At 42.0% G+C, this 113,495-nt stretch overlaps 1 protein-coding gene across 1 annotated transcript; it reads left to right on the forward strand.

The window, feature by feature from the left end:
• The first annotated feature begins 40,592 nt into the window (after positions 1-40,592).
• On the forward strand, positions 40,593-112,027 carry zswim5 (zinc finger, SWIM-type containing 5). Its single transcript, XM_026148527.2, has 16 exons — positions 40,593-42,480; positions 96,502-96,689; positions 97,802-97,970; positions 99,382-99,530; positions 101,402-101,552; positions 102,348-102,524; positions 102,689-102,865; positions 103,462-103,608; positions 103,698-103,835; positions 107,023-107,174; positions 107,929-108,031; positions 108,308-108,443; positions 109,125-109,282; positions 109,394-109,557; positions 110,180-110,261; positions 110,883-112,027. Exons 1-16 carry the CDS (start codon positions 41,952-41,954, stop codon positions 111,743-111,745), a joined length of 3,483 nt encoding a protein of 1,160 aa, XP_026004312.1. The 5' UTR covers positions 40,593-41,951; the 3' UTR covers positions 111,746-112,027.
• The last annotated feature ends 1,468 nt before the right edge of the window (positions 112,028-113,495 follow it).

Consider the following 113,495-nt stretch of genomic DNA (forward strand, 5'->3'; position numbering starts at 1 on the left):
TCCTTGTGCCCGGTGGGTTTTATCTGGTTTTGGAATTCAAAGACACGATGTTACTTTGAGAAGTGAAGTAAATTAATGTGTGCATTTCACCAAGTTCATCAAAAGGTGCATTTTATATTGTTACATTAAGGTGCTGAATTGCCACAAGAAGTTGAAGGTTGGTCTCCATATTGTACAAAAACAAGGCTGCAAGTAAGTACTCCAAGTCAAAGGTATGGCCTTAAAGAGTGCTGTCCCAGGTATAAGCTACTAAATTTATTTTCTGAGTATATTTGAAAGCTTAACTATGGTGTAAACCCCTTACGTGTAGTTGTGGACGCCATGTACATGGTATAATAACTACTACGTGCCAATTGCCGTAGAAGATGTACTAGGTATACAAGAGATAGCTAATAACCTGTTTTTGTCATTTCAGGTGGGAGGGGTAACTAACATCAGTCCAGCTGATATGCACTTAAACACGGGTGTCTAGTGTGATTAAGTGTAGCTAATGTTGTGACAAAAGGGATGTTGTCCAGTAGCATTTTGTGGAAGAAATCCCTCTGACATGGCTTCTTGCATGGATACAAACCTCAGGCACTGTTTGCATGAATTTTAACCATCCAAGAGTCTTGGATGCGTCATCTTTAGATGACAGTTCCTTATGTCATGGCCTGTATTACTACAGTTATGAGAGGGCTAAAGTCCATCACAACTGACATAGTGCTAAGAGTCAGTGTACTCCCTGTCAGTCACAGAACTAAAACAGATAAACAACCACTCCCATCCACACCTCTGATCATTACCAGAGGAAACCCACATGGGCTGGGGATGAACACCCAACTACAAACAAAGAGACCGAGTGGAGAAATGGACTGTTGTCACTGGAATGTCATACTCCTATTGAACCAAACAAAAGATTAACCACAACTTCAAGAAAAATAATTAAAAATACATGTATATACACTCAACAAAAATATAAACGCAACACTTTTGTTTTTGCTCCCATTCCCCATGGGATGGACGTAGAGACCTAAAATTCATTCCAGATACACAATATAACCATCCCTCCCAAACAGTGGTCACAAATCAGTCCAAATGTGTGGTAGTGGGCACATCTGCCATATTGAGATAATCCATCCCACCTCACAGGTGTGCCACATCAGGATGCTGATCTGACATCATGAGTAGTGCACAGGTGTACCTCAGACTGCCCACAACAAAAGGCCACCCTGGAATGTGCAGTTTTGTCTCACAGCAAAATGCCACAGATGCCACAAGCAATGAGGGAGCGTGCAATTGGCATGCTGACAGCAGGAATGTCAACCAGATCTGTCGCCCGTGCATTGAATGTTCATTTCTCAACCATAAGCCGTCTCCACAGGCGTTTCAGAGAATATGGCAGCACATCCAACCGGCCTCACAACCGCAGACCTCGTGTAACCACACCAGCCCAGGACCTCCACATCCAGCAGGTTCACCTCCAAGATCGTCTGAGACCAGCCACCCAGACAGCTGCTGGAACAATTGGTTTGCACAACCAAACAATTTCTGCACAAACTGTCAGAAACCGTCTCAGGGACGCTCAACTGCATGCCCGTCGTCCTCATCGGGGTCTTGACCTGACTCCAGTTCGTCGCCGTAACAGACTTGTGTGGGCAAATGCTCACATCCGATGGCGTCTGGCACGTTGGAGAGGTGTGCGCTTCACGGATGAATCATGGTTCACATTGTTCAGGGCAGATGGCAGCTGAGAATGTCCCAGTTCTTGAATGGCCAGCATACTCACCGGACATGTCACCCATTGAGCATGTTCGGGATGTGCTTGACCGGCGTATACGACAGCGTGTACCAGTTCCCACGAATATCCAACAACCTCGCACAGCCATTGAAGTGGAGTGGACCAACATTCCACAGGCCACAAATGACAATCTGATAGACTCCATGCGACGATGTGTTGCACTGCATGAGGCAAATGGTGGTCACACCAGATACTGACCGGTTCTGGGTCCCCAGACCCCCAATAGCGCAAAAAACTGCACATTCCAGGGTGGCCTTTTGTTGTGGGCAGTCTGAGGTACACCTGTGCACTACTCATGATGTCAGATCAGCATCCTGATGTGGCACACCTGTGAGGTGGGATGGATTATCTCAATATAGCAGATGTGCCCACTACCACACATTTGGACTGATTTGTGACCACTGTTTGGGAGGGATGGTTATATTGTGTATCTGGAATGAATTTTAGGTCTCTACGTCTATCCCATGGGGAATGGGAGCAGTAACAAAGGTGTTGCGTTTATATTTTTGTTGAGTGTAGAAATGCAAAATGTATAACTCGTAATTCAAAATATTATTACATTAAATCTACTCTTTTAAAAAAAGAAGGAGAGAGAAGCAGATAACCATTCAGACACAAGGATTCATCTGTTCTGTACTACCTCCACATTCCCTTAAATGTGAGTAGTGTATACATCATGATATACCCATACTGTCACTATCAAATACTAGCTTAAGTAGAGGTCTAATGGGCAAGGTGGGAGGGTATATAGATGGCGGGATAGATGGTAAACATGTGTTACAAGCTGAAGGAGGGGGGATTTCCCACAGCTCCACTCCAGAGACAGGGAAGCTTATTTCACACTTCATTTCATTCTAATATCTAGAACAACAGCATGGGAAAACACACTTTCACAGACACACTCACATATACAAACAAACAACTCCAATAATGTATGCCAAATCCTGCCAAACCCACACACAAGCGCACGAAGCTGTAAACAGCTGGGGTTTTTACACGTGAACGTGGATAAATGCACATGACGGTCTGTCACCCACGCATTTAAAAGGATTTGGAACAAAGGAACAATCGAAGGATGGAGGAACAAAATATGCCTGAAAACAATAAAACATATGATCAGGTCTTAGTGAGAGTGTGAGTATTTTAAAGACTTACCGATCTGAACATTAAAATATTGTTTCTGCAGGCTGACCAAATATTAGTAATACACAGCTTATGATCTGTAAATGGGTCCATTTTTACTATAGTTAACAAATCTATAGCAACATTATCTTACAGCTACATTTTCATTAATATGTGCCGGTACAGAAAGCACAAGTCTGTCAATGATTTTCTGTATTTATAGAGAGCAACATGCAGGATGATAGGATGACAGAGAGAGGAGGGCTGAAGGTAAAAGATGAAGCAACGATCATCAGTAAAGTGTGAGACTTCAGTATTTTCACTGAACACACTGCAATGACAGTAGGTGATTTCAGGAGGTGCACGAGATAAACAGCAGTGGCAGCACTTCCAAAACAAAAATTTGTATTTATTTGCCAGTTTGAAATCCTTTAAACTGTTCGTCACTACAGTGCGCCCAGAAAGTATTCATAACACTTCACTTGTTCTGCATTTTGTCATGTTACAGCCTTATTTCAAAATGGTTTAAATTCATTTTTTGCCAGAATACTCCTTGATGACAATGTGAAATTTATTTATTTAAAAGAAAGTATATATATAACATGTACATAAGCATTCACAGCCTTTGCCGTGACACTCAAAACTGAGCTCAAGTCTATCCTGCTCCCACTGATCATCTTTCAGATGTTTCGACTAACTCTACTTCATTGAAATCCACGTGTGAGCAGACTTTCACTGGCCAATCTGAACGATCCCGATGGTCATTCTGACAGAGTTCCAGCATTGCTCTGTGAAGAGAGGAGAATCTTCCAGAAGTACGACCATTTCTGCACTGTTCCACTCCAGCAAGCCTATATGGTGCTGTGGCCAGACGGATTTCACTCCTTAGTAAAAGGCACCTGAGTTTGCCAAAAGTCACTTGAAGGACTTTCAAAACATGAGAAACAAAGATCAAACTCACTGGTCTGAACGTCCAGAGGAAACCAAGCCCCACTCATGACTTGGCCAATGCCATCCATACACTCTCAAGTTCAATGTGCTCCAACGGAAAAGTTGGAAAAAGCAGAAAAAAACGGTATTAGTTTTGCTTGTTAGCAAGGTAGAGACATTAATGCATCACAGCAGTGCAGTGCTTGTTTTCTGCATTTAAGAACACTGCTGCAGCACGTTCATGGATTGAGCCTGGTCAGTGCTCTGTGTATCATTTATTTAGCCAGTCACAACAACAACCGTGCAGACTTTCATACTGTTGACATGCACTGCCACCAACTTGGGTTGTTAAGTTGTGGTTGTTTTGACTGCTGTGACTTGAGCAGAAGTGTAACTTGAGGAACCATTCCACATGAACATTCTTACCGGAAGTATGAAATTCCAACGAATAACTTGTACAGTATTTCCCAGAGAGAAAAAGTTATGTAACACTCAGAGATAAAGGAGGATGTAAGAATTAGAGGAATGGAGAGGAAATGAGACATTGTTTTCAAAGATAAGGACTTTTAAAGTTTACATGCATTCTCCTTCTTCATTTCAGATATTGGATTTATTGCTGAATTATTCTTATGCAAGATGAGCAGAACAACAACTAACTATAACCATTTTGTGCTACTCAAAGGTTCCATGAAAATACCATACTAGGCAGTTTGGTGCTGATTATATTCACTCAGTAAATTCTACCTTTCGTATTTTTGCTTTTCAGTGTCCGGGGGTTGGAAATAAGCCATATACAGTGGGGCAAAAAAGTATTTAGTCAGCCACCGATTGTGCAAGTTCCCCCACCTAAAATGATGACAGAGGTCAGTAATTTGCACCAGAGGTACACTTCAACTGTGAGAGACAGAATGTGAAAAAAAATCCATGAATTCACATAGTAGGATTTGTAAAGAATTTATTCGTAAATTAGGGTGGAAAATAAGTATTTGGTCACCTCAAACAAGGAAAATCTCTGGCTCTCACAGACCTGTAACGTCTTCTGTAAGAAGCTTTTCTGTTACCTGTATGAATGGCACCTGTTTGAACTCATCATCTGTATAAAAGACACCTGTCCACAGCCTCAAACAGTCAGACTCCAAACTCCGCCATGGCCAAGACCAAAGAGCTTTCGAAGGACACCAGGAAAAGTCTTGTAGACCTGCACCAGACTGGGAAGAGTGAATCTACAATAGGCAAGCAGCTTGGTGTGAAAAAATCAACTGTGGGAGCAATCATCAGAAAATGGAAGACATACAAGACCACTGATAATCTCCCTCGATCTGGGGCTCCACGCAAGATCTCATCCCGTGGGGTCAAAATGATCATGAGAACGGTGAGCAAAGATCCCAGAACCACACGGGGGGACCTGGTGAATGACCTGCAGAGAGCTGGGACCAAAGTAACAAAGGTCACCATCAGTAACACACTACAACGGCAGGGAATCAAATCCCGCAGTGCCAGACGTGTTCCGCTGCTGAAGCCAGTGCATGTCCAGGCCCGTCTGAAGTTTGCCAGAGAGCACATGGATGATACAGCAGAGGATTGGGAGAATGTCATGTGGTCAGATGAAACCAAAGTAGAACTCTTTGGTATAAACTCAACTCGTCGTGTTTGGAGGAAGAAGAATACTGAGTTGCTTCCCAAGAACACCATACCTACTGTGAAGCATGGGGGTGGAAACATCATGCTATGGGGCTGTTTTTCTGCCAAGGGGACAGGACGACTGATCCGTGTTAAGGACAGAATGAATGGGGCCATGTATCGTGAGATTTTGAGCCAAAACCTCCTTCCATCAGTGAGAACTTTGAAGATGAAACGAGGCTGGGTCTTCCAACATGACAATGATCCAAAACACACCGCCCAGGCAACAAAGGAGCATTTGAAAGTCCTGGAGTGGCCTAGCCAGTCTCCAGACCTCAACCCCATAGAAAATCTGTGGCGGGAGTTGAAAGTCCGTGTTGCTCGGCGACAGCCCCAAAACATCACTGCTCTCGAGAAGATCTGCATGGAGGAATGGGCCAAAATACCAGCTACTGTGTGTGCAAACCTGGTAAAGACCTATAGTAAACGTTTGACCTCTGTTATTGCCAACAAAGGTTATGTTACAAAGTATTGAGTTGTATTTTTGTTATTGACCAAATACTTATTTTCCACCCTGATTTACGAATAAATTCTTTACAAATCCTACCATGTGGATTCATGGATTTATTTTTCACATTCTGTCTCTCACAGTTGAAGTGTACCTCTGGTGCAAATTACTGACCTCTGTCATCATTTTAGGTGGGGGAACTTGCACAATCGGTGGCTGACTAAATACTTTTTTGCCCCACTGTAGCTCATATGTCTTCTTGAATTCATTTGGCTAAATCCACCAGTAGCAGTGAATAGTGGAGTCACAGCACAGGTCATCTGAACACAAATAAAATTTATGTGACATAAATTATGTTTCCTCACATTGTCCTGCTACACACCAATTTTAGGATTCCCCCTCCCACCATATCCCACTTTAACCACTGATGATGGAGCACATTTTTAAGGACTAAGCATATGATTGAGAGCCTTAGATGAAAAATGTGAGCATCAAAAACTTTTAGCATTCATGCTACCTGTTTTACAAGACGGTGCTGTTAATAGATTTTCTTTCATGATAGCAGGGAAAGCACAGGTGGAATTAACAATGGCTCAGTTCCATTAAGCGTCTCAAGAAGCCATGGCAGTGATCCATCATGCACAAAAGCAGCATCTTGTCTATGAATGCAGACATCACTGGCACACCTGTGCGTTCCTTATTGTCACTATTCAAAATGTCTAATTTGTAAAAAAATAAAAAATAAAAAATAGAGACATATGATAAGAACTGTAGCTGGATACTTGTTGCGCAGCATCCCGGTGAAACAGAAGAGCATATTCTGCTATTCAACCTAAAAAACAAAACAAAAGCAGCTAATTTAGACATAAGGGTTTATAAGGGTTGAGTTAAAAGTGGAAACAAAAATGTGAAGATTGAAATAATGTGTGATTTCAATTCAATTTAATTTAATTTAACTAGAGTTTTTCAGAGATTCCTTGCTTCTGTACAGCAAACTTTTTGATCATCAAAGTCTATCACAAAGATCAGCCAAATAATAAGGTGTTAGCACTGAAAAGTAGTAATTTTGTTTGTTGTTGAACAGAATTTGTTAACATAAAATCAGAATCTTAGATATTTCTTTAACAATTTATTATGTTTCAGAAAAACACATTTCATTTTTGCTTAAGTAAGTTCGCTTTTACCAGGTAATATTTATAAGATATAAATTGCTTGGATTACTTAAATGATCTTAAATATCTGTGTGGAAGGGGTGTGGTCTCTGGCCCGCTGCAGTGGTACAGCGAGCTCTCAGGGCAGCGTCGAGGTGGCAGGGGAAACAGGTGTGGGCTGGAATTAATCACTCTCTCTGTTTGACTTATGTGACGGTGATGGTGGAGATGTGAGAGAGGAGTGTGTGAGGGGTGGCGAGAGCAGGAGCCACTCCTGGAGTTAACTGTGCTGTCAGAGCTAAAAGAAAGAGTTGTGAGACAGAAATCCCGTGTGTGTGTCGTGCTCTTGCCCGACGACAAAAACGTAGCCTTGATGTTGTGGATGACAGATTTGTCAGGGTCCAGCTGGAAACTCCACTGCACTATTCCTTATTGACTAGTTTCTTCTGGAACACATGCTTTGTTGTTGTAGCATCACTCAGTTGTTAATATGACGTAACATCGCTCATGTTTATTGTTTTTTAACTTTATTGCTATGTTTGGTTTTATTATTATGTGCATATTAGTATTGTACAGCACTTTGGTCTACCAGGTGTGTTTTTAAAGTGCTATATAAATAAATAAATGATGATGATGATGATGTTTAAGTCCTGTGTGGAGGTACCATAGTCTGTACATCCTCTGCAGTCATGGCCAAAACCTTTTGGCAGTGGCACCACTGACTAAACTGATTTTTTTTCAGTGATTTCCCTACAATTGTTCTTCACTATATCATGTAAACATGTAAAAAAAAAAAAATCTAAATAAAAACTAAAACGGTAGCATGCATGAAAAACAAATATGCCTTGATTCATGCTGAGTGCTCAGCCTTTTCAGCGAAAACGCTACATCTAGATGAACAAACTCATCTTTCTGGCATGAAAAACAAACTTTGTGCCACTGCCAAAGCTTTTGGCCACAGTTGTAGGTAGCACTTGAGGCTGGCTCCAAAAGCAAGTCAATACTCACAGACTTCCATATTAAGATGCCCAAATTTACAGCATTGTAAAAGCATATTTACAGCCGGGTACAAAAAACTGTTTCAGCCTTTATGGATAGTTTCCTTCTGGTAACTCTGAACAAGCAACTGCACAAATGAGCCACTCCACATGTCTTTATATTTTGCCATGAAAAGAGGAAATAGGTAGAGCAATTGTTGAAACACTTGCAAACGTACATGGAAAAGCTCAATATTTTGTGTGTTTATTCTTCAACATAGCCTGAACTCACTTACAGGAAAGAATCCTTGTTTCTTGACGTAGTCTTTGGCAATTGAAGGATATTAAAAGCTTTCTTTGGATGTTGGCTGCCTTTTTTTGTGTTCTCAAGATGATCCCACACTGCTTCAGTAATGTTGAAGACACCATTGTGTGTTTTGCTATCCAGGTATGCTTTTACTGCATTGGCAGTGTGTCTGGGATCTTTGTCATACTGAAAAATTATGTTGTTGCCAATAAGAGGCTTCCCAGATAGTATTGTATGGTTGATCAAAATCTGATGCTGCTTTTCTGCATTAATTTGAACAGTGTTGAAAAGATCCCCAACGCCAATGCCTGAAATGCAACCCAAACCCATGAGAGAGTCTCCACCGTGTTTTACAGATGGCTGTAGACTCTCACTTTTGTGCCTCTTTCTTTGCCTCCTCTGTACCTATTAACAATGGTTTCAACCGTAAGACCTTTTGTTGCTGATTTTCTGTCCATTTCTTCTTTAATTCAGAGGTTCCAAAAACATAGTGTAACTCTATTATATGTATTATTTGCCTGCAATCTATACATATTTCTCTTCCTGAGCACACTCAGCCTGTACCCTGGGTTTCCATCAAGCAATCTAGAAAACAAAAACAAGGAAAGTAGAAAGGACATCTTGCTTCCTACAGATACACTTCAGCACTCATCTGTAAAGAGTGAATTTTTCTTTGAAATGCCTCATATGATAATTGGCCTGGATGTGGGGAGTTTTGCATGGCTTGGGTTGGGTTGGGTTGGGTTGACTGAACAAACTCTTTTTAAAAAGTATATATATAATATACAAATAAACTGGTCTGCATTTCATATAGCTGTTTTTATGTCTTTTAAAAAATTTGTGTGTGTGTTACAGCATGCACTGTATGTGTAGATCATATTTGGACCATTTTACCTTTTTTGCCAATGCAGTTATACTTTGTTTAACATTTTTCACATGGGGAAGGTGCTAATGAGAAGAGCTTATGGTGGTGCATATTTACAAGAAGAAAGCAGTTTTTTATTTCAAATGACAGGGTTTCAACTTCATGTAGAAATTTTAATCTATTTACTCAACCTTAAAAGCTATAACAAAAATGTCTGATTATATCGTTGTCATCCTGGAGCAGATGTTACATTTGTTTAATGCGAGATTCTAAATGAGACTTTAAATGGACTTTGCTCTTCATATGTGCTGAGAGAAAACTGCTGACATCCCTAAAAGGCACTTTTAGTTGACAAAGATTTTAGTAGCAACACCTGTATGGCTAAATGCTCTTTGTTGCGGTTATCAATTATCAGTAGAGTGTATTTGAACACTTACATAAACACATTCTGCTCTGTTCCAGCATCTTAAGGTTCAGTCTCTCATAGCCAAAATAATGTCTTTGAGCACCACCTTGATTAACTGATTGGCACCTTTTGCTGGCTCGTGGGCTCAGTTAATAGGTTGATCCATTAATTAACACTGTGTCTTTCAATCATGCTGCACCAGCACGTGTGGTTTACCCTGAATGTGCTTTCATTTAATTATTTCCATAACTTTGTTCAGCATTTTGTGGTTATGCCTCTGCAGAGATGCTTAAACAGAAAGTTTCTAGTCAAAATCAGTAAAGCTTAAGATCTTTTTAATCGGTCAAGTCGCAGTGCAGGGCTGACCAACGGATCAACTCCTAGAAATAGCATCATCGTTGATTATATCATTACATCATCTTTTCTTTTAAGTCTGTTCATTTAAAAATATAATTAAAGTTTTATATAAAGGCTTTCATATAAATCAGTTTGGCTGTCTGTGAGTGTGGTGACACGGTGACTTTTTTTGACCCAATTATGGTAATATAGGTCCAGGTTCTGGACTCTTTCCCTTCCACCAGTGAAACTTACATTAGATATTAAGTAAGGAAAATAATGTGGCTGGAAATTACTGTACTCTAAACAGTAAGGGTGGCACAGCAAGCGGTCATATTAATTGATATAAGGTCGCCTCTTTTTATGTTTTTCTTGTCTTGTTTTTCTCATGAAGTGATTCCCCTAACTAAAAGCAGTCCCTTTCATTTAAAGTCAAGCTTACATCTCAACAAACCTACAGCAGCTAATGCAATGTCTCTAATGAGCACTGAAGTTATGCTTTGCTGCACAAAATTCATTTGCTGCTTTAACTCCAACACAAAACCTCCCACTTGGGTTTCTTTAGGTTCATGTAGATATCGCTTCATTTGGCACTAAACTTGCCACACCGTGGACTCACACAGAGTGTGCGTAGTCATGCATACAGTATATGTTTGTGTTTTTGGGGAGGGGGCAAGGAACATATGGCGCCATCGTCACTGAGTGTAGCGGTCCAGATCACCACAGCCCCTACCTCCTCCACAGCGGCACACTGTTGTTTATGCTCAATCACACACACAGGGACACACTCTCATGAAATGATAGCTAGAGGCCCCTTTTTGAGTGTGTGACAGTGAGTTGAGTGTGTGACAGTTAGATGAAGAGAGGTATGGGCAGGTAGATGGGATGATGATGATGATTGTTGGAGATGATAAGAATAAAATGGTGAGCTGGATGAGGGAGAAAAGGGTGGCTCGGGGCAACAGCGATCGAAGCTGTAGCTGAGCTGAAGAAAAGACAAGTATAAACTTGGATTTACTCCTGTGAAGACTTATGATATATGTCTGCAACATGAGCTGCTGTGCACTAGCCCAAAAACTTATTAATTAATTAATAATTAAAAAATAAATCATCTTTTTGCATTGCTTGGAATAATGATAAATATCCTAAAAGGTGGTCAGATTAAAACAGATATTTTTTTATGTTTTCAAGCTAATATTGATACATAAACAACCTTACCTACAGACATGTATTCTACAGACTTTCTTTTTTTAACTTACTTTTATTCATCCACATAATACATCACCAAACAAAGAGCAAAATATACAAATAAACATGTAAATCCCAAAATTCCAAATCTCAGTTACAAACATCCATTAAACCTTCTTTTCAAATAAATGTATGTATAAATTAATGATCCTCATTTGTGTTGTTTTTTATGAATACCAGTGTTGGTCAAGTTACTTGAAACTAGCAGACTTGCTGCTATATTCTGCACCAATGGAGACAGACTATGGAAAATGACTCGCAATGATGGAGGCAGGAGAAAATGAAAGTGTGTACTAAAGGTTGCAGATGTCTAAGGAGCTTGGAAAGAAAAGCGTCTGGACTTCTTTAAGTTGCTTGAAGACGTTTCACCTCTCATCTGAGAAGCTTCTTCAGTTCTAGGGTCACAAGGTGGCCCAGATTTAAACCCTGTGGGAGTGTCCCCCCCAAGAGGGACAAAAGGACCCCCTAATGATCCTCTACCTAATCACATGAGCCAAGGTGTGAAAATAGGTGTAGGTCACAATCAGCCAAGGTTTCGGGTGAGCTCATTGTGAAACCTGACCCCACCCTATCATGTGATTTCCTGAGGTCAGATGGCCCAGGATGTGAATGGGCATTAAGGCATCTGGGAAGGGATCTCAAAACTGGATTATAGATGGCAGACAGTTGGTGTCGTAAACCACCGCCTCTGTTCAAAGATTGTCGCTCACAGTGGACATAAATGTTTTTATGTCCACTGTGACTACGATGACCTTGATGACTGAGAACCTTCACAGACATAAAGGTTGCAGATAAAATGTAAAGCCTCAGTCGGAGATAAGGGGTGTCGCAACAGTGGTTATCAACTTTCTCTACTTCTCTGTGTGCTCATGTAAAATAACAGTGCTTCAAATGTCATATGACTCCACACAGCATGATGCCTGTGAGTGCCACCTCATCCAATCAGAGGTGTTTTCAGACAACGACCTGCTCCCAGCCACGTTAGCTGTAGCAGAAGTCACTGTTGGTTTAGCACAGGAAAAAAACAGCTAAAAAATAATGATGAATATATTTTCTTGATTTCAGAATTTTCAACTCAGTTGTATTAGTGTGATGTTTTTGGATTTATATATTGTTACTTCCTGTTTTATTTTATAATCTGCTCTCAGTTTTACTTCCTGTTGTTTTTTGTGTTTTTTCCTGCGTTAAATTTCCCCCTAAATATAAGAGATGGTGATGAGATGAAAAGTATTTGTAATCAGATTCATGAAATTAGTTGAGTTTTTAGTTTTCTTAGTAGATGTTTTGTGTTCCCATATATATGACCTTTATCTTCTGATCTAAGATTTTAAATGGGAGGGACCAGGATGGGCAGGATTAGAAAAAGGTACATCTGAGGGACAGCTCAGATTGAGCAGTATGGAGAAAAAGTAAGAGAAGCAAGGCTGAGATGGTTTGGACCATGTGCAGAGGAGAGAAAGTGTATGTACTGGGAAAAGACTATTAAAAATGGAGCTGCCAGGTGGGAGGAAAAGAGAAAGTCCAGAGAAGGAGGGCTGGTGTGACAGAAGAGGATGCAAGGATTTGGGAGGATGGAGGCACTGTGCCGAACCCTAAAGACGGAGAGGGCCTTAGTATAGACAGCAGAATGTGCATGCAGGGCAGTAAAAACTGTGGCTTCTATTATAATCATTAATTCACAGCAGGGCTCAATGACAATGAGACAATGTCTCATGTGAGCTGAAGATATAAACAATGTAAATGTACACACACAAGTTTGTGTGTCCTCTTACGCAAGACGAAGCAGCTACGCATGTGAAGCATGCACACACACACACACAAATGATTTCACTCCCTGTCAGATGTCATTTGCCAGATGACCAAACAGAGAAAATAAATTTCACACTTCTGATTGGTAAATTAGCCTGTGTTTATATGTGTTCATTTCTCTGTCTTTAGAAACCCATGATGCCTTGTGGCAGACTAGCTTCCTGAGTCCCCAGCTTCATTGTTATGGCTAGATGTAAATTAAAGTGAAATGAGGGCAATCAACTGATTGTACACGCAACGTTGAGTTCATCTGAGTTGATCTGTGAAAACAGCAGGGAGTTTTTCCAATGTTTTGACAGAGTAACCCTGATGATGTCATCAAGGCAAACCTGGAGCCTATGTAGAGCATCGTATATTTCCCTGAGAGCTGCTATGGAAAATTTCCTGTTCAAATTTCACAAGGAATATACAATGGGATGCAAAAGTTTGGGCAACATTGTTAATAGTCATTATTTTCCTGTATAAATCGTTGGTTGTTACAATAAAAAATGTCAGTTAAATATATCATATAGGAGACACACACAGCGATATTTGAGAAGTGAAATGAAGTTTATTGGATTTACAGAAAGTTTGCAATAATTGTTTAAACAAAATCAAGCAGGTGCATAAATTGGGCACTGTTATCATTTTATTGATTCCAAAACATTTAGAACTAATTATTGGAACTCAAATTGGCTTGGTAAGCTCAGTGACCCCTGACCTACATACACAGGTTAATCCAATAATGAGTAAGAGTATTGAAGGGGGTCACTTGTAAGTTTCCCTCCTCTTTTAATTTTCTCTGAAGAGTAGCAACATGGGGGTCTCAAAACAACTCTCAAATGACCCGAAGACAAAGATTGTTCACCATCATGGTTTAGGGGAAGGATACAGAAAGCTGTCTCAGAAATTTAAGCTGTCTGTTTCCACAGTTAGGAACATATTGAGAAAATGATAGACCACAGGCTCAGTTCAAGTTAAGGCTCGAAGTGGCAGACCAAGAAAAATCTCGGATGGACAGAAGCGACGAATGGTGAGAACAGTCAGAGTTAACCCACAGACCAGCACCAAAGACCTACAACATTATCTTGCAGCAGATGGAGTCACTGTGCGTCGTTCTACCATTCGGCGCATTTTACACAAGGAGATGCTGTATGCGAGAGTGATGCATAGGAAGCCTTTTCTCCACCCACAGCACAAACAGAGCCGCTTGAGGTTTGCTAAAGCACATTTGGACAAGCCAACTTCATTCTGGAATAAGGTGCTGTGGACTGATGAAACTAAAGTTGAGTTATTTGGGCATAACAAGGGGTGTTATGCATGGAGGAAGAAGAACACAACACTCCAAGAAAAACACCTGCTACCTACAGTAAAATATGGTGGTGGTTTCATCATGCCGTGGGGCTGTGTGGCCAGTGCAGGGACTGGGAATCTTGTCAAAGTTGAGGGACACATGGATTCCACCCAGTATCAGCAGATTCTGGAGACCAATGTCCAGGAATCAGTGACAAAGCTGAAGCTGTGCCGGATCTTTCAACAAGACAAGGAGCCATCAAACCTGAATGAACTAGAAATGTTTTGTAAAGAGGAAAGGTCCAAAATACCTTCAACCACAATCCAGACTCTCATTGGAACCTACAAGAAGCATTTAGAGGCTGTAATTTCTGCAAAAGGTGGATCTACTAAATATTGATTTCATTTCTTTTTTTGTGGTGCCCAAATTTATGCACCTGCCTGATTTTGTTTAAACAATTATTGCACACTTTCTGTAAATCCAATAAACTTCATTTCACTTCTCAAATATTGCTGTGTGTGTCTCCTATATGATATATTTAACTGACATTTTTTTTATTGTAACAACCAACGATTTGTACAGGAAAATAATGACTATTAACAAGGTTGCCCAAACTTTTGCATCCCACTGTAGTTCCAGCCAGTAAGTGACAAAAATCACACAGTCACAGGTGAGGAAGGTATGCACATCACAATTCAAAGCAGTGCAAATGCTGGTACTAAATCAAAATTATTTTGGAGTCTTGAGTTAGATGCATAAATTGGGTATGTTGTAAAAAGTGCATTAGATAGTGGCTACAAAGCCCAAAAATGCAATTTTCTCAGTCGTTCTTGCTCCATCCTGTTTCTTCTGCTTATCTGATTCAGGATCATGGGAGCCTAGCCCAGCTACCATTGGGCAAAGGGCAGGGTACGCTCTGGAGAGGTCTCCATTCTTTTTACAGGGCTACCACGGAGAGGCAGACAATCATTCACACTTATTTGAATCACCAATTACCCTAACCCCACTAATTGCATGTCTTTGCACTGTGGGAGGAACCCAGAGTACACGAAGAGAACCCGCACACACAGACACAAGGAGAATATGCAAACAGTGGTAACACTGTGCCTGCTGCTTTTGAAGGTTGTGCCTTGTGTTGAAATCAAATATATTGTCTTGTGTAGTCATATCTTAAATAAGAAAAATAATAAGTAATCAAAAATAATTTGTAGTTCTAGTACTGTGACTCTTTATCGATATACAACAAATGTCTTCTAAATATGAAATCTAGTAAAAACGTCCCTGGGAATAATGTTTGGGTGCTGTGGGAAAGCTGCATCTAAGACAAATCCATGTGGACTGGTGCCATCTGTGCCTGGCTGGGTGATTGCTTTGCAGGCACAATGTCTCATTAAGCATCTTAGACCTCAAAGTGCCGTCCTTGATGTTGAAGTTTCAGCTTTCACATCCATAGGCCTTTCCATCCACCAAGCGATAATAGGCATCACATTTAGGTGTCAGAGCAAGTGAGTGACTCTCCTTATACCTAAAAAAGTCACAACTGGCATTTTCCACGGCTCTGCTGGTGACATGCTTCCCATCAGTGTGGCAGCAAGACACTGTGAGAAGTTCCCCTTTCTCTAGAAATACTGTGCAATTTCTCTCCTCTGTTGCTCACAACAGGAGGTAAACTCCATATAAGACAGTGCAACTTGGCAGTCAGAACCTTGCAACTCCACTCACCTGTGAACAACCCGAAACTAAACAGGTAAACAATATTACTGGTAACCTTTCTGGCACCAGCTTGCTATGTTCTCTTGTATTTGACACATTTAAAAACAGTGTGGGTCAGAAGATCAAGTTTGACAGGCAACATCCTAAAATAAATAAGGTGCTTCTAGATCACAGATCTTCAGTTTTGCTTTTTGCTAGTGTGCCTACAACCCATTCAAGTTAAACTGGTAGTCCAGGATGACACATTACGTGTGTAAAGGATTCTGACCCAATACGTGTTTCAGTTTTGTTTTGATTTTATTGCACACAGTTTTATTTTCTCCTGGCTGTGTGTGTGTGTGTGGAAGAGCTACCAGGAGATGGACCATTACAGGAGGAGAGCTATGCAGGCAAATTTAAGGGTGCCAACCCAAATCTGCTCCTTTGTTCAAGATGGAACAGGAAGAGTACTGACAGAGCCCTACAAAATAATCTCCAGTACGTTATTGATGGGCATGTTTCTGATCAGTCTTTCAAAAATACACCATGAAGGGAGCATGAGGGCCACCCTTTGGTTTAGTGGGGCTTGTGCTCATAGCTCAGCACCCTGCAACACAAAAAGTGGCAGGACAGCCACTGGTACCCTGCTCTCTTCACATATAAATGCTTGTTCACACTGAGCACATGTGACGAATGTGAAAGAGAACATCATTCAGCATGAGTTTGGCAGTAGATCATTGATGTGCTGGGGAGGCATATCCTTAGAGGGTCAAACAGACCTCCACATGCTAGCCAACAGCACCATGATTACTCATAAGTTGGTGGAAATCCTCAGACGCCACCATCAGACCCTATGCTGGTGCAGTGGGTCCCGATTTCCTCCTGAAGGACAATGCTCCTAGAGTTTAATCGACATAAGCAATGATGTCATTGAGCGACCCTTGTGTTTCCTAGACCTGAATCCAACAGAGAACTACTGGATTACTCTGTCAGTGAATTAGCTTTTAACTTAGATTTTTGGTGTAATTTTGAATCCAGCCCTCAAAAGCTTGATGGCTTTAGTTTCCACTGGTCGTTGTTATCCTGTTTTGATCTCAGTCAGTTACACACTGTTGACCAGTAACGATTTGCAACATGAATATTTCATTCATCCAGATCTTGTTATGTGAAGGCATACAGCTTTAATGTTGAACTCCAAAAAAAAGTAACAAAACTGAGACTACAAAATAAGCTTATGCTGACAGAACACAGCAAGAAGAGGGTAGATCACAACACGGACACAGAGAAACACAGGGCTTAAATACACAGAGGGAGCAATCAGGGAATGGGAAACAGGAGGGAAACACAGCTGGGGCAACTCAGGCCTAACGAGACAAAGGAAGCAAAACCAGACACATTAACATAAGACATGCACCTCCAAAGTAAAACAGGAAACATAACACAGACTAAACTTAAAGACACAGACTCACAGGCAGGCACTGCAACAGAGGGAACAGAGACGTAAACCATAAGACAGAACTCTAACAAAGAAACCAAAGATTAGAAAGGATAAATAATATAATAAACTCAAAACTCCGGTTCAACGACCCAGGCATCCTAGGTACTCCCCCCTAAAGGGCTGGCTCCCAGACAGCCCAAACCTAAACACCAAAACATCCAACCAGGGCGGGCGGTGGGGGTCCAGGACGGAGGAACCGAAACAAACGAAACACAAGGAGCCCAGAACACAACTCAAAACAACCAAACACACACGAAAAAAAAAAAAAAAAAAAGTTCAGGGAGCTGGCCTGGAGGTTGACAGCACAAAAGTCTAAACCCAGGCAGTTCAGGAGGCTGACCGTGTGAAAAGCAACGGCGGCGAGGCAGGCGAAGGAGGTCCGGAGGCCAGCCACATGGAAGGCAGCGGTGGCGACTGAGCAGGTCTGGAGGCCGGCCGCGCGGAAGGCAGCACAGAACAATGGCGATGACGTCCAGCCGGACAGGACGAGGTGAGGCAGGGCCAGATGGTGCGGAGACCTCCGGTGTAGACAAAGCAGGACCAGATGGCAGCATGGCAACCGCAGGCGACGGAACACGTGGTGACACTGCAGGCGGCAGTGTGGAAACTGCAGGAAGAGGCGCTGCAGGCGACAGCGTGGGAGCCCCTCGGACCCCCAGCGGAGGCAGGTTGCTGGACGGGCCCCCCAGCGGAGGCAGGTTGCTGGACGGGCCCCTCGGACCCCCCAGCGGAGGCAGACGACTGGACAGATGAGCGAACACGTGAAAACATAAATGGCCGAAAAACACTAACCTTTGCTTGATCCATAAGCTCTGCAACGCCAAGTCCCCAGTTCTTTAGCCAACTTAGTTATGGCAGGTGGCACTCTGTTACCAGTTACATTTGCCCGCTGAGGCAGGGAAAAAGTCATAGGCTGAGAATCTGCCAGAGAAACAAAAGGAGTCCTAGTCATAACGGCAGCCACAGGGGCTGGTCGGAACACTAAACAGTCATTTTCTCCCAAAAAAATGGGGTGTGCTCAGTCGTTCTGGAGTGGCAGTGGCGTGAACGCCGTTTACTCCAGGAAGGGGGAGGAAACAAGCCGGGCCACGAACCCTCCAGCTGACCGGGCTGCAAGTCCTCCAGCTCATCACACAGGAGCGGTTCTCCAGAACCTCCAGCAGAAACGGCGTCCTGCTGTGGCGAACGCAGCTGCTTTACAGCGAGCTCCGTCTGCTGCTGCTGCGTTGGTGTGGAGAGAGACTTGCTCCCTCCACGCGGCTATGGTGTGGCCCAGATAAGTGTCCATGGAGAATTGGTGAAGCCGGGGGTTGGTCGTAATTATTGCCTCCACCGCGCTCAGTCCCACAGCCATAGCCTGTAAGTTATCGGCCTGAGTGATGCGGTCCAGCAAATTAACCAACCCCTTCATCTCAGCCTCAAAGTCTGAGGTGGAACAGTCTGCGGGGTCCATGTTCTGTTCGCGATCTTCTGTTATATGACGGCTGTGTGCAGGCAGGAAAAGGACCTAAAGTACAGACAGTCAGAGACAAAAGGTGAACTTAAATACAGCTTTAATGCTGAACTCCAAAATGTAACAAAACTGAGACTACAAAATAAGCTTACACAGCAAGAAGAGGGTAGATTACAACACGGACACAGAGAAACACAGGGCTTAAATACACAGAGGGAGCAATCAGGGAATGGGAAACAGGAGGGAAACACAGCTGGGGCAACTCAGGCCTAACGAGACAAAGGAAGCAAAACCAGACACATTAACATAAGACATGCACCTCCAAAGTAAAACAGGAAACATAACACAGACTAAACTTAAAGACACAGACTCACAGGTAGGCACTGCAACAGAGGGAACAGAGACGTAAACCATAAGACAGAACTCTAACAAAGAAACCAAAGATTAGAAAGGATAAATAATATAATAAACTCAAAACTCCGGGTCAACGACCCAGGCATCCTAACAGATCTGATGTACGATCAACAGGTACATCTGGACCTGTTGTCCCCCAATAATGTGTGCCCATGGTTGTCACCCTGGGCCCCATCTTTAGCCATCCCTCTGCAGGTGTGGCCATAGAAATGTTTTTTAGTTTTCGGTGCAGTCAGGAAGCAGACCTAAAGACCCAGTTTGAGAAGACCGTAACCTGACTTTTCTCAACACAGTTCAAATGGCTTTCACACATCTGCTGCATTTATCTGAACAGCTTAAAGTAACAACACCTTGACATGCGTGTGAGAAGAAAAAAGACTCCCGTCTCAGCAACATCTGATATGCAATGCTATTCTGCCTTATTTGTCTTCTGTCAGTGAATTGTTTATTACTGATTTTCTCAATGCAATTAATCATGTTTGATCATGAAATTAACTGAGCAAGGAACCATACATACATGCGCACAACTAGAGCACAAAAAGGCCACAAACACACCCAACAGAAGGATGCATTTAAGCAAGCACCTCTATCATGAACGTGAGCACCGCACTACACACACACACGTGTGCAAACAACATTTTCAACTCAAGCAAGCCATTCAGCTAATGTGGTGGCTGACGAGACAGTATGGCTGCTGGATGTGAAATCATGCCCTATCACCATTATATGATATCACATCATAGAAATACACACACACACTTCAATCAGGGCCCAATGAGCCCATACAGCGAAAGACATGGGCAGAATAGAGAGTTGGGGGTTGGGGGACAGAAAGATGGGATAGTTGACGGAGTGATTTCAGCAGCTTTGAAGTAATGTCCGTAATTTCAAATATAACTGTCTCATTTGGTGGAAGTCCATTTTGTCAGAGTGCAAAAGATCTGAGTGTGAGGCTAAAATCACACACAAAAACACCATGCTTGGTCTTATATGGCATCGGCTCTAACCCGTGGTTCCATTTTTCCCTTTATCAATCAACTGACTTATCATAATAATGACATTAGTGTTTCCATGACCGGGGTAGTGGCTTTTCCTCTCATCGCAGAGCCTTTCTGTGGAACAGACTGATCTATAATGTTATTCACTAAGGTAAATGATGAGATTGCAGTCACAGAATTGTACCCTAAATGAAAATGAAACTCTGCCCTTTGGCCCTTTGACTGAGTCAGCTAACAGGCATCAACAGCCCAACTGTGACATAAGCAAATGCATAAGTGTTATGCATTTAAAATTCATTTAAAATCAAAGATGTTGACTTTTCTATTTTGGTTTGTATTATTTTATTTTTGGCCATGTTTGCGTACCAGATCTGTCACTGTATAAAAGTGATGTACAAGGTAATGAATGCGATAGGGAGAGTTCTAAGAATTTCAATTAAAGTCTTTGAAGAATCAATTTTTCATTCTGTTTTATGCAGCTAACAGACCCACTTGAACTTACAATGACTACTACTCACCCTGACAATGCTTTTTTCTCTTCCTATAAATCAAATTCAAAATCCCCTTTTAGCATATTGACCCTTTAAGTTTGAGCTTCTATAGAACACTATGAAAATTCCCAGTTTGTCTTAAAGTAACAAATAAAAGATTAAAACATTCTAGCCACAATGTTACAATCTCTGACAGTCTGACCAGTTAGAAATTAAAAGGTGAAAAGGAAAGTCAGAATCCTACTGTGGTTAAAAAAGTGAAACAGCACTCCAGTGCAACACTGTATAATAACAGCAGTCTCTCTTTTAGCAGTATTAATTCATACAGTGTTGGATATGGTGGGCTTTTTTCAAAGACACTAACTACACATTCTGGGGGCAGATTAAAGGAGCATTTCCACAAATTTATTGATTCTTAACCAGCAAAGGATTTTTTTGGCACTCTTTCTCTGCAACCCAAGCCATGGGTTTTATTTTCTGTGTTTTTATCAATGAGTGTCTCGGGAGATGGAGCTGGTTGTCTACTAACTGGAAGGCCGGTGGTTTGACTGTGGGAAAGATGCTGTACCTAAATTGGCCCCTGATGGATTCATTGGTTAGTGGGTGTGTGAGTGGTAAAAAGAATAAATAAAAAATGAATGTGGCTTGTAGTCAGAAATAGTAAAAAAAAAAAAAAAAAAAAAGTGCTATATAAATACTAGGCATGTTCCTGGTGACTCATTCTTTATAAGAAACACTCATATAAGTTAAATATGATGACCACTTAATGGACAATGGTGCAGCACACGGTGTGAACATAGGTGTGAATGTGAGTGTGACTGGTTGTCTGTTAGCCCTGTGATAGACTGGTGACCTGTCCAGGATACACTGTGGCAGCTGGGATAGGCACCAGCCCCCTCGCGACCCTGGTGAAGATAAGTGGAAGAGAATGGATGGATTAATGGACAATGTGAAAAACACTCTAAACAAAGACATTTGAAATTGTTCGTCACATTCTTCAGTAATGAATCATATTTTAAATGCTGCTTCAAATGATAACCCACTATCAGTTATAAACAATGCACATTATACTCCAAACAAACAATGAAGAAGGAAAATAACACTTTAAATAAAGTGATGTTAAATGTGATGTGAAAACACGTCATCTAAAATGATAGCAAATCAATGATTCATCCATTTATTCTGCCAGGTCATGGTGACAGCAGCCTATGCTGGAAATCCCAGACCTCCCTCTTGCCAGCCAGCTCCTATAGCTTATCCAGGGGAAAACCAAGGCGTTCCCAGGCCAGTCGAGAGAGGTAATCTCCTGAGTGTGATGTGGATTTACACCAGAGCCTCCTCCAGGTAGGTCATGCCTGGAAAGCCTCATTCAGGTGGCGAATGCCTCACCTACCTCCTTTTTATGTGGAGGAATAGCCAGGAGGGGCCAGAGTGCCAGATCCTGTCACTGCTGATGGCAACTAACAAACTAGCAGAGGGGCAGTGGCTCACAAAATGGGCTTCCTTGCAAAATACTTGAATTCCTAGATGGCTAGTTTTTTAATTCTTCTTTTAACACTATTGGAGCAAACTAAGCCAATAAACAAGAGGTTACTGGAAACTAAGCAAGCTTATAAAGAAGGCCAATTATGGAGCAGCAAGAGCGAGAAGCTTTTGAAATGTTCAAAATGTTTTTTTAAATTATATTTCAGATTAAATTGAGCCCTGAAGTCATTCAAAATTGTATATATTTTTGAGAAAATCCTCATTGCTTCATTTAATTAGCCAGCAATCTACATGGGCATTTGGTCTCCTTTATAGACACTTTTGCAAGCACCCTTTTTTCTATCCTTTTCTCCTTTTCAGCCCTTTGCTACTTTTCACCTCCCTCCTTTCTCTGCCCCGCAGTTTGTTTTTCAGGGCTTTCTTCCACTGGATGTCCCACTGGGTACTGAGCTTCCACAAAGCGCTGACACCAAGAGTGAAGGAGAAAAGGGCTGCGAAAAGAGAAAAGGGAAAAGTGAACGGCAAAGGGAAAATAGAGGGTGAGAGGTCACAGAGGAGAAAAGAGGAGGAGAGCATGCACAGAGAGAGAGGAGGGCTGTAAAGAGAGCAGAGAATAAGAGACAGAGTGAGGGGAAGACTTAAGAAGACTGAGGATACTGAAAAAAGAAGGCAAATAAAAGGGGGAGCGAAAGAGATGGTCAGGAGTGAAAGAGATAGAACAAGAGGAGGAGGAAGGAGGTGAGGAAGAGAGAGCATAATTGAAAGAGGACAAAGATGTGAAGAAGAGCAGAGAGAGAGAGGCAGAGGCTGGGAGGGAAACAGGGATTAGATTTGGCACAAAAGAGCATCCAGCAGAGAAAGGTGGAGATGAGAAAGAGGGAAGAGACAGACTTGATGAAAAGAAATCAAGCTTTGAATAAAGAGGGAGGCAGAGGGCTGGTTGGTGAGCCTGTGTGTGAGTGTGTATTATAGGGGGTGGAGGGTCATAAGTAGCTGCTAAAAGGCTTGTGCCACCTCTGCTGGAGGAGGAGTCCTTCAGAAAAAACAGCTCATCAGCTGAATGCGAGTGCGTGTCAGCGTGCAATTTGGAGAGGAAGTGTTTTCAGGCACAAACGGTGCGCTCGCGGTTTCACCACAGGATAGGTGATTGCACACTTCCCCATCCCCCGTGACACAGACCCACAAACACACACACACTGTCTGGACAGTCCCCAGCCTGTTAACACCCTGGTCTTAATCATCACCTGAGTGTCACGGCTGGGTAAAAAGAAATGCACCACTGCCTTTCTCAAACTCTGCGTTTTCTTTGCTGGGGTTGTGATGTGTTACCTTTCTCTATAAAAGAATCCCTAAAGTGATCTGTGGGATTCAAGTTGCGCAACAATCTTGTTCAGGCTCGTGTTTTACCCTTTTTCTTCTTTAGAAACTCTCGTGAGGTTTTCGATTTGCATCCGTGTGGAATATTTCCTTCTTCCTGGCTTCTGCTGACTGGGAGTCTACTGTGTTTTGGAATGTCCACAGTACTTAATGATTGCATCCATGAATATGACCTCCCAACACATTTTCCATTCTAGCAGCCCCATATCATTACCTCCGAGATTAAATTTTGCAACACTTAGGTACGCGTAAACATGATGCTGTCTGGTCTCATCTAACCAAAGAGTGCATGCTTAGTAGTCATCTGAATAATGTTTACATTCTTTAGAATTGTCTACTAAAGCTCATGAAAGCTATCTATGCGATGTCCTTCAAATGGTCTGAGCTGTCACAGAAACTCACATTTCCTTTGATAGTCACGTTGCCATGTCTGAGGCGCTGTTTCAGTTGTGCTAGCGGTGTACTGTCCGTGGCAGCATTTTTACGCCATTCTAAATAGCCACACTGGTTCATTCTATACCTCCTGATTACTTGCTTGAAGCAATCTGCTGATTTTTAGTTTGTTCCCACTGTATCCTTTTCCATCATTGTGAAGTCTCACAGTCAGATCTGTCAGTTCCTCTAAGGACTATTTTTTACATATCTGTGGGGTCACCGTTTTCAAGTAGAAACCTGAAAAATTAAGAAATGTTTCTTCAACTTTCACAACCAGGCAATTAGACTGATTAAAAACCACAGGTGTATTTAATTCTCATTTAATGATCACAGTGTTTCTAGTTTTTATGCATATTTCCAATATGAGCTCTCTAAAGTAATGGTTTCTAAGAGGAAATGCCGGATTTGTCGAGTTAAAAGTGTTGCAGTTATTGAGAGGTGATGCATTTTAATCCATTTTACATTTAAGTGATGTTGTGCAGATGTGCACTCCTGTTTTATAGTTCACATGCATATTTCGTATTTGCAAATGTGCAAGGTGAGGTTCAGAGTCTGGCTTTGATTAAATACTAATTAATACATCATTTACTGATTGAAATAAAGCAGACATTAGCACATATTTGAATACCAGCACCAAGATCTAAAGTGATGCACCAATAAAAATGCCTTATTTGTTTTGCTTATGTGGAAATGTGGATTAGAGTAATGCACCATGTGACAGGAGAGCATGAGTGGGCCCTTGTCATCTGCCACCAAGCTCTCCCAACAGAGTGTAGGGACAAGCAGGTGTCCATCAGGCACTATCCCAGATGGTGTCAAAGCCACACATTAAATTAACTGTCTTACAGAACAGAACTATTTCCCCAAACTGAGAATATTTTGCAATTCTACTTATATGTATTTACAGATTTTGGGCATTACTTGGGTCTTTATTAACAAGATGGCATGTGGTGGCAGGAAAAGAGGCCTTCAAGAGAGGGGAGCTGAAAAGAACTGAGCCAAACTGAAACATGGGCAATTATGATTCACTTTTATTTACTTATTCAATAACCTACTGCTCATAAGTAGTGACAGTCCCAATATTTAGGAAGAAGATTAAGACATGGCCTCAATTTGCCATTTTTATTATGCAGTAGCCCAAGGCAATTCAGCGTAATCGTGCCCAGGTGTACTGGGAAGCTGCATCATATCATTATTTTGAAATCACAATGAACAAAATGACAACAATAACAATCCCATTAAAACTCTCTCAATAGACTGCTCTCATGGAGAGATTATTGTTAATGTTGATTTGTTGGGTGGGATTTGACAAACAATGAGACTGAAAAGCGAGAATTTTTATTGTGTCTGGTCTGGTCACATGGGGGGTAATGTACACTGTATGAGGAGGTAAAGATCATTATTGTTTTACTGTTTCTCTCAAGGTTTTGGCTGATTCCAGAGTCCAGAAGCATCCTGGTTTCCATTTGTAGTTCATTTCCTGTGAGAGTTCTACTAGAAGATCAAAAATGAGCAGGCTTTGGTAGCACGGTAGCATCCAAACAAGTGGCTATTGTCTGATACAAATTGAACCTATTAACTAGATGGAACAGGAAGTTCTTACCTCTGTTATATTAAAAAGACAAAAAAAACCATCACTGTAGTTTGCTGGGTCTGAAATCTGAAGACACGACACAGTTCAAAAACACAAGCAAACCATCTTGTTTTAGCCCTATGCCGATTCTACCGCTAAAAATTTGCTCTCTAACTCACTTTGTTGCTGCAAAGAATCTCCATATTCTGCACATTTAGTGCACCCACTAGATCTGGGAAGACTAATCCAAATAGGGATTTCCCAATCTCCTATCAGTACCAGCATAATGGGATTGGTATTCAGTTTTTCTACTCTGTGTTCAGTAGGCTGAACCCAATGTATGAAAAAGAAGATGCTAATTTAAACACTGCTACTCTCAAATCTAGCACAGAGACTTTGCGCCTCCCTTTCCCATGCTCTGCTTTTAGTTGTTGTGCCATCATGTGATTCAGCAACACTGAGCTTGCATGTGAGTCAAAGCGTTACGGCACAAAGAACGAGGAGCATCCTGTGGAGAAATTTACCTCTGCCAAGGAGGTCATGTTTCTGGTAGCATTTGCATGTATGTCATAGATCTTTCTTTAAACACCATGGCTCTGAAAGTTTTTAATGAATTCTGATAAAATGTTGTAGGGGTGTAGAGCAGGGTCATGCTAATAATCCATTCAAATTTGGCTTACATCTACCAAGATCTTCAAGTTCAACTTAACGATTTATTGGTTGAAAACTGACAAAAAGCCTTAAAACTGCGATTCTTACAAGTGTAGTGTGTGTTCTCAGCATATACAATATACCATATAAAGATTTAAAATATCATGTCTTATTTGTCATTGCTGACTGTAACACCTTTCATTGCTGACTGTAACACCTTCATTAGCAGCTAGCATGCCTCATACAGGTGAACCATGTAAGCTGGTTTGAGATCTTGCTGGGAGGGCGTCATAGACACTTGAGAACATGGATATTGTATCAAAGTGAAAACCAGGGTAGTAAATGTGGATCTGGTGGCTACATCAAAGCTGTCACGGTCCTGGGTCAGTGACCAAGTGTTTTGATTCTTGCATTATTATTGAGCTTTGATTTCATCGTGGTTTATCATTATTAGTCTTTTGATTTATGGTTCTGTATTTCTAGCTCTAGTAGTTCTTTGTTCTGTGATTTCTAGTCCTTAGGTTTTGTTTCTGTGTTCCCTTTGTTCAGCCCAAGCCTCTACCTGTGGCATGTTTCCTGTTTTATTTTTGATAGTCCCTGTCTTGTGTGCCGTGTGTATGGTTTTGATTCCCTTGTCTCGTTTGGTCTGATTTGTCCCAGTCGTGTTTCCCACCTGTCTCCCATTCCCTGATTGCTCCAGCATAAGGCCTGTGTTTTCCTTGCACTGTGTTGTGTCGTACCCTCATGCCCGGCTGTGTGTTCTGCCTGCCTGCCCGCCTTTGTGTTCTGACTTTATTTTGCTGTCTTGAATTCTGGCGATCAGAAAGCTAAATATCTGTCTGGGGCTTCTGAATTTGTTATGCTGTCATGTAGTTTGCCAGTACAATGTCAACAGTCATTCTCTTGTCCTATTCAGCTGTGCCACCTTTGTAGACAACACAATAAAGAAATAAAATTAAAAATAAAAATTTACTCTAAAGCCTTAATATGGCCCTGATTCTAAATGTTGGATTCTAAATGCCGTTTTCATTAAACAATACATGTAAAATGATCATTCTGGAAAAAAGATTTAATGCTGCAAACTGAAAAGTAATTACCTACTCAGCAAACGAATATCAGAATGGCAGAATGCTTCATTAGAGACTGAGTGGGTTGTTATGACTGCTTAGACGAATCCATGTGTTTATTACATTGCAAGGACATTAATTGCACCTGCTTCTGTTGTGCAGAAAAGAAAGCAGAAAACTATAAAAACAACTGCTCATCTGTGGTGTAGCAGGATAAATATGTGTCCACATGTGAGTGCAATCAAAGTACAAGTCAGCTAGAGAAGGAAGTTCAGGCCGATCACTGCTTAGTGTGTGTGTGTGTGTGTGTGTGTGTGTGTGTGTGTGTGTGTGTGTGTGTGTGTGTGTGTGTGTGTGTGTGTGTGTGTGTGTGTGTGTGTGTGCCAGTTTCTGTAAAGCTGTAAGACTGCCAGTTTCTGTCAAGCTGAACAAAGCTGAAAGGAATCACCACAGCAAATGAAAATGTGTAGTTCTGTTGGTAGGTTCCGTCATCCAAACAGATCGGTTAGGTTTAGGGAAAGATCAAAGGGGTGCACTATGAGACAGAGATTAAAGGTTTAGTGAGCTGTCGAGTTTAAAGTCAGTTTTCCGTATCACAAAAGTGGTTCTCTTTTTAACTGGCAATATCACCAGGGTAACTTATGCTAAAGTTTTGCTGGTAAAGGGTAGGTAATTTTCCTAATTTTAGTTGGCTGGAATTGCCAATTTTTACTGATTCTTTTATTTGCAGCATGTTTTAAGTGCAGTATAGATTCTCTACTGGGACAAGCCATCTCTTACTGAAACCACTGAATGAACATAATCTGTGCATCCCTTTTCCAGGGCAATGAGCATGTCTTAATTTGGTGATAAAAAAAAATGTACAAATGTTTTATACTTGATACTAATGTGATGCAAAGCTACTAGAACACAGACCAAACACCAAGAATAAATATTCAATCAATAAAATTAATTTCATTTCGTTCTTTCAATAATCTAAAGTGAGTTCCACATCTCTTTTAAAATGAACCTTAGCCTTTATTGTATATATATAAGTATGTTTAAGTGTATTACTTCGTATACGTTTCAGAGCTCTAATGTAAACCATCCACATTAGAATTTACAGCTGCAGCAAGCGTGTACTCAGCCATAAAATAATTATCTTAAATTAAAATTTTCAGTTTACAGCCCCATGCGCTAAATACCAAGTTTGAGGATTTTCTCCAGCATTAATAGATAGATTTGTATCATCATTATATTGTTACATTACATTTGATGAGGTGTCACATCGTTTTGTGCTGAAGCTGAGCCTGAAACAGAAATTCCTGCTCAAGTGGGAAAGCTGATGGCCACCGCCGTATACCATTTATCCCCAGCAGGGTTTTAGGTTTTGTTAAGCCAGCTAACACAAAGACAGCCTGACTGCCTTGAACTTTATTTGTAGTTTATCCTTCAGCATTTGACATAGAGATCATTTGTGATTATCATAGTGTAGTGGTTTATCCATTCCCCTCATAGGCAAACGATCCTTAGATCAGTCCTAGAGCAGGATACAAATATCTGGGGGGGTTCTGCTGTAAATTTTCAGCAAAATCAAATTTGTGGAGTTATCTGTTTGATGACTCTGTGTGAATAAGGGAGCAATCAAAAAAGTTTGGAATAACGATAGTTTGAAAAAAGAATGAAAAATGAGCAGCAGTTTCCATCTTTTCAGGCCATTTGGTGACCCATCCATTCACCCTTACCTGGACTTTGTGGCTTCATAACTCTGTGACTCATTTCTTCTTCTTCTTCCGTCACAACTACCAGCATTGAAGCTGTGGTGGAAATGAAAGGTAACTATGGGTTTTAACAACCTGCTTGTTCGAGCAACGAATGGGGTTGTCTTAAGAGTCTCAAAGTTTCAGAGCCTGTTTCATGATCAAACAGTCCCCTAAACCCTGTTACAGTTTTTCTCAGTCGCTTTGGTGCGTTTCTCAGAACACCATTAACATTTGCACAGCAGTTAGTGCATTTCCCAAAACAATTAGTGCAAACTGCAAAACCTAGTGGATAGCCTGCTAAAGCACGTCACATGCACAGAATTGATTATCCATACCTCAAAAGCAAGTATCCATGTCAATGAAACTGTCAGTGCCATCAAAATGAAAAGTCTTGACACCATCTTTATGAACAAGATAGTCAAATGGCATTGTCATGTTTCCACTATGACAGTTTATAATTTCAGTGTTTCCCATTGCAAAAACAATTGGTGACACCTGAAAATGCTGACGACAGCACTATGGCTTACCTGTACAGCCATCTGAAATGTGCAGTAAAGTCACTGTAGATGTTATGGGAGTCTTGGGAGTAACTGAGACACTGAATACGTACGTTTCACATTTCCATTGTGTAGAAGTGTTTGTAATCCTACAGAATTGTGCAAAAGAAAAATATGCTACAGTCACTTGTTCACTGTAGAATACATGTAAACATAAAATCACCAATTTGGTAGAGCCTCCTCATGAGCGACAGCTGTAATTCACCTGAGATCAATTGTTCAATTTCGGAGACATTTCCAGGAAAAATGATACAGAAAGGTATAGGATTTGCTTGACAGATGGCCAATATTTGGCATGTGATAACTAGTTCAACAATTTTGTGTGTGATGACTTAAGCAATGGATGTATGACTATTAGTTTTATTGGGAATGACTGTTCAGCATCCATAGGTATGATTACTTTTGACTGACATGACATAAGCAAATGGAAATGTCAGAAAGCAGCAGGGAAATGTATGGAAGCAACTGATTCATGTCCAAAATCATTTGCAGTTTGTTCAGAGAGAGGAGAAATTGCTACTATGATGTGCACAAATGACTGAGTGTTGTGGAGGTTGAACTAATAGTTATGAGAATTTCAATTCTGATCTGAGAAACGCACCAAAGCGACTGAGAAAAACTGTAAACACACGGCAGTTTCAAACGGTTCCTGATACTTTAGCAGTTGAATGAATTTTGACTTGCAAATGAGTGTTTGGTATCAAAAACTGACTCATTGTTATTTAAACAATGGCATTAGTGTCTTTATTATTTGGAAAGTAGTTTTGACCACACCACAGCAAAAGCTGGATTTGAAATCAACATTTAACATCTTTGGTTTGACCACACTTTCATTAGTGACATTTCATGGGTGGCGTGGTCATGCAGTAACTAGTACTGTCACCTCACAGCTGCTACTGAAGTTCCTGGGATGGAATTTGCTGGGTTTTCCTGGCTGCCCAGGTCTTCCTCCCAAAGACATTAGGTGAAGTTAATTATGGATTACATTTTTTTGACGCTCTGTGTCCAGCCTGAACCCAGACATTCACCTAATGTCAACTGGGATAGGCTCCAGCATATCCATAACATTGTTTGGATAAGCGGTTAAGAGGGTCGATGGATAGATGTTTCACATTTAACATTGAAATCAGCCTTAGCTAGAGGTCCTTATCTATCAGTGCAGTAATAGAGAGCCCTGTTCTTTCTATACAGACAGACAAAGGACACAGACATGAAGTGAGAGATAGAAAGGTGGATATTTTTTGCTCTATTGTCCCCCACTGATGAACCACTCAAGTGGAGTGTTTATGGCGGGGAAACATTTCCCGACCTGTCAGCCCCTTGGTAAGCCAGATTCTGGGAGACAAAAGGCATGTGTGCCTGTGTCAAAGCCAGCTGCACACACACATATTATCTGCTGAATGTCTTCACACTGGTGAAGCTGTGTTCCCCCCACCTCCTGCTTTCACTGGCTACACTGATCTATTTCTATCTATTTTTCCCTCACTCTTCAGAACATGACTATTCTACCTGAGAGAGTGCATATGTTAGCGTGTAGGCCGATTGTAAGCTACACAGCATTGGTGTCAAAGCAGCGTATGCCTGCTGGGATTGTATATGAAATCAAAGGAATATGTAGATGATATATGAGAAAATGTACACATATGTATGTGTGAGCAGTTTAAATTGGAAACATGTATGTATTTATGTATTGTGTTTGGATGTAGTTGAGATGTTGGGCTTTTTTTGTGTAAAACTCTGTGGCAAAGCTGGCATTACTAAAATTCTGTATTTTAATAGCTAAAGAATGGCTAAATGAGGCTTGCTCTGAAAGTGAGACAACCTGCTTCGATTCTGTAGACAGTATGAAATGTGGACATACAAACTTTATTTGTCACATACACAATCATACAGAGTACAACATGTGATGAAATACTTGTGTCCGAGCTGCAGACGTAGCTAGGGCTTGGTTTCAGCATGGGGGGGGTCTGGTCAGGACCCTTACTGGAGTTGAACTTGCGACTCCTGCTCCAAAAGCCTGCAGTCTTACTACTACACTATGCAGCCGCCTATACTGAAGCTTCCAGGTCATAAAAAATGAAGACAGTGCAGAAGTGTCTTAACCCTGCATTCTCTGGAAGGCCACCAGACAGCAATAGCTGTGGTTGAAAATAGATTTGGACCTCAAAAGTAGAATACCTTTCTGCCCTGACCTCTGTAACGTCATTCATACACACACACACACATACAGATAGATAGATAGATAGATAGATAGATAGATAGATAGATAGATAGATAGATAGATAGATAGATAGATAGATAGATAGATAGATAGATAGATAGATAGATAGATAGATAGATAGATAGATAGATAGATAGATAGATAGATAGATAGATAGTTAGTTAGTTAGTATTTATTTATTGTCATTGTCAAGAACAATGAAATTGCGTTTGGGGCTTCCATACAACCCAAAAAAAAAAGAAGAAAATAATAAATACCCCTTAAAACCCAAGTGTACATATTTAACCCAGTGTGACTCCAATGCAATAAGACAATCCTTAACAATAACATGAGAACATGACAAGTAGTGTTCGTAGAAATTCAGACAAAGACCTGAGAAACATGACAAAGTACAACAATGCAACCCATTCAATATTATTGTACTGTGAGATATGATATCAGATATGATAGTTATCTATTTAAGAAAGGGGGGGCAGGAGGGGGAAGAGAATAAAGATATGATGCACCAATGCAGACCAGTTCATTGCTATTAAGAAGTTGGATATGGTTATTGTCCGTGAGAGGGGGGCAGAGAGTTCAGGAGCCTCACAGCCTGTGGATAGTATTTAGTATTTAGTATTTATTTTTTTTAGTATTTATTTATTTATTGTCATTGTCAAGAACAATGAAATTGCATTTGGGGCTTCCATACAACCCAAAAAAAAAGAAGAAAATAATAAATACCCCTTAAAACCCAAGTGTACATATTTAACCCAGTGTGACTCCAATGCAATAAGACAATCCTTAGCAATAATGTTCGTAGAAATTCAGACAAAGACCTGAGAAACATGACAAAATACAACAATGCAACCCATTCAATATTATTGTACTGTGAGATATGATATCAGATATGATAGTTATCTATTTAAGAAAGAGGGGGGGGGGGCAGGAGGGAGAAGAGAATAAAGATATGATGCACCAACAGGCTGTTGGCCAGTCTGGATGTTCTGGCCTGTATAGACCTGTACCTTCTCCCTGAGGGCAGCAGATGGAAAAGGTGGCGCGCAGGGTGATGTTGGTTCCGCAGGATACTGTGCACCCTCCTCAGACAGCGAGTGGGGAAGATATTGCTGATGTCTGGCAGACTTGTTCCAATAATTCTGCCAGCTTCTTTCACCACCCACTGGAGTGCTTGCTGATCAGCCTTGGTGCAGCTGGGGAACCACACTAGAAATCCATACGTCAGAACGCTGCTGATGGCACAGTTGTAGAAGTTCAACATCAGAGATCTGGGTATGTGTGCGCTCCGCAGTCTCCTCAGGTAGTAGAGGCGCTGTTGGGCCTTCCATGCAACTGAGGTGATATGGTTGCCCCAGGACAGGTCCTCGGTCACAGTTACCCCCAAGAATTTAAAACTGCTCACCCTCTCCACCGCCTCACTGCCAATGAAGAGAGGCAGATGGTTATTATGACCCTTCTTCCGGAAATCTACAATGATCTCCTTGGTCTTTTTGGTGTTTAAGACCAAGTTATTGTCGTGGCACCATGACTCTAGTTGTTGCACCTCTGTCCTATAGTTTGTCTCATCGTTGTTGGATATAAGTCCGAGCACTGTAGTGTCATCGGCAAACTTAACAATGAGATTGGACGCGCAGGAGGAAATACAGTCATGGGTGAAGAGAGTGTATAGCAGAGGGCTCAGAACACACCCCTGAGGGGCACCGGTGTTGACCACAAGGGTGGAAGAGGTGTTCTTACCCACTCTGACACTCTGTCTACGGTTAGTGAGGAAGTCCACAATCCAGTTGCACAGAGAGGAGTTAAGTCCCAGTTGGTGGAGTTTGGGACGGAGTTTGTATGGCCGGATGGTATTAAAAGCCGAGCTGTAGTCTACAAAGAGGAGCCGTGCATAGGTGTTCCTGTGTTCCAAGTGCTTCAGTAATGTGTGCAGCACTGTGGCGATCGCATCCTCGGTTGACCGGTTCTCCCTGTATGCAAACTGGTGCGAGTCCAGGGATGGTGGAAAAGCAGCTCTGATGTGTTTAATGACCAGTCTCTCCAGGCATTTGGCGGGAATGGGAGTGAGTGCCACAGGTCTGAAATCGTTCAGACATGTGACATTTGACTGTTTTGGGATGGGAACGATGGTTGCTGCTTTGAAACAGGATGGTACCAGTGAACAGGACAACGAGGTGTTATATATAGAGGTGAAGACGTCCGCCAGGTCCGCAGCACAGTCTTTTAGCACCCGGCCCAGCACTCCATCTGGCCCGGCCGCCTTCCTGGTGTTAATGCTCCGGAACACACGCCTCAGCTCATGAGTGCTCAGGACTGGAGCAGGATCGGTTGAGGGGACAGGACAGGGTCGGTGTTCTCCCTATCAAAACGGGCATAAAAGAGATTTAGATCCTCAGCCAGAGTAGAACTGTCAGCTGAGGGTGATGGTGTTCTCCTTTTGTAGTCCGTGATAGCCCTGATGCCCTCCCAGACCTGCCTTGGGTTTGTGTTGTTCTCAAACCTGGCCTCGATACGCCTCCTGTGCTGCTGCTTGGCAGTCTTGATGCCTCTTCTCAGGTTGGCCCTGGCAGCACTGTATGCCTCCTGGTCCCCGGATTTGAAAGCGTTGTTCCTCGTTCGAATAAGTTGTTGAACTCCGTGTGTCATCCAGGGTGGATTATTAGGGAACACACGGAATCGTTTCCAAGTTGTTACATTGTCCACACAGAAACAGATGTAGTCCAAGACAGTGGAGGTGTAACTATCCAATGCGACACGATTGTCAGTGTCCTGCACCTTGAATACATCCCAGTCTGTGCAGTGGAAACAGTCCTGAAGCATCGGAATAGCATCCTGCGGCCATGTTCTCACGGTTTTGGTTGTAATCCCAGTGCTCTTGATCTTTTGTGTGTATATTGGGTGTAGCAGAAGGGAGAGATGGTCTGACAGACCCAGGTGGGGATAAGCCTGGGCTCTGTATGCATTCGCCATGTTGGTGTACACCTGGTCCAACGTTCTATCTCCTCTGGTAGCACACTTCACATTACGGTGGAAATTGTGAAGTACAGATTTCAGGTCCGCGTGGTTAAAATCCCCAGCCGCAATAAAGACACTGTCCGGGTGTGCTACCAGGCTGTTATTGATGCTGCTGCTCAATTGTGCTAACGCTAGCTTAGCATTAGCATCTGGTGGAATGTAAACAGCGCTGATGTAAACGGCAGAAAATTCCCGAGGGAGATAGAATGGACGGCACTTTAACACCAACAGTTCTACCTCTGTACTGCACAGTCTTTCCGTTACCGTGACGTTCGTGCACCAAAAGTTGTTAATATAGATGCACAGCCCCCCGCCAGTCTTCTTACCCGAGTCCGCAGACCTGTCGGCTCGATAGGCGGTGCGGCCTGCTAGATCAATAGCCGCATCGGGAATGGTGCTGTCCAGCCAGGTTTCAGTGAAAATCATGCACGAACAGTTATTAAAAGTCCGTCGAGTGGCGATCTGCAGTCGTATTTCATCCAGTTTGTAACGGATTGAACGGGCGTTGGAGAGGAATATGATCGGGAGTGGTGGTTTAAACGGACTAGTCTTTAGCCGTGCCCACAGGCCTCCCCGCCTGCCTCTCTTCTGCCTCCGCTCGCAACGTCTCCTCCTGCGGCTTGCTGTTGCGGGTAGCCCCGGGGGTTGCTTAACGATCTCCGGGGGGATGAGATACTCGGATGTTAGTTGAAGATCTCCACGGCTTAGTTGTAGTAGATCATCTCTGTTGTATTGAAGTAACCCCAGACTGTGTGAAATAATACACAGTACCACCAAAAGTACAAAAGTGTAGGAGCTCCGGGCCGCTGCGTCTGTGCGCGCCGCCATCTTGCTGTAAGGGTAGATAGATAGATAGATAGATAGATAGATAGATAGATAGATAGATAGATAGATAGATAGATAGATAGATAGATAGATAGATAGATAGATAGATAGATAGATAGATAGATAGATAGATAGATAGATAGATAGATAGATAGATAGATAGATAGATAGATCTCATAAATCTTGGCTATACTATGTTTCAAAATGGAGGATTAGCTGTGAAACCACAGACTCACTGGCTAATGAATTTTCAATCACGAGTCATTAGCCAATGAGTGTGTGATTTCACAGTCAGATCCACCCCACCACCCCCACCCTTGATACATAATTTTTTTTGTGGATGGAAACAGCAGAGACACTCGTCTTCAGGCTTCAAACAAATGATAATGCTATGGTGGCTCCTTCTCTCTTTTATGTACAGTCTTAGTGCGCATGGTGAGTCAGAAACACAAAGTTCACTGCCTTGCTCACGGGTAAGTTGAAAGCATGTTTGTTTGTTTGTTTTTTTGTTTTGTTTTTAATCATTTTAAGATGAGAATTGACCTTCCAGTCATAAACCAGCCTCTCAAACCTCAAGCGAGGCTCCTCCACAATAACTGCAAACCTGTCATTACAGACACTCTGCGCCTTTACATTCCCTGGACACTGCCTGCATCTGTACATGTGATGTCTCAAACCCTTTACAGCACTTTCCCGAACCGAGCGATATTGAGAATGATACACAATGGATCCACTTTTCTCTTTGGAGTCAGGAGGGAGAAATAGTGAGAAGAGCAGGCAGACAGAAAACAGAATACTGAGGGGAAAGAAGGGCTAATACAAGGGGAAGAAAGAGAGGAGTGGGAGTGACTGCAAGAGCAAAAAAGAATGATTGCCTATTGACTTGATGAGAGCGGAAGCATCATTATATAATTGTAAATCCCAGAAAGATAGGGTGTAATAGGACTTTCTCTCCTCCCACTGCTGCTTTGGTAATTTATCCCTCTCTCTTTCTCTCTTTCCATCCCTTTCTATCTCTCTGTTTCACCCTGTCACCCATCAATCTTTTTCCAATTACCTGTTCTGTCTATCTACAAATCCATCATCATCATTTCCATGGTAACGGGCCGCATCCTCCATTGGCTTCGGCCTATTGTTCAATATAATTGCACGCCAAAAAGCAGTCTTTAAAAGAGGGAAGGGGATACACAGAGAGGCACAGATCTGGATATTGTCTCCGTGCTCAGTGACTAATGTCTCTCCCACATCTCCAAAGAGTCAACTTCAGAGCAGATCATCTGCTTAATTTTGACCATGGCATCCATTCATCAGGCATTTTAGCAGCCATTATGTGTGGATTGGCTTCATCCCAGGCTGATGAAACATTTTCTCTGCCTGTGCAATTGTCAGTTATTGTGAAAATGAGGAAGTATAACTGCCCGTGCAAGGTCAGTGAGGAACAATAGTTATATGTATTTGGTAGAAATAAATGGGAGACACGGCTATCCAAAAATCTATTAAGGTGGTTTTGTTTCATTTAGCGACTTGTAATTATAAGTTAATGGACACGGTTATTCTGAGTGCCTGAGGCTTGTCTTCTTATTTTTCCACATAATTACAAAAGAACCACTTTTTTCACCCAAAGAGCACTAAATTCCTCCCAGCCTCTGAGGTAATACAATCAGTCTACTGACATCAGCACCAAAACTGTCCATGTGTGCCGAGTTCTCTTTCCTTTCTAATATAAGGTACTTTGTCAAGAGTGAAAATGAATCTAATTAAAATGACACAAGGTGGTTTTTCTTTTTCAATCTTTCATTTATTGGATCCATGCATATTATGATACTTTGAAGAAACAAAATTGATGGCAAGTCTTCATTTGAGGATTGAAATTCTGTTCTTGCTTTAGTTTCTGTGGTATGAGTAAACGGCACTTTTGAACAGCAGATAGTGGTGCGTGTTCAACCGGTTTTCAAGCCATTCATGCCGGACTGCTGGGAACTGGTAGTTTGCATAAGATGTGGATCCAGCCTGAGTACTCTACAGCATTCCTGTATTGTGAAACTAATCCATCTGCCAATCCATTTTCTACAGCTTATCCAGGTTTGGGTTGTGTGTGTGGGGGGGCATTAAAAACAGAGGTGCCCAGACCTCCCTTTCCCTCAGCTCCGGTTGTTCTGAGATGCTTTGTCTCATGCCTGGCATCTCCTCGTGGTTGAATCTGTCGAAAAACACCTCATCTAGGAGTCATCGAGGATACAGATGCCCACACTACATCACCTCAACTCCTCACTCTCACCCTAAAGATGAGCCAAGGTTCAAGGTTCAAGGTTCTTTATTTGTCACATGCATAGTTATACAAGTATAACACACAGTGAAATGTAGCCTGACACGCTCCTCGACGCTCCAAGACGGCCTTCAGGGAAACATTTATGACTGCTTATTCTTTCAGTCACTCCAGCTTATGGCCACAGGTGTTGGTGGTAGCGGGGATCTACCAGTAAACCAACAGCTTTGAATTAACACTCGGCTCTTTACCTCAAAGGGCTCCTTAAGCATCGATTTCACTAGAGATGTTGCACTAAACCATCTGCTAATAAGGAAGAGTTCCACTCTTCTCACCCCTCCACTTGCGGACAAGATCCCAAGTTACCTCCACTTCTCCACCTGGGGAATGAAAAGCTGATGGCATCAATACTTGATGATGCGTCTCCTTTGTAAAGAGCAGCAACACCTGGTAGGTATTTTCTTATACAAGTACATTATGAAATGTTTCAGCAACTCAGGAAGTAAACGTCCGTGTCTGATCTTGAACGTTTAAAAAAAAAGGCAGCCACACCTAACCTGAAAGGGTTTTTCTACACTCCAAGTTCACAGAGCTCGATGAAATTCAGCTTTGTCTGTTTTGTGCAATTATCCAAAACTCAAATCAAAGCATCCCTCAAGCATTGAAACAGAATCGGCTTCAAATCTAAGCATTTATGCACTCATGTACCCCCAATCATGGAAAAAATCAATTTGCATCAGACCCACATTGATCATGAGGACCACTGCAGAATCTGAAAGGGTTATCTAATGTGTCATTTTTTTTGTATTTTCATTGTAATTCTGCAGGGCTTGTTATTCACTGGGGAAGCTGATAGAACTACATCTCTGTGTGCATCTTTGTTGAGTAACTCTGGCACGTTCTCTCTTCCGTAAAGCATTTTGCATTTCGGTCACAATAACTCATGAGAGACATGTATGCATTCAATGAGAAACGTCCCAAATCTCATCCTTCTCAAACTATACATGTTGTATAGCTATTGGCATAAAGAGATCGGTCAGAGGAAGAATGACTAAAGACTCAACAACATGAAAGCAAGCAGCGATGGAAACAATGTGCTTACAGTGATCATTGTAAAAGTGAATAAAAGCATGTGTCTGCCAAAGGTTACAAGAAAATGGCTTCATTTGGCGCTGTTGTGCTGTTGGCTAGACAAGATAAACCAACCTATTGTTGATCTTTGTCACAAGAATATAAATATGTCACATGAAAGGAAAGCTGAAACAAAGAAATAAAAAAATACAAAGAAAAAAGTCTATTTTAGCCTGTATCTTGTGCCCGTCTTTGCTTTTACTCATTAAAAACTCTATAAGAGCAACTTTCAAAAGTGGTTTTATCAATACAGCTGCTTCCCAGGCCAGCCTTCGTCACTTACCAAGCTGATAATCTCGCAGGACATATGCACATACTTTTAGTGTGATTCACAGACGTGCAAAACACTCTTAAACAAACAAGGGAGATGTCAGAGGTCAAAACCTGACTGCATCCAACTGTTACTTTTTCTTGTCTCATATCACACATTCAGAATTCAGAAAAATGTAGCTAATTTTGGCTGATCCTTTATTCACAACAGCAGGTAGCCGAGCATATTTTATTTGGCAGATTTTTTTAAGCAACTCTCAAGGGATTCATGTCTCCCCCACAGGGGAGTGCTTTGCTTGTGGGGGCAAATGTATAGCCCACGAGACTATAAAGCTCAAGTTAAATATAAATAATATTCACAACGGTGTAAGGCAAAGAGTGGTTTTGTCTAACGTCATACTCATATTTAGCATCAGCCATCTGCTACGATCTCACAAGGAACTCCATACACAAAAACAATAACTGCACGAACAGACCCACAACTTCTGCTTAAGGCACAGACAGAAAAATGACAAGAATTCATTCCTGTTATTGTTCTCAAAAATGATGCCGCGATGAAGATATTAGCCCCACTGCGTGCCTTTTAAAGTCCTTAACATCCAGGTATGGCCTCAGGTATATGAGCAGCAGGCTCCATTGTGATGTGAAATGAGCATTAGCCAGAGTATTAGTTTAAACCCTTTGTGTCCTGCTGTGGGAGGCACACTCGCAACTGCATGCTGGACCCATTCAAATGAATGTGTATTTGCTGATCGGCGGTAATTGATATTTATGGGACACATAACACTGTGACTTTAATTAGCAAAATGGCAACTTTGTTATTCATGTGGAGAAGCTGAAATCGCTTTCTCCACTGGTGGAAAATGCTCACATCAAGGAGTGTGCTGTGGTTTGAAAAGAAAGAGTGAAGGAAGAGACTGAACAGTTAATAGTCATGTATTTTCACAGTTATAAGAAACATCAAAGCCAAACTTCAGTGAGTATTACATGTATGTAAGCCATCCATATATATGACTTATTACTGTTGTTTTATTCTCTTCCTCCATGTGTGTATTTGCAGTCATTTGTATAATTACTGTCTGAAAGCAAGACAGCAGGTTTGGGACATGAGTCTAAGCTATTTTCTTGTCATTGTGCTGATTAATGATGCGTAGCATTCTCTACCTGTAATCAATCCTTCTCTCTCTCTCCCAGCTCTGTTGCCCTCTGTGCCAGCTAAGCTGGATCAAGTCACACAAACTTACCAGGAAAACGACAGGAAATCCAGAGTTTTGAGTTTTAAAATAAAAGACCAAAAGACACTGCATTTTCAAATTCAGAGGCAATGTCAGCATCGACTTCTTAACTGAGAATAGGACGAATATTTACCTCTGCAAGCCTTTATACATCCTAGGGGAGCTTTATCTGAGAGGAGAGAAATGAGAGGCAGCTAAGCAAAGTTTCTACAACTCTGGAATACATGCAGAGACAAAAGGGAATGAGGCGCAACTACCAACACATCAGTAGGATGGACTAAAATAACACCAGCAGTGGAGAGTTCAAAGACCTTGAAAGAACTACAGCTTAAAAAGTTTAAAAGAGGCCAGAGAAGCTGAGGAACTAGAAGCACCTAAATCAGGTATCATTACTGACTGTCAGACTGCTACCTCCAAAGCAATCTTCCAATTCTTAAGCATGTGGAAAATGTTTCTATGTTATGAATCAGAAAGAAATAATAAAAGCTTTAGAGGAAAGGCAGCTAGCTAAGTTAAATATTAATGATAAAAGGTATTTGGCTGTCATTGTTTAGTGGTTATATTACATCAGTAAATGTGTTATTTAACTTAGTTTTGATAATATACTATAATAACTGATATTAAGGGTAAGTTTATGACACCAGTCTTTGGAACTGATGTGTCAGAATAAGACCTAGATAATTAATACTTTAGATGAATGAATGGCATGTGTGCAACGAACTTTCAGGTCTTGACCTGATGTCACTTTGGGAAATCAGAATGACAAACATGAGTTAAGCTAAACAAAGCTGAATTTGCCAAAATTGCTTTTACAGCCGCTATCCGATGGATAGACAGATCCAGGCATCCCCTCACCGTTTGTGACGTTTTAATCTAAATATGAGCTCATTGTGGTATTTTTCACCTGGAAAGTAGGCGTAAAAGACCTTGAGAAATGTCTCATTGATATCAGATCACAAGAGCCTAATTTTGATGGAAATTCACAGCATCAGGTCCGTGTTATGACTTAAATGGGCAGATTCTCTCGTTTGCGTACGTGTTTTATTTTGACAGCTGTGACCGGAAGCTCTGCCTGAAATACTTGCTAGTTTGACACGAGCCCCTATTTAGAGTGCTCTGGGAGCACAGAGAGCTTAGTGTGTGTATGTGTGTGTGAGAGTTGTTGGCTTCCTGCTGCTGCTCGGTGTCCGCACACCGTCCGTCTCGTTAGTGTTGATCGGCTCACCATGGCGGAAGGACGCAGAGAACAGTCGCCTCATCCTCTTCTTTCGGTACCACCGGCCAGCAAGCGACCCTGCCTTCGCCCAGCACCCCGAGGTCCCGGGCCGGGGCCCGGCCACGGCAGCGGGTTGCCCAGCTCCCGGTATCGTTCTCCCGAGTCTCTTCTGGACTGCGCTGCTAAAGCAGTAGCGGAAAAGTGGGCCTTCGAGAGAGTAGAGGAGCGCTTCGAAAGGATCCCGGAGCCCGTCCAGCGCCGCATCGTCTACTGGTCTTTCCCCCGCAACGAAAAGGAGATATGCATGTATTCGTCGTTTCAGTGCCGAGTCGCCGGGGAGGAAGGTCCGTCGGCGACTCCCGGTGGGGCTGGGGGTGCTGGTTCCGGAGCTACAACCGCCGGTGGCGGTGGAGGATCTGCCGCCGGTACAACAGCTACCGTTGGGGCAGCCGGGGCAGTGGGGACGGGAGACGGACTGCCTTTCCGTCGGGGTATCAGACTGCTAGAAACCGGTTGTGTGGAAAACGTTTTACAAGTCGGTAAGTGGAATATTTCTGTCTAACCGAAGCAAAAGCTGCCTGGCATAAACACACTGGACTGTTTTTTTTTCGAGTCTCCGCTGCGGCTGCTCTTGGACCTTTTACGGCGGATGATTGATGGAAGTTTTTGCTGCTGTCGCGGAAAGTATGCAAAGCGCCTCTTTTCAGCGCACATAAAACTACACAAACACTTCGTGTTTTTTTTAGTTCGTTTCAATCGTACTGAGGCATTTGTTGTCGAATTTAACGCTTTTTTGGTTCATGGGACCCAAATGAAAAAGGGAAGCGTAGGAAAAGGGGCGCTTGCTAGGTTAGCCGACCAGCTGCTGTTTAAAAATTAAAGGGCTTCCTATTGCGTTACTCTGTAGCTGTACCGCTGGCTACTGCCACTTTACCCAGCGTTGTTTAGCTTAAAGCTTCAACTTGCCTTTTTTCTTTTCAAAAGAAAAAAAAAGCGGAAGCCATGTCTTGGCAACTATGAGCACTTTTCTGCCTCGGCGAGGGTCAGCGTCGACGGCCGGAGGTGGCTGGAGTCGTGAGACAGGCGGAGGAGGAGGGCTTGACAGACGCGGATACAAAAGGACCCAACGTTATAGCGTCTGGGCTTTATCATTTTCCCCCCTCATTCCCTATTGCAGAAGTTTTTTTTCTTTTGTTTTTCCTACTCAACGCAACACTGGTTGAGGGTGGCTTAAATAAGGAACAAAGACGGTTATTGGGTCTCTTACTATGATTAATCCGGTGTTAATCCGGGGAAAAAATCCCCCGACTGCTTTTTGTTTATTTGCGGCTGCTGCTCGGACCGGACAAAGAGCTCCGACGCCACCAGCGTGGAATAATAAAAATCCACGTTGGGAGTATTTTTGTAGTTTCTCTAATTAAAGAGAACCTTAATAGCAGACGCAGTACGGCATTAATTTTCGTTATTACCGATGCCGTTTGCCCGCAGCCTCGCAGTCGCGCGCAACACAAAAGGTTTCCAGTTGAAATGATCGATAAGCGTCTCGCATTGCCAGCGCTGCAGAGAAGGCTGTTTCCAAACAAAGGGCCATTCCGCAAAGCATCCATCTCCACTCAGATTTTTCATAGGTTCTCGTGCACGGCCACGAATTTGAGCTCGAACATTGGCGAAATTGATCCGATGAAGCCGATGGATAATGTTGAAAAAAGTCGTTTATGGTAACTGCAAGGATTTTTCTTAGACCATATGGTGTGAGAGCCACTGAAGCTTGTCTGGGTTTCATGTTGCTCCAAGGTATGGGGGGGCGGTGAAAGCTACAAACTGTTTGGCTGCTTCTTTTCTTGCTGACTGCTGTATCTAATTGCATTTCATAAATGCTCATTGAACTAAATGAAATCTGAAGCTGGATGCAGTCTGCTTTGATAAGTTTCTTATTTTTTCTTCCAAAGAGAGTTGAGGACCCAGAGGCTGGTCTCACCTCAGGGATTCGAAGTGTGTGCTTTTGCAAAGATTGTCAGCAAACCGCAGTCTTGAGTTAAAGGTGTAAGTTCTGAGTGATGACCTATTTTATCACTTCCTGCCATTACAAACACAACCACTGAGGTGAAAGTCTGGGTAGAAGGGGGTGAAGGGGATCCTGTCAGGTCTACCGTCTGCAGCTACGGAGTACAATTACAGTAACTGTGAATTTTGTTGGTATAAACTTGAGTTTTGAAAGTTCAACAGTCAAAACAAAGAGTACATTCCCATAACACAACACCTTACTAAGTCTTACCTGGCTCCATGGCGAATCGTTTCCATCCTCCTCCTCCTCTTACCCAGCCTCCCCCTCCCAAGGTCAGTCAAGGCAGGCAGGCACATGGTTTTGTCTTTCTGTCAACAAAACACAAGACTGGGGCCAAATAGCTGCGTGACATCAAGATAAGACTCGGCTTGCTCGTCACTGTGTGGAGCATGGGAACCGGTAACTGTGGAAGTTTTTTTTTTTTTTTTTTGCTGACTGACTGACTTAACAGGAGTACAATTGTCTTCGGGTTGTTTTTCACAGCTAGGTTTGGATAGGTTGGGCTGGCTCACACAGAATAGTTAAGGATCGCGTTGCACAGCCGCAAAAAATGTGCAAGTTTCAAGAGCTTGCTTTGGCCCGATGCGTGGCGTGTTTCTAAATGCCACTTATAGTGGTCATACTTGTTTTTTTGTTTTATAGGAAAGGGAGATGGACGTGGCTCATGTATTCTTTAATAGCAACTTGCTGGTGAGTGATTAGGAGCTGCGTGCTGACACATGCATGTTGATGTTGCATGGCTTGGAGGGGAAAAGGGGAGGAGGAAAGGTGTATTGGGGAATTGCAGTCTGGAACTGCTATTCAGTTTCTGAACCGCATGGTTTGCATATTAATGGTTTAGAACATACTCTGAGCTACTATTTGTACACCAAAACAAAGTAATTCAGTTGGGTGTTTTTTATGTGAAGGGTGAGACTGTGCTGCAGCCGTGCAGCCTCGTGTCTGCGTTTGACTTTTCTAGAGCTGAGTCAGCTGTTTGCCTGGGTCACCAGATTTGGGCTCTTTTATGGAAATTAAGTGCATTTAAAGTGCAATCGAGTTTTTCTTTTGGTTTGTTTTTGTTTTTTGAAGCACAGATGTGATGAGCCCACAAGCTAAACCATCACGAGATATGCAGTTTTATTTGTATTTATTGTTTTTGTTGTTGTTGTTCCTCACAGCTATTACAAGCACAGCAGGAGCTCCTATTCCTTTAATCTCCTGCTCATCTTTTGACTTTTTTGCCCCATGTTTCTCAGAATTGGTGCGCCTAGAGCAATCTCTCAAGTCGTTCTTGTGTTCTCAGGTAATAATTATTGGGACACAGCGCTGGGCAATATTCAGCGGACATGGTGTTTTGCTGCTCCCTTGCCTCTAGCTGCTGGGCTTTTATTGCTTTATCAGCTTGCGTAATGTAACGGCCCCTCGACTGATGAGCGCAATAATGAAATGAGAAGAGAAGGGGAGAAAAAAAGGATCTCTTCAGTTGAAAGTGATAACCTTTATTGCCAAAGACACCCATTGATTGATGCATTGACCATTTAGAAATGAAATGGCTGGTATTGTTCCTTAGTAGCCCCCCCCCAAAAAAAGTACACTACAAGTGAAGGGCTTTTGTGGAAGAGCCTCTTTTAATAGTAATAGTGATGGATTGAAGGGACGTGAGCTCATCAACATCTCATTGGCACATGTGTTTATAATAATGTATTCCTTGCTCCAAGTCATAATTTCAATAATCAAAGCGAAGCATGCTTGTTTTTGTAACCCCCCCTTTCCTACACTGCAAAGTCGCCCTGAAGCCCCCATGCCACAGCCTTTATAAAGTCCTCAGAGAGCGGGAGGAAGGGATATAAGTGGAGGGAGGGGGAACGCGCGCGTGTGTGTGTGTGTGTGTGTGTGTGTGTGTGTGTGTGTGTGTTTGGGAGGGAGGGGGCTTCTTTAGCTTTGAGTCAAGCTTTGGGATTATTGGGTCATGCTTTGTTACCCAGCTGTAGAAAAACTCCTTGTTCACAGAAAGGGGGTGTTTGTGTGGTGTGTATGTGGAAGGGGGGTGCTTAGTAGTATGTGTGTGCACATCGCTGTCTCCGTGACGTTACATAAAACTGTAATGGGTCTCCGACGCCTTTTCAAGCACCGGTGACTCTGACAAAGCTCGGCAGCAAAGTTGAACAGGATTAAAGTGTAGAGACTGACAGCCAGTGGACTGAAAACCGTTATTGAAGAACCAAAAGTCGATACTTCACGGAAAAGTTGGCTCTGTTTTGTGTTCCTTTACTTGTTCTGTGGTCAGGAAGATGATATTTGTCCGTCACTGTTTAGGCAGTGATGGACACTCTCATTTTGCAGAGTGTGAGTGTCCTGCCAGTATTTCCACAGATGTCATTTCCTGGCAGAATGGCTGTGGGGTTCATTGTTGTAGAAGAGCTTGCGAGCCTCTGGTGTAAACCTGCTCTTGGATTTCTCAAGAACACGTTGCGATAAAAGACGGGGGTTGGTGAGCTCATCCTTCGCTTGCCTCATCTCCCATCTTTCTTCCAGATTCGAGTCTCAGGCCCCGAGTCCGCTGACACCTCTCGCTTTTCATCTCTCCTTCCACATCTCCATGAGCACTCTGTCTTTACTGTTCTTTTGTTTTTCATAAAACTCCGTGTGTTTTCCATTTATCAGGCTCTTTAATCTCTTTTGCAACCCCCCAATACACACACACACTTTTCTGCAAGTTTTGGGACAAGCTGGAAAGAGTCAGGTATGACTGAGTAAGAAAGAGGTCATACATTTGATTATGACGATGGCGATGATCTGGGTTTGTGACTCAGCGGTGTTTTTTTCTGCTGTGTCGGGATGTTGACTCATGTTTTGGCTAATCATGAGTAAACTTTAGACCCCAGTACGTGGAATGGTGTGGGATCTGCTAATAGTCCGTCCCAGTGATGATGACTCTATGTATATTTTCAGTGATTGTGTTCAAATCTAAAACTTCAAATGCTTGCTATAATGTCCTTCACATACTGCTTCCCAGCACTTTTGAGTCTTGTTCTGAGGACATTTCACATTTGTTTTATCCTGTTTTATGCACACTACTGGTTTGACGATTTTAAACTGTTATAAACTTGAAGTTGTTGCTGAAATTCTTTGTCTTATTGTCGCTTGAAAGGATGACTCATTCACCAGCCATATAGGCTTGTGGCATTCTTCCTGCTATGGAAGTTTAAATAAAGTTTTCTCTGCAGACTTTCCCACGGTTGTTTCACTTTTCTTTTCCTTTTCATTCCCACTTTCTGTCCTTTTCTGACCCAGTTTGATGGGATTTATGTCTGGCTATGGTGCTGGTCAGCCAGCATTTAAAGCCTTTAGTTAAACTGTTTTGGGTCATTATCTTGCTGCAACATGAAACCCTGACCAACCAGTCTGTCCTCATTTCTTCTTTTTTGCCCTTTTCTCACCCCTCTCATATCACAGAACATCACCAAAGAAGAAAAAGGGGTAGTACTGGTCAGTTGATTGTGGAAAGAATGAATGCAAAATTCCTACTCTTACTCTCGTTGTCTGCCATTTGGAATGAGAAAGACTTGCGATAAACATTGTCTAGGGCTCTAGTTTAACAAAAAACACAAGCTTTCCCTTAACATTAGTAATGAGGGTTTCAATGGGAAGGGCATTTAAAAAGTGGAAAAAAAGTTGTCTAAATCTGATGTGGGTACTTCCACCATGGTGACCCCATTTAATTAACCAAAGGAAGGTTCAATGAAACTGCTAATGAAAACAAAACTGCATGAAAAAGGGAACTCATCAAATGATTAAAAAATAAATAAATACTGGACCCACAGGGGCTCAAACCCTCATCTCCCAGGCGAAAGTCTTTTTTTGTTTTTTAAATATCCCAAAGCTCTTATTTAAATGCTCATCATCCCTCTCATGTAAAGTGCTTTAGCCTGCACTGCAGTGGTGACTGTAGAAAAAGAAGGATTTTCTTTCGCGTCATATGCGTTTTGTTGTAGATTTATTTGACTGAGCCCAAACTTTAGCCAGTTGGCTATTTGCTACTCAATGCATTGGGGAAGAGCTAAAAATCAGACGGACAATATTTAATCAGTGTAATTAATTCCACGCCTGCCACACTTGAAAAGGGAAAATTGGTAAGACAAATCGTCCCCACACTCTTATTAGCTCTTGGAGAGACTCGTGAAAGATGAGGCCATTAGGACAACTCTGTTGTTGTACTCATCAAAGGGCCAGCCACCTGTACGTGTGTGTGTGTCTGTGTGAGACAGAGAGAGCATGTCCTGATTACATAAAATCATTAATCAAAGCTTGTTGTTCTTTGAGAGCTTCCTCCACTATTTGTACATTACATTTAAGGCACGAAAGGAATGATGGAAGCAGAATAGAGGGAAGTATTAACCCACCCCTTCTTTTGTCTCACTGTTGTTGCCAAGTGCTCTACGCTTTTCACTTAAACAGCTGATCCAGTGCTACTTTTTTTTCTTGATTTAGCACATGGTTTTGAAATGTTAGTGTCAAGCCGTTCATGCTGTTCACATGCAATGTGTTGTCAAGGCACCACATGAAAACCAGCAAGAATGAGGAGAAAATGACTGGAAGTTAGAGCAGTTCTTTACGTGAGGGATTGTCTAACAATCCGGTTGTTCAGTGATGACGCGACGGATCCTACTTCCGGGTCTAAAGTAGTCTGCGTTTAATATGGCTTTTGTGTTGTTAACATGTTTAATGTTATGTATTTTCTTCTATTTAATCTCAAAAAGCTCCTAAAACAGTCGGTGATCCCTGTTGACCTCCCTCGGCTTTTATTACCACTAATCATTTATTTAAGCTCAGTTTTTAAAACCTTAGGATGTAACTACAGCCCAGCCCATGCAGCAGTATATGAATGACTAACCTCGTATTGTGGATGGATTATCTCAGTTGTTCTCCTGGCTGAAGTTTGGTCCTTTTACAGCATCCTGCCATGCGATTACATTTGTTCCTGACCACCGACAACACTCACGGTAACTTTTATCGAGTGGAAAAAAAGTTAGCTTGTTTATATTATGCTAACATAGCTGTGTTGCTAGCGGTCATGTAGCACATCATTATATACCAGCTAGCCAAACTTCAGTAACCCTGCAAACGTCACTGCTGTTTAGTTTTCTGTCTTGGAAGTGATAACAGAGCTGTACGTTTTAATTTGTTTCCAAAACCCCGCAGTCAGGACATGCTATATTGTATTTAGATAGAAGCTAGCGAGCTAACTCCCTGCTAACTTCTAACTCCGTTAAATGTCATAAATTCCGTTTTCATGGATGCCTGGATGTTAAACTCAATTTTTACACCTGGTAGAGCAGAACGCTGATCATTTTATTAAAGATGAAAGACTTTAGACAGTTTTTCAACTCTCAGTAATGCCATAGTGATCGTTTGATATATGGACCTGCAGCGGGGTTTAGACCCAGACACGGCTAGTGACGTCAGACTGAACAACCGGATAGCAATTATAGCACATGCAGCAATTAAAAAGATGTTGCAACTATTATACCTGCGTAAGGGTTCAACATGATCTCCATGGCTTTGTGTTGATTGTCAACAACTGTTAATGTGTACATGCATTCGTGCTCAGCCCTTACTAAAGATGTAGTGGATACCTGATTTACATCTGACACACAGGAAGGGTGCTCTTGCAGTCAGAGAAGACATTGAAAGCTCCTTGACATCTCAGTGTCCTTGCACTTGTGCTTGTTTTTTTGTTTTTGTTTTTTCTTCCTGTGGGGCAGGGCATGTTTCATGCGTTATACACAATTACTTAGTTTATTTTTTTTTTTGTGCAACATCATGAATTCTTTTGAGAAAACAGAGGGGTTGGCTGTGGTCTTGTGGTGGTGCTGGTTCCCAGTTTTGCTTTTATACATAAATTAAAAGCGTATTGCACAAACTAGTGTGTTTCAGACATGTGTGAGTCAAAAGTTTGCCCAGGAGACGTGTTTCTCTGTAAGGATCAGAGCAATGAACAGTTAATGGAAACACTTTAATGAGAGAATGGCTACAACCAGCTTTGTTACACTGTAACCAGAATAAATGGCCCTCACTTTAAACACAAAGAACCACTAAAAATGCCACTTGAACTTTTTTTGTTTTTTTAACTGTGATTTCTTACTTTGCTGTTTCCACTCAGGACATGTTTGCAGTAGGTAGCAAAAAAGGATGGCATTCTTTGCCGTTGGTATTGTTTGCTCTACTCTGTCCCTCAATAACGGCTCCTTTCTTACTTTTTTGTCACAGTACCAACATGTGTGTGTGTGTGTATGTGTGTGTGTGTGTGTGTGTTTGTGTAAAATAAAATGCAGTGCAAACACATTTTTACTGCTTCTGTCCTGTTCTCATGCTTCCCTATCCTGTGTGTTTTCCTCCTACCTAGCTTTTAGTGCTTTTACCTTAGATGGGTGTGCAATTATCAGCAGAGATCAATGGTGGCCTTGTCCTGTTTTTTTTTTTTTTTTTTTAGCTCTTGAAGCTGACGGCTTGCTGTATTCAGTTATTGCGCTGTTCCACACCTGTCCTTTATTGGCTTTTTGTATGTGCACAAGCGTATGTTTACTATGGTTGTTTGTGCACATTTGGCCTCTGTCCCTGTCTCTGAGAGAGGCTGAACTTGAAAAGGAAGATTAATGCTTGCAGGCTGGACTTATGTCTTAGTTTGGTTGTAATTGCCTAACAAATTTTGGGGAGAAAGGAGAAAAATGGGCTGACAGCGAGTAAAGGGTCATTTGAAATGCAAAGGAGACCCGAAATGAATGCAGTCCTACAAACAGGTTGTTACACTCTTGCAACAGAAACCCCCCCCCCCCCCCCCCCCCCAGTATAAGCTCATAACCTTCCCACATAAGATTAAGTTACACATTTCCATTAAAAGTACAAGTAATGCCTGTGGAGTGGAAATCCTGGATGTCTGAAGTGTGGAACAAATGCTTTGACAGGTAGCATTGTTTAAAGGGGGAATGAGATAAATCTCCTGAGTTTAGACCCGTCTGAAGAGGATGGGATTCCTTTTCGAGTTTTCTTTTTGGGATGCACACCAACCCAACAGAGTAATGTTACCCCAGATTAAAAGATGTTCTCATCATATTGACCTCAAACCCATTATCCTTCCTCCTGTCTTTAACTTTGTGGGAAACGGGCAGAATTCCTCTCTTCATCTCTGCCCTCCTATTGATTACTTGATGGTTGGATAGAAGTCAACCAAGCAGAACTCTCATTCAAGGTGCCCCCCCCCCCCCCCTTTTTGTTGCCTTCAAAGCTTAAAGGGATAGTTCAAACTATTTCACGAGTCAAAATGACTTTAGGTTGTGTCAGTGTGAGTTGTAGCGTAACAATATGAGTCATCGTTCTTCCAGTTGGCTTTAAAAACTGTTTTAATTGTCCACTGCAGCCACTTTTTGTTTCTCTTCGATACTGTTTTGGCTTTTTTTTTTGGTCATCTTTCTATACGTAGTGAACCACATGTTCAGCCATTGAGGGTTCGACCTATGCACACAGTTTTCTCCATTGGCTCTTTGGAAGTCTAAAGCAACTGCCTCTCCTTAGCTTCTCCATCAACGGAAGACCTACACTATGTGGAATTATGACTCCCATATTAGTCATGGCTTTGAGAATGCTGTGGTGATGACTAAGGAGGTTTATAATCATAAGAAAACAATGTGTTTGTATTAGCAAATTGGCCATAAATTGGTCTTCCCCCCATACTGTTGGTTTGGTTGTTGATAGAAAGACTGATGTGGTATAGTTTTCTATCATCATACTCCATATCATACATATGTGTAATCTGTTTGTAAGATCTGGGATCCTTTGAGCCAATTAAATTAGGGTTTGTTTGTTATTTTTGTGTGTTTTGTTTTTAACACTGACAGGTTTCTGTAGCTGTGGCCACTTCTGGGTTTGCACAGTCCACAATGCAAACTTGCACTGCACGTATATAAAATGCAACAGCTGGAAAGGAATCCCTTTTAAAGTAATATGATTTATGTTTTTGAGCTCCACATCTGTAGCGATCTGAGCACAGCGCTCTGCTGGCTTTGAGTGTGAAAGAAAATTCCTTCTTTCTGCTCCCATTACGCCTCACTTTGTGTTAGCCAGGACTGACTGTTTCTTGATCTCTATGCTAATGCTCCAATCTTTCTTTTCAACGCAGTGTATTTGGCCCTTTATTGTGCTGCCCGTCTCCACTTGGAATGGCCATTCGTAGATCATAGATTTCAGGCACAGATAATAATCGCCCTCTTTTTCGTTTTTTTCCCCACCCTCCTTTTGAATACACACAGCTGTGTATTGCAGCGAGTGCCTCTATCCTATGTGCATTTCCAGTCTCAGAGGCACTGAAAGCCCTTCACAACAGCGCTATAACTGCCAGCAAGACAGAAAGGGGCCCATAGGAGGCTGTTGTGAGACACAGCCATTAGAGTTGGATTATAAACTATTTCCATACACTTTCAGACTTTGATCTCGGGAAATGGAAGTCAACAAGCATGCCGGATATCTTTCTTCTTGCACCGCTTGGCGTTCTTGTGGCCTGCAGATGTCCTCCTCCTCACCATAGTTCTTTTCTGTTCCCTTCACATGAAAACATTTTCTGGCCTTCTGTTAACCGTTGATATGTAATTCATCAGTGCTGACCTCTTAACATGATTTGAGGCTTTGAAGACTGGTCATGGTTTTTCTTTTTCTTATTTCATCCTGCCATATGTGTCAACAAGGTTTTAAAAGGAAGCACTTAGTTCTAAAACTACAAATAATTGTATCACTCAGGGACCAAGCTGCCTATTATGGTGATTCAGACTGTCAGACTGCATTAGTAAATGGGCCTGGCTGACTCCCCCACCCCCCCACCCCCCACCCCCAGTGTGACCAGAACACCAAACTAGACTTATCCCCCCAAAAAATTGTCTTGCCCAATTGCAAGCTTTCCTTTGTAAAACTTTCTGCGTTGTCAAACGCAGCAAACTGAAACAAACTAACAGCAAACTGAGTACACAAAAGTAACAATGGCCAGTTGTGACACTGTCATAAATTAAAAATAACAAATGAATGTGTTTGTTTTAACGAGAAATCACAGGTAAATCTCAGTTAATAAAGAAATTATTATCTGAAGCAGCACAGTGGTGCTTGGAATAGCACTGCTACATCACAGATGATCATGGGTTTTAATTTTTTTTTTTCATTTATTTATGTAGAGTCTACATGTTCTGGCCCTGTGTGGGTCTACACAGGTGCTCTGGCTTCCTCCTACAGTCCAAAGCCATGCTTGTACTGACTGTAAATTGTCTATCGGTAAAAATGTGTGTTGTTGCTGTTTGTCTCTGTGTAGCCCATAGTTTATCCTCTCAAAATAAAAGGCTTTTATGGAAACGTGCATAGCCCAATGTCGTTAATGCAGATGTTTTTTCAAATTTAATTCTGTGTGTTAACGCTGCACTGAAACCGTTGCTGTGTACCTGCCCCAGGTACACAGCAACATGTGTACCTGGGGCGTTCAAAGCAGAGGCTTTGAACGCTCCCTGCATGTCTGTCAGTGTGCCGTGTAAATGCTGTTGGGTCATATTGCTCCACTATTTGGCCTCTGCTCCTCTAAACAAGCCAGTCAGTTAACTGCCAGAGCGCACAGACACAGTCAAACGAGGCCAGAGAGCAGAAGATGCCTCCTCAGCACTTGTTAATTGAACAGCACATTAAAATGAATCACCCCAGTTACCCCCCCACCCTTTTTTTTCCTTCCTCTCCTGTTCACAGTTCTGCTGTGTTTCTCCCTCCCCTCTTTTCTACGCCTGTCCATTTGCCTCCCTCCTCTTTCTCTCCCTATCTGCTAATAACAGCACTCTGTGTGGGTTTCTTTTGTGGAAGGCCTGCTATGGCCCATTAGGCCGCAGTCTCACCGACAAATGAATGGTAAGACGACTGCAGAGAGTGGAGGAGGAAAAGGGGGAGGAGGACAAGCTGTGTGTGGGTGGGGGGGGGGGGAGTCTGGGCAGAGATGGGATGGATGAGATGAATGTGGAGGGGATGGGGAGGGTAGGAGAGGATGTAATGAAGGGAGAAATGGAAGGAAAGGGGGGTGAGGGGAGGTGTGAAGCAAGGAAGAAGCGACAGGAGGGAGGAAGAGGAGAGCTGAAAGGCAAATGTACAAAGTACATAACCAACCTGTCACCTCTGGCTCCCTGCCCCCCCCCCCCCCCCCCCTTCACACACACTCCTGTCACAAAAAAGCCAAAGGGGAGGGAGGGACCTCATTAGACTCTCAGCAGTCCATCACACACACAGAGAGGGAGACTACAGGCTTCACAGACTGGTGGTGGTGGGGTGGGTGCTGCTTGGAGAGGCAGGGAGGGAGGGGAGAAATGAAATTGAATTGATAGGAGCAGTCAAGTGCAGCAACACACAGGGACAGGAGGGACAATCGCACGCACACATCCTCTATATGCAACATGATTAATGTGGTCAATAGCTGTGAGGATCAGTGTAGCTGAGACCTCTCACCCTCTTTCTCTCTCTCACTCACACACACCTCCTATTCACACACCCTGCTCACCCCAACCAGCCGTCTCAATCCTCTTCTCACCCAAACAAAGATGGAGGAGACGAGCCAGACACAGTGTGTGTTTTTGTTTTGTCCCTCTAACTTAAATGCATTTGATTCATTAGCTTTTGTTCAGTGTAACTGGATGCTATGAAGGCACTGCAGTTGTCTACACTGTAAACCCAAAGAAGTTCTGCTATTGGTTGCCTTAATTTTTTTTTTAAGTTTATGAACTTAAAAGTTGATGCTTATCAGAACTCCAGTATTTTGATTATATTTGACGTGTACCTTTTGACTAAAATAAAAGCAAAATGTTTAATGAATTCAAAAATATTTAGTAACTACAAACTTTTCATTTGTTTCCCATACTCCCGTACATAGACCGATGTCCTGGTTCTGTTATTTTTTTTTTTTCAATACCTGCTTGGTTCACATTCATATTCAAAACAATGACTATCAGAAATCTCTTGTAGTCCAAAAACAACAACAAACAAAACAGGATGCTGTGCTGTGATACAGTGATCCAGACTCGTGAGTCTCTAAGTTGGGACCATTTCAGCAGCTCTGAATGAATACAGTGCTGTTCTGCTCCTTGTAATTATTGTAGTAGTAGATGTAGTGCATAGATCACTCCAAACATACCGAGAAGTTTATCAGCAGTTCTTGGGAGACCTTCACAAAGTCACTTTAAAAGAATTTCACAGACTGGTGATGAACTGGGTCGTTGTCATGGATTATTATAACCAAGGCCACTGCATCATCTCAGATCTGGCTCATCAGACATGAATGAACAAAAGCATAAACACACATTAATCCACTAATTCACAAGATCATTTTATAGCAAATCATCTCTCCAATTCATTATCGTAATCATACAATACAGCCAAACTACTTAGGTAAATTAATTTTAAACTGACTATGATGAAATGGTAGTTATTGGCTCTTCTCCATACAGTGATATTTGTTCTTCCACACAAGTGTAGGAGTTACTCCAAGTTTTGACCTGCTGCTTTTTCATCAGTTCTGAAATCTTCATTAACTTCATCCCCTTAAATTTGAAAGACTTCATCATAATGTCGGTATATTACAGAGAGCATTGCATCAAAAAAGGGGAGAAAACCTCAGAACAACACATTGTCCGTAATTTAAAAACTTAAGCCTGTCTTGGCTACCTCTGCACTGCTGAGCTGTGAACTCGGTCAGCTAATTTAGTAAAGTGGCTGTGTTAGCTTATTAGCTTTTAGCTAACAGTGCCACTGAATGAGCATGCTTTAATGTAACACATTTTCACAGTCAGCAGTGATGAAGACAGCCGCATTAAGACTGATGTCTCTAGCTTTTCAGTGAATCTTCAATCCCGCCTGCTCACATTTCAAAAACGAACACCTGCAACCGAGTGGACGGACCTCCATATTTGACAGGAAATAACCTCACTAGTGAAGTGTTAGAAGAAAATAGATTAAAAAAAAATCAAAATGAAAAGCTCACTTGACCGTTTTTAAAGTTTGCTATTAGTGCTTTTTTTTAATGCCCAATGGATAAATTACAGTAAATTCATAACTTTGAAATCACATTTATAAATGTTTATGTAATGTTTCAGTAAGAAATAAAACAACTAAAAAAAACAAGTTGTTAAACTTTGTGCATAATGTTAAGACAAAGACATTTTACTTTTACTCCATTGTCCTCTTCAGAATTGAAATCAATCCAGTTGTTATATCAGACTGAAGATTCCTGAGGTGAATTTGACACCAAACATAAAAGATATTAATCTTTTATGTTTGGTGTCAAATTCACCTCAGGAATCAAAACATTCCAAACATGTCTGTCATGTAATTTAAATAAATTAGTAAAATGAAATTATGTTTTTATAAGTAGCAGGTACTTGATATCCAAATAGTAGAAGTTGATCAAAAATAATAAGTCAAGCTAACTCAATTGGAAGAGAACCTTTAAAACTTTACGTTACTTAATTTCTTTAGGTACTTTCAGGGTACTTTTACAGTGTATCATTTGTAGATTTGTAAGAAGAAAATCTGAAGGTTTTAGGGTATACTTGATCATTATAAGACTGACTCTGTCAGTGCGCCCCAGGGTGGCTGTGGCTACAATGTAGCTTGCTATCGCCAGTGTGTGAATGTGTGTGTGAATGGGTAAAAAAAAAGGGCAGCACGGTGGCATGGTGGTTAACACTGTTGCCGCACAGCAAGAAGGTCCTGAGTTCAATTCCAACATCAGGCTGGGGTCTTTCTGTGTGGAGTTTGCATGTTCTCCCCGTGTTTGCGTGGGTTCTCTCCGGGTACTCCGGCTTCCTCCCACCGTCCAAAGACATGCAGCTTGTAGGGATAGGTTAATTGGATAACCCAAATTGTCACTAGGTGTGAATGTGCAAATGAATGTGAGTGCGAACGGTTGTTTGTCCCTGTGTGTTAGCCTTGCGACAGACTGGCGACCTGTCCAGGGTGTACCCCGCCCCTCGCCCTATGACAGCTGGGATAGGCTCCAGCGACCCTGAAAAGGATAAGCGGAAGTGAATGGATGGAGCGAATGGATGCATGGTTGAAGAGATTCACTTGTCTGTTTTAACAGATGAGCTTGTGTGTGTGGTTTAATGTAGCTAACGAACCTTACTAATGCTAGTTCATATCTTAACACTACACTCTTCATCTATATAAGGTAACCTGTTCTTCAAAAATCTGCCATGGCCGCAGCAAAATGCTAATATTGTGGTTTTTAGCATGTGAAGTCCAAAAGCTAATGAGTTACTGTGGCAGTTTCCATCTTTTATGTACAGTCTATACACAAAATCTTCATTTTTCTCAGTAAATAAACAGAAATACTGGTGTTTTGCCTGTGGCTGCAATCTTTTTAGAAATCACCACAAAAATCTTCTAAGCAAAAACAAGAAATGCTGAAATTGTAACGGTCAGTCGTTTTACAGAAAAGAACTGGGTGACAACATGAGCAGCACTGTGAGTTACCTCTTGGCCTTACACTTCTACACACAGGCCTGAGTGCTAGTAAATGGGCAGCATTAGAGTCTTTAGCAGCTGTAAACAAATTTCTACAGCTAACGTAATGAGGAAATGGATTCTGGGTTTTTACCCAGAATCCATTTGCTGTTTGAAGCATTACCTTTGTATGATGGCCTCAAGATGTTTGAACCCAGACCACTTAAACTGTCAGCTCACATCAGGCACAGTAAACTGTCCAGCACAGGGGCATACAAAGGATACTAAATGTCCCCTCTGTGTGTGTGTGTGTGTGTGTGTGTGTGTGTGTGTGTGTGTGTGTGTGTGTGTGTGTGGGCATTTGTCAGTAAATGCAGGGTTTCTAGTAGTTGTCATGGTGTAATAGGATTAGGTGCCTTCTCCGCTGCCTTACCCCACAGTGGTGATGTGGTGTAACTGTGTGCACATGGGGTCCACTGGTAGTGTGTTGTCTGTGGGTAGTCTTGGAGTCCTGTAAACTCAGGTCGTGTGTTTGGTTTTGTTTCTTGTTTTTTGTTGTTGTTGTTTTTTTGTTGTTGTTTAGCGTGTGCCTTTTCTAGTTTTTGCTTACTTCCTGTTGTTTATTTGGTTTTACTTTGTCTTGACCTTGATGGGAATAGTGTTGAATTCAAGAAAAGATCCAGCACCGTATCTGAAATCCTCCATTCTTTTTACTCTCTGTTCCTCTCGACACACACAAAGCCTGATCTGTATACTTTTTTTATTACCGTATTATTTTAAAGTCTAATTTTCACCTAGTTAAAGTTTGCCCCCCACAAAAAAGAGAGCGTGTGGCATGCTAAGCACTTTTTCTGCTACAGCAGCAGAAAGGACATCTTTGTGCGTGTATATATGCATATATATATTGTGTGTGTGTGTGTGTGTGTGTGTGTGTGTGTGTGTGTGTGTGTGTGTGTGTGTGTGTGTGTGTAAATGAGTGTTTTAAAGTGTTGTGTGTTATCAGAAGGATGAAACACCAGCACGGTAACAATGGGATTAAAGCTGAGCTTATGAAAGAAGCAATTAAATGGTATCTTATCTCATCTGCTTCTAACACCAAAAAGCTAGTTCATATTTTTCAAGTTTTCTCCTCTTCCTTGTGTCTGTTAGTGTATGGAGCTTCCAGGAAGACACTGCTGCTGATTGGTTGACAACATAACTGCCCTTTGGTCTGATTTTTCCAGCTGCACACACTTTGCAAACATGTAATTTTTATTTATTCTGTTGATCCGTTATTCTACCAAGTTGTGTCCCCAAAAACAGTTTTGTTTAAACTGGAACTTGTCATCATTGAGCGTGCTGATGTAATCCAGAGTCTAGCACCTAGAACTACCATTTCCATTAATTTTGTTTCTAATTATTTTTTCTGACTCTCATGTAGCCGTTTGACTGACACTTGCAGCTCCTGTGTCAGTTATTGCTACTAGAGAGACCTGCTGGCTTCTTTTGTGTGTAAGGATCTGCAAAATTAGAAGACACAGTAATGCAAATATTAAGTGTCTGCATGCGGACTGCTTTAGTTTTTGCTTGTTCCAATCAGCCTAACAAAGGCTGTGATGGTAAAATTCACCAGTGTTAGATTGGAGTATTTATAAAGAGAACTTTTCTACAGCTCCAGCTTTATTGAGCCAGTGGTGACGAACTATCACCCCTTTACCCATAAACATTGGGTTTGGGCTTACAGTAATGTGAGTATCTGTTGTTGCTGACATATCTTTCACTTCACCAGAACAATGGTTGTGTTTTTACTAAAGGAAATCTAAAATGGATGTAGATTTGCCAAAACGGAGGCTGCACTGAAAATGCCGATACAGCAGCTGCTGTGTGAAGTCAAACACACTGCACTGCTGTACATTTTTAAAATGCTATATTTTAAATTTTTTGAAGAAAATGGATTGATTAGATGTTTTCTGATGCTCTCCTTTTTTTCTTTTTCTTTTTTCTTTTTTTTGGTGGTGGTGGAGGGTGGGGAGTCGGGGTGTAACAGGGTGTACTCACAGCTATTACCTTTAATCATCTTTCACCTCTTCATTCTGAGTAGTAGGATGGATGAGAGGAAAGCAAAGAGGGGTAGCGGTGGGGGTAGTTGGATGGCTGATTGAAGAGGGTTTGTCAGGGTAATTCTCTCTGATGGCGGATTGGCCGCAGTGAGCGTCTGAGCTGCTACTTAGATTGAAGTTGGTCTTTTTGTCCTCTGTGTTGGTCTTCATTCTTTCTTTTCTACTCCTCTGTCCTTGAAGCCTGAGTCAAACATAAAAGTGGCTTTCAGGGAAGGTATGTCCTCCATATATTTATGTAATTGATTTATTTTTATTCTTCGTAGTTGGTTTTAAGTTCAATTAGATCAACAGATAAGCTTGCGTAAGACAACAAGTCATTTTTATCTGAATTTTCAGTCAAACTGAAAGTGAGAACTAAGATCACTGGAGGCAGTGTGGTTGCCTGCAAACAGCAGGTCAGTGCAGTGGAACCCAGGAACCCTGGAGATCGAACTGTGGGGACGTCTGCGCTCTAAACCGCTCCCTTTCTGATCTCCAGCCGATGGTGACAGAAGTTATTCAGTCAAGTCTGAGTTCAGCTGTTATGCCTTTTGGATCAGGAGTTGGTTTGTTTGTTTTTGTTTTGTTTTTTTACTCGCAAATTTGGCAGTTATCATGAACAAGTGTAATTCGGGTTACTGACAGTTCTGTTCATTGCGTCCTGTGTACATGTCTGAGCTGGTTAAGGACAGGAACGTTAAGGATTTTCAACACTCTGCTTTCCAACTGTGGCTCACCTCTTTAAATACATTTTTGTTATCTTTGTGGTTCATCTATTTATCTATTTATCCATCTATTGCATATTTTTAGTGAATGACGTTTACAAAAAGGTCAGAAGTTGGAACCCTCTGAACTTTGTTACAAATCTAAAATTCTGGGCAAAACCAGAACGATAAGTAAAGTTCCAGAACTACACAATTGGGTCTGAATTGGTGCACAAAGTCAACAGATGTTAATGTGAGTTTGTAGATTGCTGTTTCTATTGACATACACACATAAAGCCAACACCATTCATGTGTGTCCACAAAAAACAAAAGGCGAAATCATTCAGTGCTGTATGTGAACAGTGACATTGTCAGAATCAGAATAGTTTGTTAATCTTTAAGGGAGTTATGTTGTTACATTTGCACCAATAAGAACAGTAACAGACTGAACTAAATTAAATAATACAAAAAGTTACAAAATATAAGAAATAGCTCTAATATATACAATAGCTCCGATATAAATATCCGGGATATATATGATTGACATTTTACTCTAAACTGTATAACTTTCCTATTTATGTTCACTGTAGAGGATGTGCAAAACGGTGTAACTATTGTGTCCTGTGTAATGGATGTAATAGATCGTTTCTCTGTCATTCGTCTTTCCTCTTCTGTGCAGAGCTGCACGTATGCAGCTCCACCAGTCAGTCTATGACACTGCAAGATTGGCATTTTAGTGGGCTGACAGCTCAACGTTTACTAAATCAATGTGATAATTCTCTGTGGATTTAATATTTTCTGGCCCTTGCACAGTACACTTAGCCAGCTGATCTTTTTGCAAATACATAAAAATAAGTAGTGCAGAAGTACTAGAAAGTGATGGATGCTGAAGGAAAAACTACAAATGTAACCAAACTGTGAAACTGGAGACTTTAAAGCATCTTTCCTAACCATGCCATATGCAGTAGCTGTAGAGGGTGCAGCAGGCAGGCGTTCCCTTGGTTTTCAGGGCCATGAGACAGATAACAGCAAAGGCCCCACAGTAACAGATGCCTGTTCACATTCATGACTATTAGCTGCTTCCCCTGTGGCTGCCACGCAATCCATATATCATACAACACACACACTAACTACATTGGTAGTTTGATACAGACTCTGTTTTGTTCCTATTGCACGCTAAACTGATGGTACTTAAAAACACACACTGTCACACATTGTGCATATACTAAGTGACCCTGGCCTACACCCCTAGGGGGGGGGGGGGGGTTCCCATGCTATTTAACCGCTGCTTTTGTTGGACCGGTCTATAGCCTAGCTTGGCACACCTTTTACTTACAAAGACCATTTCATTGGAAGGCAGTGGTTACTGAGGCCTGGGGGCGCACTGTGTGTGTGTGTGTGTGTGTGTGTGTGTGTGTGTGTGTGTGTGTGTGTGTGTGTGCCATGGTGGGAAAGCCAAGGCACCGTGATCAGAACCTTGTCAATTTTCCAGTTCTTGCTCTTTTTTTTTATTGTTTGTTTTTTTCTCTCCAACCTCCCGACTATATTGTGTTCAAACTAAAGCTGAAGATGTACTGTTCCCTAAAGAACTTTGCATTTTTATTTGTTCACTCACAAACAGCCCACTGTGGCTTTTGTTTTATCGATGGGTTTGCTGTGCATGCTAGTTAGGAGAAGCTTTGGTAGTCTGACTTAAATTGAAGAGCTGAGGGGAGACCGGGCACTAGTTTTTACTGTGTTGCCAGGTGACTGATTCACCAAGCCCAACAGCAGTAGCTGACTGGTGAGCAGAAGACTGAAGAATGCTTTTGATATCAAATACCACAAAGAAGGGGGAAAGTCTTCTTTTTTCCTTCTTCTTCTTCTTTTTTTTCTCCCTTATCATTTTTTCCCCCAAAGGCGGAGAAAAGCCACTCAGGGCTTGCTTGGAACCAGCTCTAAATGCTGCACTCAGTGAGTACCAGTTACTTTGTAGTAGAGAGCTACATTCCCCATGACAACAAGATGCAGAGACGAATCCCAGAAATGATGTGCAACATTATAAACCCCAGAGGTGTGGCCCTGCTGGCCATGTCGGCTAGAGACCAAAGGCTGACAGAGTCTGAGTGCAGAGCAGACAAACTCTGATCTAATTTATTCTGAGACAAACTGCTCATTTTGTTTAAAAAATGAGTACATTTAACAAGGATGTCAGAAATTACACCACAATCAGATTAAGGCAACACTGGCTGTTGTGCAGAGGTGTTTGTTGGATTAGTTTAACTGCATTAAGCTCATGATCTTCTTTAACATAACCCAATTAACACAGCTAGATTCTTTTTTCTCCCTGTTTAGCACTCACATATTCTTCTGATTGATTGTGAATTGAGCTTAAATAATTTGATCGGTCTGTCTTCTGATGTAAAGTGAAATGACAACAAATTTGCTAATAAACATTTTTATCCTTGAGCTTACGAAAATCCAATTTATTGGTTTTTTTTTTTCTTAAACAGCAATATTGAATGAAATAACAAGGCCATGTGATTGTAACAGAGGTTTCTTAAAGTTAAAAACCAGGATCAAACCGTCAGCTCTACATAGCTCTCATTTTTCTGTTAGTCAGTTTGGTTGCAGAATTGCAATGTTCCTGTTTTGGTTTAGCCAAGTGCTCCTGCCAGCCTAGTTTCCTGGTGCAGCAGGAAGCTGTATTCACTGACAAAGCTCTGATAAAGCATTTATAACTACAGACAGACAACTGGCTGAACAGTTTCCAGCTAATGAGTGTGTGGGGGAGGGGATTTGTTTATTTTTTTCTTTCCAGCAGTTGGCGGTGACCAAAATTGAGTTTTTTAAAAAAGGTGGATATCGATATCACAGACTTGGCTCAAGTGGCGTCTCTGGTAGGAATGAAGATTAGTGAGTGAAAAATTTTCTTAGTGTAACCTGTGAAATGCATCTTTCAGATGTGCAAAAAAATGACAACATAGTTACTGTAAAGATGATTAAGGGTGACTATTACCTTGATGTGGTGAGTTAATGTTAACATAATGTTAAAGTGCATACGTGCAAGTTTCCTCCAGTATGATAAATGTGGTGTAATAGATCCATTATGCTCTCTCTGTCTGTCGGCCCCTCTGTGTCATCATAGTTGAATCTCTCTCTGCTCCTTACAGCAGTGTATCATTGGTGTCTGCTAACTTCAGGGGGAGTTTCCCCATTGGTCTGCTTCTTCTCCCTCAGGTCCACTTTGAAAGGATCTCTTCCATTGTCGTGTGTGTGTGTGCGTGTGTGTGTGTGTGTGTGTGTGTGTGTGTGTGTGTGTGTGTGTGTGTGTGTGTGTGTGTGTGTGTGTGTAAGACTGCAGTGACACTTTTCTGCTGGTTCAAAGCAGAGAGAGGGGGTGTTTGACTGAAGGATGCAACTATAAGATCTCAGTGTGTTAATATGTCACTCTATACACAAACACGCACATGCACACACTTTGGAACCTGCCTCTCCCTGAAGCTTGAAATCTTAGAGCTTGTCTTGTGCCACTGCATTGTATGATATTTCATGCCTAGCTAATGATCCTCACATTGACTTTTCATTGTAGAAATGCAGTATGCAATACAATGGAAGATATTCGAGCCGCGAACGGGGCTACATTTACTTACACACAGACACACACAACATATGTATTCACAGCACTGATCGTACGTTTTTTCCCCCTGTGGCTTTAAAGTGAGACCGGGCTGGTTTTGTGTCATAAGAAAGGCATTTTCATTCATACTCTGGCAGGTTTGGAACGTTATGTGCACAGCAGCTGTGCATGAACACACACTGAAGTCTAGTCTGTCACTATGTGTGTTTGCAAGCATGTGTGCGCTTCCCCTTTTGATGATGGCACCAAAAAGAGAAAATCCACACCATTATCAAATCCTTCTTTTAATGTCTGTAGTGCCAGCCAAGGGCTTCCATTCACTACCCTTATCTTTTTGCTTGCTTTGATTCTTCTTAACAATTAATATGCTTAAAAGTCCTGTAGGGCAGTTACTCAGTTCAGTCCATCTGTAGTGTATGTGGCAAACTGACTCTCAGTCTAAATCTCTCTCTCTCTTACTCTGTTAAAACTGTAAATAAGTAAAGGTATACACTTGAAGGGGTTTTTTTTATTTCTCATCTGACTGTTGGATTGTGTTGCGTGCAAAAATCACAAGATCTTGTCTGTCCCTTCTCAGGCACTGATTGAAAACTTAATCTTCCCTTTTATAATAGACACAGCACACATTAGACCTTCATGTGAAAACAAAATAGGCTTTGGATCAAAGCGGTGGTCAAAGGATGGAATATACAGCAGTGAGTCGAGGATTTGCACACTTGATTTTCTTTTTAAGACTGTAGGAGAATCTGTTGTCGTGTCAATGCCATCTGCATTTTAAAGCACAGTACTAAAGTTGGCCAACACACAGCCAGATTGAAGTAAAAGACTGGTTACATAAGTCTTGATCTGACTAAATTCTCGAGAAATGAGCAAAGCTTTCCTAGTGTTCCTAGAACCGGCCTGGAACCACATCTGAACATGAAACTAAACCGGAATCCTGAACTGAATACCCAAATTATACAAAGAACTGTGAGCTTTAAAAGTCTAGTTCTCAGCAAAGTTTGCGTTTGTACAAGCTCCCCATAATCTCCAGTGGGAGTGTGATAAAATGAAACTTTAATAGCCCCTGTGGGGAAAGTGGATATGATCACAAATTTACCCGACGCATCATTCTACATTATATTAAATTTAGCATTTACCAGAGGCTTTCATCCGGGGAGACCTGTACCAGCGTTACTAGGTTTTCATAAGCATATAAAGTACTTTTTTTTCCTTCCCCCCCTCTAAGAAACTACGTTGCCTTCACATCTGTTTGAACTGATCAGGGGAGAAAATGTTTAAGTATGCTTGGAGAATCCTCCCAGTGCTTTTTGCTAATTTAAGCATGCGCATGCAGAGACCTGTGAGCTCACTGGCCTCCATGCAGGGCCATCACCAAGCTCTCTACACTGTCTTTCCAAGCTCTATTCATTAATTCATTTCTTATTGGGACGGAGATAACAGGATTAGTGCTCCAAGCATCCAGGAGTCAGCAGGGAGGGAGGGGGACCCTTTAACCCTCTTCCCTGCTGCAGACAATGGCTGTGTGTGTGTGTGTCCTTGCCAGATGGGACCAGTGCCTCTTTTAACTAAGAAAATCAGAAACACACACACTGTATTCTCTAGCCCTCATCTTTCTCTTGGTTGGTGTCCAATCATCCACTCCTCTCCATTGTCTGCTGGCTTCCAGCTGGGCTCTGTTGACACAACCAAGCATCAGTCATTTTGGCCAAGTATTGCTTTTATACTAGAGATGATTGATTTGGATGCAGAAAATTAGTAACATCTTGATGATATGACATATTTAATAGAATTATGACAGCAGGTTCACTTACAAGAAAACCTGTTATTTAGTTGTTATGTAGTCTTCAGAGGTGGAACTTTTAGCTTTGAGTCATATATCAGTGTTATATGTGTTATTGGGTAGGCCTCCCAGATATATTAATAGTATTTTTTTAAACTTCAGTGTTGCGGCGTTTTGCAGTATCATTCTGCTGGTCTGCTCTCTTCTCCTGCCATACTGCAGACCTCAGTGACGCAGTCATAGGTCACAATTTCCGCCTGTCCACGGTAGTCCTTGTTCTGTTCTCGAGATGTGCTGCAAGCTGGAAGGGTTCTCAAAGCAGGGGCTGAAGCAGGTCCACGACTGCTTCGTGCACCTCTGCACTGAGCTTGCAAGCGCTCCTAGGCCTGTCCACGGGATCTCCTGGATGCTGGGGATTATTGTAATGTGCCATTATTTATTAGTCTGATTGATGTTGGTCATTTAAAAACAAAAAACAAAACAAAAAACAAGTCATAATTGGCATTGTTTAGTGTTTGTGTGGCATCCAAGTGTGTTCGAAACATAGATTGGAATTAGTATTGAAATTATTATTCAATAGTTCCTTAGAGTAATTGCGTTACACCGCCAGTGTGTGAATGTGTGTGTGAAAGGGTGAATGACTGAATGTAGTGTGAAGCGCTTTGGGGTCCTTAGGGACTAGAAAACCGCTATACAAATGCAGGCCATTTACCATTTACTATTTACATAAATTACACAATTTAATGAAGGTCGCGACTCACTGTGCAGACTCTCCATGTAGCATAAACAGACCTCTTTGGACATCAGTGGCTGGTTTGGGGTTTATGTGGCTCTCAACAGTTTTTAATGTATCTTGAAAACAGCTGTTCTCTCTCTACCTGACAAGCTGACATAACAATGGTATGTAATGTGTTTGTAATGGTGTGATACCCAATGTGGTACCTCTTACAATTCTGCAAAAACTATGAGTTAAAGATTGTTTGCTGGTTTGCGCTTTTGTTTTTTCTTTCTTTTCTCTCTCTGCAACAGCGCTTTACCCTTTCTTACACAATCCCAGTCCCTTCCCACCCCTTCTTTCCTGCTGCTGAGACAGACTCCTCTCCCTGTTACTGTGGAGAATCTAGCAGCATGCATCCCAGGAATGCAAGCATACACCACATTCCTACGCACACACACTCACAACCACCCGGTGCCCTGCCAGCTTTGCGGGGTCATTGTATTTGGCACGTGGGCGCGCTCTCACTCGCTCTCTCTCTCTCGCTCTCTGTCTCTCTCATATGTACACAATTACACACACACACACACACACACACACACACACACACACACACACACACACACAGTCGCCCCCTGCCTGACTCCTGCCTTGGCAGACAGCTCCTGCTGAGTAAGGAGGCCCTTGCACTCTCTCTCTCTCTCTCTCTCTCTCTCTCTCTCTCTCTCTCTCTCTCTCTCTCGATGCTTCCCTTTAGGTCCGTGCAGTTCCCTCATCTCTTCCTACAAATTTAACATGTCCTCAACCACACGCAGATTGAATGAATGAGTAAACCCAGGGCACTCCCATCCTCACCCGTTATTTCCTGATGCCGGTTTCTGGCTTATCAAACCCTTGAAAGGGTTTTACCGTCAGCCATTTTCCAGCACCGCTAAGCCCCGCCGCATCCTTTTGAATTTACACATTGTAACTGGATGTGAAGATTAAACTCTGGCCATTAGTCACGTCTTTATTCTCCTGCCGGCAGTAATGTTTCAACAAATAAGAATTAGAGGTGGGGCGTCTGGGATTCAGGCAGCTACATTTAACCTTAAGCTACAGGCAGTGTTTCACAATGGTAGCTAGTGTATAGCCGGGCTTGCCCGGTCCCCTCATTGTGACTCATATGAGTTATCAATGGAAGCTGCTGCTGCAAAAAAGAGAGTTAGCTTAAAATGGACAACGTCTATATGTTGGAACAGTTGTGTTAGCATCGCTAGGGGGAACACACTGAGCATGCACGCTGACTCTTGATTACAGGATTTGTGCTCTGAATGGCATCTGAGTCACTGGAACAACTGTTAAGCTGCTTTCCATACAATCACTACTGTCCTGTAAGCCATATAGATAATAACAGTATTTAGGGCTAGTGAAAAGAGGGCACAGTGTGTTTTCTTTAAACCGTGGCACTGTCTCCTATGCACTAACTACACTAACACTATATGAAAGCATAGCTGTGGTGTGAGAGGAATGGGCAGAACTCCTCTCAGTTCATTCTATGTTAAGTTTTGCAGGGATCGAGGAGAAGGCGCGTGTAAGGCATGAAGTGTTATTCCCCCATATAGCAAACAGGTTGATTTGTCGGTTTCTATCACCACTTTAATGTTTTTGGCTTTTCATTTTGATTTCTACTCCAGCGCTGATTTCGAGGTATTGTCTGAGTGATGACACCTATGATTCAGGAGAGTACTGCAGCAAGTACTTGCACCATTAGCGCTAGTATGAATGGTACAGAGCTTTGACGTCACCCTTTGCACATAACACGACCAATGTGAAGAGTATAATGGGCCCCTAAGAGGTAGCCATTCACTGAGTCATCACCAACTGAGTCATTCTTTCAGATCTAACATGTCTTTTTTTTCTTGTGGTCTATACATTTACGCTCAGTTTCCAGGCAATTGCATTTTCACCTAAAGCACGCCCTTACATGCCTCCCCATTTCTCACAGTGAGAAAAGCACATTTCAAGTTGGAGGAAAAGAACAAAAACAACAAACCTATAAAGAGGGGGGAAGTGGCCAAACTTATCGAGAAAGTCACCCCTCTAATAACCAATAACTGGAACCTGTTTGTTCTCCTCTGTATTGCTGTGATTTGCTTTGATAATCAAGGCTGTTTTCAGTGTTGGCTCCACCAGTTATTCCATTTCTTCTTGGAACAACTGTGCGATTGACCAGCTGTACAGACCTTTACAAACTGGCTACTTTTATATCAGGTATGAATTCAGAGTTGGATCCAAGTCTTACTGAACATGGTGGTCAAACACAGCTGTACAATGTTCTACACTTGATTATAGTTTGGGTCTTGATATTGATTAGTTTGATACTAGCACTGTTTAATGCTGCATAGTTGGAGCTGGTGCCGCTTCAGAGGCATTGTAATCTGCAGTAAAGCTGAGCTTCTAATCTATGACTCAGCTGCTGGTCATGTTCCAAATGTTGCTTTCCTCTTCTCAAAGGTATCAATTTGTTTTTCCTTTATGAACTCATGTTAAAATGTATGCCACTAAAGTTAGTGACTAAAACTGATGCATCAGTAATTGGTTGACTTCTGTTGCTAAGGATGGAAGACAAAGGTTTGTCGGATAATGGAAAGTGTTTTGATTGAGGTGTGTTTGCCCTTCATGAGGTTAGAACTTGCCAGGCCTTGACTCAAAAAACTTGAAACTTGTTTTGAACCCATCCACTTACTTCCCAGCACTGCAAGTGAGGTTTAAAAACAAAACACACAAAAAGAAGCCTATCCCAAATATCAGTCCAGCTCTCTCCACAGCAGCCAGCTGAGTCTTGTTCAAGTTCCTCTGTGTTTCTTATCCCACTCTTATTTCTAAGATGAAAAGCGAATTCTGTTGCTTCTGTTTTGTAGCCCGGCACTGGCTCTCTTCACTGGAATCTGACGATCACAACTCTTTAAGTGTCAGGCGTCTTTGTAGCACCACTTTTCTTTATACCTGAGAAGAGAGGGAGAAATTGTGTGTGTCTTTTTATGTGTGTGTGTGTGTGTGTGTGTTTGTGCATTTCATTGTCATGCCAAGGACAAGCGGGCTTGTCCCGTGCCAAGTGGTGCCAAGCCAGCTGGCTGTCGCTCATGCTTTTGTTTTGTGCTATGCTCAGTATTCAGCCCACAACACGCATTGTTGTGAGGAGTCTTTCACTCACTCTCCCTCCCTCGTCGTCCTCTTTCGCGTGTGCATTTCTGCATGTGTGTCCTTTATGGCCGTGACCTTGATGTGGCGTAAACTAGAAACACGAGTGAGCCCAAAAGAATTAGAAATCAAACACCGCTGCATGTAATTGCCAGCTTAGTTGCCACTGGTGTTTAACTTCGGACATACAGTACCTCTGATTTCTGCTCGTGCTACACCAAAGAGGTGAAAGGTCATGCGTGACTTAAATTGTGTAAAGAGTATTAACACGAGAAGCTCTGAAATGACACATGCTTCTTCAGTGGCAGTGCTGGAGCACTACAGTAAACTTCTCTCAGTTCTTGACTGTAAGCAAAGTAAAAGAGTGAATCCACACTTCATGTCACTGTATTTAAAGTTAATAAAAGAATAGAGATTTGTAACCTGAAATGTATACATGTGTTAGCTCTTCTACAAAGAGTCAAATGTGGTCAAAAACATCCAGTTTAAACACATCAGAGTCTAAACTCCAACCATGCGACACAGTTAGGGTCTCCTAGTCACACTAGGAGAAAACGTTGATTGGAGATTGCAGCACGACCAAAGTTACTGTGACCGTGTGCAAAGTACATACGATCTGGTTGCCTTCGAAGACCAGGACCAGGTCTGGGACCATTCTTATTAACTCATCAGCTTCGAGCTCAAGTTTAGAGTTCTGCGGGAAATCTACGTTCTAACTTGTGGAGCAACCGGGAACTCTTTTTATCCCTACACTGCAGAGATAAAAGGCAGTGTAGTTCCGTAGGTTGTTACAATGTAGGGTTAAAATGAGGTTCCAGTTATTGCGGATGTATCAACTAAGATCTGATGCAGAAGTATAATTCAGGGGTCAGTTGTCAGGGGATTGTTTGATTGCTGGGATTTTCTCTCTATTATAGCCCCTTTCTACTAATACCTACTCTGCTTTTCTCAAAGTTATTTTTTAGTACCTGGCCAGCTTGGGTTCCAAGCGAGCTCGTTCATTCTAAATATGTGATGTATATAGACTGCATGCAAGTCGATGACTCCTTCACAAAAGCCAAACCCGCCATTTTTGAGTAGAGGGAGATGGCTACACAAAAAATGCAGTGGTCCCCGAGTCTGACAAAAAGCCACAGACTGAGCAGCAAGTATACCATCCCATCAACGTCCTCCATTGTTGTGTTGTTTGTGTTGCATACAAATGACGTCACAGGACTTTCAGCCATGTTGCTATAACAACCCCCAGCATGTTTGGTGGTACTCAATTATTATGGGTAAAATGTATGGAGCCGAGCCAAGCAGGTACTAGTAGAAAAGAGACTTTATCTCAGGGTCTTTACCTTACACTAAAGAGCTCCTGCAACTGTTGTGATTTGGTGCTATACAGATAAAACTGAACTGAATTGAACTACTTACATTCATAAGAATCACAACCGGTTTTCCCACTCACGAGAAGGTTCTGTTTTTTCTCTAGTGCCATTACAGAGCATGTGGTTTTAGAATGGGAGCTACATTGGGACTACTGTTAACACTATTTCCTTTCTCATCAGCAGCCTTTGTTTGTACTAGAGTGTTTATTTCCCCGTCATGTTTTGGGTTTTACAAAGCATTATTCATACAAAAAAATTAGGGGAAGAAACACTCTCCAAGCTAGCTAACTGGGAGCCTGATTGTAAACAGGACTGCATGTTATTGAAAAGATGCATTTATATTGTTGACTGAAGCCTTTCAAAATAAGTTGCATATCACGTTCTTTTGTGCATGGCAGTTTTAGTTATGAAAACACATCGGTCTCAGGCTTTTGTTTGATAGACAAGAAGGTTTTTTTCTTTTTAAGTGTTATGCAACAGTCCTATTTTAAGTCCTTTTTATTGAACAGCATTTAAATGCTCTGGCACTGCCGTTTCCACATTGAGGCCAAAAACAACAACAAAAAAAAAATACAGACTGGCTTGACAGATTTAAACTGGGGTGGTAGAAAGAGAATGTCTCAAAAGAAGTTGATTGGCTGGTTCTCCCCATGTGGTGAACCATGAGAGGATATGTTTAAAGTGTCTGTTCATTAATATTCATGAGTGAGAGTGCAATCCTGCAACCCCCTTCGCCCTCCCACCTCCTGCCGCCTCATGTGTCCAAAGCTGTTTTTAAATCTACATAATTTGGGTTGAAGTGCCTTTCAGATGGCCTTCCCTGTTCCAACACTTTGAAAACAAGGGAGAGACACACTTATTAATCAGCCTCTTATTGTATACGCCTGTGTGTGTCTGTGTCAGCGGTGAGCAAGGATAGGTGGCTGCAGAGAAGGAGTTAGTAAGAAAGGAAAAGCAAGTTGCACACAAGTAGAGTGAGACGGAGTTACATGTCAAATGAGATGAGGAAGACTCGTGCTGAAGTTACATTATGGCTTAAAAAGGCAAAACCCGCTGACATGGTGAGATGTTGGTCAACCACAAGAGCAAACTGCCACAGTGGTTTTAGAAAACAAGATGTTGAACCTTTCCATGCACATCCGTGCAATTAGTTATTCTCTGGTGTGTCTGATCGCTTTAAGAGAGAGCACATGGGTAATGTATCTCAACTTTAAGAGTTTTTGATTGGTTGAGCTTTTTATTTGAATGAAAAAAAAAACCTGTTGTACCAGTAGCCCACATGCTCACGCCTACTCTGTCTATGCAGTATCCTGTAGCCCCAAACTCTGAGAGTGGACAGACCTTCTCCATGGTCTTTTTGGCCATGTCAAGTTTCCATCTGTGATTGGTTACCATTAACCACACGAATGCAACTCCAGATATTGATTGGCTAGAATGAAGAACCATGGTCAGTCCCTCTTCTCTCCTCTCCTTCACCATCACCAGTAAGGCTACTTTACAAGTCAGCCTGTAAGCCTTAACTAAACCAAATCTGCATTCACACCTGAATTCTTTGTATTCTCATTTCTATTTATTTATTTATCTTTGGCCTCACAATCAGTTGCAAGACATTGCATGACATCTCCAATCTAATGTCTATTATGCTTTGCCCAAGTGGAAACCCAACATCATTCCGGTTACTGAAGTCCTTTTGAAGTATGCGGCTTGGATCACATGCATAGAGCAGCTTGGTGACATCAAGAAATGCCACAGCAGCAACCTGTGAACAAATGTGATACAGGAATGGCAGTTGCTAGGTGATTAGCAGCTGATGAACTTTGAAAGTGAGGGTAAGGGAGAGATCTAATGGGAGGGGATGTGAAATGTTTGGATGGCTTCACTCAAAAACAGTTTGTTAGAAACACTGAGTTATTCTTTTCTTTTTGAGATTTGCTCACCATGATGCAGTCCATCTACTCTGTGCACTCTATTTAAAAAGATAAACATTTCAATTACACTCAAACAGGCAGCATGTACATTACATTTTAAACAGCACAGGATCCAGAATGGAGCCCTGGGGGATTCCATATTATAAAAATATGTAAAAGTGATTAAAGGTCTATGCCTTCATCAAGTACTAAAGGGAACATACAGCTATTTGTACATTCCCTTTTTTGCAGAGTACAGTCACAGGTTAAATTAAGCTAGGCCTGCAGTTTTTCAACAGTTTTTCTGAAGGCATTTCTTTCAAAGAAATCGCTGAAGCGTAAAAGAATGTAGGTCCAGGTTGGGTTTTTTTAAGACATTTCACAATAGCAGTTTTCATTGCCAGAGGGAAATAGCAGAGGGTAGAGGACGCCTGACAAATACCTGCTCTTGATTTTCTTGACAACTGAACACTCTTAAAAAGCTTGCTGCAGGTCTGGGCCCAGAGAAGAAGGATTTGAGCTGAGATTTATTTTTTAGCCACTGGGAAACGTAGATCTGTCCTTTCACGTTGCAGGGAGGTTTTTTTTTCTCCCAATATTACATTTATAATTATATGTAATTTATATAAGCTTTGTTTGAATGAAAACCTTGTATACTAGCAGCCCACATGCTCACATGCATTCTGTCGATACGTTGTTATTCTCAGCCCTGCGTTGTCTGTACGGAGCCAATTGGAAGGTTTGCATCACTGTTGGTTCAGTCTTAACCCATCCGTGCACTGTGTGAATCCGAGCTATTGTGATGGGTTGGTGTATGTGTGTGTGTGTGGTGCCATACTGAGTGTGGCCAGCAGGCGTGCTCCCGATCTCTCCTATCTGCCCTATATTACCAGCTTGGAGGAAAATGAATGAGACCCTCATAGTGAAGAAAGCAGAGCAAAGTGTAATCTGGGAAACAGTTTATTTCAGAGCACGCTGATGGGGAAAGGGGGGACAAGACGAAAAAGAGCAATTGAATGACTGAATGGAGGAAGTGAGAGAATGGTCTGCTATTGTGTGTCCCTCAGTGTGTATCGTAAAGGTCTGTGTCCCTTTCTCGCACCCCAGTTCTGTGTGTGTGTGTGTGTGTGTGTGTGTGTGTGTGTGTGTGTGTGTGTGTGTGTGTGTGTGTGTGTGTGAATGAATGTCTAGTGATTGGAAACCTTTTTCTTTTGTAAACTCAAGTCCCTGCCAGAGAGCATTGTGGCGCATTGTTTGCCAGCCTCCACTTCTTTGTTCTGCCTCTCTTTCTGCATGTGTGTCTGCGCGCGTGTGCACGCACTTTGTGTATTCTTGTGACAGTTGACATTATCAGATGATTGCTCCCACGGCTCAGCTGTGTGTGTTCACGCACAAGCATGCCTGTGGTTGTGTATATGACGGCAGACATTATTGGATTGGTGTGTGTGTGTGTGTGTGTGTCCATGAACAGCTGCATGCTTTTATGTGTCATGGTCGACATTACTGCACGACTGCCGGTGTAAATGTGTGCTTGTTTTCCATTCAATGGTGGCTTGTGGTTCAACACTGAAATGAAGAGTAAGAGTTACCTTGTGTGTCACACATGGTACTGCTGGAGCTGAAACTCTAGTGCGGTGTCGTGCTGCAGGTCAAATGGTTCTAGTTTGTGTTGCAAACTCGGTGGTGGCTGTTGTCTGGTGCCCACTGGCTTTTTTTGCTCTTTTAATCCATGTAAATCTCTAATGCTTTTTTCATTCAAAGCTTGTGCTCTGCAGCCAAACCTGAGTCAAAGCAATAGACCTGTTTTTAGATTGTAGGGTAGAGCCTAAAAATGTGTCGCAGCTGAAAGGACTTGAACACAAGGATAAGGAAAGAACTGCATTTCAAGACATTTGTAACAATTGTACATTGTGTTTGTAGAGCTGTCTCTCTGACATGAGCATATTCATGGAATCCCCTCTCTGTTACATCATATGCTGATCCTGTCTTCCTCCTCTCACCCCCAGCTGGTTGTGGCAGATGGCTGCCCCTCCCAGAGGCTGGTTCTGCTGGTGGTTTCTTCCTGTTGGGCGTTTTTCCTTCCTACTGTCACCAAAGCACTTGCTCATTGGGGGTTGTCTGTATGTTTGTTGTGTCTTTAATACAAAGCACCTTCAGGTGACTGTTGTTATGACTTGCCTCTGTATAAATATAACTGAACTGAATGCATAGCACAGAGCAGAAGGAAAAAACAGCTGCATGAAGCAGAATGTTTAAAGCAGTCTGAAGCTTGAAAATGTCTTGTACTTGAGCAAAGCTCATTATTTCAAACCTTGGTTTCACCACTGTAACAGTATGTAGCTCCATAACTATTTGGACAGTTTTTGTCATTTTTGGCTCAGACTTTCAGCTTTTATATGAGCAGTTTAATAAAAGTACTGCATTAACTGTTTCACAGCGATCTTTTAATGTATAATCCACCATGTCTAGAAGTTCAAAATAATTGTACAAACCCACGGACATAATACCACCAACATAATAAGAAGTACTTTATAACTATAAATGGTCTATAAAGTTTTGCGGCTCTTGAAAGTTTGGTTGATCTCGGCCCTGCCACATGAAACTTCAGCAAAGGTTGCTGTGTTGCTGAAATAGCAGACAGTATTTTTATTTTTTTAATTTTCTTAAACAGTGCTGCTGTCGGTGTGAACACTGTAAACCTCAGAGACGCAGCCCGGCTGCACTGACAGATGCTCCTATTTGAAATAAATAAATGAACCTCCACTGGAGGATAAAGCTCACTTTGTTAAGCTTGATCCCAGCTTTAGATGGCGGATTCAATAGAGTAGACAGCCTGTGTCCAGTATGATGCTATAGTGGCTTTGTGAACAGAGCTTGCATCATTCACACATCCTTTTTGAGGTGGTTAAGCTGCTCCCCCTCTTCTGTTAGATATTGTTTTTCTGATATGATGTTTATGGTACTTAGTTTCCACTTTTAATTTTCTTTTCATCTCTCGTTCATCTGAGAAAATTAGTTTAAATTGCAAAGCAAGAAGCCCATCTTTCGCCATCCTCCTCCCTTTTAGTAACTGCTTGCCTCACACTCTCCCCCAGCTTCCTCCACAAGGCCTCCTGGCTGTTGCCTGCCTGCCAGCCGCCTCTCACCCATTGTGGGCTAACAATGGCAGGCGAGGCCCCAGCCTCGAGGCCTGCAATGTGGACCTTTTTTTTAGAGGGGGTTGTCGAGGTAGACGGTGCTTGGGGAGAAGGGGTGTGCGCTTGCCTGTGAAAGGCTGACTCTTTGGAGGCAGCCAGTAGGGGAGGGAAGCCAAGAAAAAGCAGGTCACGCCCAGATTAAGATTCAATGTATGTGAATGTCTGCCTACGTCAGCAAGCAGGCCCCGGGTACATGGTGGTGGGTGTGGGCAGGAGAAGACAGATAAGGGGAGCTGGGATTCTCAGGATGTTCGGGGTGCCATGCTGGCTTGCTGGATACAAGGAGAGAGAAAACAGGGAGGGACATGAGACTAAAACTTAAAGGAGTAGAAATGGAGACATAACAGTGGAATTAGGAGAAGTGCATGTGTATGTTTTTGTGGAAATGGAAATATGGAAAGGGGAGGAGGAGGTAGCAATCAGTGTGTCTGGACCTCCTTGTTTGTCTTGTTTCAGCTGTTGTAGCTCAACACACCTTCAGGGTGTCTGTGTGTTTGTGTCCGCGCTAGGGGGAGTCTTAATGGGGCAGCAGTAGCGTCATAATTCATGCAAGACAAACCTGATTTGGTGATGCATGCTTCCTTTGTGTTGTATTTGGGGATGAGTGCAGGGGTGGGTGGCTGGGGGGTCTCTGCAACACACACACACACACACACACACACACACACACACACACACACACAATCAAATTCCCCTCTGTTTTGGGCCCCATCCCCATATGGTGGCTTGGCTTGATGAGAGCTTGATGAAGTCAACCAGAAGTCCCCCCCACCTGTGTGTGTGTGTATGTGTGAGTGTGTGAGTGTGTGAGTGAGTGAGTGAGTGAGTGAGAGAGAGATGAAGAGAAGAAGGATGTGTGTGAGTCGTCAGCTTGTATACTGGCTTGCAAGCTGTTTTTCTTTTCTTTTTTTTGTTTTTTAATTATTATATTTCATTATTCATGTTTCATGCATGGCTGTGCATGGCGAGCAGTGATCAGCTCCACAGGGGTGGAGGCTAATCAGGGGGGTTGGAAAGGTTTCTAAACTCAGATGTGGAGACGGTCCAACAAAACCACAAATGTCATGACCTTTTGTGTGAGACAAAATTGTTCGTTTTTTCCAACACAACCGAAGAAAATCTTCTCGCAGAAGTTGAAGCCGAACATAACTACAGAGACTATTTATTTTCCGATTTGCGAAAACCTACAGCGCCAGCAGGGATTGAACCAAGTCCATGTCTGAATTTCTTTTGTTAGGATAGGAGCCTCAGCGGGACTAGCTTGTTACTATGGTAAATGGGCAACCGAATTAACCAGTAAACCAGCAGCACTCACTTTTATTGTGTGGATGCTTTAAGCATCCACACTATTGAGTTCCTCTTGGGACTTCCGTACACTTTTTGGCACTTAACTACTTCCACAATTTTCAGCCGATTTTCACCGTTCAAATTTCTGCTAATTCCTGCTATGTCTTTTGGTATTTTTCACTATTATACTTTTTAAAATATTAAGCTTAATTTGTCCCATTGAAATGAATGGGAAACTTCTGCAATTCTGCTAAAATTTGCTTGTTTCTGAAACTTAACTACTTCCTCATATTTTCACGTAGAACAACCATTCAAACTTTAAAATGTTCTCAAATTATTGGGCTATTCAGGTATGATTCAGCTTTTTCAAATCTTTTACCGTTTTACCTTTATGCCTCTTAAAGTTTTCAGTTGCAAAATTGTGATTTTTCACAAAATACATGCGTTGTTATGGTTGCTATGCACTTGGCTTCCAGTGTGCCACTGAAGGTTTTGCAGTCTTCTCTTCATGTCCGAACAACTTCTTGCTACTTGCTCAATCTTCACTCAACTTCCACAAATTATACATCAAAACATAGGTATTTTTGCTGGGTTTCCGAAAATGTCACTATCATTGTTGTGGTATTCATAGAACTTTCGCAAATCTCCTCAGACCAACACAATGTCGGAAAACTCTCCATATAAAGTCAATGGAGAGTTTGTTCAAAATCACCGCTGCATTTCTGTAATGAGAGGCATATTCGAATCGTCATATCTCCTTAACGAAGCAAAGTTAAGACATGAGGCTTGTCCCGGTATATCTTCAGACACTCGTGACGCTCACAATTCAAGAATTTCTTTCTCACGTATTACCGTTCTGAAATGAGTTGGACTTGTTTGAGGGTAGGAAATTCGTCCGTCGCTCAGATTTCTTCAAATTTCAAACCCTGGAAATGAACCACTTTTTCTCTCGTCATAACTTTTTGTTGGATTTCCACAGAGACCTGAAAATTTCCATGACTGTTCACCAAAGCCTGCTGTCTCTTACGGTGAAAGAATGATATCGATACTCCAAATAGATTTCGAGTTACAAAGCGTTGTTTGAGGGCAAGTCAAGCCAGTTTTTGCTTCGCTCTACTCAGTTATGGTGCATTAGAAGTCAAATATCTTTAATAATTCACATTTTAATGATAAATTGTCAACACTGGAAGATTCCCCCATCTCTTCTGAACAAAACGGTGTAAGAATGACCGCTCTAGCCCCTACGGTTAGGAAATTATGGTCATTTGTTTGAGGGGAGTCGTCATTATGAGAAATAGGCTGCAATAATCCTGTGCCTCTCTGTGCTGCGTGTGTAAATAGATGCACCTGTTTTGGCGGGAAAAAGTACACAGGCTCTCTGATTGGTGGATTCAAATTCAGCAGCTCCCAGGCTGACCTAGAAACTTACTTCTCTCTCCCTGTGCATCTTTTTGCTGATTTTTTCATTTAACAAGTATATTTGAGGGACCCTCAGCATGTTCAGCATTTTTTCAGCTGTCCATTTTGCTTTTCCAATTTTTCTGTTTAACTTATTACTATTGTGCTAAATCATACTATTTCTGCTATTTTATAAGATTTGTGCAAAATATAGTATTTCTGCCAAATATAGTATTTCTGATTATTTATAGTTTTTCTACTAAATCATAGTACAGTATTTCTGCTTTTTATAGGATTTGTGCTAAAACATAGTATTTCTACTAAATGTAGTATTTATGCTTAATCATACTATTTCTGCTTTTCATAGAATTTGTGCCTAATATAGTATTTCTGCTAAATTACAGTATTTCTGCTTTTTATACTATTTGTGCTAAAACATAGTATTTCTACTAAATGTAGTATTTATGCTTAATCATACTATTTCTGCTTTTTATAGGATTTGTGCCTAATATAGTATTTCTGCTTTTTATAGGATTTTTGCTCAAACATAGTATTTCTACTAAATGTAGTGTTTATGCTTAATCATACTATTTCTGCTTTTTATAGGATTTGTGCTTAATATAGTATTTCTGCTAAATTATAGTATTTCTGCTTTTTATAGTATTTGTGCTAAAACATAGTATTTCTACTAAATGTAGTGTTTATGCTTAATCATACTATTTCTGCTTTTTATAGGATTTGTGCTTAATATAGTATTTCTGCTAAATTATAGTATTTCTGCTTTTTATAGTATTTGTGCTAAAACATAGTATTTCTACTAAATGTAGTATTTATGCTTAATCATAGTATTTCTATATATTTCTGCCAGGTCCCCAGGCAGCCAATCCTCTGTGAGGACTGAGACATTCAAATTTTCAAATCAGGGCCTGCACGGCTTCCCAGCCAATCATATATGTGTCCTGAGGCATTCAAATTTGCATATTGGGGCCTTCATGGCTTCTAAGCCAGCCAATCATATCTGAGGGCTGAGGAATTCAAATCCACAAATCAGGGCCTGCACGGCTTCCCAGCCAGCCAATCATATATGTGGTCTGAGGCATTCAAATTTGCATATTGGGGAATTCGTGGCTTCTAAGTCAACAAGTCATCCATGTCATATATCTCTAAAAATTCATATTTTAATGATAAATTGTCAACACTTGAAGATTCCCCCATCTCTTCTGAACAAAACGGTGTAAGAATGACCGCTCTAGCCCCTACGGTTAGGAAATTATGGTCATTTGTTTGAGGGGAGTCGTCATTATGAGAAATAGACTGCAATCCGGTTGTTCAGTGATGACGCGACGAATCCTACTTCCGGGTCTAAAGTAGTCTGCGTTTAATATGGCATTTGTGTTGTTAACATGTTTAATGTTATGTATTTTCTTCTATTTGATCTCAAAAAGCTCCTAAAACAGTCAGCGATCACTGTTGACCTCCCTCGGCTTTTATTACCGCTAATCATTTATTTAAGCTCAGTTTTTAAAACCTTAGGATGTAACTACAGCCCAGCCCATGCAGCAGTATATGAATGACTAACCTCGTATTGTGGATGGATTATCTCAGTTGTTCTCCTGGCTGAAGTTTGGTCCGTTTACAGCATCCTGCCATGCAATTACATTTGTTCCTGACCACCGAGAACACTCACGGTAACTTTTATCAAGTGGAAAAAAAGTTAGCTTGTTTATATTATGCTAACATAGCTGTGTCGCTAGCGGTCACGTAGCACATCATTATATACCAGCTAGCCAAACTTCAGTAACCCTACAAACGTCACTGCTGTTTAGCTTTCTGTCTTGGAAGTGATAACAGAGCTGTACGTTTTAATTTGTTTCCAAAACCCCGCAGTCAGGACATGCTATATTGTATTTAGATAGAAGCTAGCGAGCTAACTCCCTGCTAACTTCTAACTCCGTTAAATGTCATAAATTCTGTTTTCATGGATGCCTGGATGTTAAACTCAATTGTTACACCTGGTAGAGCAGAACGCTGATCATTTTATTAAAGATGAAAGACTTTAGACAGTTTTTCAACTCACAGTAATGCCATGGTGATCGTTTGATATATGGACCTGCAGCGGAGTTTAGACCCAGACACGGCTAGTGACGTCAGACTGAACAACCGGATAATCCTGTGTCTCTCTGTGCTGCGTGTGTAAATAGATGCACCTGTTTTGGCAGGAAAAAGTGCACAGGCTCTCTGATTGGTGGATTCAAATTCAGCAGTGTGTGTGTGTGTGTGTGTGTGTGTGTGACAGAGAGAGAGAGAGAGAAAGAGAGAGAGAGAGAGAGAGAGAGAAGGCCTTTTAATGGGATGATCTCATTCTAAGATTCAAATTCAATATATTTAGACTGGTTGACTGAATTGGATCTTGTGTGTGTGTCTCTCTGTGCATGTGTGTTTCCTTATGTGTACATATTTCTGATTGTGTGGCTGTTATATATTTTTTTGCTGATTTTTTTCATTTAACAAGTATATTTGAGGGACCCTCAGCATGTTCAGCATTTCTTCAGCTGTCCATTTTGCTTTTCCAATTTTTCTGTTTAACTTATTACTATTGTGCTAAATCATACTATTTCTGCTATTTTATAAGATTTGTGCTTAATATACTATTTCTGCTTTTAATAGGATTTGTGCTTAATATAGTATTTCTGCTTTTTATAGGATTTGTGCTTAATATACTATTTCTGCTTTTTATAGGATTTGTGCTTAATATAGTATTTCTGCTAAATGTAGTATTTATGCTTAATCATACTATTTCTATATATTTCTGCCAGGCAGCCAATCCTCTGTGCGGACTCAGACACATATCACATATCAGGGCCTGCACGGCTTCCCAGCCAGCCAATCATGTCTGAGGTCTTCCGTTTCCTCTCTTGTCATATCTCAGCGACGGTTGTACAAAGAGCAATGAAAATCGCAGTCAAAGTACACCAAAGTCCGCTGATTCACCCAGTACAAGAATTATGCCTCTAGTCCACCTAGTTTTTGAGTTACACAACGTTTTGTAACTCCAAAAAATGGCGTTTTTCGCCTCTCACCGGGATCTAATTCTGACTGCTCATCACCGTGTTTTTCAAAACGGCTCCTCTCTTTCCCAGTGGCGCAGTTGGTAATGACACGGGTCTGCAAGCCAAAGATCGTGGGTTCGATTCCACCTTGGTCAACATGTTTTTTTCCCTACAAATTAATACACTGTCACAGACCAGTAATTCATATTCATCATTTATTACAATTCTGCAAACTTTTATGATTTTACCAGCTTTTCTAATATGGACCTCACATTCTTAACACTCCATGGCACAAATACTCTTACCTTTAGGCTCTGTGTATGTGTGTGTGTGTATCAATATTTCTCCCATTTTAAAGTATTACTCCTCCATAATTGTATTTCTGTTAAATCAAAGTACTTTTACTACATCTTAGTACTTCTGCTCAATCATAGTATTTCTGCTAAATCATTGTTATTATGCTATATTGTAGTATTTCTGCTCAATCATACTATTTCTACTATATTATATTTTTCTTTCTAAATATAGCATTTCTGCTATATAATTGTATTTCTGCTATGTTATAATATTTGTGCTAAACCAGAGTATTTGTGCTGTATCATAGTATTTCTGCCAAATTATAATATTTGTGCTAAAACATAGTCTTAATTTAAAATTACAATATTCATAGTTCATCACAGTGTCTCTGGTAAATCACAGTATTTCTGCTATGTTGTACTATTTTTCTAAATCATAGTGTTTCTGTAATGCTTAAGTATTTTTGTCTAAATATATTCTTTCTGTTATCTTATACTATTTCTCCTAAATTCTTGTATTTTTGAGAAGTTATGTTTCTGGTAAGTTACAATATTTCTGCTAAGTTCTGCTATGCTATTGTATTTCTGCCAAGTATTATGTTTCCTCTAAGATATTGCAGTTCTGCTAAGTTATTCCATTTTAGCAAAGTGCCTTTGCTTCTGCAAAGTTTTTACAATTTCTGCAACTTTTCAGCTTTTTCAGCTACTTTTTGCATACAGCTTCAGCTTTAAAGCATCCACACTGCATTTTCGCAGGAAATGCAAATTTTTCTAGTTTCCCCTTGGCTTGCTCAGATCCAAATTCAGATTTTTTGAATCTTAACATCTAAAATTATCTGACACGACTGGCTTCAAAGTCGGAGCAATTTTGCACCGTTTTTGTCAGAATTAAAGCTGAAACACAGCAGCGTTTGCCCTGAATTGTTGACGTGCTGTACTGTACTATGCAAAGCATCAAAAACGTATTTAAGTATTCATACTGTGTGTGTTTAGTTTTTGCTTTTGGGTTTTTTTTTTGCTAATTTTGTGCACTTGTGTATCCAGCACACTTTGCTTCAGAAGCACCATGAGAGCGTGACATGTGTTTGACAAGCCTGGGTCAACACTCACCACTTCTAAAAGTTACTTTTGCTCAGCCTTCACACGCCGATCTGGCAGCTCCCGTCACACTTTTGGCTTTTTAACCGTACAGTAAACAAAACGCACAGATTAATAAAGCTGGATTTGTATTTGAAATGTTCCGCTTTGTGCTCAATTGTGTTTGTGCGCTAGCTACAAATGCTCGGCTTTGTGCCTCTGTTCCTTCTGTGTGTGCATACACAAACGGCATCACAGCAAGCTTTTTCTTTCCCTTTCTTTTTTTTTTTCTTTTGCCACCCCACCGTTCCTTGTGTTGTGTTCGCCAACTCAGAATGGAGCCATTTTGTCTCCTTCAGTTCCTGAAATGAAATATAAGCCTCTTAAATGCATACTTATCTTGCCCTGCAGACTGTGCATGAAGAACAAATACACACACACACACACACACACACACACACACACACACACACACAAGCTAAAGAGGCATTGTGATGCCAGCCCTTGTTGTTCCTAAGACAGCCGCTGCATGCATATGGCAGATGGTTGTTCCTTTGCTTTGCATGCCGCCATAATAAACAAAAACCGTGGCTAAGGCCACAGCAGGTTTAGGAAAAGGGCAAAGTGCGCAGGGAGACTGAGAAAGAAGAGACAAAAGGGCAACAGAGGGAGAGACGCATAGAACGGCCTCTGCATACGTAAACACGAGCAGGAAACCCGTGCTTGTTTAAATGTGCACGCGTGTGCATTAATACTACGTGCGTAGCTTACGTAGATGCACACATTTTTATGAATTTACTTAAAAGTATGACACTACTGGTGATGGAATTTTGCTACAGGCAAAGGTTGACCATACGCCTGTAGCCCGTATATGTAATCCAAATCATAAGTCCAACATACCTGTGCTACATGTGTACACGAGTATATACAGAATGTGTATACGTCAATGGTAACTAAAGGGTGAATCCAGTGCAGTAACAGTTAACGTGTGTGTGTGTGTGTGTGTGTGTGTGTGTGTGTGTGTGTGTGTGTGTGTGTGTGTGTGTGTGTGTGTGTGTGTGTGTGTCCCATTGTGCATGGCTTTGTTTTGAAAAGCAAGTAGAAAAGGGAGCAGACCGTTGTAGTTATGTCTGTGGTTCTCAGTCATCCAGGTCATTGTAGTCAAAGGAGCTTGCAAAGACTTCCTGGACTTCTTTAAGTTGCTTGAAGACGTTTCACCTCTCATCCGAGAAGCTTCTTCAGTTCTAAGGTCAAATGGTGGGGGAGTGTGTGTGTGTGTGTGTGTGTGTGTGTGTGTGTGTGTGTGTGTGTGTGTTAGAAGCAAGTGGAATTAATTGAATTTCTGTACAATGGGTTTCACAGGAAGTGGCTACTAGCAGAACAGATACGAAGGAGGCTGTTTGACAGATTTTTTTTGTACCCTTTAGGCACGTCTCCACTTTAGATTGCACTGAGCAGCTCATTTACATATTCAGTTCTGAGTGGCTGATGTGACACTTGGGTGCTTTAGTTTCTGTGGGAATCAACGCAAGTCTGACATGAGATGACGCCCAGTGTGCTGTGGGACCCTTGTGTAAGGGGAAAATTTGCTTTGCATCCTTACAACGCCGATGCCTCGTGTTGCAGGTTAGTCCCTCTACGGAGTCTGTAGCTCTTCTCGGTGCATGCACATTGATCAGTCATAGTATTAAGACCACGTCATTATGGTACCTGTTAGTGGGTGGGATGTATTAGGGAGCAAATGAACATTTTGTTATCAAAGTTGATGTTAGAAGCAGGAAAATGCACGATAAGTGTAAGGATTTGAGCGAGTTTGACAAGAAGACATATTGTAAGGGTAAGACGACTTGGTCAGAGCATCTCCAAAACCGCTGCACTTGCGGGGTGCTCCCGGTCTGCAGTGGTCAGTGTCTATCAAAAGTGGTCCAAAGAAGGAACAGATATACCAGCTACCTAAGCATTGTTCCAGACCATGTACACCCTTTCATGGAAATGGTACTCCCTGATGGCTGTGGCCTCTTTCAGCAGGGTAATGCGCCTGCCACAAAGCAAAAATGGTTCAACAATGGTTTGAGAAGCACAACAATGAGTTTGAGGTGCTGACTTGACCTCCGAATTCCCCAAGTCTCAATCCAATCAGGCATCTGTGGGATATGCTGAACAAACGAGTCCGATCCTGAGTTGGGAGGTGCAGGCCCCACCTCCCAACTTACAGGACTTGAAGGATCTGTTGCTTCTTCTAACCCAGATTTGTAGGCTTCACCACATGCAAGCAAGTGACTTGACTCTCTAAGTGTTTGCAGCGTGATAAATTGCTTTTGCTCTGCCCTTTGTAAGACAAGGCCACGGCACAGTAATGCCTCTATGCTGAAACAGTGCAAACAACAGGCCACAACAAAAAAAAAGTGCCCTCCTTATCGTTAATGTAGCCTTGAGTGAACTGGGAATGCTGCAGTGTATGACATTGTACTAAAGCCCTTTAACTCTGCTTCACCTCCACACAGCTTCAGCTTTGTCTTCCCCACAATGGTTGTGTGTGCGTGTGTGTACATGTGTGCATTTCTGCTCTCAGGTTTCTGGTCCTGTATCCTCCTGAAAAGCTGAAAGCACCATTTATAGCATTTCTCCTCGCCAAGTAACCTTCATTCTAGTGTCGCTCACAATGCTATGAATCAACCAAATGACTCTCCATTAAAAAGCGGAATGTGTTAGAGTCTTGAAATGGACCGCTTCAGCTTGCTTTCAAAGTAGACAAATCGAGTCCTTGATTGAATTTCACGCACGTCAAGCAAAGGATGTCAGCCATCCATCCACACAAGCTTTTATCTCAGTCAAGATGGCTCTAAAATAGCACGCGCAAGCTCTGCCTTATGTGTTCTTGCTCATTCTGATGGTTGTGACCGGTCTTTGTCTGTCCTTATCTCTTTTCGGCAAGTATTTTGCAGAACATGCTCGTCCCTTCGGAGCAATCCAAGTGCTACCTCTCCTCCCCCTGAATTTCTTCTCTTCCTCAATTTTTTTTCCTCCGTCTGTCTTTGTTGCCCTATGCTCAGTCGGGTTGAGGACTCGTCAGCTGATTTCCACCCTCATCTGTTCTGTCAGATCTGCAGTTTTTTTTTCTGTTTTTTTTTTTTTGTTTGTTTTCACAGTGACACATCAGCTGAAAAGGACTTGATTAAACCTTTCTCTCCCACTTCTTTCTCTTTCTTCCTCTTTCTCTCTTCCCCCCACAAGTTGCAACAGAATGGAGCAAATCAGGGAATCAATTCAATGTAATCATGACAAATGAGTCCCGGCGGTTCGTGCGTGTTTGTGCGTGTGCACGCTTGTGTCTCTGTGTGCGTGTGTGCGTTTGGGACAGAGCTGCTGGGAAATCACAAATGAATCAATCAGCTGTTATCACATCAGCAAACACTGCAAGAGGGAGGGATGGAAGGATGCATGCGTGAATGATGGATGGATGGTTTGATAGGCAGAGGGGAAGATCGTGTACTCACTGTGTATGTGTGTGTGTGTGTGTGTGTGTGTGTGTGTGTTGTGCAAAGATAGATGGCAGGTTGAAAAGATCTTCGTGTGTGTGTGTGTGTGTGTGTGTGTGTGTGTGTGTGTGTGTGTGTGTGTGTGTGCGCGCGCGCGCGCGCGCGCGCGCGCGCACAAGCAGGAGGGGGGAGCTGTGTTAACCTTGGAGCTGTCAGAACAGATGGGAAATGGGGAGGGCCACAGGCTGAGAGGGATGTGTTGTCTGGTGGAGGAGGACGAATCCTGGCTACTTTAGGAAAAGGGGAAGTAAGATGGCACAGGGGGTGAAAGGTGGCACCAACATGCATTTTTTTTCTTCTTCTCCAGAGCATACTTCTGCTGACATGCAGTTTCCTGATAAAAGTTGCAAATAGCAGCCGTGACTGGAAAGCAGAGTGAGAAATGACAGCACAGGACAGTTGGCATGAAGAGACGAGGAGTTTGTGGGTGGCAGAGAAAAAAGGAAAAAAAAAACAATAGTTAAGATGGTTACTTAACTAAACCAAGCTGATGCTCATCAGCAGTAATCGGTACAAGAACAGAGTAGAAATGCAAGCTCAAGCTCTAAAAATGATCTGTTTTTAAATTCTGACACTACTGGATGTTTTATCTAACTTTTAATCCATGCTTCTTCATGCTTGTATGAAATGGCATGTTGTCGCAAGGCAGTTATGTTAAAAGCGCTTTAGTGATAAATGGTGGTCAAATGTGGCAGGGTGCCGTCCATATCTGAGCCTTTGAACATTTACTTTCCAGTTTTCCTGTAAATGTTTTTATTTTTTTTCTGTAAGTACCGCTTCCTGTGGAAGCTCTGCTCTTTTGCATCGCTGTTGCCAGTGGTAGTCTGTGTTTTTGCTCTGCAGCAGCCTCCGACAGCTCGGAGTAAGCGTGAATGACAAACATTTCTCCACCTTCTGCAGGCTCCTGTACGAGGACCACCGTTGCTTGTTCCTGTCCGAGACGAGTCTGTTCACCAAGTCACACAGAGACATGCTGTTTGATATGGTGGTGGTGGTTAGTATATGGAGTCGAGGGCATCTAAGGGTTGTTGTTTTTTTGTTTGTTTTTTTTGGGGGGGGGGGTCCCTTTAATTAGCCACCCATCAATATCACTCTGCCAAATGCTGCGCCTTCATTTTGACGCCCACACAGGATTACTGCACCCCACCCCCCCAAATTTGTTAAAGTGTTTGTAGTGTCGGCACAGTGCTTTGGGGGAAAGAAGATGAATGGAATCAAGGATGGTCTCCTCCACAGCTTTAAAGTGCGGTGGGAGGGGTGGGCGGGGTTTTTCCCCCATCTATCTAAATCGAGGCTTTTGGTTGAATACGGCTAGAGTGTGCTTGTGTGTGAGCGTACATGCATGCGTTGGCTCGGCTCACAGCTCCATAAACCCAGCTGATTAAGGGTTAATGGCCTAGCATAGGGAGCTCTTGGCCTCCTGATTGGCTGATTTGTTTCTGTGGGTGGGGTTGTCATCAAGTGACAGATGGTGTATAACAGGGAGGCAAGGCGCAGTGGTGTGTGTGTGCGTGTGTGTGTAAAATATATACATATAATATATAAATAGCTACAGGGTGTCTCCAAGTATAATGGAAAGATGTACAATGGAGGTCCCTCCAGTCTCTTCACGCTTTATTTTTCTTACGCAGCAATCATTTTAAAACTCTGCATACACACTATAAACAAACCAACACTATGAATTCTGAAGTCTTACACACATGCTGTACATGGTGATGGAATTGTGTGTAATCCAAATTAAGTTCATATTAAGTTCATCATATTTCATCTCTCCCTTCTAGACGAGCACAGCCCGCAATCAAAGTGTTAATAACCACAAATGCCACACAAGACACACTTTTTTTTTCCTTTTTCTTCTTTTTTTTTTCAAGCATGAAAGATGTCAGTAGCAGAGTGTGTGTCTGTGGGGTTTTGGGGCAAGTGCGCCTACCTACATTAGAACAGGCACGCACACATATATACATCCACAGAGGTGTTTTTTTTTCTCTTCTTCTTCCCCCTGAGGATTCAGCCAGATCGTTGTAGTTGGCAACATTCCCAGTTTACACACATCACACTCCTGATTCACCTTGTTAGAAATTCATCTGTTTTGCTGATCCAGGCTCACAACTAGCATGCATGAAGTGTGTGTGTGTGCGCGCACGCGAGTGTGAGAGAGATTAGCAATATCTTCTGTGAATATCACTGAGTAGTTTGCACCGTTTCATCTTTCTGCTCAGTGTGGCATTAAGAACAAAAGCAGACAGGCTCTGAAAAGGTTGCTTTGTTCACCGTGTTTACGTGTGTTTGTGTGTTCTTGCAGACGGTCTGATGGAGCGTCTTTGTACCAAGTATCGTTGCATGCCCATCTGCTGAAGACACCCTCAGTGTCACACACAAAGGATTCTATATGTGAAAGCAACTGGGGTAAAAATGGGTACACCAAGCAATACTTCACCCTCCGAGGTCTGAGTCGTCATCATCAGCGATGACCCCAACTCTGCAGGCTGATTTAGATTTCTGCAGGGAATCTTTGTAGAGCTGACGACATAACCTACTGAAGTGGCCGACATCGTTGCCCACATTTATGCACGAGCGGGTGTGTTATCTGTTAATTAAAGTGTGGTTTTGTCCCAGTGTTTTATATGCAGTACCAGCCAGCTGGGACTTTTCCCCTCCAGGATCTCCGCTCTACGCTGTGGTCACTTTTTCAGGGCTAAAAATATATTATCATTCATTTCGATAATTTCAGCGATCTCCTTGACACATGAGTCCCCATATTGTTTAATATTTTTCCTTATGCTGAGATGATGATTGTTATTCTCTCACTGATGTACTGAAAAACTGCATCGAAAAAAAGTATCCCGACATGCCCTGGACAGTGCTGAACAGGCCAGCCACAAAGTAGCTGCAGGCTGCGTCAACCTGACGTGTAGTTAGGGCGAAAGATTTCTGAGGTATTTACAGCTGAGATGTAGCTTTGGTGTTTCCAACTGAAGAAGAAATACATGGAAATTCAGAACATGTAGCTTTTGCTTTCATGAAATTGTAAGCCAAAATATCAGGTTAATGTAAGGTTTGAGTCACTCGCACTGTTTTCATTTCAATCCTGTTGCCAAGACTGGGAGAAATCAGGAATCACATATTTTAATAGCTTAGGGTTAGGGGTACTTAAACCTCATGGTGATGACATGTTTGGAAAATGATTTCCCAGTTTACTGCTGTGGTCTTTTTGCCCAGATCACATTTATACTTTAAATAAAAGGCTTAGATCAACATGAGCCATGGAAACTGAGAAAAACTGAGTTAAAATTTGCCTGGCTATTATACACTATCATGTTTAATTTTTCGACTCTTGACTAGAAGCAATTACTTCTTAAGGAGCTCTAATTTGCTGAAGGACTGCTAGGGATTTATTCTTTTCCTTTATTCAATCCACCAATCACAAGAGTGTTAAAATCTCTCGTGAGTTTTACCTACTTTGTTGCGATGGCCGTAGCAAGGTGCGACTGCCCCAGAAGTATCTAACTTAGCCAGGTAATTAAACCTAACAATGATGAGAGAAACTGTCAAAAGATAAAGAGTCAGATAGACAGACTGTGACCTGTTTGTCAGCCATTTCAGACTTGATTGAAAGTGAAAAGAGCAGCAGTGTCACCATCACAATCATCCCAGAGGGCTGAGTAACAATAGGCTTTAACCTGACAGACGTAGATAGAATAAGGCGGGGGAGTGAGCGGCACTCCCGGATTTGGAAAGACCAAATCTCACATGCCATCAAAACTTCTCTCCTCATCTGAAATGCTAAGAGTAGAGTTTTTAGAGACAAGTGCAATAGTCAGTGATGACTGACAAGGCATTGTTTAGACAGCTCAGAGGGGAAGATGGCTCTCTAAATGTCCCCCCAATGCTTTTAAGAAATGCGCTCCCCTGATTTTTGCCTGGTCTTTGGCGCTCCGCTGCAATGATTTCAGCGCTGGAAGATCAAATTTGGATTCCCTGACACTAAGCTATGATTAGTGCAAATTGATTTTACAGGTATGTCCATTATAGAGACGGAGGGGAGGAATAGCAAGCCGTTTCTGACATTTACAATATTACTGCGCTGCAAGACACCAAGATTGGTTGGACAGACGGACTCAGCGGGAGGGAGAAATTTCAACAGTTTGGAGGACTCTCCATGTCTATCACTGACAGATGCATCAGCCTCGCTCTTCCCTCTGTTCTCAGTGTCTCACTTGTCCTTCCTATCATCGTCAGATGGCCCGTTTGGCTCGGCGGACAGTTTGGTCAGTCATGTAGAGTTTTTAGATCAGTCACTGTGTTGGTCAGTGGACAATATTAAGACTGGTCAGTAGGCAGTAAGCGGGCTGAATGGTTTGTAGTAGGGCTGCTCAATTAATCGAATTTTAATCACGATTACGATCTGGGCTTTCAACGATCATTAAAAATGACTGAGCCGATTATTAGCCCCTCCCTTGTTTATCCGCGACACCTTAAAGGCCGGTCCGTGAAAATATTGTCGGGCATAAACCGGTCCGTGGCGCAAAAAAGGTTGGAGACCGCTGATTAAGAGGACCCGAGGGAAGCTCGGAAAGCTAAGCAGAAGTTATTTGGAGAGGAGAGTGACTACTGTTGGTTGAAAAAAGAGGTAAAAAAAAACAAAAAACTTCAGTGGTGTTGCACATTATTTTATATTATTTTTTTAAAGTCATTGTTAACCCTTTAAAGCCGTCAGAGCAGCACGCTCCGTTTTGTGTAACTATTTTTAAATCCCTGTAGAACCTGGACCATGTAAGCTAGCGCAATAATTTGTTTTGCATATGAAACCGGAGGAGTTGTACTTACATCTTATGCCATCAGCTTGTCTTCGGTCACGGTTTCCTTCCACATAAAGCTTTGCAAAAATTGCATAAAAAGCGCTTGCAGGAACAAAAACATAATATTCCAGAAACATGCTTCGCTGATCCGATCAGCTGTTCGTAACACTTCCCACAGTGAAACAGGCGTCAGCGCGAACTATCACATGTCCGCCATTTCCTGGCCGAAACCGGAAGTGACGTCATTTTCGCGGAAATGTAGTTTTTTTACTTGTAGGCCTTAAAGGCCTTTACTGGTCATGTTTGACTTTTCTGAATAGTTTCTGGGATGCTTAGAACTCGAATTGAACTACTGGAAATAGTTTATTTTGATGTACCTGCTGTTTTCTTTGCAAATTTGCATCATAGGATTGTTTTTTCATTTTTCCTGCAGTATATAAAAATTGGTGTATCTCCAAAATAAAACTATGAACACACTCAAAATAAGTTTCCTGTTGTTGTAAACTATTTTTTGCAACTTTTTTGTATTTAAAGTTTTGAGGGATAAACCTCTTAAATTTCTCCAAGTAGAAATATATGTAAAAAAACAAACAAAAACGATTTTCAATTTTTTTTTGTAGTTTATTGCACTTTTTTGCAATTAATGTAGTTACTATGGACTTAATGCATACATATTATTAAAATATGGGCTATAACAGTTGTATAGCAACTTGAAATGCTCCCATAAATGGCACTACAACATGTAAAAAAATAATATAAGCTCTGGCGGACTTGGTTCTATAGTAGGTCTTAAAGGGTTAAATAAATATCGTCAAATAATCGAGATCTCAATTTCAGTGAAAATAATCGTGATTGTCATTTTTGCCATAATCGAGCAGCCCTAGTTTGTAGCCATCCAGGGCACTGTGTCAGATTAATCAGCGTGGCTTCGGTGGTTGCTGGGTGTGTTGGTATATGCATGTGGGTAGTTCAAGTGGTTTGGCCACATGTAGATTGAAAGTAGATCTGCACTGCACATACCGCAGGGGGCTACTTTGGCACGAGTGTGTTGCTACCGTGGACTGTATATCAAAGATGGATGTAGGTTCTGCGTCTGAAAGGTGAAGCCAATGCAGAAATGCTTCAAACCTGCATTATTCCTAATGGCTGTCAGTAATGACATTTCAAAGTCTCATTGAGTGCAGCAGGCTGTTAATTTAGTAACTTACAAGCCCTATTGAAGTCAAATAGAGCGGAGTGCGACTGTCAACTGCCTGCTCGGCATCTTGTAATTTTTCCTTCAGTTTCTCAGTCAGATCCACCCCGCATTTGGCACATCTGCTTATAAAAGTGCAAGATGGCAAAGGCAAAAATATGAAGTTTGAACCTATTCCGACATGACCGTGACCATCTGTCATAGAGACACCTCTGATGTAAGTACTAGTAGTTTGTGTCCTCTGGTCCGTCATCAGTGAGTATGGGGTCTGTGCATATGCCTGCACTTTTGTTTTGTTTCCCACACCATGTGGACTTGTCCAGAGAATTTATCACAGTTTCAAATAAATATAACAGGAATGACTAAGCAGTCGTGTTATATAGAGTCTGATCAAGTCTTGAAAGGAGAAAATACAGTCCAGTAACAGTAGACACCAGGAAATAGGCCGCTCAAGAAAATTATTAAGACGGCAAACGCACTTAGGACAAGTAAAGATGGACAGAAACATCAGCCTTTTTTCTTTCTGACAGTTTTGAGTGTAACTGGTACACTTATACACTTTTCATACTCTGAGGTAATCTACCTGGAATGTACATTTAAATAGAACCTGCAGGGCAGCACAGGATTACATCGTTTTTTTGTTTCAAGGCCTCTGAACATTGGAGGATTGCAGTATTAAGTGTTGTGGCTTTGTGTCTGCATTTAACATGTGTAGTCCTTTGTCAGCAGCTTGGCTGTGGATTGAGATTTCGGCGTAAAGAGAAGGCTGTTAGCTTGTACATTTGGAGGATGTGGTGAGTTGACCAGTTTCATTTTGGTTCAGACGGTTTTGTGAGTTGGTTGGCGAGACGATACGCGCTGTCAGTGTCGTCGTCACTCTCTTCACTCGCTCTCTCGTAGCTCCTTATCTTCCTTTGTCTGGTGAAAGCAGTTTACAGTTGATTGGCTCTGGCTGTGTTTGCGTGTGTGTGTGTCTGTGAGCTACCTTGTGTTTGTGCTCACAGCATTTGGTTTGGAAAAGCCTATTGTGGGATTTTTGCCAGGGGATGGCTTAAAACAAGCTTATTAGGCCACTCCACCATGCTGGCCCACACCCCAGAATTAAGTGTGTGTGTGTTTCCTTGTGTTTGCACTGATGTTTGTTGGTGTGTCAGAGTTTTAGTTATGTACCTTGCACATAAACCACCATGACTAAAATAGCCATACTATTAGGGCTGAACGATATATCGCATTTGCGATAATATCGCGACATGATCAAGTGCAATTTTCTAACCGCAAAGGCTGCGATTATACTCTGGACATGTCCAAATTCATGGGCTGCATCCTCCTGAGGCCGCATTTGTAGACCGATTACGTCACAGCGACGCGCCGAAGGCTGTCCAAATTACTACCATATCCCAGAATTCATAGCGCGGCCCAGCCAAACTCCAGTTTCCAACAATGGCGGCCGCTACTAAGTTTTAAAATTACTCATACTAATCTTTCTGGGTCACAAAATAAACTTTTAAAATATTTTCAGGCGAGAAAGTAGTTGTGTAAACATCAAATATCTGCTCGGTTTATCAAGATATCCCATATTTGCAAAAGTGCTTCGACGTTTTCAGAGGCGTCTGCTACCCACCAGCTCGACAGCTAGCCGGGAGCTCGAGGGTTACTGATGCGGCCGAGAACGGCACAACTCCCGGCACATCATTTTCAGATCACCGCGGAGTTTCGCTGCTCGGGTTAAACGTAATATATAAGTCACTTAGACAACCTAAAAATGTTATTGTTGGGCTTTTTTCAGTGTTTTGTTTGTTCGTGAGTAAATCGGTTTGGCTGAGATTAAAGTTATTAGATTAGATAAAATAAAACTTTATTAATCCCCCGGGTGGGTTCCTCCTTGGTTTTCACACAGCTGACTAAACGTCAAACAGAAAACTTATTAAACAGAAGTATGAGACAGTCGAGAATTTACGCCAGTGTCTGGTTATATTTTAGATAGCAAGAAGCAGACGGCCGAGTTTATTAAACTCCACCGAGACAGCGGTGACGCTAATCAGAACTAGCCTTCTGATTCAGAAGGCTAGACCGTCCAATTTCACGCCTTTAAATTTTAAAGGCGTGTTTGTGTGTGTGTTTATACAATTGCTATTATGTTTGCACTTTATGTGTAATGTTACTGACTGCAGAGATCAGTAAGATGTGTGTATTTTTTATTTATTAGTTTTATTTATTTAATATTATTTTTTAATTGAATGACTGTCTAGTAGTTCACAGATGTCGAAAAACTGAGTGTGGTAAAGCCACTGATTTTGTTTATGTATATTTCTGCAATCTGCACATTGTACTGACTTTCATTTTAATGTTTACACCAGGGTTCCTTGTCAGCACTTTATGCTCAGATGTTTGTAAGCTAAAAATAAACTATTGTGTATGTTCAAATATACTGTTGTGATTGAAGAAGTTAAATAAAAATGTCAGTCATCAATTCATGCATCACCTCATGTTATCATAACAGAGGTCTGTCTTCCAGGAAAGAACAGTTTAAAATTAATGTAATATAGTATTGGCCATACTATATGATGTATTGCTTGTCTTTGTTTAATAATACAGAAGACAAAGACCTTAAAAAATAATCGCATATCGCATCGCAATCGCAATATTGGGGCAAAAAATCGCAATTAGATTATTTTCCATAATCATTCAGCCCTACATACTATTGTTTTGCACTTAGGTTGTTTGGCATCCCCTTTATGTTTTGTTTTTTTGTCTCTGCCTTTTGAACTTCTATGTGTAAAAGAAGCGGTAGGCTATGGTTTGTGACAAAGTGCATGCACACACACAAACACCTGCACACACTCTTTACCTCATAAATAATTGACCTGTCAGAGTGAAATGACATGACAGAACAGATACTTTCCCCTCCTCCATTCTCTTTTCTTCTCTCAAATTTCTCCACCTTTATCTCAATCTAACACTTGACATTAGTCAGGTTGTAGTTCCTGACTTTGGATATGTTTGCAACAGCTATGTTGTATTTAAAAGACTTTTTTAAGCATTGAAATATGAAACAGAAGAGGACCAAAGATGGAGCCTGGACTTGCTCTTGCTTTCATTTATATCTAGACTCTGGGTGTCACATGGGGTTAATCAATAAAATCTCATGAGTGGTTACAGTGATGTCATTTATTGCTTGTACAGTTGTTTTTAGCCTCATGCTACTCAATTAAGTGCAGGTTTGGAACTTGTTTGTGAAATTGGCCAAATGGTTACATCGAGTCCTGAAATGCCTTTTAAAAAGTACAGGAAATGCTCATCTGCAGACAGCCGACAACAAAGGCCAGCACTAAATGGTCGGCCTGGTGTGTCAGGGCTAAAGATTAACCATGCAAAGTGGACATTTATTTTGCCAACTGCCTTGCTATCCTGTGGGTGTAGGTCTGGGTGTGTATGTGGGGCCAGGAAACGATCCCACCCTAGCAACCTTCCTACTACACACGCACACACAGATGCACTGAGCCTTGGACAGAGAGACCCTGAGTATCAGATGGCTCAGTGTCCTGTTGAAGCCTGATGAAGATGTGTGTTTTGTACTCAGTCTTCACTCTGTGTGTTTGTAGAGGCTCAGGTTACCACAGTTTCTCCTGCCTTTTTTTTTCCTTCTACATCTTTATGTTTTAACATAAAACTTAAACAAATTAAACTGTGTAAAAGTTGCAATGAAGTTGAATTACTCAAAAAAAAAATGTCTGATTGCATTTTATCATACTTTTGTAAGACCATTTAAAGCTCACCCATCTCTATCGTCCCTCCTTTGTGTCCCTGCAGGATTTCACCTCAGCGGCACAGTGACCGAACCCGCCACATCGTCTGAGCCGGAGGTCACCCACAAGGTAGCCATCAGCTTCGACCGGTGCAAGATCACCTCTGTCACCTGTGGCTGTGGGAACCGAGACATATTCTACTGCGCGCATGTCGTGGCGCTCTCACTATATCGGATTCGCAAGCCCGAACAGGTAATAACCACAGCTTTGTGATGCTTCCTTTCCATTGGGTTAACATTCCTTAACCAAAATATGCAACACATTCCGTTAGTGCTACGATCAGTGATGGTTTCTCTTATGTTTATCAGTGCTGGTTACATCACTCAAAACACAGTAGAGGCTGTAGTGCCATGAATCAAAGTGGCTCTATGCACATTTTCAGCTCTGTGCTCTTAAATTTGGACTCTACTTGGGTAGCTTTGCATCATTCACCAGTCAAAATGTATCGATTATACTTTTAGGCTAGCTTTGTTCCGATTGGCTCCCCTACAAAAACACAAGGTTTGAGCAGCAGCTGTGTAGAGTTGCATTGCTCACAGCCTGAGCTTATGTGCCTGTGATGACCATATTAGGGATTCCACTCTCTCTCTGACATCATACAGAGCCAAGAGTTGGAAAAATAAACTTTCTGATAAGCTTTTGATTCACCGGGATTATTTGTACACATTAATTGAAACTTTTTCCAAGCTTAACACGAGCATCCATCACTGTGACATTATGCAAATAACTGTGCAAATAACTGAGAAATCCAAGAAGACATCCACCACAGTTAATACAACGTGGCTCTACGTACCTTTGTGTCCAGATCATAGACGGAGCAAAAGATGGACAGAGTTTCCAGGTCTGAAAAGTGAAGCCAGTGCCGAAATATCTTAAACCTGTATTCTTTTTTTAATGGGTGCAAACGCCTCAGAAACATGATCTCTTTAAACACTTTCCTAGTAAGTTTATGGCTTCAATCACTGAATTTGATTATATATTGAATAAAACATTTAGTCCAACAAAGTGTCATAGTCGGACCTGCTCCTCTTTCGTCACATGTGGTTTTAAAACACTCATCCCAAGGTTTCAGAACACTTCATCCATCTTTTTTAATATGTTCTACGGACCAAATTAAATTGAGTTTATTAAAAACTGCCCTGAACATTCATAGTACAACTGGATAACTGTATTTTAAGGTACATAAATCATGTCTCCTGAGCTCAAAGACCAAATTATGTTTCCACCTGGGACTTTGCGTTTAGAAAACTTTACAGTAATAACATGCAGTTGACACACTGGACACCCACTTGTGTTTGTTGCAGGTGAAGCTACGGCTGCCTATCTCAGAGACTTTGTTCCAGATGAACAGAGATCAACTACAGAAGCTGGTGCAGTATCTGATCACAGCCCACCACACCGAGGTGCTGCCCACTGCTCAGAAACTGGCCGATGAGATTCTCTCTTCCAACTCTGAGATCAACCAGGTCCATGGTGAGAGCACAAACCACAAACCACATTCCACGCCAGGTTTTCAAGGTTGCCGTAAATTCCTGACAGTCATTCGGAAAGTTACAGCTCTTTCCTTAATTCTTAAAAAGTTCTTGCTCTGTGGAGGTGCTGCCCATCCCTCTGCAGCGATATCTTCACAGCAACAGGCCACACTTAAAAGCCTCGCAACTTGAAACATGCTGCACGCCAGCCTACAGGCTGTCATACGTCAGAGCCCCTGATTACTCCGGCGAAGCAGCAAGGCAGGCTTCAAATGGCTCGTTTGATTTCTCTGTTCTCACTCTCCAGTCGCTACCTCCTCCCACTGGCAGGGGTAGGTTGAAGGAAGCCCAGAAAAAGGGACTCGAATGATGAAATGGATGCAGGAGAAAGCGTAGGGAGAGATGTGTGAAGAGGAAAGGGACATTGAGAGGAGGAGACAGAAGCGATGGCACTCTGGGAAATGGAAGAGAGGAGACGGAAAGGAGAAGGAAACATGAAAGGGCCGGAGAAAGTAGAGGGAGATTAAAAACTAGGAGAGCCAGAACAGCTCCGCGTCGGGGAAACGACAAACTCTACACATCCTTTCGCCAAACAAACCTCTTTATCTCCTTCTCTATTTCATCCTGCCCGCTAAATGTTGACACACTCCAGCTCCCTCGTCCAGGAAGCCCCGCGCTGTGCTTCCTGTGTTTGACAAGGGGGATCATGGGGGTTGAAGTTCAGTTGATCCCAGGCGTGAGTCTGGCTTTGATGGAGGAATGTTGCTGTTTGCCGCGGTGTTCTTCCAGTCAGTTGGAAATGCATCTCTGGGCTTTCCTCAGCTCACTTCCTGCTAGATCAAAGCCCCCCCCCCCCCCCCCCCCCCCCCATCAATTTGGTGCATATCTCCATTTCCCTGTGGTATCAGTCAGACACACACAGAAGAAAAATAAAGTTTGATTAATCATGCACTCGGGGGGGAAAAGCAAACACAAGCAGCATTTCTTAGGTGTCGTGTAGGGGCGCTGCAAGTTAAATGTTAAACAAAGAGGCTTGAGAGCAGAGAGGATCAGTGCCAAGATTCAGAGAATTCAACTTTATTTCAGGATAAAAATTTCCAACTATCCTTCAGCACTGAGGGATTACATTTGAGATGTAGTGTGTTTGTACTGACCTAAGAAAATGGTGTTGTTGCAGCTGAGGCTGTCTTTAAGTAAACTCCCTTTCCCATGGTCACTGTCTGTTTATCTTTTTCATCCCGGGGTGTGGATTGAGGACAGGAAGGAATGAAGTTTTCATATGAATTCAGGGCTTTTGTTAGAATCCATGTGCTCTCTTTTTGTATTGTTGCTGTGTGCATGTATTGCAGCCACTGTAGGATTCACTGGCCCTGTCATTTATTTGTGTGTGTTGTGTGTCTGTGCGCTCTCAGGTGCCCCGGACCCAACTGCAGGCGCCAGCATTGATGATGATAACTGCTGGCATCTGGATGAAGATCAAGTCAGGGAGCAAGTCAAGCAGTTTCTGTCGCAGGGAGGTTACTACGGTTCTGGGAAACAGCTCAACTCCATGTTCGCTAAGGTTGGTGTCACTGCTCCCTTCCTCTGCATCGTTTGAACATTTATTTGTTTCCTCTGTTTTGGCAAATCTAAGCAGGAAAATAACTACATGAATAATACGTTTCTCTGCAAACATAGTGGAAATCTGCCCACTGCTACCATAACAGCTGGCTAGAAGATGGTGAACATAGCAGAGAATTTGACAGCAATTTATCCACACCTACTTAAATGTGGGCAATCGCTAAAAATAAAAAGTGCGGCAGTTAATTCAATTTTGAAATGTGTCACCAGAGAAAACCCCAACAACTCCTATGAGAAAGCATTTAGCAACAGTGGGAAGGAAAAACTCCATTCAGGGAGGGGCAGCCATCTGCCTTGACCAGTTAGGGGGTGGGGGGATGGAGTCAGGACAAAGGACACACTGTGGAAGAGACCAGAGATATAAGAACAAATGAATGAATGTGTGTGTGTGTAAACACAGAGTGAAGAAGAAACACTCTGGGAAGCCTATTGCAGCATAGCTAAGGAAGGGTTCAGGCATCACTAAGTTTGATCAAATGGAAAGTTTTAAGCCTGAACTTAAAATTTAAGACCGTGTCTGTCTCCAGAATCCAAACTGAGGGCTGGATTCACTGAAGGTGTAGGCTCTGCCTCCGATTTTACTTTTAAATATCCTAAGAACCATAACTAAGCCTGCACTCTAAGAATAAATTTGATTTAACAGGGAACCAATGAAGATAAGCCAATACGGGAGAAAAACGTTCTCTCTTTCTAGTCCCTGTCAGCAATCTCACTGGGATCATGTGAAGGCTTGTCAGGGAGCTTGTAAAACAACCTGACGATAGTAATGAATTACAATCCAGCCTAAAAGTAACAAAGACATGAACTAATTTTCATCATCACTCTGAAATCTGATATCTGGCATTTAGTTTCTAGTGGTTTGTAAGTATGTAAAAATGTTCTATTCAAGTAAATCTATGTGCCTGCAACTCCTGAGAATAACCTTTTAATATCTGCTTGACAGTATCTTAATTTTCTCAATTAGGCCTGAACAGCTTTCCAGTTGTGGTTAAATATGAGTCGGTGCAGATGTTTTCTATGCTTTCTCTTTCCTGACTGAAACAAGCCCACTTAACACATTCTGATAAGGCCAAGTTCTCAATTTCAGGGCCAAACTGTTTCTTTTATTTGGTTTTAATTGGTATTCAGAATGTTTTGTAGAATACATGCATCATGAATCGCCAAAAGCCATGTTCTGTCTTTTGTATTAGTTCGAATTTCAAATTCGAGGGGGGGCATATGATGTCATCTGAAATGGTAAATGGACTGATTCTTATATAGTGCTTTTCTACTCTAATGAGCACTCAAAGCACTTTATGCAACTTGCCTCATTCACACATACACACCTATTCACACAAGCACTTTTTTCTGTGCTTCTAATATGCAAGTGCTTTCTATCCGACATTCGCACACATTCACACTCCGATGGATGCATCAGAGAGCAACTTGGGGTTAGTATCTTGCCCAAGGATATTTGGCATGCAGACTGGAGCAGACGGGGATCGAACCACCAACCTTCTGATTAGTAGGTGACCTGCTCTACCGCCTCCACAGCCACCCCGACACAATGTAAAAACAATGTTATGTTTAATGTTCTAAACTGAAAGTAGTAAGTGGTTTTCATACCCAACTTTCCAGTAAGAATGCAAATGTGCACAAAATGTCCAAACTTTTTCTCTATTGCCAAGTATGTGAACTTGAGATGTGTTCTGTCTTTTTCTTTGCCTCCACCTTCTGCTTCAGCCTGTGTGATTATTCTAAGGTGCAGGAGGTACATGCTGCTCAGTCAGACTATTGTGTTACTCACAGTTACCAAGCCCGTGCTCTTTCCAGGTGCGAGAGATGCTGCGAATGCGGGACTCCAACGGTGCCCGAATGCTAACGCTCATAACGGAACAATTCATGGCAGACCCCCGACTGTCACTATGGAGACAACAAGGCACAGGCATGACGGACAAGTGCAGGCAGCTTTGGGATGAGCTGGGTAAGAACAGTTACACACACACAGGGAGAGTGCGATGTCTGACAGTTTTAGTTTGGAAAAATCAGAAGGGATCGGCTGTGTAGTTGGTGCAGTCACAGCCCTAAAGAAGTCTTCCTTTTGTTGTTCTGACAAATTTCTAGTCACTGTGTCAGGTAAACATCCATCTACTCAGTAAGCTATTAGGTTATCCAGTCAGCTGCTCCTCCTCATGCCCGGGCCTCTCTCTCCACCTGCACTGAGTGAATGATAAAGGCTGCCGATCAATATGGCTGCTCAGCTTCTCCACAATCAATCGCAGTATTTAGGAGGTCAATAAGAACACTTCCCGGGTGAGCTGGGGAGATCGTGACACAGACGCAGACAAGAATAACAGACAGACAGTCTGAGTGTGCTGCCTGATTTTTCTCTAATATGTGAAAGCCTGCCAGTTAAAACGCACAGATTTACTTAATTTTTTTTTCTTTTTCTTTTTTTTTTTTTTGAGAATTGTTGCAGAAGAAGAACTGCTGGGTTTTTAAAAAGCTGGTAAAGTTTTTCAGGACAGCAACCACCCAGATAGTTTTGAATCATTAATGCAGTGTTCATTTTCTTGCTTAGCTTATCAAGTAATTTACACTCGGTCTTAGTGCAGATCACCTTAAGCCTACTTTCTTCTGATTGGCTGCACCTGGTAAACAAAATATTTGAGTATTTGGTCAGTATAGTTTCAAAGACGTGACCATATTAGGGATACACCCCCCTCTTAAAAGCTTCTGTTATTAAGAGTCTGACATCTGATCCCCTTACTGTTCACAGGTGCATTGTGGGTGTGTGTGGTGCTAAATCCTCACTGTAAAAGCGAGGAGAAGAGTGGTTGGTTGAAGCAGCTGAAGAAGTGGGGGGACATGGACATCTGCCCACTGGAGGACGGCAACTATGGCAGCGAACTTCCCAACATTACCAACGCTCTGCCGCAGAGCAACCTCGCCCAGGGTCAGCACCAAAACCACAAATGTGCACACATTAAATTCTGAGCTTACTGCAATTGCAAGCAAGAACTGATCTGAATTAGCAGAAAGATTCTACAACTTAAACAATATAGACTGCACGCGCCTCGTTTCTACCAGTAACCATGCTTTTTGTGTGTGCCGCATCAGACTCTCTGTCCAGGCCGCGGAGGACTGTGTTCAGTCGGGCTGTCGAGGCCTGCGACCTCCACTGGCAGGACAGCCACCTGCAGAGGATTATTAGTAGCGACTACTACATGTCTCCGTCCTACCAAAGAGAAGGGGAGAGCCTGCTGTTCAGCCCGCAGGGCCTGCCACTCTGGCTAGGTAGGGTTTCATTACTCAGGTCCAGGAAAAGCAACCGTATTTACCTTTTGCATCATTTACAGTCTGTGATGTGTAAAAGTGCACATTCATGATTTAGTCAAATAATATAGGCTACAAACATGCACTGAGGAGCAGACAGTTTCTTCATTACAAGGCATCATTTTCAGGACGAATGACAGTGTTTGTGTGTCAGCTTGTACACACACAATCTCAGATTCAGCTAAAAGCCAACCCAAAACACACACACACACACACACACACACACACACACACACACACACACACACACACACACACACACAGTAATTCTGCTGATATTGAGGCCAGTATCTGCAGTAAGCAGCTTCCAGCTAAGATCTGTCAGATTCTGCAACTTAAGCCAGCTATCAGACACACAGGCTTTCTGCTGAGACTGCACTGTGAGTTTGGATGTGAGTTTGAGTCTGCGCATGCCATTACTAACTGCATCATACATCCTGTAGTGTGTGTGTGTGTGTGTGTGCGTGTGTGATTAAAGTACAATGTGTGTATAGGAAGGAGTTTGTGTGCTTGTGAAGGTATCCTGACCTCATCTTATTTCTGTGTTCACCACACAGACCACGTCCCAACGGCATGTGCTCGCGTCGACGCCTTGCGCTCACACGGTTATTCCAGAGAAGCCCTGCGATTGGCCGTCGCCATCATCAACACCCTCCGCCTACAACAGCAGAGGCAGATGGACATCTACAAACACCAAAAGAAAGGTAACGGCATTGTTGGCTCTCTGGAGAAAGTGCAGCGTCTCAACTGGTGGTTCTAATGTCGGTCTCTCCCCCTCCTGTACCTTTCTCAGAACTTCTCCAGAGGGGTGTTACCTCCACGACTAACCTGGAAGGCTGGGTGGGCCATCCGTTAGACCCGATTGGCTGCCTGTTTATCACGCTCACAGAAACGTGCCGTGTTGATGACGACAACACCATGGACACTGGAGGTACGAAAACAAAGGCACCGTCCTTACCCTTTTTATTGTATTCAAGAGGTCATCACAGCTGGGTGTCTAGTTTGATGGCAGTTTGCAGTTCGTTGATCACAAAGATCTGCAAAGATATAGAAGTATATCTTTGAGTATATGAGGAACATGTCAAATTAAGCTTTTACTGGTTTGTGTGCTTTACTTATTGGATTTAAATAGGACACTATTTCTAAATAAGTAAGAGCAAAAAATAGCTAATAATTATGATAAAATGGCTAATAAACAGGTAATGGCTAAATATTTTTCACTACAAGGACGTCTAAAAACCTGTTCATACAGAGAAAGGTGCTGAGTCATTATTGTTGAAAGTATACTAGACTGTGGTGTACAGAGTTTAACTGCTGAGGCAGCATGATTGCATAGAATATCTTTACAGTCAAGGGCTATAAAAGTGAACTCCTTTATGGTTAGAAGACAGACATTGCTAATACTGAATGAAAAGCCAAGTGTGACTTTTTTCCCCCCTAATTTTCTGAACCATCCCAACTTAAATATCTTTTCTGTAAGCCAAATTCCTAGGTATTTGTAGGACTCAGAAAGAGTTACATGGGTGCCATTTACAGTTTTAATTGCAAGGTAGTTGAAGAGTCAGAGGTAGAAGTAGATCATCTAATCATTATCTGTGGATCTAAAACAAGTCTGTGATTAAAGAGTGATGACTTGAAACTGAAGATTGCAGACTGAAGGTTAAAGCCTTGGGCATATAAAACACATCACTAAAACTAAAAAGAATGAAGGCATACACTGAAACATAGCTTAGAAGTCATAATATAAACTGCAGTGGACCTAGGATAGAACCCTGAGGCATCCCATTTTTGATTGTAAGATAGCTTCAGCAACAGCTGCATGTTCTCCTTAAAACCAGTTATAGTTTGTGGTGTAAAATATGATGGACAGTCATATCAAATTCTTCAGAGATTACGCTGCACACAACTGTTTCTTATCCAGTTTGGAGACGGCAGTTGTGTACTGTAGCTGTAATATGTGTAGGAAGTCAATACAGGCACATAGTTTTACATTAATTAGTGATTTCTTAATTTTTTTGGCTGAGAAGTTCAGAAAACCTCTGCTTCCATGTTGAAACATGCATTTGAAAAAAGATTCAGTCTCTTTGCGTCTGCTGTTTAGTCTGCATCACTGTTGAGCCAAGCTTCTGTCCAATACATCTACACAGCAAACCAACGTCTTAACATGCACCTTAGCAAAATACATACATACCCATGAGTCAGAACCCAGGTTTCTTACAACTATACAAAGAGCCCATTTACAAAACGCAAGGTATAATTTCAGGCCCACATCACCAGCTGATGCAGTATATAATCCTAACCAGAGGTGATCGGGTTCACCAGCAGTGACTCATCACACAACAGACGCCATGGTCTTATATGAGGACTAGGCACTATTGTGCTGCAGGCAGCCATAAACTAGGAGAGCATGAATGGATTGGGCTGGAACACCCTGCTCATTTAGTCCAGACCACACTCCTGTGCGTTCATGTATTTGTGTGTGTGGGGTATGTATAGAATGTATCACCATTTGCATTTTCTCACTGCCCAGGGATTTCTTTTTTTCCCCTTTTTGCACCAGTGGCTATTGCAACTGAACAGAATAGGGGTTGGGTTTTCTCATTGTTACCAGGCTACAGGGAACTATTGTCAGTTCAGACAATGCTGACCACTGGCACACTCATCTGTGTGTGTGCGCGCGCGTGTGTGTGTGTGTGTGTGTGTGTGTGAGAGAGAGAGAGAGAGAGAGAGAGAGAGAGAGAGAGAGAGAGAGAACAACAGAAAGAATGATTGTTTTGTGTTGTTTGGGGAATTTGAGGAGAGTGGTATGATAATTTTGCGTGCTTGGGAGTATAGCTTGGTCACCATGTTTTCATTCCCCATGTGAGACAGCTGGGAACATCTGTTGTAAAGTGGGTGGATCTAGACTATGTCTAACCCAATCGAAATACGATTCCTTCTCTGGCCTTTTCACATCAACCAATCAATCTAGAGGGAGAGGAAACAACAGCAAGTTGGCTAAGGGGTTAAGTCTGTAAGCCCAGTTTCCACTTTTCTCTAGATTACTACACATATATACACACATCCCTAGAATAAACAGGATTTGGGGGCGGGGGGAGATCTCTTGCTCAGGCGGGATTTAAGCAGAACGATGGGAGGGGGAGCGAGAGAGAACAAATGGGCACCAATCAACAGCTGAGGCTCTTGTGGCATCTGTTCTCAGTTATAATTGTCAAGCATTAGTGTAGGGCAAGCAGCCATCTTACATATATGAACAACCTACTGTCTAAGCCACACTGATATAAATGCTATACAGTGTGGCTTATATGGCACACACAAATATCTGTGTATTTTTGTTGTATTTTTTTCTGCTATTGTTTTATTTTCCTCTTCAAATGCTAGTCCTACAACAGATTATAATTTTTTTTGATATGGCAGAGCCATTATATATGCACCATGTAGCCATTCCTATAACCCATTAACTGTATGGTTTAGTAATGTGCTAAGCTTGCAGGCTCTGACTATCCTTAACAGTAATCTTTTATATACTACTAGGCAGATAAAAGTGGTTTTGGTTCATATTGTGATAATTTTCTATTTTCTACACATTTTAGATAAAGGTTAAAAGCATCCCAGAACAATCTTTTATGTTTTATGAATATCCTTCTGTTGGAGTTGTTGTATTGATAAAACCAGAGCAATATTATGTACTTTACTTTTGCTTATGCTAATACACTAATGGGGTCTAGTGGAGTTTCTCTGAATTAGCCAAATTAAATAGCTTGTAGACTTCTAAAGTGAGTTTGTTGAGGCAGTTTGGGATGTTTTTGTGCTGTGAAGGTAGTGTACCATAGCAAAAACCTAATCTTCTCTTTGAAGTAATAAAGCTAAAATTAAGAAGAAACTATATTTAAAGCTTTTTCCCATTTAGATTATAAACAAGGTGATTGGAAGCTGCTAGGGCAGCATGTCAGTAACTGGATAAGGTGGACTTCTGAAACTTTGCTGTTATGAAAGGAATCTTTGCTGAGTTGGTGTCTTTGTTTTTCTGTCTCCTTGGATTTCTTATCATTCTGAAACCAGTATAGATGACGTGAAGTTAATGACTTACATTTTTGGGGGAATCTTTTTCCTTTTAGACTGTGACCCCAGACCTCCAGTTTACCATCATGTGCCAGTGTGGGGCAGTCCAGATGCAGGGGAGTCCTACTTGACTCTGGCCTTAGAGGTGGCTCTGATGGGTATGGGTCAGCAGAGGATCATGCCCGAGGGACTGTATGCCCAGGATAAGGTAATAATTTAATATCACCTTAAAATCATAGAGAATATAGTAGAGTGAGGATCCTTGAATTGCTAGTGAACACCGAAATACACCTATGGCACACTTTTATTATATAAAGAGGTTTGTGTAAATTTGTAGATGTCACCTTCGCCATCAGTAAATCACTATAATTTATGATTTTGTTTAAAGTAAATGTCATGGAAGGAGAGGGAAAAGGTCGCAGCATTTGTTTCCTGAAAAACAAGCAGAAAGCCACAGTACTTAAGTTCACTGTGATTTAAAATAAATCCATGGAACATTTCTTTGTGTAAATGCTAATCTGCTTTAGAGGGCTTAACACTACTGCCACAGACCTTTCCTAATGTCACTGGAATTAGCTGCAGCCTCTATGTTTCAACCAAGAATTGCATTTAAAACCAGTCACATGCACACACAGACCTTTTACTAGATATTTTTTCCAGCAAAATAAATTTTTACCATCTGTGCTGTAACAACAGATGTGAATAGATGCAAGTTTGTAAGAACGTACTGGTCATTTAATGTCCTAAGGTCAAAACCCTTTCTGAGAAAGGTATTAAAACTCTTTTGATCTTTTCTGTCGTATCATTTTTCTTGCTGGTGGGTTGATACACATTTTCTTTCTTGAAATTCTTGAAAGTAGTTGAATTTCACTGAAAACACTTAATAGCTAAATGGCTACTTCATAACTGAAAATGTTCTTATAGTTAGAGTGAATGCTATTTGTGTCTTCAACATGTTCTAGGTGTGTCGTAATGAGGAGCAGATTGTTGCAAAGCTTCAGGAACTGGAGCTGGACGACCTATTGGTTCAGACCCTCCGGAAGCAGGCCATACAGCTACTAGAAGGTACGGTGTCTGCAGTAAATTTTATAAATTTCATTTATTTATTTTGTCCAATATTAAGAACATTCATCAGATATTGAAACCTGCACGGTTTTGAGTCCAGAACGTGAAAGGTTTTTGTTGTGACGGTTGTAAAGTGTAGCTTGAAAGCTTTGACTTCAATATTTATTCAGTGCAAATCACAATCGGGCAGTGGAGCCCATACCTAGCACAGTGGTCTCTTGTGGCACGTTCTTGAGACAGAAGGTAAAGAATATTTTGTTTTTCTCTTTGCTCCAGCTGGCCCATTCAGCGGTCTGGGTGAGGTCATCCACAGGGAAAGTGTTCCAATGCACACCTTCGCCAAGTACCTGTTCTCTGCCCTGCTGCCGCATGACGCAGACCTGGCTTATAAAGTGGCTCTCCGCGCCATGAGGTCAGACTCCCCTTTCACTGCAGCTTCAAACAGTTATTGATGAAAAGTATTTTATGTTGCGTGTGTAAATGATGGTAATTTTGCCTTTACGCAAACAGGGCCACAGTAAAACGAATAAGGGCCTCTATTTCATGACATGGCTTTTTTAATCTGAATAGTATTCCTAATTAATTCAGAAGATATGACCTAACGGTTACTTTGTGACAGCCAAAGATTTAGTGCCACATATAAAATAGCCAACTAGCTATTTAAGTGTAGCCTGCTCACAGCTGCTATGCATCTGCAATATGCTTTGCAACCCACCTCGACACCTTCTTTTATGCTTTATCTGACGTACTCTGTGTCATATCTGTTGTCACTGATGCCAGCTCTGTTCTGTGTAGCTATAACTTCTTTAGAGGTATTGGTGAACATTTGGGTTGAAAGTTGAAGTTTTTTATAGGGCTGTTGTATTGGGTGTGTGTACAGAAGTAATTGTATTTGTGATGCTTTGGTAATGTGTCGTGTTAAATTGCCATGTGTCCCAGCATAAAGTTTGACATAAAAGTAATACGGTTGCACATACTGCAGCTGTAACTGAATGCATACTCAGATCCATATTTTAGTGTTACTCTTGGAATAAATAAAACATCAGGACAAAGTGCCATCTGTCTAAAACAGATCTTTTACTACATGTGCCAGGTTGCCGGTTCTGGAGTCATCGGCGGGCTCTGGGGATGTCGGCCACCCTCATCACGGTATCTCCATAGTTCCGAGCAGATACCCACGCTGGTTCACACTGGGCCACCTGGAGTCACAGCAGTGTGAGCTGGCTTCAACCATGCTCACTGCTGCTAAAGGTAATGCCAGCTTATTGAATGCCCGCTCAGATGTTACTCAAACAGGCAAAGCTGGCTATTGAGGCATTTCTCCATCATGATCTTAGTTTGCGTTGTGTTTTTTGCTTGCAGGCGACATGTTGAGATTGCGGACGGTGCTTGAGGCCATCCAGAAAAACATCCACTCCTCTTCCTTAATCTTCAAACTGGCCCAAGACGCCTTTAAGATAGCAACACCCGCAGAGAGCCCACCCGATATAACCCTGCTCAACGTGGCGCTGGAGCTAGGACTGCAGGTACTGTATGTGTGTGTGCATGGAGAGAGTGCAGTCGAAGTATGAGGGCAAGTCAGTAATTTTCACAGATCATTTCACCACAGCAAAGAAAATCAAATCAGAGCACCGATCACCAGTCAAAACATGCAACGGTTTCCTTCACCTTGTCATTTTTTCCAGCCCTCTGCTGCCCCACTACAAATTAACAGCAAAAACATCACACAGAGTCTTACTGTTGTTGATGAGAAGAAACCACATAATTAAACCTTTTGGGTCCCACAGTAAACACAGAAAAGTCCTCAGATCATCAGGCTGCAGTGACGCTGTGGCTTCCCCCGTCTCTTTCTGCTGGTATTTAGAGTATCGGCTGAATTCCTGTCAGCAAAACTGCTAATAAAGTGCTCAAAATGGAAGGGTCGCAAATCATCATCTGTGCAATTATGAGCATATTCTGGTTACATCTGTCATCAGAGGAGCCATGTGGTGCCATGCAAACAGCTAAATTATGAAAATCACACACTACACAAAAATGCTTTGATTTCCAAATGCACGTATTCATGAAAACTGCCAAGAGGGTATAGAAATGTGTAACGGTTCAATGGCGCTGACAGAGCGCATCATGTTCTCCATGTGTGTTTTGCAGGTGATGAGGATGACTCTGTCCACTCTGAACTGGAGGAGGAGAGAGATGGTTCGCTGGCTGGTAACCTGCGCCACTGAAGTCGGTATGTGCATCCGTTTTTAAAGCGGATTCATGCTCTAATTACAGCCTCCGTGCTGCGTTGTGATCTTCAGTAAGTTCAGCTTTACAGTTTCTTTTGAGCTGAAGTGTCTTGTTAGTCTAAATGAGGAGGGATGAACGATGTTTTCCCAAAAGAGATTCCCTCATTTGATCTTAGAAGACAAGAGGGGTTGCATGACATGTTGCACCATCAGTTAAGAAGTCAAATTTATGCCTCCATAATCTTTTTAAGAATAGAGACTCAAATTATACCAAGTGTAATGAAATGATTTAATGATTTTAGTAACTTTAGCAATTTGGGACGATTATAGGTCGAGGTACACATGGCTTCATTTTCCAAGTCCTCCTAACTGAAAAGCTGAGTGTGAAGTGCTGCTCTGTTTTCCCTTTCCTTAATCCTTCAGCTCAGTGCAAGGTGCTATACAGTCGTTTGGTAGTGACCAAGGGGCTGCTGTTCATGAGGAATTTGAGTGTACCATATAAGCTATAGTAGTGCTCACTCTACATCTGGACAGCACTTCAAAGTGCCGAGCTTGCTGATGTGAATAGTGAGCAATTCTGGTCACAAGCACTGAATGGTAAATCTCTTTTTCCCTCTCATCAGGTCTGCGGGCGCTGGTGAGCATCTTACAAAGCTGGTATACTCTGTTCACGCCCACCGAAGCCACCAGCATTGTGGCGGCCACCGTCATGTCCCATAACACCATCCTGCGCCTCAGCCTCGACTACCCCCAGCGGGAGGAGCTTGCAAGCTGCGCAAGGACCTTGGCCCTGCAGTGTGCCATGAAGGACCCACAGAACTGCGCCCTGTCAGCTCTGACGCTCTGCGAGAAGGACCACATCGCCTTCGAGACGGCCTACCAGATCGTGATCGACGCAGCGTCGACGGGCATGACCTACTCGCAGCTGTTTACCATTGCGAGGTACATGGAGCACAGAGGATACCCCCTGCGGTCGTTCAAGCTGGCCTCGCTGGCCATGACACATCTCAACCTGGCCTACAACCAAGACACTCACCCAGCTATTAACGACGTGCTGTGGGCCTGTGCGCTCAGCCACTCACTGGGGAAGAATGAGCTTGCGGCTATTATTCCGCTGGTGGTGAAGAGCGTGCACTGCGCCACAGTGTTGTCTGACATTCTACGGCGGTGCACTATGACTGCGCCGGGTCTCGCTGGAATTCCTGGGAGAAGGAACTCTGGGAAGCTGATGTCCACGGATAAGGCACCGCTGCGCCAGCTCCTGGACGCCACGATCTCGGCGTATATCAACACCACGCACTCTCGGCTGACGCACATCAGTCCACGGCACTATGGAGAGTTCATAGAGTTCCTGAGCAAAGCGCGGGAGACTTTTCTGCTGGCACAGGATGGACACATTCAGTTTGCCCAGTTCATAGACAACCTGAAACAGATCTACAAGGGCAAGAAGAAACTGATGATGTTGGTCAGGGAGCGCTTCGGCTGACCTTACTGACCTTCTCTCACAGAGACCCTCTTCTTGGGGGAAGCAGTTACACTTCTGTGTTTCTAATTTAAGTTTTATTTCTTTTTATTTTCATGTATTTTGAGCCATTTGCTGACTGAGGTTTTATCCTGTTGTTCTCTTTCTTGAATGTGAACCAGGAAGTGTTCGCAGTACATTGCTCTACTTCATTAAGACTGCAAAAGGGGGGGAAAGGTTTGAAAAACTAGAAAAACAAAGCATTTTGCCCTCCTACTAATGTTAAATTTAGTGTTTAAAAAAAGGAAAAAAGTCAAAAGAATGTGACTGCAAAAGCAAAACAAACTTTAGTTTTGTGGGGGTACATGATGATATGAAAACCAAATGATTTAGCTGTATGTACTGTTGAGCCAGAAGATGCTTTCAGCTGGGGTTAAGAAGAAGGAGAGGTTTTCAGAGTGGAAGAAGCATGTTATTCCCAAAAAAAATCCACTGAGGTCAAAAACACACATAGTGTTATTGTCATACCTCGACTGTACTGTCAGCTTTAACTTCTTGATCAGAAATGGCCTCTTTGTTTCATTCAGGGCATTTTAGAGTAGAGAGGGCAGAATACAGAACTCCCCATGTGGTCTCTCTGTGGGGGAAGTCAGTACCTGCAGATTTAAAAACCTTCACCTGCTGGTTTCTGACAAATATCTAAAATAGGAAGTCCAACGATGCTTCACAGAGTGTGTGTTTTTAAATCCAGACGTCTGACAGTGACGTTCAGGCTGCTGCTTTAGCTAAGGTAGGGTAGTCGAGTCTCTATATATAAATACAGTATATCTGTTATGCCCTCCTATAAGCTTATTTACAGTGACAAAATACAACTGTGAGAACCGGTGGAGTCTCATCCACTGCACTGCTCTTCAGCTATTTGTGGCCAAAACCTTTTGAACGTGCAAGACTCCAGCACCCACTTTACCATCACTACATTGAGATTTAGTCAGCAAGCAATATAAATCAAGCCTCTGCTTCGTTTTTATCACTAAAAACAAGTTCACTTTCTGGTGTTGTGCAAAGAAGCGTTGGAACCTGTTGGGGCCTTGTTGATTTCACTGACTGTTAGTTCTGCATGTCGCCGAAGTCCCTTTTCCATCACAAGAACTGGAAATCAGATGCATTACCTCAAAGGAATGCATCCTCAGCTGGTTCATGATGCTGGCTCAGTAATCCTTAAAACCGCAGAATGAAGTTTGAGTTCTGTGGTCATGTGTCTTAACCAACATGAAGTGCATTTCTTGTAGATGTCACCATGCTAGTTTTGCTAAGTTGGGCTTAGACACATCTGCAAATGTTTCCTTTGGCATCATGTCTCATTGTGAAATTTGGCTTAGCAATTGGTTTTTCACTGCGATCATTTCAGCTCACTATTTGAATGGGTTTAGTCACCAGAACCACCTGTTTAGGTTTAGATGAACATCGTGGTCTGGGTTCAGATACCTCCACTAACAACACATTCCACTTTGAAGCAAAGTACTAAAGGCAGAGATGCCAAAGGTTCGATACAGAACATACTGGGAGTAAGAGCGTGTAGTGACATGTTGTAGTAAGAACACGTCTCACATTATTCATTAATTAACATACAGTTTAATTTATGCATACAGTAAATGTGACATGCCTGCAATGACTATGTCTACACAGAGCCGCCACAGTGTCACTTTATCAGAAACTAGCAGTGTTATTTATGACAAATTTGAAAGGGACTTTAAATGGGGTTTGAAAAAATAAT

The sequence above is a fragment of the Astatotilapia calliptera genome, chromosome 18 (genome assembly GCF_964374335.1).
Source record: "Astatotilapia calliptera chromosome 18, fAstCal68.1, whole genome shotgun sequence".
Taxonomy (NCBI): Eukaryota; Metazoa; Chordata; class Actinopteri; order Cichliformes; family Cichlidae; genus Astatotilapia; species Astatotilapia calliptera.

What these genes read in the sequence shown, in the direction of transcription:
- zswim5 (XM_026148527.2), top strand. Translation starts at nt 41,952, where the DNA reads ATGGCGGAAGGACGCAGAGAACAGTCGCCTCATCCTCTTCTTTCGGTA. An exon ending in GGATTCGCAAGCCCGAACAG is followed by an intron (nt 96,690 to 97,801) that starts GTAATAACCACA and finishes TGTTTGTTGCAG; the next exon opens with GTGAAGCTACGGCTGCCTAT. An exon ending in TGAGATCAACCAGGTCCATG is followed by an intron (nt 97,971 to 99,381) that starts GTGAGAGCACAA and finishes GTGCGCTCTCAG; the next exon opens with GTGCCCCGGACCCAACTGCA.